The sequence below is a fragment of the Patella vulgata genome, chromosome 8, assembly GCF_932274485.2.
Source record: "Patella vulgata chromosome 8, xgPatVulg1.2, whole genome shotgun sequence".
Lineage (NCBI taxonomy): Eukaryota > Metazoa > Mollusca > Gastropoda > Patellidae > Patella > Patella vulgata.
Genome location: NC_065886.2, coordinates 13,449,002 through 13,593,180, shown reverse-complemented (window position 1 = coordinate 13,593,180; position 144,179 = coordinate 13,449,002). Strand labels below are relative to the sequence as shown.

Genomic DNA, 144,179 nt, shown 5'->3' with positions numbered 1-144,179 from the left:
GGACTATAAATACACACTAATTTTATTATTATTATTATTATTATTATTGCATATGTGCAAACTATAAATGCACACTATTATTATTGTTGCACACATGAATGTGCACACTATAAATAAACACTACTTTTATAATTATTATTACATACACGAATGGAATGTGCGGACTATAAATACACACTATTATTATCATTATTATTATTATTATTATTAAATGATTTGAATTTTTTCGAATAATTTCTCACCGCTTACTCCACGCTAATATTTACATTTAATTAAGAAAAAAAATCAGAATTAATACCAACTCTAGTCTTCCAGCTTGGATTCAATCGGATTTAAAATAGGACCATCGATTTGGTTTGCGGCAAATAACGTTGGCGCCTATCTTGTTACATAGGGAGGAGCATAGATAGATTGATTTTGCATTTCTTCATATCTTTTTAAATATTGAGTGGAATTGATCATTTTTTGGACTGATATTCACAATTAGACATTTAACATGCAAGTCATTCTATAGCTCTAAAATCACGTCCATAATCTTTAATATTAAAATCAGTCACACAAGCTGAGAATCCAGTAAATACTTATTAATTTGAAAAACGTTTGAATTCGAATACAATCTACTTTGTTTTCCATATCGCGCCAAATTGAAAGAGGACATTGGTCTATTACGCGGAGTTGTGAAGCGCGAATGATTTCATCCAACCCAATTATAGTCCCTAATGCTCCATTTTCAGCAATATGAATCTCTTTTAAACTACAAAATTCACAAAGAAAATCCATCTATCTATGGTGCTCGCTATGTAATATGCCCGCCGCCATTTTGTTGTCCACCACAATTTAATCATTGGCCGTTTTCAGAGACAGAGCGAGAGAGATCGAAATGAGATTTATCTTCCACTCGACACAAACTAGGTCATTTCTTGACGAACATATGGTTCAATTTTATTTCAATACTTCGCTTGCGTGTAGGGGTCTTTAGCAGTGGTTGGAACCCGTAGGACCGGGGAAAACCCACGAGGTTAGACAGGCGACCCTACTCCTTGTCACGTACAACCGGGGAATCGAAACCACGCTAGTTGACTCAATGACAGACCTTATGATACAGCGCGCACGTGCTAACCATTCGGCCATCCAAACGCCCCCCCCCCCCGGCTGGTTTCAAATCCAATTAAATAAAGAAATAAAACAACTACATACCATATGAAGAGAAACACGAATGCCAGTTTTTTTTATGATTAAATGGGACAATAACTACGACGGATGAGTTGAGGCGTTTGATGTGAGCGTATATAACTAATGATAACATGAGTTAACCGATTCAGTGACCATCTTAATATATAGTTTTTAAAAGTTGATAAATTTTCAGATTAGTTACATCATATTATATTGTGCTTTGTACTGTGACAAGGAGTAGGGTCGCCTGTCCAACCTCGTGGGTTTTCTCTGGGTTCTCCGGTTCCCCCCCCCCACTGCCAAAGACCACTATTCGCACCGAATTATTGAAATAATATTGAACCATGTATTAGTTCGGAAATGATCTAGTTTGTGTCGAGTGGACATTAACCCCCGCCCCCCCCCTCTCTCCCTCCCTCTCTCGCTTTGTACTGATTATTTATTTATCTCCACAAGCCATGCTTGGATGACCGAATGGTTAGCGCGTACGCGTTCTATCATAAACTGAGTCAACTAGCGTGGTTTCCATTCCCCAGTTGTACGTGACAAAGAGTAGGGTCGCTCGTCCAACCTCGTGGGTTTTCTTCGGGCGCTCCGGTTTCCTCCCACTGCTAAAGACGGTTACGCGCAAGCGAATTATTAAAATAAAATTGAACCATATGTTAGTCCCGAAATGACCTAGTTGTGTCGGATGGAAGTTAAACCCCATTTCACTTTCTCTCATAATATAAGTGTACTATTTATCTTCACAAGTCGATGAAGTTCAGTAATGATTATTATCATTGTGATAAGATTTTCATCCATGATCGTTTGTTATAACATAATATACCGACATTTACTATGTATTAGATTATGGAAGCCCATACGCGCCCTTTCGGTAAAATCGCCAGTGCGAAGCCAAGCAGCAGAGTTACTTCTTAACGTCGCGTTCATTTCTTGCCTTCGTGTATTCGCTTCGCTTTGAAGCCGCGAAGGCAAGAAAGAACGAATTGATTTCAATTCACTTACCGGTCTATTATGTCATGCGCAATCCTTATTGATTGAAGATTCAACATTCTTTAGGACTTTCTTTCAGACTCATAGCGAAGCTAAGGCAAGTAATCTGGCGTCGCGTCACTGTGGGTAACAGCGCGCAGTCAGGAAATGAACAGTGCCATTTGCCTCGACGCCTTGGCTTCACCTCCAAACTTAGTTAACGCGAAGGGGTACTATCGGCTTCCATAAAAGACAACGCACTTATTTACAACACTGGTCAACAGACTGGCGGGTGTATGCGGCGTAGGGCGGGCATTCGGCGTGACACATAAATTTTACCGATTGCATTCAAGCATTAAATGTCGGCGATAAATTTTCAATCGCCATACATGCTGCTTTGTTCAATATTAAATAAATTTACAAAGCATACCGTAAAATGATTTATATCCATGAATAGTGCTATATATCGTCATATAAGGGCATTTGACTCTGTATATTGGTATTTAATACTGGCGATGCGACTGGTAAAGCTTGACTTAGATCAAGAAAGACAGGTCAGTTTATTTTTTTTTGTTTTCAAAATTGATTAAAGGACCCGACCTTCTTAAACATGTAAGATTTCGATAAAGAGTTGGCCTTTCTTGCTTTTATAGTTCAAACATTGATAATGAGAAATGAATATATTGAAAATTTATTTGAAATGACATAATTCTGTGCGAAGTTATGAGAATTGGAAGGTGTAGCGTGGGTTGTTTATTATTATCGGTAGTAATGGTGCTTGACAAACGAGACTAAGTCTGGATAAACCATTTTATAGTTAGATTTTTAAATCTCGCGGGTGTTCTAATCCATTTTAATCTCAGCCACCCGATGCTCTAGAGAGTTAATTATAGACTGGTAATGTGAATAGGTGTCTAAATATTTAATAGTTTATATAACATTTGAAGCCAAAATAGACAGCTTTAGCTGTAACAGAATGCATCTTTAATTGGGGTGACAAAACGACACTCCTCACATAAAGAACTATCTCTGTTTTGAATGACCGCCATATCGAAAAATTAGTATACTATTTTGCAATGGGGTTCTAACCCTTTTCACATTGTCTTAAACACAAAGAATAAATACACCCTTTAAAATTCATTATAATGGAAGCGGATTAAATACTTCTCAACATTCTCGAAGTATACTTAGCGTTTAGTCAAGTTAGGAATCGGTCAACTTGTTTAGTGTCTGTTCTCCAGCGTTTAGCCAAGTTAGAAATCGATCAACTTGTTTAATGGCTGTTCTTCAGCGGGGCTAATTGTAGACAGACAGCATAAGTTTAATATGGAAAAACAAAAGAGATGTGCATATTTCCTTAACGATAGGGACATTATTCTACGGACATTTTTCTTTAAAGATACATTCCCGCGTACAAACTGGGTGTTTTGATGATATATTCGGACTAAAAACATATTCAAATTAATCAATTTATCATAATGTTACTTCAAATCTTTCTCAAAACATTGTAATTGTCAGGGAATACACCTGCTGTAAAAAAATCGATCAAAAGAGGTAATGTTTGTCACGTACCTAGCCGGAGGAGAATTCATTGCATATACAAGATGATGTTGTCTTTAATCGCTGATTATTTATTAATAATATAGAAGCCCAATAAATTCTCGGATTATCCACTGTCCTTTTTAACTCAGAACTGTTGCACCATCAAGTTTATCAACATATACATCAAGCGCTCAGTAACGCTAGGAGATTAGGCAATCTTCGCGTGCTACCTTTGACGTTACTCGAGCAGACATCACTAATCTTCGGAGTGCCGGTTATAGAAACCCTTACATTTTTGTCCTGTATGCAGTCCATGAGTGTTTTTCATGGAATCCAGTATTTTTCTAGTAAGATTGCGTTACTCGAGCAGACATCACTAATCTTCGGAGTGCCGGTTATAGAAACCCTTACATTTTTGTCCTGTATGCAGTCCATGAGTGTTTTTCATGGAATCCAGTATTTTTCTAGTAAGATTGGATGTTTCTACTTTCCATATATACCAAAATTGCAATACTTTTATTGGAAATAAACACCCGTTAAATACTTTTCTGGAAAATATCTTTAACATAAACATTTTTCTTTTGTTGATATTTTACTTTCACCAATGGATAATTTTATAGGGAGACATAAGCACTTTTGAGGTTTTCACCATTTCGTAAAAAATTAATTAAACAGTTACATCTGGAATGGCGACAAATATTAAAGATGGATGCGATGACGTCATGCTCATTTCCACAAGGGAGACAATGGTTGCTTGATAACGGTGAGAGTACCCTCATTGAAACGTTGCAGTTAATAAGTGTGGTTTAATGGTCGAGGGCGACTCTGACTTTGAATGTTACAGTCATTGTGGCATTGAATTCCAGGTTGGAAACATCAGTTTAATTGTTTTAGTGACCAGAAAACAAATTTTGATATGCGTCGGCTTACCCAAAATGAAAGGTTACGTGCCCTTGGCATGCTACAGATCGGCACAACACAGGCGGTTGTGGCGCGGACGATGAATGTTTCTCAGTCTGTCATAAGCAGGCTATGGTCCAGATACCGTGATACACAATCTGTACAGGACAGACCACGCTCAGGTCGACCAAGGGCGACAACTCAAGCCCAGGATCGATTTATCCGTACCTTGGCCTTGAGAAATCGTGTCATCACAGCAAATCAGATCAGCGCTCGTCTTCAAACAGACACTGGTGTGAGAGTGAGTGGCCAGACGATTCGGAATCGACTGCATAGGGGTCACCTTCGCGCCCGACGTCCTCGCGTAATCCCTTGTTTGAGAGATCATCACATTCAGGCAAGACGTCGTTGGTGTAGGGATCGTCAACACTGGGATAATCGACGCTGGAGCAATGTGATGTTTTCAGATGAGTCAAGGTTCACTGCTGATTTTTTGGACAGACGTAGGAGGGTGTGGCGTCGTCGAAACGAGCGCTTCCAAGACGTTAACGTCATAAAACATGATCGATTTGGGGGTGGTTCTGTTATGGTGTGGGGAGGCATCACTGTTGCTGGAAGAACGGCTTTACATGTTGTTGCAGGGCGTGTTACAGGCCAGTACTACCGGGACAACATCTTGGCAGTCCGTGTTGTGCCGTTCGCACGACGTCATGGCCGCCGTTTCATCTTCCAGGATGACAACGCAAGATGTCACAGGGCCAGGATCGTTACAGGTTAGCTCCAACAACAGAACATCACCACATTACCTTGGCCAGCACTGAGTCCCGACCTCTCCCCCATCGAACATGTCTGGGACATGCTTGGACAGAGGTTACGTCAACGTCAACAACGTCCTGCCAATGTCCAAGAACTTGCTGCTGCGTTGCAACAGGAATGGGACAATCTGGACCAAAATGACCTTAGACGTCTCATTAGGAGTATGCCACGTCGGATCAATGCTTGTTTGGCAAACAGAGGAAGATTTACCCGTTACTGACTTGGTTGTGATGCTGTGGTAACTTTGCTGTTTGACCCCGGGTATCATTTTACCCTTATAATGGTCAGTCTGTGCCTTACTTAGTCTAACGATCATTTGGAATAAATCGATGAATGTGAACTTCATTTCATTTTGTCATTTGTTTCTTCGTCAGTTTCATTAGGTGACTTTAATAACACTTAAAAATCAAATATCCCCTACTTTTTTTGAATAGTATATATTACATAATATCTTGCTGGAGACCATTAAACAAATTAAATTACTAACAATACCGCACGTGCATTTCAATAAAATCGTCAAGCGAGGCCAATATTTCATCTAGTATATGTAATGTACCCTTTGAACGTTGCCCGTACTATTGTTTGAATATTGTTCCGCCCACATTAAAGGATGACGTCAAATCTGTATTTTAAAACTAGTGAATGTTATCCATAAAGCTGTCTGTTATGATAAAATGAGCAAGGGAAACCAAATTTATGTTACTTTTTTGTGGGCAAATCTAGTCTGATACCGTATTATCATTAATTAATGATGTATATCATGCTTCTTCTATACGACGTTATATATATTATTTATGTTGATGTGGGAATTTAATCCCGAAGTCCTGACGTCTCATGACGTAAAATAATATTTATTACGTTAATATAGCACACTTTTTAAATGGGACGACTCGGTAACGACTTAAAGGTTTAAAATTCTGTCAAGCGGTTGTTTCAGATTTTGTATACTGAATTTAAATAAAACGAAATGAAATGAAATGAAATGGCGTTTAACGCAACTGGGCTAATGAAGACAGGACTATTTTGTCCGGACAGCGGCACTAAGGCCTAGTCTTACGCCGAATTTCACCTGTCAGGGATTGTTTTATGTGCATACTAATGTGAACACTGGGCCTCGGTGTTTCGTCGCATCCGAACGACTTTAAGTTGTCCCTTGCCAGAGCTCCGTCCTACACCACAAACAAGGGGAACCCACCCCGGAAATCAGGATGAACACAGGGATTGAACGCGCAATAACGTCTTATCCACTGAGCCACCCTTTAACGTCTATGTTTGGTTTGTTTCCGCCCACTCTTCGTGTGAACCAACGTGTAGACGGAACCGCGATTTTTAATATCATCCGATAAACTAGACATGATATCTCTCTGTGTTACTGACGGCTATTGATAGAATAATATCTTCCTGTGTTACTGACGATTGTTTATGATATCCCCCTGTGTTACAGACGATTGTTTATGATATCCCCCTGTGTTACTGACGACTGTTGATAGATATCTCCCTGTGTTACTGACGGCTGTTGATAGATATGTCCCTGTGTTACTGACCACTGTTAATAGAATAATATTTCCCTGTTCTGTCTTACCGGTGTTACTCACGGCTGTTGATAGATATGTTCCTGTGTTACTGACGACTGTAAATACTTAGTAGCAAGACAAACCTCAGCTAATAAATTATTTTTATAACCGAATTAACGACATCTATCCATACTGTCAGATACCCCCCCACCCCCAATTACCCCATTGACAAGGGTAAACCAGCATGCAGCATCCCTGGGAACTTTCTCAGTCAAAATTAACTATTGATTGGTGAGTCATTGCCTTACTCACTGGGCTACAATACAAATACATCTGAAGAATTATGTTTTTGGAAGCCCGATGAACATTTACACGCGTCTCGAAATCACTCTCTGATGATATCTCTGATCTAAATGGTTTATCTGCTGTTATTTTATGTTTTATATAGAACAGGCATAGTATAGAACAAGCATAAAGCATAGGGTGGATTGGGTGGGTAGTGGGGGGGCAACTATTGAGCGGTCTAGACCGATAAGGTCTGTAATTGAGCCAAGTTTGTGATTTCGGCCCTAAGCTGGTACATGACAAGGTGTAAAGACTAACCCTGTCTCAGTTTCTTCTAGCCTGGATCCCTTGTCTTTTAATTCATTAGCCCAGTTCGGAGCAGAACAGTAGGACGTTAAACTACTTCATTTCATTTCCCTGTCTTTTAAATATCTCCTTTGTTCGCTCTACGTTATTGCGATTCCTTATAACTATATTATTTATTACTGGCAATGTCCGTATTATTTAGCTTGTGATTTAGACCTAAGCGAATTATTGAAATAAATCTGTACTACACGTTCATCCCGCAATGACATAGTTTGTATCGATTGGACGTTAAAACCCCAAGTCCCCTCTCTCTGTCGCTGTCTCTGTCTCTATCTCTTTAAAGGATGTATGGCACCATTCTTTGGAACCCTGAAACAAACGAAGTGGGTTAAAAACGTATAATGATGTAACTAATATGAACGTATACAAACTGATTTATATTCACTGTTTATGATTTCTGGCCAATTAAGTTCGGTGCAAAATACGTGAACTGTCCAAATTGGACAGTAGCCGTTTAGACCCGCGTAGGCAATTCTACACGTTTTATTAATTATTATTATTTCGTTTGTGAATCAGCCATTACTAATTACACCCACTTTGTCTTGTAGGATATGTCTGTCTTTGTTCATTACAAATGGCACCGAAACGACCCGTGTACTTATTTTAAAATGTTCACCTCTCTTTAATATAGGATATTAGAATCACGTATTATCACAAGATTGAAATGGAACAATAATGAATTCTAATTCGTGTCTTTAATTTCAATATTGGGAAAAGCTCCTTAAATTTAGTCAGTAGGACGTATAACCCCATTTTAGCCCTGTCGGAGCAGAACAGTAGGCGTTAAACCCATTTTCATTTCCTTTCCTTTAACCTAGATTCTAGATTGAAACATACACCTTAAAGTCTGACGTAGAGTGAAATCAGATAACATTGCCTCATGATAAAAAAAACCCAACCCTTTTTAAACTTTACCGTATAAGCCCCATCTTCTTCTCGTTTTACGCTAATGCAAATTACTTTAAGGCTATGCCGTTACATGTCTATTCCAAGAAACGCAATATAACAATTAAAGATATTGACCTTGTTTTATAACTATTTCAAGCTGGTACTATTAAGTTAAAGATCGTCTAACAGGTTGAAATCCGAATAAAAAGGCAAAAATGTCGCTCACAGCCCACGAAATGACGTATATCTGTCTTCATTCTCCAGATTGGTTCAGAACAGTAGGACCCCGTGTCATTCCCCAGGTTGGTACAGAACAGTAGGACGTTAAACCCTGTGCGTCATTCACCAGTAGGAAGTTATATCCTATTCAATTTCATTTGCTTCATGTATAACTCTACTTCATGTAAATTAAACGTGAAACTACAATTCAATTACAATAAATAGGTCAGACAGGGACCCGTTGCTCAAAGCCCCGTTAACTTTTAACGACTCGTTAACATGGAGTTAATGGATCGTTATCTTTAACATGTCGTTAACTTGCCGTTATACTTAACGGAGGTGTTGAGCTCCGGTATCTGTTTAACGATGGCATAAGTTGGCTGTCCGTCAAAGTATACCCTTAGCAAACAGTCAAATATAATTACCAGTGTAAATTTCTATAGAATTCTATATAATATTCTAGAGGGTTGGCGTTGGGGTCTATCCTATATTCTACAGGATGAAATGCTATAGTATTCTACATAATATTGGGGACCTGTCGGAAATAATGGCCCCAATATTCTACAGTTTCTGTAGTGCAAATTCTATAATTTTTCCCATAGGAAAATACTACAATTTTTTATAGTGTTTTTTTGTAGGAAATTCTACAGTTATCCTTTTGTTTTTAATTAAGTTTTGTGAACACACTGGACAGTTGTCCCACTGTCTTCAGTTTCTTGTTAATATATGAAGTTGTTATAAATGTACATTGAATTTAAAAATTAAAATAGAGCCAATGACCAAACAGTCATCTCTTGGATTAACTTTAATCAGTCCGTTAGCTAACGGATAATGAAATCGACTTCCAAGCAACAGAAATTTAACGGTCCGTTAACAGAGCACACGTTAGCAAATTCAGGGAAATCTTTTGAGGGGTTTTGTTTACGGAGAAATTTGATTGGTTGTTCAAAGACACGGCCTTAGAGATGGAGTGAGAGTGAAAAGTGGGATTAACGTCCACTCATACACAAACTAGGCCATTTCGGGACTAACTTATAGTTTAATTTTATTTCAATAATTCGCTTGCGTATAGGGGTCTTTAGCAGAGGAAACCGAAGGACCCGGAGAAAACACACGAGATTGGTCAGGCGACAGATGCTAATGGAGTGATCAACCGACTACACGGACAAGCGACCCTACACCTTGTCACGTAAAACCCGGGAATCGAAACCACGCCATTTGACTCAATGACAGACCTTTTGATACAGCGCGCTCCTACTAACCATTCGGCCATCCAACCACCGGGTGAATCAGCATCATACCACACACTCCTATAACATGGAAAAACTCTTTAAGAAATAAGATTAAATATTCCAGTTATTATGTCTAAAGTTTATTAAGTTCATGTTCGTAAACAAGATACTTACTAATCACCTTACCTAATTATGTAGTTTTTTTAATAGTTAAAATAAATCGATTTATCAGTATAACAAAATAACAATATAAAACAAAATGACACTAATCACCTTGTCTAATTAAAAAATTAAACTTTTTGGAAAATATTTATAATAAATCGGAATATCAATATAACCTATTATTTTTAATGAACTTAAAGATGCGAGGAGCTACGCTGGCTATTATGGGTAAGACGCTGGCTCGCTAGTCTGGAGGTTACGGGTTCGAACCCGGTGTTGGCCTAAAATGTTCATCGGGATTTTCCAGCATGGTTTCCCCCTGTCGATGGTACAGGACGGATGGGACGAAAAACCGAGGTTCCGTGTACATCTTGGCGTGCACGTAAAAGGGCCCTTGGCAGTTGAAATTTGATATAAGAATAGGCCGGGCAAAATTTCCCTCACAGCACACTGTATGGCGTATGTCCGTCTTCATTAGCCCAGTCGGAGCAGGAGAGTGGGACGTTAAACCCCATTTTATTTCATTTCATTTCATACTTAAAGATGCATTATTCAAGAGCTAAATCTGCCCATTGCAGGTTTTTATTTTGACTTCAAATGTTGTAATAATTATTATTTAGACATTTATTCACTTGACAAGCTTATAAATCATTTCTCTAGATCTTTGAATGGCAGAGCTTTAAACAGATTGAAATGCAATCTCCATTTAATGATTTAATTTAAAAACGGAGAAACTATGCCGAGTTTCGATTAACCAGTAAACCAAAAAAACAATATGTCAAAAATTCCAGCAGTGATATCTTGGCTCAGAATAAAGCAATTTAAATGAAATTTTCAATATATTCATTTTGCATTATATATCTTTAAACTATTATAACAAGAACGACCAGCTCTTTATCTAAATCTTACATTATGCATCTTTAAGAATTTTTCTCCCCAATAACCTCTTTTTCTACTTGTATAACTTCATTTTTCTAAAATCAAACAATAAACAATCTAACGACCCCGAATTAAATCCAAGATTATATAAACAAACTACTTTAGTTCAAAATTCCCTTGATATTCTTGTTATTGCTCGTTATCTAATTGCTTAAGACGACAAACAACACAATCTATTCCCCAGCTTGTCATATTATTATTGTTCTTGTCTTTAGAGAGTTTAAAAAAGGACAAAAACACAAGATTATTTTACTGACTTACTTTTAAGATGGAACAACAGCGCACTTTAAAATAGTCAATATTTTTTTTCTTCAAGAACGTTTTTTTTTTCTTTACAATAATGTCAACATTCTTAACGTAAATTTTATAAAAATCGATATAATACTCCTTATGTTAACGTTCGCTAGTGTTTATTTCATAAATGTTAAAAATGTCGTCCTATGTGATTTGATGTTAAAGTTGCCTCCTCGCGTACAAACTGTGTGATGATGTACTGATGTATTTGGACTAAAACATATTCAAATCAATTTATCTCCCAAAAGTTTGCATCAAATCAGAAGAAAACTACCCTATGCCACATGAATCGATTTTAAGAATCCCCGTTTGTCACGTGACCTGATTGAGAGAGTTTCCCCTTTTTTAGTTTGTATTTGTCATTAGTCGCTGCCCATTTCCCATAAATATCAAAGCCTAACTTAATTCTTGGGTTATCCGCTGCAAATGTGTTTTTCCACTGAAACGTTTCAGTCTCGCCATTTTCTCACAATCGTTAATCATTCGGCCGTATCAATCGCCGCCGAATTCGCCTAGTGCATCCAGTGTCATTCGGCCGAACATATTCGCCTACTTTGTCCAGTTCGTTAGAATTCATTAGTCATTCACCATTTATGTCGAGAAGTCACATGATTGTTTGACGACATGATCGGGGGTTTGGATGGCTGAATAGTTAGCACGTGCGCGCTGTGCCATAAAGACTGTCATTAAGTCAACTGGCGTGGTTTCGAATCCCCGGTTGTATATGAAAAGGAGTAGGGTCGCCTGTCCAACCTCGTGGGGTTTCTCCGGGTCCTCCGGTTTCCTCCCACTGCTAAAGACCCCTACGCGCAAGTGAATTATGAAAATAAAATTGAACCATATGCTAGTCCCGAAATGACCTAGTTTGTGTCGAGTGGACGTTAAACCCCATTTCTCTCTCTCTCTCTCTCTCTTGAAGACATGATCGCTACCATGTTAAGCCATGGAAGATGATGCAATGGACTGGTGAATCGGTTGGAGAATTCGTCTTGTGTGTCAACTCATTCGGTCACAATTCGGCGCCGATTGATTCGGCTAGAGTGTCCACCACTTTAGCCATTAAATCACCACATAATCACCACGCGGCAATGTGGTAATTAGTCACACCCTCTCATCTCTTTTCCATGGGCGTCCAATGTGGTTTTTTTTTAAGGGAATCCAGTAATTGTCTAGGATGCTTTCATATACCAAATATTCCATACTTTTATTGCAAATAACTGCCCTATAAATACTTTCGTAGGAATGTATCTTTAACATGTTTGCATGTTAACAGTTCTAGTAGATAATGGAAATGTAAAACTATCTGATGTAACAACATAACAATACAAAAAACAACTGACACGAATCACAATGCTTGTCACAAAATGGGTGGCTGGTTAGCCGAATTGTTAGCGCGTGCGCGTTGCACCATAAGGTCTGTCTTTGAGTCAACTGGCGTAGTTTCGATTCCCCGGTTGTACGTGACAAAGATATGGGGTCACCTGTCAAACCTCGTGGTCCTCTGGTTTCTTCCCACTGCTAAAGACCCCTACGCGCAAGCGAATTTTTGAAATAAAACTGACCCATATGTTAAAGCCCCGAAATGACCTAGTTTGCGCCGAGTGAACGTTAAACACCATTTCACTCTCTTGTCACAAAATAAGAAAATAGTGTGCAGATAAAGTGTTTCTTAATGTAAATAATATATTCATTGAGGTTTAACGTCGTGTTTCTCTGGGCAAAAGAAGACGAGAAGTAACGAATAATTGAAATGAAGTGGGGTTCAACGTCCTACTGCAGGGAACAAACACAAGATCTGGTTAATGTGAAATGAAATGAATTGGGGTTCAACGTCCTACTGTTCTGCTTTGACTGGGAAAATGAAGACGGGAAGTAAGGAATAATAGAAATGCGATCGAATCAAGTGATGTACTGTCATGACTGGATTAACCATTAAGCACACGCTTAGGGCATCAAGGGAAGGGGGCTACACATAATTTCTGCTATGTTAACGTAATTCATCATTCTTTCAATGCATACAATTAAGGACGCCTGGTTTTCGCCCTTTCGGGCTGTAGAAATCCCAGGAACTTCCTTGGCGAACTCACCAAGCCATCGTATATATAATTGGCACTGCATAAAAGTGTTTTTCGCGATATGGATTCATTTCATACGGAGGTTAACTGAAAAGTTTCTTTCGTCAGAGAGTCACGATGACTCAGCAAGTAAAACATTGGCTGGGTAACCTGGAGTTTCTGTGTTCGATCACAGGGATTTTCCGGTGTGGTTCCCCCCCCCCCCTGTCAGTGGTGTAAGGCGGAGAGTCTGACAAGGGTCACCGAGATCCTGTGTAAACATTAGCCTGTACGTAAAAGCTTTCACAGCTGGAATTCGATACAAGAGTAGGCCGTATTGCAGCTGTTCCGGTATAATTTCTCTCATACCGGTGTTGGTGGAAAAAGTTCATCTTGCACCGGTTTCACAAAGCATTCAATTTACCCAACTTTCAATCACTGTTTATGAGAAAAATCTTTGATCCAGAAACACAAAAATTTGCACAAGGGTTTTTTTTAATCGATTTATTTGATAGTTTAGTTAAAATAAAGCGAACAGTCTTTTAGTAAATTCTTAACTTGAGTCTGGGAGTGTTTTGTGGCACCGGGGCCTGGATATTTCGACGTGTTCCCCCCCCTCCCCGCTTGTCAGTGTTAGAGGAAGGAGACAACATATAGTCGGATGGGACGAATCACCGAGGCCGCGTGTATACATTGGTGTGCACGTAAAAGAATCCTTGACCGTCATAGCACACTGCATGGCGTATGCCGGTCTTTACTAGCCCAGTCGGATCAGAAATATAGGAAGTCAAACCCCATCCTCGATTCGTAATCACCACCTCGGGGGGGGGGGGGTGCGAATGGTTAGCACGCGCGCGCTGTATCATACGTTCTGTCAATGAGTCAACAGGCGGGGTTTCGATTCCCCGGTTGCACGTGACAAGGGTCGCCTGTCCAGCCTCGTGGGTTTTCTCCGGGTCCTCCCACGGTTAAAAAGACCCCTACGCGCAAGCGAACGATTGAAATAAAATTTTACCATGTGTTAGTCTCTCTCTCTCTGTCATCACCGTTCTGCCGAACGATAAACGCGCCGCGCACAAAATACTGTGTTCCACGTGTCTGACTACGTGGACGTGAAATCACGACAATGTGTTTTCAATAAATTTTGTTTATGTATATTATGTAAAAGAAATATGAGCTTAGACGCCATACTTGTAATTAATGTCTGTAAGCACAAACCTAATATTAATCTAGTGTCCATGTGATCTGAATTTATAGACCTATTTAATCTGTGGTAATGATTTTAAAGCACGATTTTAATATCGTGATATGTAACACGAGAACAATATAGGAAACATCGGATACTTTGTTACATTAGTGTAGAGTCAAGATGACTGGAAGGAATCTTAATAAAAACTACATGTAATAGAAAACCGACAAGACAAACTTCACAGACATTGCAAGATATAAACAACAAAATATCAATTCAAAATGATACAGTCGTAAGCGTGCACTGCGCTGTGCATTCACTCAAAGGGGTCGTTTCTTCCAAATATATTATTGTAGTGTCAAGTTAGCTGGAAACGGTTTGACAAGTCTTTGTGATAAGGTCTTCGAAAGCGTTATATTAAAATTCTAGCCCCATGGAAGCTGTTAGTTTTCGTGTGTGATTTGTAACCATAATCAGATTTTATACAGCATCTTGACACATGCTCAAAACGCGACGTCAAACACATGCGACGTTATTGGCCTCATTTCGTCTTACTTCCGGTGAACCGTCCATTTTTCGGGCAATGTATTTTTGTTTTTCGGACACACACATCAGATAATGAGACCATATATCACAGCTTTGTGGAAAACTCGTTTTAGTTAATGATTGATTAATTCTGAAAATGCGGATATGACAAAGAAAAATTTCAGGCAAATAGCGCCCCCCCCCCCCCTACTTACAAAAGAAAAGAAATTGCCCCCGCCCCCATACCCATCACGCCTTAGTATTGGTCACACACAACCTCATAGTCTTCAACGTATTTGAAGAAAGGGCCATTGCCCATGCGTAACCGGGAGTTTGGTTTTTAATGTGGTTGATTATCCAGTATCTTTGGTCAAGTCAAGTAAGAATTGCACCCTTTCCCACAATAAATCCCATATTCTTGCATTAATATAAACTAACATGAATCGTGAGGACGAATTAGGATAATTAAAAAAAAACAAAAACATAAATATGGCCCATGAAGTGATAAATTTTACAATAAAAAAAATGCAATCAATGGACTTTTTGAAATGGCATTCTTAAAATAATTTCATGGGCGTCAACATCTTGTTTTAGGACTAGTTACCTCCCTTAGACTTTGTCTATGATGATGTAAAAGACTGGATAATCTAGCCGATGACCTATTACTCTCAAATGTTGACAACGCATCCAGACTAATATTCGTAGAATATTTTTCTGGATGTTAGAGACTACCTACCCCACTGTAAATCTGAGACACATGAAATGGTGTTTTACGTCCTCATTTTCCGCGCCATCCAGGCTACCGAAGACGGGCACACGCCATGCAGTGTGCTAAGAGGGAAAATTTGACTGCGCAGTGGCGCTACGACTTAATCTTATTTCGAATTCCAATCGTCATAGGCCTCACCACTAACAAGTAAAGAACTCGCCGGAAAATGAAATGGTGTCCTCATTTTCCGCGCCATCTAGGCTACTGAAGACAGGCAAACGCCATGCAGTGTATTAAGAGGGAAAGTTTGACTGCACAGTGGGGCTACGACTTAATCTTATTTTGAATTCCAATCGTCATAGGCCTGCACCACTAACAAGTAAAAAACTCGCCGGAAAATGGCGAGGAACTTTCTCGGCCAACACCGGGCACCTCTATGTTACCGATGAGAAACATTTCAGTCTTCCCATTCTAGCTGTAATAGATCACGGCTATATCACGTGAGAAAATTTTCACGGTCGCACCACAGATCAATTCTCTCAATCACAAAAAATTGAAAGCAGAAAAAAGGGAATGTTGAAAATCACGATTTTATGACGTGGGTTAAAAATGGTTTTTTTTGTAAAGTTACAGCCAGTAGTACTCTGACAGTTCGTGGAAGTCGCAACTTTATGTCAAGGTTGACACCTGATCACCGAGAAGGGCTATCCCAGAACCACTGGAAGCAGCATTGAAACATGAGTGGAAAAGGATCCCACAAGCAGGGGCTTAACTTTATGAAGCTTTGTAGAAATATCAAACTATTATAGAACTCGCTGAAAAGTTATGGGCCTATTTGTGAAAGATCTGTACAAAGTCGATGGTTTCCATTCATGAACTTTTCGGTCAGCCCCTGTAGTTGGGCGTTTTGTTATTTAGAATACTATTCTGAAATTATTTTGTTCACATCTGTGGTACAATAATAATAACGCAGCGATTGCCAACAGGTGCGAGGGAGTCCGGTGACTCGAGTCTTCTTGTTTTGGGGAGCCGCCGTGGCTCAGTGAGTATGACGCTGACTCGCTAAAGAGGATGTTTCGGGTTCGCCCCCGGTTCGGGATTTTCCGACATGGTTTCCACTTGTTGGTGATGCAGGACTGGGGGTCTGACACGGATCAATGTCTAGTCGTTCGGATGGGACGAAAACCCAAGGTCCCGTGGAAACATTAGTGTGCACGTAAAGGAACCCTTGGCAGTTGGAATTCGAAATAAGAGTAAGCCGCTGTGTCGCTGTCCGGGCGAAATCTCACCCCTAGTACACTGTATAGCATATGTACTTCTTTATTAGCTCAGTCGGTGCGGAACCCTGATTCATTTTATCTTCCAGCAAGTGCGCAGGATGTTCGTGAACAGGTCTTCTTGTTTACGGGCAGCGCAAACTTCGATTTTCAATTTACCTCAATAATTAGAGAATCGACCACCGGCCATTAAATATCATCGCCAGTAATACAATAAAAAACCACATTCAAGCCTAAGTGACAAGTTTCGATAAAACCCAACTTATTAGACGTCAAGCTGAGAAACGTACATTAGTCCCCTAATTGATATAAAAAGAAGCCAAAACAAAAAATAATCTAAGATAAATGTTATCTGTAATGATGGCGTTAATGTTATACTTACTAACCTTCGTTCGTTTTTCCCCACCTCCAATTAATTAGACATAATCAAATTAAACCAAACTGTCGTCACGTCGAGCGAGATAGTGAATCTATTGACGCTAACATCGAAGAAGGCGATCTACTACCTTTAGCATTTCAAGTGTAAAGACCATCAATTGACACGATTGAAACGTATTTCTTTTACTTTTGGATACGTCATAGACATTGCACTAACTGATAGTATTTTGGGCAAAGATTACAACGTTTGGTCTACTGCGATGTCTTCGTTCGTTTCTAGATAGTCTTTTACTCCGGGAATATCGCGGTGTAATATTGCCGCAGGCTCCTTCGGTGCCGATAATAGACGATAACCGCCTCTCTGTGACGTTTGCCGTGACGCGAAGAAAAAGGCTGGTTCTTCAACTGTCAGTAAGTATTTAAAGACGGAGAATCCTGAAGCAGCTAGATAATAGATGCCTTTGCTCGAGTTGTAAACATCAGAAGAAAAATCATTAAGTCGTTCGCATAGCACGGACAATTAGCTGAAAACATTGATTCCTGAAACTCGTAGAGGTTTAGACATAGATCCAGAACAATAGTTCTAGAGAAAATACGTGATTCCTGATTGTCAAGTGAAACAAAGAAATTGTTGTGAGTACTCCTTACATTCTTCTTATTTATTTCTTACAATTGGGTGACAATATCCATCCATGTTTTTACTTTGATGAAGAGTAAACGAAGTTTGCCTTCTCTCGGTAACCTTTTTTTTTTTAAAAAAAACAAACCAAACAATACTTTTATTCAGGGTATCTGATTTGGATTGGGGAACAGCCTTAGCCGGTATAAAACTTTCACTCTATTATAAGATAGTAGCGAAGATCAGTTAATCATTTTGATATTCTCTTCACTTTCTTTATTATTTTAAATGATCATAGCCAGACTTAAGATTTTTCATTTCAAGTTTAAACAGTTACAGTAAATACATTTTATGGACTTGTTCGATCCCTGCGTTGGCCGAGAAAGTTCGTCGGTTTTATCCGGCGTGATTCCCTCTTGTCAGGGACGAAAAACCGAGGTCCCGTGTACATATTAGCGTGCATGTAAAAAAAAATCCCTTGAAAGTTGGAATTCGAAAGAAGAGTAGGCCATAGTGCCGCTGTCAGGGCAAATTTATCCTCATAGCACACTGTATTACGTATGCCCGTCATCAATAACCCAGTCGGAGCAGAACAGTAGGACGTTAAACCCCATTTAATTCCATTTTATAACAATAATTGATGCTTTGTCGTCTGATTACACTGAAACATGTTGTTCTGTTATTGCGACCATTTGTATCCATCTAAACGAGTTTTTTTAACGGCCTAAAATCCGGCATTAATATCACTGTTTAATAATGGTTTTTGCAAAAGATAAATCTTTAAGAGCGTTCCCTTTTTATATGTTAGTCGTGCAGTCATTGATAACACAATTCAAGGCCATTGACTTTTTTTAATGCTTGATTCTATTTCGTACAACGATAATAGTATAGTTAAAGAGAAACTCGGTGTGTGTATAAAGATTCTTGAACACAAAAGCGATATTTATAAGCATCTTCATGTTTGTTTTCGTATCCTATATACTGTAATTCAGCTATAAAAATTGTAAACTTTGCAAATAAATATTGTTTAAACCAACACAAAAAATTAAACTCTGTCACGACCTGAAATAAAATTTTCATTTCTTGACCTATTTTTTTTAAAATCCGCTATTCACTACCTTTCTGTGACCAATAATTGCTTTCTCTAATCCCAAGCCGAAAGGAAATATTGCAAATTCTAAAGTTTGCTAATATTCTATTAATCTGAATGACATGCACAAATTCTAAAGTAGGGTCTATTAGAAACTGAATTCATATTACATTCATATAGCCTTTTATGGTCTACTAGTATTCTATTAATCTGAATTCTTACATTCGTTCGATTAGAAAATGAATTAAATGAAGCATTAAATTGATAAAGCCTTTTAGTTTTCTTTTTAATGAAAGCAAATATCTAACTAAATTCATTTAAACGCCCTAAAGCTGTAAAAAAGTGAACGACATTTCATTGAACTATTCAACACAGTTTGAGAGTATGTATAAATTATGTGACCATATCGAACTGTGGGATATACAACTTTTTTAGCGATCCGAGTTAAACCTTTCACCCACTTGATCTTTCAGATAAATTTAAACACGCTGGAAAAAAACCCGGAATACCGATTGATCATGTGGTTAGTTACTAATCTAAGATAACAGAGCAACTCTTAAGGCCTCTAGGTCATCAAATATACGTCATTAAATATACATATCTCGTATACATCTTTGGATAACCCTAACTGATTGTCGTGCAAACGTGAAATGGGTCACAACGTGTTATTGTTGTCGATACCCGATCGTGTAACTCCATTAAAAAGTAATTGATCAATATTATATGGTGGATATTACGTGTCGATTCCTGTTCAAAGTGTAATTGTTTATTGTATGTATTTCCCGGAGGATAACTTATCGTCATTAATGGTAAATCTTTGTCATTTCAGATCAATACAGCAGTATAGAGTAGTCGTTCCGTAGCGGTTAAAGTTGAATTTCGCCGCAGACAGACGACTCTGGTAAACATTCGCTGCTGATAGACGAAGTTGCGTGGTTCAGTATTAAGTCGTTGAGTACAAAGGATATTGCATTAAGAGTACCGATCAACAGATTTATTATTGGGATCCAAAAGGATTTGTAGAAAAAAATATCTTAAGGCAGACAAACATTTTGTTTTTAAATCATCGCAAGTAAAAGAAAAATGCAGTCTTTGTCTGAAAAATTGGACAACATGTCGTTCAAACCGAGGAACTTGAATACCGACACCAATCATTTAGATGTTACTGGAACGACGGACATTCATTCCGGACACATGTCACTGGTTCAAAAGGTAGGAAAGAAATTCAGACAAAGTCCCGTATTTGTGAAAGTGATCCGAAGCTGTTTCGAACATTATGCTGTCATTAGCAAAGACCAGCTGTTCAAAACTCACAGCACCTTCTTAAATTTGAAAAACTGTGTGGTCACCGCCGTGGAAGACACCACAACGCATATTCGAGTCATGCAAAACAACTTCGAGGGCAACTTTATCACCCTTGCTGCTAAAGACGAGGAATCTAGAAAGGAATGGCTGAATATTATGAGATCTGTTTCCGCGCCGAGCTCACCCTGCAAGATACCAATATCTCCAACCCTATCCCCGATGATTCCCCGATCGCCTATCATGCAGACCTTAACAGAAACAGACGAGGATGACGAAGAAGAAGACGATTGAATATTTCGATTGACAATTTGGTGTGATGGAACTGAAATTTCTGCTCGGTGTCAGTCTAAAGTCGTCGCCATGACTTTTTACCACGTGTAAAGATTGTTCGTGGAGGAGTTGTTGATATTTTGAAAAATGGAGACATTCCTTTTGGCTGTTAGGCCAAGCGGTGATGTACAAACTATATGCCTTATATGGACGTGACTATATCTTTAGCTGTTTGTGTGGAGACGAATCCTAAACAAAAGATTAAACTATGAAGCTTAAGCTTACCTTAAAGGTGTCAATTCAATTTTTATATTATGGTTAAACATATCTCCCAAAAATGTGCCTTCTAATAGGGAGACAATATTTCAAATATGTTATATGTAATTATTATTTATAGTGTTGTGATGTGAACTGATGCATTCATCAACTCGGCCATTGGAAAAATGGTATGGGAGGAAAACTCACTTTATGCCTTTATGCACATATCACAATCTTCGTCCTTTTCCGGATATTCCCGGAATGAGGACCGATATTCACACCCGGTGGTTTAACCCAGAAAAGTTATCAGATTGGCTGAACGGTTAATTGTCTATTCTAAGTAAACGCATCAAACCTATAGGAAATCTGACTCTTGATAAATCAGATGTTCGTATGGTTGTATGTCTGGTAGGCCCTAGTCTTGACTTAATGTCGGGTTTAACGCCCTTCTCCAATCCGAGTCGAAACGGAATGGTCTTTACGTGGTGTTATTATGCACACTTTGTGGTTGGGTGCATTTAGAGACGGATTAGTATGACTATGGAGACACGTTGGTACGAAAACCACGAAATTCTTGTGAGGAAATACGTATTTTAATCATATTCTTGCCCGTCAAAGATAAGATAAACATATCATGTATAGGCTGACATATCAAAGTATTTTTACTAATAACTCATTGTTGAAAATCGAGTTTTCATTTTTTTTTGCATTCCTGTTGCTCTTGGTTGTATTTGTTATTTTAATCCATTGCATTGAAATTTCCATGTTTGTTCAAGTTTTTTTTTAAAGTTTTTTGTTTGAAACATTTGTTATTGTTGTTAAGTGTTTTATATTCTATTAACTCTTGTTATAAAATAATTGATAAATTTTTAATTTGTGTACTTTATTTCCCCATGGCAACGAAATTTAATATCAATACTGTTATAGAATCGATGCTACCTTAGCAACTGCATTCATAAATTTTTAAGGGGGACTCGTGACCAGACAATTCATACAAGGAGTGTTTTTAACCGCCATTTCCCCCGAAATGTAACCCTACGTCCCCCTCTCTGTGTAGGATAAAGCACGAGACTGAGGTTATGCTGGGGAAAGAAAGACTGAAGAAAATAACCCGAGAAAAAGAAAAACCGAGGCCGACAGGCAAGAGAAGAATGTTTACATGTACGCAAGATGAGAATATCGCAGAATTCCCATAAGAAAAACCTTAGATTATGTTTTCTTATGAAAAAAACCCTACCCTGGAAAAATAACCTGTTACAGGTTTAAAGGAAAACTTTTAGAAGAATAACCCCAAATTCCCCTGTATATATCCAAAGCCACCCCGACTTTAAGACCTCAAGTTATTCCGGGCATAGAAAATACCCCAAAGATCAAAGAGATTTACCGTTACAGGTTTATAAATTGTACGAAAATATAAGAGTCCGAATGCAAAGCAACCGCCTTCGTCTAAGCGTACGGAATTCACATTATCTGTCTACAATTACGCTGGTTGACCGAGATTTTTTAGTCGAAAACACTACGTATACTTCATGAATATTGACAAGTATTTATTCCGTTCCCATGTAATGTGATTGAAGATGTTTATTTCGTCTTTGTGTGGATGAAAGATGTAAACAGGAGTGCAGAATGGCGTCTAAACTTCATTAGAATTTAGAGTAATTTCCTAACCAGTTGAATTCGAACACTGACAGACATGACTGATGGCTCAATTGTACACGGTAAAAGACAGACCCATTGTAATAGTAACAACCCCATTAACGTGATAAGCCGCTCAAACCTGGTTGAGGAGATAGTCAATATTATTATATTCCCAAATCACTATTAATATTTGAACTATTTATTTTGATTGCTGTAAAAATTGCTCTTATCATTTCACGATAACATACGACTTATTAAAGCTGGCCTGGATACCAGGGTTGTGACCAGCTTCTCGAATATTGAATTTAGTAGACGCAATTGTGTACCCGAATGAGAAGACGGTGCTCCTTTCTAGGCCACACGTTCTGCAAAAAACACCACAAGGTTTATCCCATAAAGTAATGAGCACTTAAATCTTTCCAAGGTCATGCGATGGGGAATAAAAATTTAAACAGTAAAATAATTGTTAATGGAAAGGGTGCCAATTTTGAAAAAAATGTGCTCCGGGCCTCGGCTGCTGGATACACGTATACTATTTCTTTTTCCCGAGTTTATATACAGGGCATATTTCTATGAAATAATATTCCTTACTATAGTCCCAGACTCGACACAAAATAGGTCATTTCGGGACTAACATGGTTCAATTTTATTTTAAAAATTCGCATTGGCGCAGGGGTCTTCAGCAGTGTTTGGAAACAGGAGAAAACCCACGAGGGTGGACAGTCCTTGTTACACACAAGCGGGGAATCGAAACCACGCCACCTGACTCAATGACAGACATTATCGTTTCACGCACGCACGTTAAACCACTACACCACACAACCGTCTAGACAATAAGAGAGTGGCTATCTAAACAAAACGCCTTACTATATCTAGCAATAAAACAGCAATGGTTTATGCACAATGACCCAAGCCACACAGTGTGGTATGAGGGAAACTGTGCCCGGTCAGCGGCGCTATGGCCTACCCTTATATCAAATTCCAACTGCCAAGGGATATTTTAAGTACACGCCAATGTGTACACGTGACCTCTTTTTTCGTCTCATCCGAACGACTAAACGGATGTCCTTGTCAGGCCCTCCTTACTGCCCCCCCTGACAAGGGGAAAACATTCATTTTTGAGGCGTCTGCAGAAGCAAATTTCCCAACTGTACTTAATAGAGAAATCGAATACTTGTGCACACTGACCCAGTTGCTTTCTATATCTCATTCCACGGAGTGCAACTGATAACTAAAAGCGATTATGTTCAATAATCGAATCCTATATGCCCTGAATATAAAATAGATAGGCGTAGGATTTCATGTGATTAAACTATGGTTTATGGCATTGCCCATTGTTATTAAAAGTCTTTATCTTTGAGCATGTCTCTGTAGACGCTTTGTTGCTAACAATAATGGTGGTGTTTTGTCCTCTGAGAGATGGCGCATTACGTAAATAAGCTTTGTTATGTCGTTGATCGATCGTCGAGATGTAAACAGGTTGTAGACTAGAACATGTTTACAGTAAATATATGTATAATTATATTGACAAGAGCCTATTATCCAGACAAGGCAGATTGTCTATGCCAAATCGATATTACAAACCATGTCGTTTCTTACAACAAAGGGATGTTTGCATGGTTAGATCTTTTGGGAAAGTCGCACTTGACGCACGTGAACGTATCACGATTTGCGTAAATATGATTTTTTTAACATTAAACTATTTGATGTTTAGTTACTACATATATAGTATGTTTTTCTAAAGTACATCTTAACTGGAAGAGAGGGGTGGGGTGGGGGGCGTGGCGTTGAATCATATCATAACGGTAGTCAAGATCATTGGGTAGAATAGAGTCCGTTCTTGGGGAGACGTTTCCTCAGGATGGTTTCTTCTCCATCATGTATATCCGGTTTCATAACCCGACTGGTGCAAAAAAGTAGTCCGTTAGACCCCATAATAGATTAAAAAAGGAGTAGGGTCGCCTGTAAAACCTCGTGGGTTTTCTCCGGGTCCTCCGGTTTCCTGCCTCTGCTAAAGACCCCTACGCGCAAGCGAATTATGTAAATAAAATTGAACCATATGTTAGTCCCGAAATGACCTAGTTTGTGTCGAGTGGACGTTAAACGCCATTTCTCTCTCTCTCTCTCTCCATAATAGCTTTTGGTTATGTTGAAAAACTGAATTTGAAAATGACGACTTTCTGTTAATGGAGAGTTGTGCCGAGCCGAAGTTACATTTTGATCAACCGAAACCCCAAACCATGGACCATTTTATAGATAATATACGGTCGGTGCCCCATAAACAACGGTAATTATAGACTTTATGACGTCCATAATATTGATTTCACCTTGCCATCTGATCGTCTGTCAGCGCCTGACCCATATATACCGTATTTCAGGTCTGCAAACACCGAGGCCAAAATTAGTTTTAGTTTTAGTCGTCTAAATTACCACCAGTGCTGGATTAACCATTAAGCAAATTAAGCACGTGCTTAGGGCATCATGGTAATGAGAGCACCACAGAATGTCTGCTTTGCTAAGATGCCAAATTTAAAATATTTAATTTAAAAATTAATTAAAGATACATTATAGGAGATTAGATAACGAGTTGGCAGTTCTCACTATAATAGTTACAAACTACATAATGTAAAGGCAACTTGCTGAAAATTTCAGTTAAATTGATCCACTATGAACCGAGAACAACGCGGATGAAAGTTCCGCTTAGCCTCGATCATCATTACTGAAGTCGATAAGACAAAACTAATAGTCTTGATTATCCGTTTAATCGTTAATCACGAAGGAAAGTTTTGCAGCAAATCGGACTGTAATCCAACAAATATGGCAGGCAAGCCTTGACATCGAGAGCTGATTATGGTCTGGATAAGTTAATTAATGTCTAAGGCCTAAAGAAAGACCTACAATAGGCCGATTTTGCTCTTGCATAATGTATTTTTAAGTACTTTCAATTACTTTTTAATTGTTTTTATCTTTTCATACTGTTACCTGTTTTGTAGCAATTAATAATGACATGTATACAATCTCAGAAAAAATCACGTGCTTGGCGGTTATTTTTATTATTATTTGTATTTTGAATTACACTAAAATCTTTTAATACTTAGGGCATCTGTGGGTCTTAATCCTGTCCTGATTACCCCCACCCACCCCAGCCCAGAAAGATGAATCCGGTCCTGATTACGTCCCCCCCCCCCTCAAAGATGTTAATTTTTAAGTAAGAAAAAAATGTTACCTGGACTTGTGCAGTAGAACGGTTTTGACGAATTCGTTTTAAAGGAATAAAGGCCAACTGGAATTTAGCCCCTAAAAACTATTCACAGAACTGTGTATGGCTCTGTGGTTAGGCCAAGTGCCCTAAGACTAGCAAGGAGGTCGGGTTTTACTCCCGGTATTGGCCGATGTTGTTTCTGAGCGGTCACGTTTCGTGTCATGTGGTGGTTGTTGAACACCAGTTCAATATAAGATATAAAATGAATTGGGGTTTAACGTCCTACAGTTCTGCTCCGACTGGGCTAATGAAGACGGGCATACGCCATAGTCTGCCGTGGTGTTAATTTTACCCGGACAGCGGCGCTACGGCCTCTTATATCGAATTCCAACTGTCAAGGAATCTTCTATGTACCTGTCTGTGTGTACACGGTACCTCGGTTTTTCGTACCATCCAAACGACTATACGTTGTCTATGTGCCCCCTGTCTTGAACCACTGGCAAGGGCTAACCACGTCGGAAAATCACGATGAACTTTCTCGACCGACGCAGAGATCGACCACGGTCCCTTCAGGTTAACAAAACGTCTTATTCACTGAGCCACCATGGCTCCTGTTCAATATAACAGTATAGAAAATCTGCTGGGTAAATAAATAAAACTCAACGTACCCAGGAGACTCCGGTTAATACCAGGTCGTGGATTCTTTTGTTATATTTATGATTGCCTTTCGTCGTCGTTTGTTTTGATGTATGAATGAACACCTTTTATTTCAATTAATCCCCGTGTTTATCATTTCAAGTCAGATCAATCTTCCCTAACGGCATGGTTCTTACAATTTATATTTTATCAGTAATTGCCCGATTAACGTTCAAACACACAATCCCATGAAACTGTCCTTGTTTACAAGCCCGATGCTAAATCGGTAATGGCGTTTATGAAATAAATTTAATAATTTATCCATTGTCGAGGGAGTACTATGTTTTGAAACAAAAACAATACGTAGTTTTGTATTACCGACGGAGCAAATCACTGGAATTTCTGTTGTTTCATTTTTCGTGGGCGTCTCAAACATCACTGTTTTGATCATTATTTATTTATTTTGTAAAAAATACATTTGTACGGTTTACTGTTTTTCGGTTGACTAAACAGGTTATAACTGAACAGGGCTAAACCGCTAACTTAATATTTTCCTTAACATTCGATAATAAAAACACGAATTGGATTCAAAGCCCACACAACACAATTGTGTAACACACAATTAAACGGTCAGTAATATAAGAATAATTACGTAATATCTGATCGCATACGAAATCTATTCAGTTCCGAATGGCATACATGTACAAATCTAGAAGCCTAGACCGATCACCGAGTGGAACTTCACAGACAAGGTTGAGGGATAGTTGATTCTCCGCACTCGCGGCGCTAGATAGATTACCGTGAAACTCACTTGGAATTTGAACTTTTTCTCTTTTTGCCATGAACTGCGGGGCCCCTAAACCGCGGGGGCCTTGGGCCTAAGCTGGGCTTTGATTAGAATTGAATATTGGTCCATTTCAATCAATATTGATGTTATCTTGCCGTGAAAACATGGGATCCTAATAACCAATATTTAAAACACACGTACAGTAGCCCACACAAATCGTGCCCCATTGGTAATAAACAAAGATAAAAATATCCTACGCGGTAATGGGAAAGTAATTAAAAACCCATTTTTTAATATTATAATTAATTAAAAAACGTGTAGAATGGGCTAAGCAGGCGTAATTGACCGTCGTTCAATTTGAACTCGTCACGTATTTCACAGAACATTAATTAAAAATTACAATAATATAAATATAAATCACTTGATATACACATTCATACTACAGTGATCTTGCCTTTAAATCTATTTTCGTCTATCTTAAGGTTCAAGAGTATAGAGCAATACACCCGTTAAAGATGCATTATATTATGTAAGATTTAGTTAAATAGTTAAAGGAGCTAAATCGCTAACATTTGGGACCTAGAAATTGAGAAAAGTAGGTCGCAACACATATAATACTGCAGTATGAATGTATATAAACTGATTTACATTCAATGGTTTCCGTATTTACTCCAATTTCAAATCAGTTATGTTCGGCGAAATAAGCCAGCAGTCTCAAGCGAGTGCAAATTTCTAGCGTCTGGTTATTCCAGTCTACATACGCCGTTTGATTTGGTGCAATGTGTCTAGCCTCGTCCCTCGAGTCTCTTGATACAACTGGGGCTGAAGCACATTATGGTACACGAGTCGTGTACCAATGGTAAAATGTTTATTTTGTCTTAAATATTGGATATCAAAAGCCCATCTTTTCCCGGTAATATCACATGAATGTTGATTTAATTTGACAAATAAATCGTGTTTTCAATGTTGAAGATTTTGGATGATATTGAGTTAGAGACTTAGCTACTTTAAATTATAGATGATGGAAAATGAATATATTGAAATTCCAGTCAAATTACTTTATTCTGAACGAAATTATAAATGTTTAGATTGTGGCAAGATTGTCCCGATTGTCACTTACCATTGCTACGATAATAAGCTGTTCTAATCCATTAAACATGTCGGCCTTCCAATGATCTAGAGCACTGATTATGGACTTGTCGTGTTAATGAATAATTTACGTAACATTCATTGTTTGTCACGTGACTTGCCTGAGGGAGTAACTAATTCCGGCTTGTATATCGCGTTACTCGCTGTCCATTCACAATAAATTTTAAAGAATAAGTAAATTAATTCCAAGTCAGCGACGAATAAACTTCTTACTCAAAGTAGTGAGTGGAAGAATCCCTGGAACAGTGCAGATCAGCGTGGATGTCAGTGATACCGTGCCTTCAGGTCAGCGTGGATCTCAGTGATGCCGTGCCTTCAGGGAAACAATCCTTCGAAAATAGTCCCAAAGGGATTATGGATTATGCTTTGGCTCTACGTAAATTCTTGGATTATCCACTACCAACTTCCTTTTCAAACGTTTAATGACAGAGTATCTTGCTCGTTTATATATCGCACTAATCACAAACCTCTGATTATTCGATCAACACATATTAAACGCCCCCCTACGTCAGACAAAAATACTGAAAGACAGCCAGTTTGTGATACCCTAACATTTTTGCATTTTGAGCATCCGGTAATTTTCTAGTAAGATCGAACATCGCTACTTTCCATATATACCAATTTTGAATTACCTTTACTGTAAATAGCTATCCTATAAATACATGTACTCTCGTGGGAATATGTCTTTAAGACAGAGCGCTATATTTTAGTTCGTGGGAATGTATTATTATAAAGAGCACACCAAGTGAGAAAACAATATTATATGTACATATTACGGTAAGTTCACACCAATCTGATTAAAATTATTCGACATATTAACTTTTAACTATCGGACACACGAAAACACTATTTCATTTTTCAATTACAACCTTAATCCGGTTGGTTGGCTGATGGCGTCACAGGGGCGTCTATATTTGCGACTTTGAGCGAAGATGGCTCAATATTACTCCGATTGGTGTGAACTTGCCGTTGTGTATATAGTAACGACTGGTTATACGTACTTGATATGCTCTTTAAGTTCTGTAGAGAAATTTTATGAATGGTGGTTAATTTCGAACATTTTTTTATAGAATATATGTGGCATTACAAGACGTAACGTTGTCCCCTTTTAGAAACCATTAACTGATGAATAGCTGCTAATTCTAAAGGTGATTTCTTAAAGAGTACGAAAGCGCAAGCAGCCGCCGGCAATCTGACTGAACTTTCATGATTCCATAAAAATGTTCAATCGGAAATAGTGAGTACTAGACTGAGACTTTCATCTTTAACAATACAAAGTAACGGTGACATGCGCGAGGGCAGTATATAAGCATTGAAGAGCACATTATATCCTAACACCCTTTTATTGACCGTTTCTGGCATCATACCGCCAAATTCTTTTGTTTGCCCAAGGAAAAGTCACAAGAAAAAAAACCATGATATACACTCTGATTGTGGCATGTATTATGCGTGGTTTAATTTAATTGATATTGTGTGAGCACGATAGTCCGAGGGATATATCTATATATACAATATCTTGTACGAGACCATTAAACAACATATTCCGCACGTGCATATCAATGTAATGGACACGCGCATTCAATATTATATCTAGTATAAATAATGTACGCTTGGCAAATAATGGTAAGCCAACATCAAAGGATGACGCCACATCTGTATTTTAAGCGAAATTAATAGCCCGCCAGTCTTGAAGTCTTTAATTTTAACCACCATGACTATCATTGCATCGATTATAAGAGTATTTTAGCCGTTATTAGTGTTATGGAATTATAATATTACCTTGATAACCTTGAGAGAATACTCTTAGAAACGTCAGCTTAGTACATTTGTAGCTGTTTTCCATAAAGTATACTATGTGTTATAGTTTATTAATCTACCAGTTACTAAACAGCCTTAAAAGACTGTTATTGTCATATTGTTTGTGTTTTATTAACTGTCTGTCAGGTTCCGTCTATTTATGTACTACATAAAAGGATTTAAATGAATAATTAAGTTTTATGCCAACATTAAAAAGCAGTGATTACCAACTTGTTTTATACCAGGGCTGGCTGAAAAGTTCTGAGCCAATCTGTGAAACACTTGTAAAAAGTCGGTGTTTTACATTTCTTTTTCTATATAGTCTCCTTCGAGGTGTGCACACTTTCGCCACCGATGTTGCAAGGCCTGGAGGCCGGCCAGGCAGAAATTTTCTTCAGCCACCCTAGAAGAGTCGTTCACAGCTGAAATAACGTCATCATTACTATAGGACAATGACGACCGGCTAGTTCTTGTTTCATTTCTGAAAAATGTGAAAGTCTGACTGGGCCAAATCGGGTAAGTAAGGTGGATGGTCAATGAGTTCGAAGCCACAATTATGGATCGCTGATATGCCAATTACCGATTTATTAACAGGAGCATTGTCTTGGTGGAACAGGACGCCTTTAGTGAGCATTCCCCACCATTTAGCTTTGATAGCTTCACACAACTGTTTCAGTTCTTCACCACAATATCTAGTCGGGCCTTTTCCAAGATAGTCAATCAGCAGAATACCCTTGGAATTTTACAAGACTGAAGCCATCATCTTTCCAGCAGAATATACCGATTTGGTTATCTTTGGGACTGGCTAATCAGGATGCTTCCATTGTTTAGACTGAATTTTCGATTCTGATTGAAAGTGATGAATCCAGGTCTCATCCATGGTTACAAATCTATTAAAAAATATCAGGATCTGCTTCAAAACGGCACAGATCGTCACGTTTCTGATTGTCTTATAGCCAGTGTTGTCCATTTCTGGGGATTTCAATCGGTAAGTTCACAAGATGGTCTGATGCGAAGACAATAGTAACACTACAGTTCTTCCGCGTATGATTCATTCAGTGGCTGTACTTGCTGGTGGCTTAGAACTTTTCAGTCAGTGTGATATGTCCAGACAGCGGCGCCACGCCCTCTTTTAAGTATACGCCATCGTGTACTCGAGACTTAGGTTTTTCGTACCACCCGAAATACTAAACACTCTAGAGGTCATAATTTTTATCCAATATTGATGAAACTTATTAAGCAAATGTTCGTCATCATGGATTTTACCGATTGTTACCGCTTCTGGTGCGCAATATTTGGGGTGTTATAAAGTACACTTAAATATAGGCAAAATCTCCAAGTATGAGTAAGTTTAAATTTTTCTGGGTATTTCAATGAGTGAATCGGGGGTCACGTTGGTAGCTCCAGAGTCTATTGCATGATAATGTTAGCGTATTGCAATGTGTTTTCGAATCAGATCAAACATCTAGTGATGGCTCCAAGCAGAAGTGGATCACGTAACATCGGGAATGCAACCCATGGTTACAATTTCCTTGAAATCTTTCCAGAATTGACCAAAAGGTAAACTTTTTGAACAGGATTACCCGAAAAGCCGACCAATTTCAGTGCTGAGTAATCGTGAATTGCATGTTCATATTTTAGAATCTGGCATTTGCTTGACACGTGGCTTGAATGTTAAATACAATCTGGCCATCGAATAATCATTTGCACGAAGTAGTCTATTTTCTCACGGTGACCTCTCTCAAATGCTTGCAGCATTCCATTGCTGAAAACAGTTCGATGGACCCCATGGTTATAATCTACGGCTCTAAAATAGCGAAACAAAAATAACCGTATTGTTAGGGGTAATCTATTTCTGGTTTGGCCACCAACCTTATAATTAACATTTACCAAAGTCACAATATGAAATCATTTTAAGGTTGTCGATATAGTTATGTTCCTTAGGTCCCTATTCCATGGACACGTACTCATTGTTAGTTAGTTTTGTATCACTACAGGCCCGGGACTGTGGATACTTACGACTGATCCCCAGCAGAGGCGTACTGGGCGGGTAGGCGCAAGAAACAAAGGTAACCGAAAATGTTTGATAACGCTCGAATCCGATGAGATTTCCAACAAGAATATCGGATGGGATGACTGTCTGCCCCTCCCCCTTCCGAAAAAGTGCCGTCCCTTTTGAAATAGTGCTCTATCTTCTGAAATAGTGCTCTCCATTCTGAAATTCGAGTTACCTCAAATACTCATGGAAATGCCTGTGACAATGTTATCATATTCCCAATGTCCTGAGTTACCTCAAATACTCATGGAAATGCCCGCGACAATATCATCATATTCCCAATGTGGTGAGTTACGTCAAATACTCATAGAAATGCCCGCGTTAATGTCACCATATTTCCAATGTCCTAATGACGATATCGTGTCTTCTTTTCCTGTGGCTCTTCCCTTGTTCCAACCAGATCCTGTGACACTAACGAAAACAATTGCGTTCAATGTAGTATATGCACCATCGACCACTGCTCGCGTTGCTGGTTTGCTTTCATCCTCGCGGTTTTCAACATCATAATCATAATGCTTAACCTGTGTTAAACATATACCTTTAGTCAAATATGGTACAAATCGACTCTAGGAAGTTCCACAGCCCAATATTAACCGGCGGCACTGGGAGATCCCCCCCCCTCAGCACGCCTCTGATCCACAGATCCATTTACTTTATCTGATAAATTTGTTTGTTGCATATGGTGTCCTGTCGTTGACAAGTGGCTGTGAGTGTCTCAGAAAATTATGCATTGAAATATTAGAATTTTCTTTAATGCGGTCGAATGTTGCCGTTCCCCCCTCTTTGTCGGTCTGTCGTTACCGTTTCTTGTTTGGACACCAGAAGTCAAGATATTGCATATATTGGTATTGGTATGAATTCTGTATCTCATTGAAACGAACAATCCTTGTGATTTTAAAACTCACTCACGGATTTATGCCCCTTTGACACACCTTGTTGGCATTTGAAAAGCAGATTCCTATTCATTTTAGACACGATGTTGCATATATTGGTATGTTATGAATTGTGTATCTCACTGAAACAAACAATCCTAGTGATTTTAATACTCATTCAAAGTTATGCCCCTTTGACACGAAATCTTGTTTGTACTTGAAAAGCAGATTCCTATTCATTTTAGTTTTCCTATTCATTTTAGTCACGATGTTGCATATATTGGTATTGGTATGAATTGTGTATCTCACTGAAAGAAACAATCCTAGTGATTTTAATACTCATTCACAGAGTTATGCCCCTTTGACACGAAATCGTGTTTGTACTTGAAAAGAAAATTCATATTCGTTGATCACATTTAAAGTTATTCCCATTTGATACTAAATTCTTGTTAGCTTCAATTATTTATGTCGTTTCGTAACTCCGAAAGCACCACTGGTGCGCGGAGGTTTCGTTGTTTGACAACCTATTTTATATTATTTGTGTTAAAAAGAATAAAAACCGACTTCAATACCGTAAATGGTCTTTTCAAGATCAATATAGGCCTTTAAAAACAACAACGTTTTCTTTCCTATAAAAACGTTTACTGCTCAATTGAGTTTGCTCAATCAATAACATACTACATGTTAAGCAAGTCGAATTCAATATAGTTTCCAGGAGGGTGTCATTCCTACAACACTGAAGAGGTTTTAAGCTGCTAATGGTCTTCGATAATTAGGTAATTTATCATTTTCCAAAGGCTCCATGTGTTTTTGACGGAGTCGTTTCTCATAACATGTAAGAGTGCTACAAGAGATACACGAGGTTACTATTTCAATATTTGCTTTTGATCAAAGGCTTCTAAAAAATCAAAAAAAAAAAAAAATCAGTTATATTGATAACGTGAGCTAGAAACCGGGTCATTTCCAGTTGATTACGAAACTGTTTCCTTGCTATAATAGCTGTTAAGTTTTTTGTCAATTATCATAGTTAATAGGAATTTAATAAGAAAATTTATTAGAAGAATTATTGGACATTACAGCTTAATGAAACCATCTAAGGTTGATGAGTCGATAATAACCGATTTGTGGGGATCTAAAATAAATGTTATAGTTGAGTCATTAGCGACCGACAAGACTGGATAATTGGTTATCTGTTATCCGTACTGAAATATATCGGAATTACATAATTTTCAGAAGCTAAACGTCTTTAATATAGGTCAAATTTAATGAAATGAAATGAGGGTTAATATCCTACTGTTCTGTAACTGGGCTAATGAATACAGTCGTACATCATACAGTATGCTATAAGGTAAATTTTCCCCCGATAGCGGGGCTACGACGTACTCTTGTATTGAATTTAAACTGGCAAGGTTTCTTTTACTTGCCGCCAACGTGCATATCGGCCTTGCATTTTTCGTCCCGCCCTCCTGACAAGTGGAAACCACGCTGGAATATCCCGAAGAACTTTCTCGAAACCCGGATGTCATGGTTACTAAGCTAGCGCCATACCCACTGAGTCACAGGTCCAAAATATACTTGAATATGAAAGGGAGATGGTTTAACTCCACAAACTAGGTCATTTCGGACTAACATATGGTTCAATTTTATTCCAATAATTTGTTTGCGCGTAGAGGCCTTTAGCTGTGGGGAGAAAACAGGCGGCCATACTCCTTGTAACGTACAAGTAAAACCACGCCACTTAACTCAATGACAAACCCTATGATCTAACGTGCACGCATTAAACCATTTGGTCGCCCAACCCCTTTTTAATATAAGACTAACCGAGCTTATTATCATATTTATTGTATTAATTATGCCATAGTTGAGCATGACGCCATAGCCGCCATCTTGGACTTATAGTCATATCAGAAATTGAATTTGTCAATCGATGCGCAATTGCCCAAGGAACATGTACGCCACGTTTCATGTCGATCGTACTTGAATTGAGGGAGATTTTTTTTTTTCGAACAGCCATGCCCACAAGAAAAACAAGATGATTAACGTCAGGGGCTCAATTCCTGCTACACACATGTTTCTGAAGCAATGACCGCGAGTTTCACAACATCTAGCCGTTGCTAGATTCGTCTGACCCCCCCCCCCCTTTACCACAGACACGTGAACAATAGCGTTGTCCAATCAGAGGTCGTGACACATATATCTCGGGTATATATCTTAGCTGGACAGCGCGAGACTTGGTATTCGCGATGATATTTTTATCGAGGAATCCAAGAGGTCCCCACATGATATTTTTATCGAGGAATCCAAGAGGTATCCAAGAGGTCCCCACATGATATTTTTATCGAGGAATCCAAGAGGTCCCCACAAGACGAAATTAATAACGAAATATGAGGAGTATTTAGACCCATCTTGCGTTTAGCATGTCTACTGTCTGTAAATCGAAAGTTGTGAGTGCACTAAAGCTACAAGTCCAAGGATATTTATAGACTGTTTGAATGTTTGGTTTGAAAATGATTTATTGTACAATGGTTTGAGGGCACACAGATTAATAGCAGTTACCACCATTTTGATGTAGACTAGCCTCTTGATAGTCCAGTTTGAACAGGAAGATAGCACAATGACCTATCGCCGAAATTTTGCAGCGACAGTTTTGATCCTATTGCGGCTGTGCATTTCAGACTAAAACAGTTTGTGTGGTATTTCGAATTGGCGAAGTAGTTAAATACACAATTTGGGGTATGCCCAGGACAGGAGGAAATGCAATAAGCACAAATAATTGCATAGCGAATTAACCAGGAAAGGAGAATATTTGCTCATGGAGCTTGGATATCTTTAAATGAAAAACATATCATGAAGTCCGTAGAATATGGGGTGGGGTTCACAAAAAAGCCTAACAGTTTGTACAGGGCCATGATGTTTAAGTCACCATTTTGGACCTTCAGTATATCAGACTCCGTTGCACATCAACAGTGTTCTTCACAATATTGGGTAACTTGTAAATTCGAGTATATTCTGCACACCGAGACCTATCCACTTTGAGAATAGATCTATGTCCTAAATGGTCGCCATATTCAAATATTAGTATACCATTTCTTTATGCGGTTCTCATTCGTTTTAGATCTTTGTCCTAAATGGTCGCCATATTCAAATATTAGTATACCATTTTTTTATGCGGTTTTAATTCGTTTTATACACACAAAGACAGTTTTAATTCCAATATTCAAGGACCATGCAGGGTTTTTGACTAAAATCGTCGAATTAGGAATTAAAATGTCGGTCAACTAACTTCGTGTCTGTTCTCAAGCAGAGCTAATTCTCGACAGACAGCGCAAGTTTTTTGTTATTGTTGTAGATTATAGTTGGGTGTCCAAGTGGTCCAACAGCGTAACAAAAAATAATACGTAATTATCATTGAACGTAGGTGTTAGCCCTTTGGAGTGCATTTCTGATAAATCCTATTGCAAAACGATTACAGACATTAGAAGGAAGTTGATTCAGTACATAAAGCTATCGGCAGCATTACAATGTAGTTAAATCATTGCCCGAGACAATAGGTCGACATGCCGTTCAAATTGGCTGAATAAATATGTTATATGTTCTATTTAAGACACCAAATTATACGGTATTAACCCTTAATTGAAGAATTATATTTATTTTTAAAGAAAAGTAGGACGAATATCGTCTCCGGCCCACGCTATTATTCACAGATTGGATGCAATTCAATTATTGCTCAACCAGAGCATCATTTGCGGGATTTAATTTGGAATATTAAATTCTCGATGGAAGGTTGTGGAATCTCTTGCAAACTACAATATTGTGAAAGTTCAATGAGAATGGGCATTAACCATACAGTGTGATATGAGGGAAATAATGCTCGGACAGCGGCGTTACACTCTCATATCGAATTCCAACTGTCAAAAGTTCTTTTAGGTGCACGGAAACCGGTGCATAGGATCAGGGTCCCCCCCCCCATCCGAATGACTAGACACTGTCCTTGCCAGGCTCTCCGTCCGGCACCACTGGAAAATCTCGGGTAACTTTCTCGATGAATATCGGGGTCCATTGCGGCTACCAAAATGAGACTTGTATATTTGTCTTTGTTTTTTTATCAAACTTAGTTGAGGTTGTCTTCTCTTTTTTTTTTATCAAACTTGTCTCTTTTTTTTTAGCAAACTTAAGCGAGGTAACGAGAGTTGTCTTTTTTTTTTAGCAAACTTAGTTGAGGTTGTCTTGTTTTTTTTATCAAACTTAGTCGAGGTTGTCTTTTTTCTTTATCAAACTTAAGCGAGGTAACGAGGTAATCAAAGTATAGCCCAAGCAGAGCATGCTCATAATCAAACTCAGTCACGACATCCAAACAAATCATGAACATCTACACCAAATTTGATCATTAAACTAAGTCAGAACATCCTCTCAATCATGAACATCTACAAAAATTCTGTTCATCGAACCTAGTCACGACTTCCACACAAATCATGAACAAATCGACACCAATTGTGAACATGCTTTTAACATTTTACCTCAATGTTCACAACATGTTAATTTGAATAATAATACACACGGGAATGGGATTTAACGTCATATTTGTATGCACAGACAGGGCGAATGAGGGAAATTTTGCCCGGACAGCTAAAGCAAAAGGAAACATTATAAAATACTGGTACATTTTAACAAACGAATCACATAATATACGAGAACTGGCTAAAGATCAATTGGGTTGAGAGAAACTTTTGCCACCATGTACATCATTGAATGAACCATAGACACAAGAACTGCAACTGTAGTGTTATTATTGTTTTCGTACCAGACCATCTTGTGAACCTACCCATTGAAATCACCAGAAATAGACAAAATTGGCTAAAGAGCAGTCATCAAATACCTGCATCTGAATGGACTAACCCCAACACAGAAACATGCCGACATGTTCTCCACTTTAGTGGAGAGAGAGAGAAATGGGGTTTAACGTCCACTCGACACAAACTAGGTCATTTCGGGACTAACGTATGGTTTAATTTTATTTACATAATTCGCTTGCACGTAGGGGTCTTTAGCAGTGGGAGGAAACCGGAGGACCCGGAGAAAACCCACGAGGTTGGACAGGCGACCCTACTCCTTGCCACGTACAACCGGGGATACGAAACCACGCCAGTCGACTCAATGACAGACTTTATGATACAGCGCGCGCACGCTAACCATTCAGCCATCCAACCCCCCCCCCCCCCACTTTAGTGGAGGTTGGCCTTTCCTTTTCCACAGTAAATAAGTGGGGTGTGGAATTTTTAGCGTGGCAGAGAGAGCCTTGACAATGAACCGCATCCTGGAAGGTCATCAACAGCAACCATGCAAGAAAACCTTACCCGATTGCATGACATGGGGATGGCTGGTCAACGATTAACAACTCGACATATTGCCATGTTGTGGGCATCTTTCATGAGAGGGTTGAGATCATTATCACCAAGAGTTTCTGCAAGATGGGTGGCAAAGCTCTTGACTGCTCCTGTTCATAGCTCGGTGATTGTCATGTTAGCGATCCATGATTGTGGCTTCGAACCCATTAATTATCCACCTTAGTCACCTGAAGTAGCCGGTCGTCATTTTCCTAGTAACGACGACGGCATGCCAGTTGTGAACGATTTTAGGGTGGCTGAAAAAAACTTTCTTCCTGATCGGTATGCAGGACTTGCAACATCGCTGGAAAAGTTTGTACACCTGGAAGGGGACTATATAGAAAAAAGGAAAGGCTTGGAATGTTTCAGCCAGCCCCTGTATATTGATAAAAATTCTCTAGATAAACATTATTATTGTCTGAATCATAATTACTAATAAAATGATAACAAATAGTGGTTAGTTCTTATCCTAGTAATCTGCTAATTAGCCGAACCGTTTGTTATATTATGCGATGAGTCAGGTATTATATATGTATTAGAGTATAAAATATATCAATTGTAATATAATAATATACCATGATGCTTTATATATATATATATATATATATATATATATATATATTAAAGAGACACCAACACCTGGTATATATGCTAAAATCCAAATTCACGTTGACACATGGATGTTAGCATGGAGTGGGGGTATCGGTTAACGCCCTCTTCCACTTTGGGTGATATCGCAGACAAATGTTTTCTAGGAAGCTTGGAGAGGAGCTAGTCGCATTGTATGGAGATGGGAAGGCGATTATGTTTCATCGCTTCCATATTCTTGATTACACCGTCCCAAGGTTCCACCCAAAGGCATTGCAGCAGGATAGCTTTAAGACAATGTGGGTGTTAGCTTGTCTACCATATCACCCTTGGTGGAAGTGGACGTAAAACTCCAGGAACGAACGATCGCGGATGTTAGCATTTACGTTATCAATCCCAAAAGTTTTGTACATTATACACCTAATAGGTATTCTAAAATGCTTTTTCAGATTAACATTTACGATTTGGGTATCTGCAGGTACCCGTTTGCCTTGTTTTAAGGTTTCCATTTATAACCTTTATCCACTCTAAATATTTTGTACTTCATATGCTAACATCATGATTCAGATTGATCTGCATGTTACCCCTTTTCCAGTACTGTTTTTTTTTATGCGAACATTATCCGCCCCAAATGTATTGTACTTTAATACAAAAGAATATTGATTTAGTATAAGATACTAAAAGTTCTTATTAGTACTAAAAATACCCCAAAGGGCGGTAACTCTTTAATACACAAGAATATTGGAATAGTATCATATACTCAGTAATAATTATGACTTCATAAAGTTCTTATTAGTACTAAAAAAGGGCAGTAACTCTTGTCACCAAAAATTATCTGAAGTATTGTATTTTAATACCCAAGAATATACGTTTAGTATAAGATACTCAGTAATAATTGTGATTTTATAAAGTTTTTATTAAAGTTCTAATTAGCACTAAAACAAATACCCAAAAGGGCAATAACTCTTGCAATCGAAAATTATTTGTTGTATTTTTACAAAATAAAATTTGACTAGAATTATTTCTATGTGTTATAATGTTTAGTCACAAATAATCTGGTAATAAATAAAACATTCACGTATGACACGCTGGATTAAAGATTCTATATTTTAGGACATCTGCTTTCGTCCAGTGGAAAGTATGATACCGGAACAAATAAATGTATGTATCTAGAACAGCTTTTAGTTTCAAATTGATTGCTACCAGTGCTTACTTCTTTAAATGTAGCTGACAGAGTTTACCAATCCCTAGACGACATGGCAAATTATTTACATGTTTCCGTAAATTAATACGTCTTCATTATCTCAGTTGGAACAGAAAGTAGGGCGCTAATCCCCATTTGATTCCAATTCATGTCAGTCGCAGCGGGGCAGTGAAAAGACGCGAGTCAGGATGTCCCGGTTTCGCTCCCATTGTTGACCGAGACAGTTCCACGCCCCCCCCCCCCCTTGTCAGTGGTGCAGGAATGGGGGACTGGCAAAGAGAGTGTCTGGTCGTTTGGTGGTACAGAAAACAGAGGTCCCGTGTACACATTCACGTGAATGCAAACGAAACCTTGACAGTCTCAGCAGTTGGAATTGGAAATAAGTGTAGGCCGATGTGTTGCTGTCCTGGCACAATTACCTCCAAAGCACACTGTATGGGATATGCCCGTCTTCATTAGCCCATTCGGTGCAAAAAAGGACATTAACGGTACAGTATGTAAGATTTCGATAAGGAACTGATGACCGTTCTTGCTCCAATAGTTCAGTAATAGTTATTGCAAAATTAATATATTGGAAACTTCATTCAAATTGCGTTATTCTGAGACAAGTTTGTAGTTTTATTTTGACAAGATGTACATTGATTGTTTATTATTGTAACCACTGTGCTGGTTATTCGACAATTAGCCTCGTTTCTCCATATTTAAATTAAATCATTAAAGTGCACATAAGATGGGCTTGGAAACTTTTGGATATGTGTAGCCAATGGTTACTATATCAACTTTACGGCAAGTTCACATCAATCTGATTGAAATTAATTCAGTTATCTTCACTCAAAGTCGTAAAAATAGACCTCCCTTAAAAACGACTTTGCCAATTATCGAAAACACTGACCGAATACATATACAACCGGCGTGTGTACTCATTAACGCCTGACTGGTTCCTTAATCCCCCTTAGTTCCTTAATTAAATAAAACAATTGACTACGGAATAATTTGTTTTGTAATTCATTTTAATTTATGATTCAATTTAGAATTTGTTTCTCATGACAGGAATTTTAATACCCTCTAACATCGTGTGCAGTCCAATTGATTAGAGATACATTTTCGTCAAAAGAGTATTGTGGTTCTAATTTCCGCGAGTAAAAAAGTACAGTGTTAAAAAGATGTGGTCATGCAAATTGTATCATAAAAGTCAAACATGATTGAAAGCGATTTGTAAATGACGATCCGTTATCATCGTATGACGGATTTGACTTCATTACTCTGAAATAGACCGTAAAAATGGCATGCGAAAAAATATCTCAATATACAGTACAAATAAATTTTGAGGGTAACCATCTAAATGGAATAACAGACAGATTGAGAAGTGTCATCTAACTATCTTTGTGTATTGATAATAATATGACAAGTAGTGTCTTTAATATCTGTCATTAATTAATCAATGCGACTAAACTTATACAGACTTGGGTGTCATTAATTAATTTACATCTCGGTGTTAGCAGTGCTTGTTAGTGGGATTAAGAATGCTGATTAGGTAATTATCTTTTTTACGCCGGCCAGATCCAAGACATCACTCTAGGTGGAATGTGTGCGTAGTACCCACAAATGAACTAATGGTAGAATCGTACACACACATATTAATTGTATAAAATAATTAAGTTTTACTAATAAGTTTGTTTAAAATTACTATATACCCAATAATTATTGCTCACCGATGTTTTTTTAATCAAGTGGCCTCGTATTATTTGTTGATTGGCGTTTAAACAACATTTAAGTGATGGATGGATTAACGTTTTTGATACGATTAGGTTATAATGCCTAGCATAGGTTATCTTCTTTATAATAAAAGTATATATTTTACAATTGCATTGATAGTTTAATCACTCACCAAACGGCACCAGGAACTCCACGAATGATCCCGTGCAATTTTCGCGGCGAAGTTTAACCTCATTTACGACACCCGTATGAACTAATGGTAGAATCATACACACACACACATTAATTGTATAAAATAATTAAGTTTTACTAATAAGTTTTTTTTAAAATTACTATATACCCAATAATTATTGCTCACCGGTGTTTTTGTAATCAAGTAGCCTCGTATTATTTGTTGATTGGCGTTTAAACAACGTTTAATTGATGGATGGATTAACGTTTTTGATACGATTAGGTTATAATGTCTAACATCGGTTATCTTCTTTATAATAAAAGTATTTTACAATTGCATTGACAAGTTTAATCACTCACCAAACGGCACCAGGAACTCCACGAATGACCCGTGCAATTTTCGCGGCGAAGTTTAACCTCATTTACAACACCCGTAGTACATGGAACGGTACATGATAATAAGATACCAAGCGTTGATTGGCAGAGAAATGAGTGCGATCTATTGTACATGTTTTGCATAGTCATCGGAAAATTCCATATTCACTGTAGTTGTTCTTTATGTATAGAAATGGTTATTATTATTATATATAGCGAATAATGAATATATCGAAAAATGACTAGGACCATTTGTATTTCTGTACTTAAATTTTGGGATATCAAGTATTACGGGGTTATCCAAATTACCGGTAAATGCGATAATTTCTTGAGTCATCTTCATTTGACACGTGACCTATTTAAACAAAGGCAGCTTAAATTGATCTACGGATGATACGGCATTTTAAATTCACTCTAAAATATTCCAATCACAAATGTCTAATCTATACCAATGAAAGACAATTCGGTGATTATGATTAGGCCAGTCACGTGGTAATTGGACCATCAATAGACGCTTGTCCAGTTGCCGTGTGTGTTGATAGTGCTGTATTGTACAGGCAGTGAGATATTGTATAGATAATGTATATCCTATGTGTAGTGCCTGTGACGTCACCAGCCAATCAACCGGATTAAGGTCGTAATTGAAAAATCGAAAAGCGTTTTGGCGTGTCGGATACTTAAACATTAACAGCGGACTTAATTTTAATCAGATTGGTGTGAACTTGCCGTAAAGTTGATATAGTAACCATGGGCTATACATAGATGCAATTTAGATTTTTGATCTTACGTGGTCTTTAAATGTCGAACCGTTCTAATCTACTTACAATCAGAGCTATCCGATGGCACCGAGAGTTGATTATGATCTTTTCATGTTAATAAATGTCTAATAATTTATATAACATTTACGGCCTATAGAAAGACATTTGATAGGCATATTTAGCTCTTGAATAATGGCTCTTGGAACCCCATTTCATTTCATTTTTTCATATAAAAATATCCTACTCTTTTGGTCTTGATATGTCCCGCGCATTTTCTATATTATTTGTTTAAATAATTGAACGAGAGAAGGAACTGATTTAGGGCATCAAACAGCTTTTTAATTTACCGACGACGAAAGAAGTAAGTGATTTAGGCATCAAGCACGTTTTTAATTTACCGAAGCTGAGATTGTTTTCTCGTAGAAATATTTCATGACGGGGTCTATAGAGAGAAAACATATCAGCCATGCAGGTCTAATGGGTTTATTCTAAGCAACTCTTATAGTTAATTACGCTTCGTCAATTTGCCAGGAAGATAACCAACTACGCATGTCGAAAGTGACCAAGGGCCGGCATTTTTAAGACAAAGATAGTCCAGCTTTTGAAAACGTCCTTCTCGGAGACAGGAAGGGGGCAGATCAAAAAATGTTTTCCCATCTTTGCATTCATGCGACAAAGTTAAACTAGTTTAATGATTGCCGGCATTGTCAAACAGTTTAACTTAAAGCTTCGTTATGGAAGATTAGATAAAGAACTGACAGTTATATTGTCGATTATCCATTTTTACAGGGATTTCATCCACCACGAAACGTATTAAAATCCACTAAATATAACGCCTCCGATGGCATCAAGAGTTGACTATGGACTTAGGCGATTAATTAATGTCTAATTAATATTTTAGATAACCTTTCAGGTCTAAAGAAAGACCCCAATATATGGCAGGTTAGCTCTACATAAAGCATGTTTAAGGGTCTATAGCAGAAACATGTAAAACACCTGTCATATCCCTAGATTGTTCATTCTTCCAACGTTGTCTATTCTAGGTTAACCTATAACTCTTCAACTGTTATATGTATGTACTCGTTCATTGTTTTATTCTCCGTCATGTGTCGTGACTTATAATATCAGCCATGGTTGCATGATCTGTACAACAGCCGAAGGTCAACTTAGCTAACCGTATTATAACAAAAAGGAAGTATATTTATATCAAGTTACAATTTCTAATTTCATATAGACAGCAATTAATCAAGCGCATGGCATACTACACGCATAATACCTTATCGCAGTTCGCCTTATTTCTCCTGTCAATTTCTCATAAAGAAATCGTATCAGTTAAGATTATACAAGACATTGATCCCTTCATCTCTACGAGTAGCTGTATATTTGTCACAATGAAATCTTATCAGTTAAGATTATACAAGACATTGGTCACTTCATCTCTACAAGTGGCTGGCATTTAATTGGGGCATGGACAACTCCCACATCTGATTGTTCACAACTGTAAATATTATATGTTGGTGTATTTATATATTAAATATAACGCATGGTATAGTACGGATTAGCATTCTGTATATTTAATTAAGACATGATAGACTCTCATGGAGGATTATTGACACATGCAAATATTACTGTCATTATAAGTTATGTAGAGCTACATTTAACGGATTTGGCTATTCAGTTTCTGGATCCACCAACTCCTGTGAAAATTCGCTCCTAATGGTCGTCATGAAGTTGAATTCTAAACTCAGCATTTATACCATCCTTTTAACTTGTGCATATAAAAAACCTACAACACAATTTATATGGAAAACAATCACTGGCTATATTGCTCGAGGTTTCGACAAGTGTGCTCTTATCATTTTCGATTATTCTTGAAAACGACCAGAGAATACTTGCGCTTAATCGCTAAATGCCACTCAATAATTATCACTTGTATATGTTTGAATACATCCTTGTTCCTGGTGTAAATACGGTTAATGTATTCTCGTCTGGTTAAATCTAATACTATTACAGAAGATGTTGTCCAATATCCGGAGTTTTAAAATAAAGTGTAATGATTTTAAAGATCAACCTATAAACTGTCTTTATCGCGATTGTTCTTAGTCAACGTCAGGGGTAAACGCATCAGAACTATTTATCGACCAATCACATACTAGAACTATAGGAGCTTTTATCCGGTTTAAAATCTGGGCTAATTAAACTATTAATGTGTGTGAGAGAGAGGGTTTAACGTCCACTCGACACAAACTAGGTAATTTCTGGACTAACATATGGTTCAATTTTATATCCATAATTCGCTTGCGCGTAGGGGTCTTTAGCAGTGGAGGAAACTGGAGAAAACACACGAGGTTGGACAGGCGACCCTACTCCTTGTCATGTACAACCGGGGAATCGAAACCACGGCAGTTGACTCAATGACAGACTTTATGATACAGCGCGCACGTGCTAACCATTCAGCCATCCAACCCCCCGACAATTAATGTAAACGTTCGTAGAGCGACACACATTTACTGATTGGCGAGTCACGGTAGCTCAGTGTGTAGGGCGTTGGCTCACAACCAGGAGGTCTTGAGTTCGATTCCTTGTTGGTCGAGAAAGTTCCAGCTTAGGGTGAGTGTCCTTGTCAGTGGTGCTGCACGGAGGGGCTGGGCAAAAAATTGAGGCTCAATGCACACATTTGTGTGCGTGCATATATATAAAGCGCTCCGTCGTCAGTAGCAGATCAGTATTGCCTTAATCTACATTTGATTTCTGTCCATTTACCATACACCGTGAAGTATCAAATTGATTCTGGAATTAATCACGTTGTATTTACGGGACTGTTGATTAGATCTTTTGTATAAACCGATCACATTTCTGTCATTTGTGAACTATTCAACTCCATTCAGTAATTGCAAAACATATAAGAAATAGTCAATAAATCGAGTTACGACACGTGAGCATTCATCATTCTTATGATCGTACTTATATTAAAGCTTCTGGTCGCCAACTGTCATGTTGTTAAAGGTGGATCTATAAAAGAAATATCGGTTCAGAGGGGTTCCAATTCTGTTCAGTAATTACAAATAATATGATGGATTGAACATTTGTCGATTAGATCTAAATACAAAAAACCTCCTGCGTCCTGGAAAGCAATCACGTGACCTAAGCCCCGTTTACATCTGAACGTGACCTTAATATTAAGAGTTGACCAAGTTTGTCGACATTCGGCTGACGATAGTACATAGTCAACACAGGTCAGACCTCTTTTTAATCGGAATGAATCCGGACCGGGAGATTACTTTGACAAAATAGACAAAAAAATAGTGACACTAAAACACATGCTGCTTCTACAAACGAAGCGCCGCCATTATCAGTTAACGCTTTGTGTACTCGATCCGAAAAAGCAATTGCCATAATTCATTCTTTATCAAACAATCACCACCACTGCTTGTTATGAACCCTAACGGCATCGATACGATTGTACCAAATCAGAAGAAGTTAAAGACATAATAGACAGCCTAGATGCCACAGAAGCCCCAGGATCGGGCGAAATTAATACGCGAATTTTGTAATACATCTCAAAAGAAATCAGTCATCCACTTCGCCAACTTTTTAGACTATCATTAGATCTACATATTGTACCGAAAATTTGCTAACGTGGTCGCCATATTCGAGACTAATTATAGTCTAATCTCCGTCTTAAGTATAATAGTCAAAATATTTGAAAGAATCATCAACAACAAACATGTCTTCAACTTCCTTAGAGATAGCACCATACTAACACCTGTCCAGGGTGGCTTTCTGTCGAGCCATCCATCAACATACCATTTTAGTCTTCTGTGATATCAGCAAATCTTTTGACAGGGTTTTGCATGACGGACTCTGTCATAAGTTGGATGTTGCGGAGGTTCGATGAGAACTACTGCTCTGGTTCGTAGATTATTTAAAAAAATAGACAAGGTGTAACCAACTCGGAACCCAAAAGCATCCCAACTGGCGTTCCACAGGGATCTGTACTAGGCCCTCTTTTATTTTCAATATACATTAATGACATTGTGAACAATATAAATTCAAACAGATTATTTGCTATCAATACCTCTTTATATTAAAAAATTGAAGACACAGAGGCAGGGGCTCCTACCATCAACGATGACTTAAATCGAATCAAATATTGGACCGAGTCATGGCTACTTACTTTTAACCCCCTAAAACAGAGACACTGACTATTTCAACTATACCCACATAGTTTAAACACCATTATTAATGATTTAAAATACAGATCTATATTTCGTTTCGTTTTTTTTATACTTTCAATGACCTACACTACATGAAGATCTGACAGGCTTTAGCGATCGGTCGCGTCAGAGATGATACGCGCGGTTTTTGACCCTATAACGTCAGACATTTGATTAACCAATCAGCATTGATGTTACTAGTGGGTTATCCACAGTTCCGTGCAAATTACGCCTAATGCTCGCCGTAACAGAGCGATTTATTGGCTAATTCCTCGGACCATTCAGAACATGTCAATGATAACTCATCCTAGTGTAGTAAAGACAAGTTTTGAACTATAAAAACGAAACGAAATAGGATCTGTGTTTTAATCAGACTGGTTAAAATCAAAGAAGTGAGCTAATATAAACATCTAGATCTAATCGAGTTACGACACGTGAGCATCCATCATTCTTGTTCATCAATAACACGTGTTTCTACTTACCTTATCGTACTTACATTAAAGCCTCTGGTCGCCAACTGTCATATTGTTAAAGGTGGATCTATAAAAGAAAATTTCGGTTCAGAGGGGTTCCAATTACAAATAATATGATGGATTGAACATTTTTCGATTAGATCTAAATATAAGACACATCCACAGTCCTGGGCAGCAATCACGTGACCTAAGCCCTGTTCACATCTGGAGGTGGCCTTAATATTAAGAGTTGACCACATTTGTCGACATTTGGCTGACGATAGGACATAGTCAACACAGACCAGGCCTCTTTCTAATAGGAATGAATCCGGGCCGGGAGATTACTTTGACAAAATAGACAAAAGACAAATTAGTAACACAGAAAACTTTTGAACAAAAACCTGCTGAAAACTTCTTAATTCATATACTAAAACACATGCTGCATCTACAAAGCACCGCCATTAATAGTTAACGCTTTGTTTACTCAATCCGGAAAACCAAATGCCATATCAAACAATCACCACTAGATGGCATTAATATATCTCCACCACTGCTTGTTATGAACCCTAACAGCATCGATAAGATTGTACCAAATCAGAAGAAGTTAAAGACATAAAAGACAGCCTAGATACCACAAAAGCCTCAGGATCGGACGAAATTAATATGCGAATTTTCAAATACATCTCAAAAGAAATCAGTCATCCACTTTGCCAGCTTTTTAAACTATCATTAGGTCTGCATATAGTACCAAAAAGTAGGAAATTTGCTAACGTGGTCGCCATATTCAAAAAAGGATCTCCAAACTATTGTAGTAATTATAGACTAATCTCCCTCTTAAGTATAATAGTCAAATTGTTTGAAAGAATCACTAACAACCATGTCTTAAACTTCCTTAGAGATAACACCATACTAACATCTGTCCACAGTGGCTTTCTTGTTGGTGATTCTACCATATTCCAAATAATCGACCTAACACACTTTTTCTGTTGAGCCATCGGTCAACATACCAGATTAGTTTTCTGTGATATCAACAAGGCTTTTGACAGGGTTTGGCATCTAAATGTCATAAGTTGGATGCTGTGGGGGTTCGATGAGAACTACTGCTTAGGGCCCGATTCCTAGATAATTCTTTAAAACATTGTGCTTAGATTTAAGTAGACTTTGCATTTAAGTAAACTTACCTTATTTTGTGTTCCCAAAAAATTCTTAAGAACGTTCTTGTGCTTAGATTTTAAGTAGACTTCATTTCAAGCACAAGAACGTTATTATGCGTTCCAAGAAAAAAAACTTAAGCACAACTTCGTTCTTAAACATAGTCCATCTAAGCACAAGTACCAAGCAAGGTATCGGCTTGCTTACCAACCTTAAAGTGCACATAAGATGGGTCTGGACACTTTGAGATACGTGTAGCCAATGGTTACTATATCCACTTTCCGGCAAGTTCACGCCAGTCTCGTTGAAATTAATTCAGTTATCTTCACTCAAAGTCGTAAAAATAGACCTTCTGTAAAAACGACTTTGCCAATTATCGAAAACACTCTTAATCCCCTCAGACGCCAGTGACGTCACAGTGACCGAATGCATATTCGGAATGTTTATTCCTTAATTACCTATATATAGCCGGCGTGTGTATTCTTTAACGCCTGAAGGATTCCTTAATCCCCCTAATTAAATAAAACAATTGACTACGAAATAATTTAAGATCCAATTTAGAGTGTCTACAACTTTTAAACTTTGAAGTCTTGAACTCTTAATTAATTTTTTACAATATGGAACTTATTGGACGAACACTTTTAATATGTAAATACTATACGGGTCCAGCTATTTGGTTTTTACTGCGAGCACTTCGCTTTTCCACATAAAGGGTAGCGTCGTTAATATCTGTCATTAATTAATCAATCCGACTATAAAAGTTATACAGGCATGGGTCATAAACTAATTTACATCTCGGTGTTAGCAGTGGTGTTAGTGGGATTAAGAATGTTGATTAGGTAATTATCTTTTTTACGCCGGCCAGATCAAAGACATCACTCTTAAGTGGAACGTGTGCGTAATACCTCACGAAGGAACTAATGGTAGAATCATACACACACACATTAATTGTATAAAATAACTAAGTTTTACTAATAAGTTGTTTAAAATTACTATGTACCCAATAATTATTGCTCACCGGTGTTTTTGTAATCAAGTAGCCTCGTATTATTTGTTGATTTGCGTTTAAACAACATTTAATTGATGGATGGTTTAACGTTTTTGATACGATTAGGTTATAATGTCTAACATCGGTTATCTTCTTTATAATAAAAGTATTTTACAATTGCATTGACAGTTTAATCACTCACCAAACGGCACCAGGAACTCCACGAATGATCCCGTGCAATTTTCGCGGCGAAGTTTAACCTCATTTACTACACCCGTAGTACATGGAACGGTACATGGTAATAAGATACCAAGCGTTGATTGGCAGAGAAATGAGTGCGATCTATTGTACATGTTATGCATAGTCATCTGAAAATTCCATATTCACTGTAGTTGTTCTTTATGTATAGAAATGGTTATTATTATTATAGCTAATAATGAATATATCGACAAATGACTGACACCATTTGTATTTCTGTACTTTAGTTTGGGATATCAAGTATTACGGGGTTATCCAAATTACCGGTAAATGCGCTAATTTCTTGAGTCATCTTCATTTGACACGTGGCATATTTAAACAAAGGCAGCTTAAATTGATCTACGGCATGATACGGCATTTTAAGTTCACTCTAAAATATTCCAATCACAAATGTCTAATCTATACCAATGAAAGACGATAATTCGGTGATTATGATTAGGCCAGTCACGTGGTAATTGGACCGCCAATAGACGCTTGTCCAGTTGCCGTGTGTATTAATAGTGCTAGATTGTACAGACAGTGAGATATTGTATAGATAATGTATATCCTATGCGTAGTGCCTGTGACGTCACCAGCCAATCAACCGGATTAAGGTCATAATTGAAAAATCGAAAAGCGTTTTGGCGTGTCGGATACTTACACGTTAACAGCGGACTTAATTTTAATCAGATTGGTGTGAACTTGCCGTAAAGTTGATATAGTAACCACGGGCTATACATCCATGCAATTTAGATTTTTGATCTTACCTGGTCTTTAAGTCTGTTTCAACTTCAAAAAGATGACTGACCGTAGAGTTATTCGACGGCATTTCCGACACTTTTTGATACCAAAGAGGCAATTACAAGACAGAAAATCCTTCTCCAGAAGAAATTAAGAATACTATAGAAAATTTCGCTTCTACCCTGAAACCATTTTATTTATTTGCCAATTAGTAAACAATAGGCTACAAACACACGGGCTACTTCAGATTAGGCGCTCTCACAATTATTCAGTTAGTTTGTATGTGTCTGCGTTTTTTTTTTTTATCTTGTGTTTATATGTATATAGGGGACATGTCAAATGCATCTAAATCAACCATATATATATATGACGTCAATGAAGCGGACGACAAATTTATGACGTAATTCGCATACAAAAGTTGTTATTGTGACGTTAAAGAGCATCGTAGTCTCAGTTTATGGTAAACTTTACCAGTCACAATGTGCTTAGACTTACACTTGACTTGTGCTTACGTAAGAATGGTCTTGAGAATTTTCTAGGGACGGTTTTTTATAAGTTTCTTTCGTAAGAAAAAGTGAAGCATGACTTTGTGCTTACTTTAAGAATTTTCTAGGAACCGGCCCTGGTTCGTAGATTATCAAAAAATAAGACAACAATTTGTAACCATAAATGGCACCAACTCGGACCCTAAAAAGAGATGCTGACTATTTCAACTATACTCCACATAGTTAAACCACCATTATTTATGAACCAGGTACAAATCAAAGAAGTGAGCTAACAGAAACATCTACATCTAATCTTTCAACCTAACTGTAAATGGAATAGTCATATAGATTGCATTGTAAGCAAAATATCATATAGATTGCATTGTAAGCAAAATATCAAACTAGTAAATTGTCTTCGCTCTCTAAAATATCGATTGAATAAAAAAATCTTTAAACACAATATTATCCTTTCATACTTTGATTATGCCGATATTATCTGGGATGGGCGCAGCAATTACTTAGCTAACAAACTAGAATTCCTATAATTAGATGCACTATCTGCGGGGCGGTTAGATGTACTAGTCATGCCTTATTCTATATAACGAGACTGGGTTTGTTCTTCTCCCGGAAAGACGCAGAGGTAATGAATTAAAATTATGTATAAAATTATTAACAACCTCGCGACATCATATCTCCATGGCCTATTAGAACTTTCCTCTACTCCAATCTAAAGCACTGACTTACTAGCCAGGAGATCCAGGCTTCGGACCCTCATATTACCCGGGATTTACCAGCGTGGCTTCCCTTTGTCCATGGTGCAAGACGGTTGGGGCGCATGTAAAACAATCCATGACAAGTGTTTCCCCATAACACACTGAATCGTGTATGCCCGTCTTCATTATCTCGTTTATTGTAGAAAATCCGATCTATAAATCTGATCCCAGTTCATGTCTGTCTAACATTAATTCGCCTGCGGAAAACAATTCTAACAGATTGTGAAATAGAAGACACGTGATTTAACATGCACGTGATAAATGTATAAGATACTTTCACATCGTAATTGGTTCTGTTATAAATTCTTTTAATAATAGTTCGGAAATAGCTTAGCATTGATAGATTACAAATTACAATTTGCGCTTGTGTTTTTGCGTGGTTTGACAAATGGCTTCCGGTAAATGCATCCTAACAGAGGTCATTCATATACTGAATATAGTTAAGAGAGTAGATGTATATTAGCTAAAGAAAATACATTTATTTACATGTATATTGCATAAATACAAATCCCGGCCCATTTTACAGTAGACAACAGTTTTAACAACGTCATTGGGTATACTCCCACATGTTTCTTCACAAAATATGGAAAACTATAGGTGGTTTTGTATGTATAATATTATGCAATACCATGACCTATTGTTTCACACAATTCTCCCAAACGCAAAAAATATCGGCCCGTGTGCACAAAAAAAATTGCACGAGATGCACATGAAAAACCCAATATTCACATGCAGCATTGTGTGTGAGCCCTTTAAAAGCATGTTTTCAACTTAATGTGCAGTACCTGAACTGTGAAACGTCAATCTGACGTAATTTGTTGTTAGACGTGTGAAGGAATCGAGTCATGGGAACGTCCAGGGCTGGCATGTCTACACGTGCTATTGCCAGACACTTCAATTGTCATCAGTCCACTATTGTAAGGTTGGTGGAACGTATTCGAGTTACTGGATCAACACGTGACCGTCAACGTCCTGGTCCACAACGCGTTACAACTCAGGCTCAAGACCGCTACATCCGGGTCACTCATCTGCGTGACAGATTCCGCCCAGCGAACAGGTGCAGCAGTCGTCGGAAGACAAGGACCAGTAAGTGCCAACACCGTAAGACGTCGTCTAAGAGAAGTAGGACTCCGTGCACGACGACCTTATGTTGGAGCTATCCTCAGGGATCATCACCGTCAGCGGCGTTTGATATGGGCTCAAGGACACCAGACATGGAGAAGAGTAGACTGGCAAAGTGTGTTCTTCAGTGATGAGAGTTGCTTTCATCTTTATCACGCTGATGGCCGTCAACGTGTGTGGAGACGTCTTGGGGAACGTCTTGCAGACTGCTGCGTCTACGAGACGAATCGATGGGGTGGGGGAAGTGTAATGGTGTGGGGAGGCTTCACATTTCATCACCGGACCGCCCTACACATTTGCAGGGGTCGTGTTAATGCTGTAGCCTACCGTGATGATGTCTTGCAACCAATTGTTGTTCCGATGTTTCGAGCGCACCCACAACTTCAGCACTTCCAACAGGATAATGCACGTCCGCATACCGCCCGTTTTAGTATGAACTACCTGGTTGCTAACAACATCGATGTCTTGGACTGGCCAGATAGAACATGTCTGGGATGAGATTGGACGCCGTCTGTATCGTGACCACAGATGCACACCATTGCTGCTTTAGAAGCTGCTCTTGTCCAAGAATGGAACAATTTGCCCCAGGCCTTCTTTCAAACATTGGTAAATTCCATGCGACGTCGCTGTACAGCGTGCGTAAGAGCCCGTGGAGGACACACGCGCTATTGACATCTGTGTCGTACTTTTGGTTTTGACCCCTCTGACTTTGTACCGTTGGTTACAGATTAAACATCCATAAGTGTACAAATGTGTTGTTATTGATGTGTTCCCATTTGAATATTGTTCACAATAAGAAGCAAAATAAATAAGATATGATTACAGGATCATTTTGTTATACGAAAAACTAAGTGATGTCTTGGGGGGGGGGGGGGTCTTGCTATAATACTGTTATGACGGTCTTGTCAGTGACCGTATTCCATAGGTTTTATTGTTCTCAATAGCTTATTGCCACTCGTGGATTCTGAATGAAATGGGGTTTAATGTCCTACTTATTCTGGGGGGGGGGGGAGAGAGATCTGGTAATTTATCGCTTCCGTGTGAAATTAGGTCTGTCATTGAGTCAAGTGGCGTGACAAGGAGTAGGGTCTCCTGTCCAGCCTCGTGGGTTTTCTCCGGGTCCCTCCCACTGCTAAAGACCCCTAAGTGAAAATGAATTATTGAAATGAAATTGAACTATATGTTAGTCCCGGAATGGCCTAGTTTGTGTCGAGTGGATGTTAATCCCCATCTCTCTCTCTCCTCATGATGCACCAATCAGCTCCATGAAGACGGCCATACACCATGCAGTATGCTATGAAGGACATTTTGCCCAAATGGGATCTCAGTTTATAGACTAGACATTGTTCCCAGCCAGACTCTCTGTTCTACATATTCCTGAAACAATGGCCCGAGAAATCCCTCTCTGGCCATTGCTGGATTGGCTTCTGATACTTGAGCTTTTGAGGGAGTTTGTCTGTTTATTCCATCCGGTTTCATAATAAAGCGCTTCACGAGAACTAGTTTTAGTTAGTAAAGTGACAATCCTGGCAGCTTCTAGCCTTTTCAAGTTTTTCGGTATTGGAAACGTTACACCCATCCCACACTTCACATGCGTATATTCCAATTTTGGCCTTATGAATATCAAATATATGTTATTTAGAGTTTGTCTATTAAAGGTGAATTTTAGTTTACGCAAAATATTTAATAATTTTGAGGTGGACGAGATAATAGTTTCTATATGGATGGTCCATTTGGCGTCATTTGAAAGGATAATGCCCAATTGTTTGTGACATTTCACCACTTCAAGTGCTTGATTATCGAATATCAGATTCGGATTTTTAAAAACTAAATAAAATAGTATTCTTTAAGTGGCATTACACCATTGATGCAAGTCAAAAACAAAAAGGGGCCCAAAACTGATCCCTGGGGAACTCCTGATTGTAGAGTAGTTCGGTCGAAACTCTGATTGATATTTGTACAAGAGATTGTTTTCATGAAAGTAGTTAAACAGGTGTTTGAAAACTACCTTTTCTAATAATTTACTCAAAGTACTTAATAGGCTTATAGGTCGGTAGTTTGAAACTAGAGAGCTGTCTCCTTTTTTATAGAAAGGTAGAACATTTGCTTTTTTACAAATTGTTGGAAAAACGCCTGATTCTAGTGATTTATTAAAGATATATTTTATTGGTACACATATTGAGGTTTGGGTATATTTATTAACTTGTTACTAATATTATCAAATCCATTGGCTCTTTTCAATTTCCTTTTCTTCGACTAAAGGAATATCAAGTAGACAATTTTGGTAATTCGCCTTGCTCAGTGTTATCTGAAATTGATCCGAAATAGTTGTTTAGTAATTCAGCTTTATCAAAATTTGAATGACCAATTGTTCCATTGGAGTCTAAAAGTGGAGGAATATCATTTGATACATTTTGGCATAATACTTTCCTTAGATTATTCCAGAAATTCTGGCTATTTGTATCGTTAGAATTCAAAGAATTTGTGATTTCTTCTTTGTATTTTGTTTTTAACGCTTTTTAAAAATTATTTACTTTATTTCTTTGAACTTTGTATTTTCTTAAATCGCACTCATAGTATGTTTTCAAGGCTTTTTTGTGTAACCTGTTTCTGATTCTTATCGCTCTACGTATTTCTGTATTGAACCATGGTCTGTCAGTTAGTCTTATAGTTATTGATTTCTTTGGTATGCACAATGTAATATAGCTATTTAGAATTTGATAAAATTTTGAACATATTAAGTTAATATCAGAATTTGCAAAGGTACTCCCCCAATCGTGTTCTTTGATAAGAGTATTTAACCTATTATAAATACCATCCTTGTCTATTCCTCCGTTCAATCAGATCTATCCCAAGTACAGCAAAATGACAACCCTTCGTTTAATCTGGGTCTTCCCTAAATCTTTGGACAGTGATTTAAGGTATTAAAAACGGTGAAAGTATGTTCGTCTCCAAATAGTTTTGTTTACATTGTTTTAGATTTGATAGCCTCGTTTGTCACGCAATTAGTTTTTCTGCAATATTCTGCTATGCACTGGTTAATTGGGAAAAAATAGAATTGTGGGACATAACGTAACGTTATGTAAACATATTTGGTCCACTTTGGAGCTCTGTTTTAAGCGTAATACTTTTGTAACGGAGTTAGCTATTGGTTGTTAATCGGACCATTGACCAGTCATAATTTGGAACAGAAATTTGCTTTCGTTAAAGAAGTGTTTAGTGGGATTAGGTATAATCAAACGAAACCTGTAAGGAATATATCTGTTCTGGTTCCCTGACAAGACGACTAAAACACTGCAAAACAGATCCACCTGGAGACCTCCTAGTGCGTAAGCCAGACATCGGTTAACTCCTGGGCTTGAATATAACATGTTTTATGACAACAACCGGATCAAGCTGTTTATAGTCTTTAAAAGGGTCAGATCGACGTGAACGTTGCTAATATTCCGGACGTCCTTGGAATTAGCTGTTCAGTATAGACCACATGTTCTTAATATAATGTTTAGTTTGCACCAGGAAGACGGAAAGCCAAATCAATAGAAAACAAGACATTACCTTGATGATCAGTCAGCATAACCATTCCTATTACCCTCATTATCCCAATCGATGCAGAAAAAACAGTAAATCTGATTAAAACACAGATCCTATTCTCTTTCGTTTTTTTTATAGTTTAAAATTTTGTTTTACTTGGCATTGATACACTAGGAGCTGGAAGGGTTATATAACTGGCGTTCTGGTTGATGTGAGGGATAAACCAACGAAACAGTCTGTCGTGGTGAGGTCTTGGTGTGTGGTGCAGAGAACTGTGGGTAGACACTTTGCAGCGAAGACAAATCAAAAATTGTATTTCCAAATACCCACTTGAAACATCAACGCTGACGTCATGGGGTCAAAAGACGCTCGCATGTCCCCTGACGGTCAGATATTTATGTAGTGAATGCCGTCGAAAGTATAAAAAAGAAACGGAATATAGATCTGTATTTCCTTTCTATTCTAAGCTATAAAGATAGTTTGACCCCGTGCGGGGAGAACGTTCTACTCCTCGACCTGATTTGTCATTCAAACAGAAGACATTGTCCCAACTCTATTTAAATTTAGTGAAGGAAAACAATGCTAAAGACATTAGTTCTACACTTGACTTTGAATTTTGAATACACTTGCTAATCTAATTTTTGTGTTTGGCGGCGAACCTCTTCAAAAATAGCCAACGGATTCGCCAATTCAAACACGATCGACATGATTCGTTGCATGCGATGACGTCATTCTTAAGTCCCTGGTTCATATAGCACGTTTGTACTTTTTAGCCTTTACGACTCACTAGACATAAACCCCCAAGCGTTCCATAGAACTGTAGGTACAAGTCCTGTCTTTATTATAAAGACTGGCTGTTTATGTTATAATGATTATTTGTATACAAAATGCATAGATATTACATAATGATACCGTATATATCACAAGAGGTTTAATGGTTCTTATTGTGATGTTTATTGTGAGGAATGTGATATGTGACCTAGAAAACGATGAGGATATGGTAACCTTCAGCTGATACTGTATTAACAAGTTTTACATCGGGGAGCTAGCACAATATAATATGAGGTCGTCTTTTAATCGCCACTGGGTTTGGATGGCCGAATGGTTAACACGTGCGCGCTGTATCATAAGGCCTGTCATTGAATCATCTGGGGTGGTTTCAATTTCCTGGTTGTACGTGACAAAGGGTAGGGTCGCATGTCCAACCTCGTGGGTTTTCTCCGGGTCCTAAAGACCTCTACGCGCAAGCGAATTATTGAAATAAAATTGAACCACGTGTTAGTCCCGAAATGACCTGGTTTGTGTCGGGTGGACGTTAAACCCCCTCACTATCATCGCCACTCGCGTTCACTTCTCTTATTATTTTCTTCTCTTGGCTCATTCACGAAAACCGAGGTTCCGTGTACACATAAATAATTAATTGGCATTGGAAATAAGAGTACGCTGCTGCTAGTGAAAAATTTCCCTCATAGCACACTGTATGCCCATCTTCATCAGCCCAGTTCTTCCACTGTTCGACTGTGATCCCAGCATGATCCGAAATTAATCTTTTAAATCTTTTAATAGTTTCATTTTAGTGTACATTGCTTTAATATATTGTATATTTATTCTTCATCAATTTCTTCTGAACATGCTTTTATTTATCAATATTCGTCTTCATTTTAAATAACCAATCGTATTTAAGTTACACCAATTAACGTTGCCTTACTGTGTGCTTTCTGATCAGACAATATCGTAATTTGTTTTTGCCGGAGCAAGACAAACCCCCCCCCCCCCACCTATGCAGGGACATTGGGGTTAAACATATGAATTAGTATAGGAGAGAATCTGATAAAAACAAATACTGTGCAAATACAAACAATAGGGAGTCTAACGTTACCCCTGCTTAACCCATACACAGGGGGTCGAATCGAAGCTGCGGTACGACTACCGGCCATACCGACGTAAAAAAAACCTTAAATATATATTTATGCGCCCCTTCCCCGGGTGTTTTATGGGCCCAGAGCAATGTATCAGTTGCTTCAATCTCCTTGGTCCTGATCTTAATACTTATTATGTTCATTATTATACCTGTAATATGAAATGGAGTTTAAGGCCCTACTGTTCTGCACCGACTGGGCTATTGGAGACGGGTATACACTATACAGTATGCTATGGTGGAAATTTTACTCGGACAGCGACACTACAACTTACTCTTATTTTTAATTCCAAATCCAACTGTCAAAGTGTTCTTTTCAGTACACGCCAATGTGTACAGGGGACATCGTTTTTGTTTCGTCCCACCCAAACGACTATATGATATACCTGTATCAAAAAATGGATGAATTATTCGAAGTTTATGCAGACGTCATAGAACCTTGACCTTCACCAGACAGTTGCACCAACCATCAAAATATTATTATATTATTATCATTAACTAATTATAGTATTAATTATATTAATTATAGATATAATAACAGAGATCTGTTGTATTAATCAATAGATGATATATCATACACAGTTATCCACCAATTAGTTTCTAAAATTAATTAATATTTATGTATCGTATTAAATAGTATAATATACGCATTGATTAACTGCTAGTTTGTTTTCCCCTTCGTAAACAATAACATCAGCTGGTAATGACATTGAACTTTTTCCCAATTAAGTCGACAGTTAATACTTAAGACTAGCTAATACGTCACTCTTCTTCTGAGAGAAAGAGACAGGTAACAAACAACCGTGTTTTGCCGTATCGTAACGCTTGATTAATTGCTGGTTTGTTTTTCTCGTGGTAAAGAATAACATCATCTGCTAATGACATTGAAAGTGTGGACTGGATATTCTATCATATCATGATTCGTACTAGTATTGTACAATTTTTTTTTTATTTTTTTTTTTTTGGGGGGGGGGGGGGACATATTCCTTATTGTTAGCTTTCTGTATCACTACAGGCCCGGAACTGTACAGCGCGGTGGACGCTTGCGGCTAGCCCCCGGATCCATTCACTTAATCTGATATGTGAGTTTGTATGTGATTTGTTGTGTTTTTTCCGTATTTGTTTTGTGTAATTGTTTGTGTGTGGTGCAGTGTATTAGGCTGGCCCCTACGTCACCGGTAGCCGACAACCATGTCGTGACAAAATTACAGACGGGATATCACAACATCTGTTTTACAGGGGTAACACGAAAGCCTTCTAACTCTGTGTAAAATGAATGACCTTTAAAGTTCATATGCATTATACGTATGACGTCACATCACGTGGCGTCGATCAATAGCTTCCATAGTGCGTGCATCGTTTGGCAACATAAACAGGTCCGGGCAGAATGGTGCCCTTTACTCATGTTACGTACCCATTTTATGTACCCATTTACACTAAATAGGGAATATCTTTTATCCAGAAACACCTTTATTTATTTTTATACACCCACATTTTCATGTGGACGTATATTGTCGTCGCCCCTGTCCGTCCGTCCGTCCACAATTGTTTGTGAACAGACTATAGGTCACAATTTTTATCCGATTTCAATGAAACTTGAAATATAGGTTTATCACCCTACCATCTCGGTTCCTTTCGATATTGGCATGTATCGGACTGTAACTTAATGGATTATGGCCCCTGATTGTACGAAAAGTCACGCATTTAGCCTGTGAACACTGTAGAGGTCACAATTTTTATCCGATTTGGTTTAAACTTGAAATGTATGCTTATAACCCAAAGATCTCGGTTCCTTTCGATATTCGCGCATATCGTAACGTAACCTCCTGAATTATGGCCCCTGATTGTACGAAAAATCGCGTTATTAGCTTGTGGACCCTATAGAGGTCATAATTTTTATCCGATTTAAATAACCGTATTATTATATCACCGTTAAACCCTAAGGACGACTGAGTTCGAATTTCGTAAAAATCGACCCAAAACTGACAGACAAAATGGCCGCCGTTCGTTCTCAAATAGCGTAAAAATATGGTACATCAAATTTGTGGACCCTATAGAGTTCACAATTTTTAGCCGATTTCGTTGAAACTTGAAATATAAGTTTATAACGCAATGATCTCGGTTCCTTTCAATATTCGAGCCTATCGGACCGTAACTTCCTTAATTATGGTCCCTGATTGTATAAAAAAATCGCGTTTTTAGCTTGTGGACCCTATAGAGGCCATAATTTTTATCCGATTTAAACAAAACGTATTATTATATCACCGTTCTAAGGACGACTGAGTTCGAATTTCGTGAAACTCGGCCCAAAACTGACAGACAAAATGGCCGCCCTTCGTTCTCAAATAGCCTAAAAATATGGTATATCAAGGTTGTTGACCCTATAGAGGTCACAATTTTAATCCTATTTTGATGAAACTTGAAATGTAAGTTTATAACCCAAAGATCTCGGTTCCTTTCGATATTCGCGAATTTCGGAATGTAACTTCCTGAATTATGGCCCCTGATTGTACGAAAAATCGCGATTTTAGCTTGTGGACCCTATAGAGGTCATAATTTTTTATCCGATTTAGTATATCACCGTTACACCCTAACGTGAAAATCGGACCAAAACTGACTGACAAAATGGCCGTCCATCGTTCTCAAATAGCGTAAAAAATATGGTATATCAAGGTTGTGGACCCTATTGAGGTAACAATTTTTATTCGATTTTGTTGAAACTTGAAATGTAAGTTTATAACCCAAAGATCTCGGTTCATTTTGATATTTGCGCATATCGAATTGTAATTTCCTGAATTATGGCCCTTGATTGTAGGAAAAATCAATTTCTTTTTAGCTTGTTCTCTATCCATCTCTCGAAAATGTGGGCGTATCCTGCCTGGCAGCCACTGGTTCTAATACTTAAAAAAAACCCATGTTATATAATAATTTGCAGAAGGAAAAAAGTTAATATTAATTAACTCGCATCGATGTCATCCCTCTCAGTGATTGTAACGGCCTAGCGAATTTTCAGTGCTGATCAGTTTGGGAATATGCCTTTATGGCTTTATTCAGGGATGCCCGTGGCATTCATCTTTAACGGGAGTCTTGGCTTCTGTTTATCTTCTAAAGCTAATATTTAGTTTGTTCAGAAGAGCAATTATAAACGCCTTTCTGATCGTTTGAATAGTTAAGATGGATTTTTAATAATTATATTGTAAACACGGTTTTTAGATTGACTGAAATGTCGGAACATAAAAAAACTGGATCTGGGTGTTGACCGATAATTTTTTCTAGATTTTCCAGCGTGGTTTCCCGTAGTCCTTCGGTTTTCAAAATAGGGGACGCGTTCTACTGGCGGAACCTTTTTGCGATTCCGCGTGGAACGCGAGCATGACCTATATTCGAAAAATAAAAATCTTCCAAACGGGAAGCGAGATGTCTGACAGAGACAATACCACTGAGAGACGAAGTGAAAGAGTTTGTCTTCCCATTTGAATCACGAACTCGCTGCTTGTTTATCTGACCCTGATAGGGTAGCTAATCTATGCTACCTAACGGACATAACAGTAAATCAATACCCTCAACAGATCTCTTCAAGGTCGTGAGTCAAATATCATGATTTTCCATGACAAGTTGAAAGGATTTCTTGCTACTCAAGACCTGCTGATAGGGAAGGTTCCCGCGACTTGCTGCAAATCTTGAAGCGGCACAAGATATCAGATACAGGCCCGATATCTGAAGCCCTTGGTGGGGTTTGACAAGTATTTTCCCGATCTGGACAGAGCTTTGTTTTAAGTCACCAGAAACCCATCCAAGACCATTGTCAGCATTGCGGACGAAAACAATGGAACTTAAAAGGAACTAGTTCGTTTACGAAAGAATACTGTGTCAAAATTAGTGTTTGAAACGCAAACCGTATCCACGTTTGGGTTTATATCCAAGATAAGTATCCCGTGCTATTTGAGAACGAACGGCGGCCATTTTGTCTGTCAATTTTGGGTCGATTTTCACGAAATTCGAACTCAGCCATCCTTAGGGTGTAACGGTGATATAATAATACGGTTTTTTAAATCGGATAAAAATTATGACCTCTTTAGGGTCCACAAGCTAAAAACGCGATTTTTCGTACAATCAGGGGCCATAATTCAGGAAGTTACGGTCTGATATGCGCGAATATCGAAAGGAATCGAGATCTTTGGGTTATAAACTTATATTTTAATTTTCAACAAAATCGGATAAAAATTGTGACCTCTAGGGTCCACAACCTTGATATACCATATTTTTACGCTATTTGAGAACGAACGGCGGCCATTTTGTCTGTCAATTTTGGGCCGATTTTCACGAAATTCGAACTCTGCCGTCCTTAGGGTGTAACGGTGATATAATAATACGTTATTTTTAAATCGGATAAATATTATGACCTCTATAGGGTCCACAAGCTAAAAACGCGATTTTTCGTACAATCAGGGGCCATAATTCAAGAAGTTACGGTCCGATATGCGCGAATATCGAAAGGAGCTGACATCTGTGGGTTATAAACTTACATTTCAAGTTTCAACACAATCGGATAAAAATTGTGACCTATATAGGGCCCACAAGCTAAAAACGTGATTTTTCTTACAATCAGGGGCCATAATCCATGAAGTTTAGATCCGATACATGCCAATATCGAAAGCAGCCGAGATCTTTTGGGGATAAACCTATATTTCAAGTTTCGTCAAAACCTGTAGAGAGTCCACAAACAATTGTGGACGGACAGGGGCGACTGCATAATACGTCCACATGAAAATGTGGGCGTATAAAAATTGTACAGGAATATAATTTAGAGAAAATAAAAAGTTTTAACATCAAGGCCTCATTAACTCATTTTCAGTGGTAGTAGCGGCCAATTGAATATTTACTGAGGATCAGTTTAGCAAAACCCTATATAAATGTGCACAGTATGCACAACACGTCGCGATGATGTTTCAAAATGTTCCTTTGTATATCGATGTTTCTGTATTATGTGGGGTATCTGAAAGGGCTATAGAATATTTTCAATAAAATAAGATAAGGTCATTTCAAAAAGCTAACAGGGTGACAAAAAGTAGGCCAAGGCATTGATCTGAAATTATAGGCTCTTGTTTGAATACCGCTACATATAACATCGAATGTAAATAGACTTGTCTTCAAGAGGGGTGAACTTCAGTAACAAGTAACGCCGTATATACAGTAAGTTGGGATATTGTTAATTTTAATTCTAATGTTACTAACCAATGTCTTTGAAATGGCATTCTAGTCGGTGATGGTTTCTATTTGAAAAACCATGCCAATCTTCCGTTTGACGTTATTCAGATAGCTACTGGGGTCCGATTTTGATGAAACATAAAACATATCTTTATATCACAAAGATCTCAGTCCCTTTTGTTATTTGCGCATTTCAGACCATAACTTTCTGGATTATTGCCCCTGATTGTACAAAAAATCCTGTTTGTTTTTAGCTTGTTCTCTATCCATCTCTTGCAATGTGGGCGTATCCTGCCTGGCAGCCGCTGGTTCAAAAGGGGTGGGGCGGGGTTCAACCAAACCAAATATGCTATTCCTGTTTTTATAATATAGTAAACGACGGGTTTAAGATGAAAACGTATCACGTATATTGAGTTAGTTGCTCGACCCAAAGGCAGAAGATTTTAATGCCTTTTAACACAAAATTAAGCAGATTTATTCTCCAAAATATAGTCCAGATCGACCCTTTTAATAAGAATCCAGACTTAGGTCGGTCATTTGAATAAAGTTGTTCGCATTGCCCCGCTTTGCATGTCATTATATAAACATAAAATATATACAAGTGTCTATTTCATGTTTCGATGGAATTTAATTGGCCGTTTAGATACTGCTTTTGCAATTTTTATACATACAACTGAGTGCCAATTACATACAATTTCATGGGATATATTAAATATAATATCGTTTATTATATAAAAAAAGGAACAGCATATTTGAAATTAATAATGTTCAAAGGCCTAAAATACAATTATTGAGTTCGCTCCGCTTTGAACTTTGCTGTTTTATGTGGGGTATCTGAAAGGGCTATAGAATATTTTCAATGTAACAAGATTAGGACATTTCAAAGAGCGAACAAGGTTGACAAAAAGTAGGCCGATGCATTAATTTAAAGTTATAGGATATTGTTTGAATACCGCTACATATAACATCGAATGTAAACCGATTTGTCTTCAAGAGGGTTGAACTTCAGTAACAAGTAACGCCACATATACAGTAAGTTGGGGTATTGTCAATTTTAATTCTAATGCTACTAACCAATGTCTTTCAAATGGCATTCTAGTCGGTGATGGTTTCCATTTGACGTTATTCAGATAGCTACTGGGGCCCGGTGAATAAGGCGCTGACTGTCTAACTAGGAGATTCGTAGTTCTTACCCGGTGATTGCTGTGAAATTTACTGTCAGTGGTGCTGGATTGGGTCCTGACAAGGAATCACGTCTAGTTGCCCGGGCGGTACGAAACACCCAAGGTCCCGTAAACATATTGGTGGGAACATAAAACAACCCTTGACAGTTGGAATTCCACAAAGAGTAGCTGTATAGCATAATATGCACATCTTCATTATCACGGCGTATAGCTCTATTATTTGGAACAGTACAATACACAAAGATGGTTATAAAAGCACAAATTAATGTAGTGTGAATCTATATAAAGTGGTTTTATTCAATTTTTAAAAAATAAAAAATAAAATCATTGTAATTTCTAATCAAATCCGTTTGGTGAAATACTTGAACTGTCCAAATTGAACAACAGTCGATCACGACTGCTGAGTCCATTGTTCACGTTTGGTTTTAAATTATTATTTTGTCGTTTTTGTTCATTACAAATGACCGGCATCCGAAACCATAGAATACAGGACTTGCGTACTGTTTATAAAGCGTTCATTGTGTCTTAAATAATGGATATTAGGATCCAATATTTTCACGATAAGAGAACAACAGCAATATTGATTGAAATGGGCAACATTGAATTCCAATTCGTATTTTTAATTTCTAATATCATGAAAAATATTGAGTTAGAGATTTAGCTCCTTTAAACATATATTATGCAAAAGCTAAATCTGCCTATTGCAGGCCTTTCTTTAGGCCTGAAAATTTATAAAAACTATTAATTATACATTTATTAACAAAACAAGACCATAATCGACCCTCGATGGCATCGGATAGTCGAGATTTTAACTAGATTAAAACGGTTCACCATTTAAAAATTTAATTTAAAAATGGGAAAGCGAGGCTAAGTCCCGATTATACCAGTGCCCTGGTTACCACTGTGCAGGTAAACTGTGCACACATCTTAGGCGTTTTTGTGAACCGATTAGATTAGACCGATTAGCTATTATACGCATTTGTGAACCAAGTTGATTATGCTAATCGTTACATTTGTGAGACGATTTAACTCAACTGATTAGGCAAATCGACCTAATCGTCCCAGGAGGTGTTTAGGCGATTAGATTTGACTTTTTCAAAATGGCGGAATGTTCGACGTCGTAAGTAATTTTTAATGCTTATTGTTATTTTTCACCATAAAAAATGTTTTTTTAAAACGCATTTGACGTGTTTAATGTTAACTTTATAGTCCACAAGAATGTTAGATCAACTCTAAGCAATTTTATTCATTTACAGTTTTTTCAATATATTCCTCGATCCTAGGTCTTCTCAGTAAACTTTAAACATGTTTTGTCACTTCAGTTTTCAAAAAAATACTTGAACTTGTTGGACGCAACCATTTTTCCTTTTTTGCGTAGATAACCTTCATTTGTCTTTAACAAGTCATCAATAATTAGCAGAGACAATTTTTTTTCTGATCGGTGTCCGTGATGGCAGCCATCTTACCAAATCGTAATTATCAAATTTCACATTCGTGGACCATAGCTAATCAAATCGAAATCATACCAAATCGTACTAGCAAATCAAAACCTAATCTAATCGACTCACAAAAACGCCACTTGTCAAAATTACAAACAATGATAATTTGGCTGAGAATGAAGTAATTTGAATGAAATTTTCAATATTTTTTTTTGTATCATCTATTTTTGAATTATTATAGCAAGAATGGCCAACTCTTTATTAAACTCTTAACTAATGTATCTTTTTATAAGAACAATTCAATTGCTGTTTTCTTCAACTTTCGAACTTCTAGACTCTTATACATGCGTTACCCTTAAGTAGACATTTTCATCACCAGCATCCGGATCAGACAACAACCTCAACCCTGCTAACATTGAAATCGATATAATTTGGGGCTGGGGTGTTCGGATGATAATTCTAACGACTAAGATGAAGAACACGTCGAGTAGCGCTTTGGGACCAATTTCTTGTCCAAACAATATTTTCTTAGCAATATCCGTCTTCATTAGCCCAGTCGTTGTGGAACAACAGAACGTTAAACATCATGTAATTTTATTTCTTAACAATGTTACCCATCAGGTGGGTGTGGGTGTGTGTGTGCTTGAGGGGGGGGGGGGGCGTGGCGTCTTGTGCATAAACTATTGCTGTTTCATTACTAGATATAGTTGGGAATTTTTCTGTTTTTGATAGCTTCTATTTTAATGTCTAAGATCTGTCATTGAGTCAAGTGGTGTGGTTTCGATCCACCGCTTGTACATGACAAGAAATAGGGTCGCTTTCCAAACTCGTGTGGTTTCTCCGGGTCCTCCGGTTTCCTCGCACTGATAAAAACCCCTACGCGCAAGCGAATTATTGAAATATAATTGAACCATATGTTAGTCCCGAAATGATCTAGATGAATCTAGGCACAACAGAATCGATAACATGTATCGCATATTTATCGTTATAGTAATAGTGAATGGATAGTGTAAAGGAAGGACAAGCGAATTATTGGACCATGTCAGTCTCAGAAATACCCCCTCCCTCTCTCATCTGATAGAGTTTGTGGGTTTTAATGTACTCAATACCCGCTTCTCATACATAATAATAAACACATATAACAGTGTCTGTATGTAATATATGATACCCATTACATACTCATACATAATTATAAACTGATACGACAAGATGAGCTGACTAAGGGTCAGTTTTAATTCAGATTTTGATAAGATAAACACTCATTATATGGAGGCTGGTAGTGAACATGTAAAACATTTGAAATTCGATATAAGGCAAAATTTCCCGCATAGCACACAGTATGGTGTGTGCTCAGTCGGAGCAGAACAGTTGGACGTCAAAGCCATTTCATTTCATTTCGGTATCCAAAGGGATGACGTGGTTCGTCCATCTGTCGGTTCGTAAAGAGTTCCTATATAGTGATGACAAAATTATGTTTAACGCAACAAACACGCGATAATATGGCAAGGTGAGATTGTCGTGTCGTCGCAATAATACTGTCACGATTAAAGGGGGGTGATTTTGCATGGCCCCACTCAGTCTCCATATCATAGTGTGTTTGTTTTATCTACGGTTATTCTCAAACAACTCAAGTGGTTATGAATATTACTGAATAATTTACAACATGTTTTAACTATAGACAGTTATTAAATTGTATTCTAATAACCGATTTTTCAGAAGGAAGGGAGGGTCGGTTGTTTTTGGACATAAACGGTTCCAGGACAACGGATCAAGATGGCGGTCACTCGGATAACGCATTGGGTGGATATTACGGTCATATGTTTATATTTTGCTTTTGTGGCTGCTGTTGGCATCATGGTAAGTGAATATATAATGATTTTTTTATTGCGGTACAGGGCTATGACCTTCAGAAATATGTGATCAGTGATACGGGGTGTTCTAGAAATAATCATGACATGCCTCGTGTAAGACACTTGCCACCATTAATAGGAAACGTAAAAGAACCCTCGAATAGTTGAAATTAGAAAAAATTAGAACCCTCGAATAGTTGAAATTAGAAAAAAAAAACAGTAGGTAGTCCGGGCAAATTCCCCGCCCCCGAACAAACTGCATGGTCGTCTCCATTAGCTTTGTCTGTATAGAAAAGTAGGACGTAAAACCCCATTTAATTCCATTTCATTTCATTGCATTTAATTGGTCGGGTCTGGCTCCTGGAATGCGGTCAATCCCCCCCTCTCTTTCCGATGTGGAGTCAAGTATCTTAACAACACAACCATCGCACCTTCCCTTTAATTAGGGTGGTTTAGAGCAGGCTGTTAGTATTTTTACAGACTTATTGACACAACTTATCGATCAGTTACAGGAATCATGATTAAACTTGACCTTTGATAATGATAAGTGGCATATGAACACGTGTCGTGGAATCTCGACTGTATCAATTGATATATAATCATCATTTTGCACGCAGAGAACTATTTACTTTGATAATAGATATTTGCCCTACATGGCTGACATATTCTAAAATTAGTATACTAATTTGTAATGCGGTTCTAAGCCGACTGAAATCTTTCATATAAATCTTTTCTGCTATTGTCCAATGGTTTTGCATCCGAAATCCCACTCTATGCTGACCTGAATTCCAGTCAAATAACAATAGATGCACAAATGAAGTCGCACATAGCTCAATGGCTACAGACAAATTGTTTTAATCTATAGTCAATTCAGTACAGTTTCACAGTATTCAAATGAAAGAAAACTAAACTAAACTAAATCATTTTTTCACTTTAACCGTCTGAAACAGAGGAGCTAATTATAGTCAGGCGACTTGTTACTTACAGACGTCTGTTATAGCGGGGATCGAAACAAAGATCGCGTTAAACCATTGAGCCACCCATAGCGTGGATTAAGCAGTGAGCAATTTTAAATTTTCCGGAAAATGAAAAACACGAATAGTTACTTTAAAGATACATTATGCGAGCGCTAAATCTGCCTATTGCAGGTCTTTCTTTAAGCCTGAAATGTTATCTAAATTATTAATTAGACATTAATTAACTTATCCAGACCATATTCAGCTCTCGATGTCATCGTTACCCTGCAATGTTTATTGGATTAGGTTCCGATTTGCTATTCGACTTCCATTCATGATTTAATCATAAAATGGATAATCAAGTCTATGTTTTTATCGTACCAACTTTAGTAATGATGACCGAGGCTAGGCCGAAAATTCAATCGCTAAAATCTCAGGATCAATTTGACTGAAATTTTCAGCAAATTCCCTTTACATTATCTAGATTATTTTAACTATTATAGTGCGAACTGTCAGCTCTTTATCTAATCTCCCATAATGTAACTTTAATAAGTGAAACGATATAAATCCAATATTCGTCACGTATAGTCACCTTTCAAAATCTCTATGGTTCGCTAGATAATTAAACATATTTACTGCCTCGTTATCACACCGGGCTGTATTTAATGAGGATATTAAAATTAAACTATATTAAATTATATATTTATAGTTAGATATCTACGGACGTAGACTCGTTAACCACGGTGTCCCGGATCGATCCAGGTGTTGGCTGAAAAAGCTCCTCGGGATTTTCCGGCGTAGTGGAAGAACGGGTGTTTGGCAAGAAATAATGTCTATGCGTTCGGATTTTGCAATCAGAATAGGTCGCAACTCTACTGTTATAGAAATGAAATGAAATGAAGTTGGCTTTAACGTCCTACTGTTTTGCCCCGACTGGGCTAATGAAGACGAGCATACGCCATACAGTGTGTTATGAAGAAATTTTGCCCAGACAGTGGCGCTACATCCTAGTCTTGTATAATATTCCAACTGCCAGCCGATCTTTTACGTACACGCCAATTTGTCATCCCATCTGAACGACTAGACATTTGTCATTGGCAGACCCTCCGTTCAACACCGAGTGACAAGGGGAGAACCACACCGGCAAATCTCCATAGACTTTCTCGGCCAACACCCGGAGCGAACCCGTGACCTTCAGGCTAGCGAGCCAGCGTCTTACTCACTGAGCCACCGGGGCTCACAGCACGTTGAGGACAAGCTAGTTTGAAGTTGTAATAACAGTAGGCCGTAGCGCATCTATCTGGACAAAATGTGCCCAAAGCACTCTGGATGGCGTAGGCTCGTCACCATTATCCAGGTTGATGTAAGAAAAAAAAGTAAGACGTTTAAAACGCGTAAAATTGTGCGTGTATTGTTCTCAACATCGGCCCTGTTTCTCAAAATCTTAACTAAAGATAAAATCCCAATTTTAGCAGATACATGTACTTCAATTTTGATTGGCTAAAGCACTAAAATCAATCTAATATTATCCAATCAAATTACTAAAATTTTGATTTTGTCTTCGTTAAATGTTCGTGAAACAGGCCCCAGGTGTTATTTTAACACTTGTGTTAAAAGTTTTATTATTGATACAGCAGACGAACAAGTTCATTAAGTGGTAGATCAACATATCATGGTGGAATCAATTAGACGGCCATATTTCCATATTTATATAATAGGTTTCTTTGCTGGTGGTCACTGTCGTCCATCCCATTAACAGTTCTAGGTCACTGTCAAGTTCTGTCATATTTAACATGATAACCTAGATCTGTATCGCACATGGTCAACAAGGTCAAGATTATACGGATATGAACCTGAACACAGGAAACAAAATGAAATGTGCTTTATAACGTCGTACTTTTCTGCCTTCGCGAACCAATTTAATGAAGTCGGAAATACGTCATACATAATGCACCTGTGCGCGAGTAAGACCGAGGCTCCCTAACCAGGAGCTTCCGGTGTTGGGCGAGATAGTTCCTCGGTATTTTGCAGCCCTTGTCAGTGGTGCTGGAGCTTTGACCTGACAATAAAAATTGTCGATTCGTTCACACGGAACCGTAGCGGCGGTGTCTGACATTTCCCTCATAACGGACTGTAGGCTAAAGAGCTAAACCTGCCTATTACAGGTCCCGGTTTCACAAAGCATTCTCAAACAGTTAAGTTAAGAATTTACTCAACTTTCAATCACTGTTTATGAGAAATATCTTTGATCCAGAAACAAAAGAAAATTCACATAGTTTTTTTTATTGATGTATTTGATACATTAAAACAATAAAAGTTTTATAAAGGGCTATACTTTAGCTAAAATAAGGCGAATAAGTTTGCGTACATTCTTAACTTAAGTCTATTAAACATACATTATGCAAGAGCTAAATCTGTCTATTTCAGGTCTTTCTTTAGGCCTGAAATGTTATCTAAATTATTAATTAGACATTAATTAACCTATCCAGGCCATAATCAACTCTAGATGGCAGCGCTAGCCTGCGATCTTTAGTGGATTGTAAGCCGATTTACTGCATAACTTTCCTTCTCTATTAAACGATTAAATGGATAATCGAGACTATGCTGTTTATCGTACTGACTTTAGTAATGATGACCGAGGCTTATGGGAATTTCAATTGCTTAGTTCTCGGTTCAGAGTGGTTCAATTTGAATGAAATTTTCAACAAATTGCCTTTACATTATCTAGTTTTTAACTATTACAGTGAGAACTGGCAACTCGTTACCGAATCTACCATAATGTATCTTTAATAAGACAATTATTCAAATGACAAACCCATAATGGTAGGGAGAGAGAGAGAGAGAGAAATGGGGTTTAACGTCCACTGAACACAAACTAGGTCATTTCGGGACTAACACATGGTTTAATTTTATTTCAATAATTCGCTTGCGCGTAGGGGTCTTTAGCAGTGGGGGGAAACCGGAGGACCCGGAGAAAACCCACGAGGTTGGACAGGCGACCCTACTCCTTGCCACGTACAACCGGGGATTCGAAGCCACCCAACCCCCCTATTTAATTGTAGTGATTTAATAATTAAAAAATGAATAATCGAGACGTTGTTTACTATCGTATCAATTGTGGCAACAATGAAAATCACAGTCACAACTTCGCGCAGAATAAAGTAATTTGACTGAAAATATCAATAATATTCTCTTTTCATTATCTTTTCATTAAATTATTATAGCAAGAACGGCCAGTTCTTTATCTGAATCTTACATAATGGATCTCTAAGGAATTGTAATAAAGACATAATCCTGCAGTACAACGATTCATTGCGCAAAAAATCAAATATAACAGATGACTAGAATACAACAAGCCATTGTTTATTGCCTCTTGTGCACGTTTGCAGAATTCATAAAACTCAACAAAATTTCGTAAAGAAGTAAAAATCGATGACCTACAGTTCACACACATCCACAGAAACAAACTAGAGAAACCGTGGGTTTAATAATTGACTGTTTGTCTTCGGGAATAGGGTTAATCTTCGATTTTTTATCGCTCGTAAAGTATGATTGACTTAAAGGTCTGTACACACCAATGAATTTCAGGCTGTCGGCGACAATCTGTCTGGTAGAACAATCGGGATTGCTCGTTGCTGATTTATCTAGATTTCTTCGGCGCTGATGTGCCGCCCACTAAAAATTCCCAACAACGTCAGACGAAGATGTGTATTTCATACGATGACGGGTTTATATAAAGCTGAACATAAGCCCTGACTACACCAAAAGTCGGTATAATCAAACACGCATATAATCCAGAAATAAATCCGGACAAAACGAATACGAGACCAGTTTAATATTGAACATGGCGCAAGAGCATTTTTAATTTAACTTCATATTACAGTGTAAACTTTTTGCATTGAAAACATTGATGGAATATTGATGGAATATGTATCAGTAGTGCACATATTGCCGACGAAACGTTGTGTATCGGGCTATACAATCTGATTACAAAATAGGGGGATCACGTGGCTAAGTGGGGATCACGTGGCTAAGTGGGTAAGACGCTGGCTCGCTAGCCTGGAGTTCGGGTGTTCGATCCCTGCATTGGCCGAGAAAGTTCATCCAGATTTTTCGGCGTGGTTCCTCCTTGTCAGTGATGCAGGACGGGGGGCCTGACAAGGACAGCTGTCTAGTCGTTCGGGTGGGACGAAAAACCGAGGCCCCGTGTACATATTGGAATTCGATATAAGAGTAGGCCGTAGCGCCGCTGCCCGGGTAAAATTTCCCTCATAGCACACTGTATGGCGTATGCCCGTCTTCATTAGCCCAGTTTAGGAGCAGAACAGTAGGACGTTAAACCCCATTTCATTTCTGATTAAAAAACAGATCCTATTTCGTTTTACTTGTCTTCACAACACTAGGATCGGGAAGAGTTGTTATATAACAGACGTTCTAGTTGATGTGAAGAATTAGCCAAAGAAACGGTCTGTGACCGCGAGTTCTTGGCTTGCTCTGCACGGAACTGTGGATAAACCCCTAGAAACGTCAACGCTGATTGATTAATCAATGTCTAGCGTCATAGGATCAAAAGCCGCTCGAATGCCTGGTCAGATCTTCATGTAGTGTAGGCCATCGAATGTATAAAAAACGAAACGAAATATAGATCTGCTATATTACTTACAGCATTACGATGATTATAGAGTGGCGATGGGAATCAACCCTACGTCGAGATAATTATATTTAGCACGATAGATTTGATTAAAGCAATTTGTTCATTTTAACAACCACTCGCAGAATAGTACTTTTATGACATTTATGGTGAGTTGGGAGCGATTTATAATTACATCATCTAGGAATGAATGACATCTCATTTCATAATGTCACAGACATAAAAATTTAATTACTGTTTATGACCGATTATCTTACTATAAGTTGATGTTTGATCGGAATCTATACTAATATTTGTGACTGTCGTTTGTCTGTTCGGGGTTGGCGGCTACACTAGGTCTGCCCCGAATTTGGGGTATAGGGGTAGCTCGGACCGGGGAGTAACATAGGCCAGGTGGCGTTAGTCTACCACTTCCGGTTTCGGGGTTATGACCCCCGAGCGAATGACCCCCGAGCGAAGCCGGGTATTCTTCTAGTCACTGATACATGAAATGAAATGAAATGGGATTTAAAGGACAATATTGGTGTCAGTCATAATTACATAATGTGATAGAACTGGTTAAATACATTCCAAATATAATTTTAACACAGAGATCATTGCTACGGGAGATGTGTAACAAGCACGTGAAGAAACAGGAAGTGACGCCAAACATGACAAACACGAGTTATGCTTCTATATATCTGACTGAAGTAACGAGCGATAACAGACAAACGATCAAATTTCATATCACTAATAATTCAATTGAAGTTGAAGAAAAGTTATTATATGGGACGGTGAGAGGGTATCTCACAATTCAAAAATAGAATTGGCTGTCACTAGATAAGGGACACGAGAAAAATAGAAAAATCCCGTGCATTTCCCCGTTTTTATTCATTCTGTTCTTAATAAAAACATGGTAATGCATTCACTTTTTCTAATTTGTTCGTTATCTTTTATCTAATGACAGCCAATTCTTTTTTTGAATTGTCAGATATCCTCTCACCGTCTCATATAATAACTTTTCATCTTCAACTGAATTATCAGTGAAATGAAATTCGATCGCGTGTCTGTTATCGCTCGTTACTTCAGTCAGTTATATAGTAGGATAACTCGTGTTTGTCATCACTTCCCGTTTCTTCACGTGCTTGTTACACATCTCTCGTAGCAATGATCTTTGTGTTAAAATTATATTTGGGATGTATTTAACCAGTTCTATCACATATTTTATAATGACTGACACCAATATTGTCCTTTAACGTCCTACTGTCCTGTACTGTGAGGAAAAGTTTGCACGGGCAGAGGTACTATATGACCTACTCTTGTATCGAATCCAGCTGCCAAGGGTTCATTTGCCTCGATTTTTCATCCCATTCGAACGACTATACGTTGTCTCTTGCCAGGCTCTTTGTCCTACTACACCACTGACAAGGAGGAACCACGCCAAAAAATCCCGATGTTAGCGAGCCAACGTCTTACTCACTGAATACAGCGGCCCGACTGTTAAAGGAGATAGGCTCTGACTAAATATTATCTATTATATCCCCCTCCTCATTAGCCCAGTTCGGAGCAGAACAGTAGGACATTACCTACTATATTCAAAATTATAAATACGAATTAGAATTGGTCCATTTCAATCAATATTGATGTTATCCCACCGTGAAAATATGGTATACTAATATCCAATAATTAACACACAATGGACATTTATAATGAATACACGACGTCGTGCACTCTATGGTTTCCACCGCCATTTAACGTTTGATTAATACTGGGCGAGATTGTTCAATTGGTAATAAAGACTATTAATTAGACACTGAGATGATTGGAGGGTATTGGTAAGTTTGTCCGGCTCGTCAGAAGAAATATGATAAGTTGCCAGGAAACGAAACATACACCCACAGCAACTAAATCGTCCGGACAGTCAACAACGGTTGTCGCATATTTCTTCCTGTGTAGCTCATGAGAGATTTTACAAGACACTGATATCAATTTCATACAACAACTTTTGTCAATAGAGCGTTCACAGGGGGTTTTCCACATAGAGAATCTCTAGAAGCCATTCACGGCGGAGATCTATTCTCAAAGTAGATTGTTCTCTATGTGCAGAATGATGTCTGGCGGTGCGATAGTTAATCGAGGACAGTATTGCCCAGTTAAGCCGTAATTGCAAAGAGAAGATAATCAGTGTGGTCAACGATATATACCACGAGCATTCGCGTGAAATAGACAATGAATGTAATATAAACTCAGTAACTCTTAGCGTTTCCAGGGTTTGGGTGATTTTCGGTTACAGGGACAATAACTCCATATAATATTGATGAACAAGTCTGCGATTCTACAAGCGTTCACCTTATGATATGTCAAACATACACAGCAAGCTGAAAAATAAAATCAAGAGTGTTGTCAAGGGCAATGCTGTTATGATCTAATAACTGAAGGAAATTTGATTTGCTAAAATATATCTACTTAACTAAATACCGAAACAATCCGAAAAATATCGGAAAATTCCGCAAGATATGTATAAACAATTACATTCTGTTGGAAACAACAACTTAACTACTAGAATAAAGGATTCTGGCTATTATAGATAATATATTTATAATTCAACTATCATGCAATCTATTGTTCGTAGAGCAAGTTACCCCGAGGGATTTATTAGAGATAACCAATCCTTACATTCTAGACTTTATCTTTTGGTGCAAATAGGTCTTTGAACTGGGTTCACCGTCTTTCTTAAGACGCATTATCACAAACAAACACTAGTTGCTGGAAAATGAATTACATCGTAATCTCTATAGGGAAGTTAATAAATCGAGTAATTGATTTAATCAGATTATAAGAGACACCAATGTACTCTGCGTTTATATAAACACTTTCACCGGTATTTGTCCTCGACATTTACGATCTGAAAAAAAAACAACCCAAGATGAAATGAAATGGGGGTTAACGTACAACTTGTGTGCTCCGACCAAACCTCTGTAGGTTACTGGTGCGATGTGAGGATGCTTTAGTGCTTTAAAATTTTAGTATTATTGGAAAACGAATTAAATTGGGGTTTAACGTCCTACCGTTCTTTTTCTACTTGGTTAATGAAGACAGGCATATGCCATACGGTTTCCTGAGAGGGAAATTGTGCCAACACAGCGGTGCTACGCCTTACTTTTATTTCGAATTCCAGCTGCCAATGGTTTCACTGAACCTCGTGGCCAGATTTTCAGTCCTGGCTCAATAACAAGGGGAAAACACGCCGGAAAATTGCGAGGAACATTTTCGGCCAACACCGGGAGCGAACCGGAGTCCTCCTGGTTAACGAGCCAGCGTCTTACTCACTAAGCCACCGTGCTTCCCATGATAAATACATGACTATCGATTTGAAAACGTACTTCCTTCGAAACACTTCAAAACAAATGTTTTTTGATAATATACAAAAAGCGTAACAAACATTTGTGTTTGGTTTTAAATTCTCTGTCATACTAAACATACGCGAATTTTGAGAAGGTATTTATGCCGCTTCCTTAATAAAAATAGAAAAGGTTTATTTAGTAGTTGTGTATGACACATGTGAAAGAGAGTAGAACCGTACTACAATTTTAAAAATATGGTGGCCATTCAGGACAGAGAACCCTTCTCTTTATAAGTAGATATAGTTTTCTTTGTGCAGAGTGACTCTTTGTTTGACTTTCATTATAGCACTTTCGGACTTAAATTTAGTTTTGTTTAACCTATTTTAATAAATATTTCTATATTTTCTTTTTATTTTTCATGATTTAGTCGATGTGCAGAAAGAACAGGGAGAGTGTTAAAGGATATTTTCTGGCGGGTCGTAATATGATTTGGCTTCCGGTAAGTTTACTTACATTACGTATATTTATATCTTCGCTATATATATACAGCTATATATTTACAGATGCATTATGTAAGATTTAGATAAAGAGATGACTGTTCTCGATATAATACTTAAAAAAAATAAATATTAAAGTGAAAATATAAAGATATATTGAAAATTTCATTCAAATCACTTTATTCTAAGCGACGTTATGACTGATTTGTGATTTAGGTTAGATTGTTTATTATGTAACTAAAATAAGGTATACTTACGAGTGGAATGAAATATTATATATTTGTGGTTTGTATATATTTATTTAAAAACGGTTATGATAAAACTAATGTCATGTACAACCGGGGAATCTAAACCAAACCAGTTGACTCAATGACAGACCTTGAGGCCCAGATACAGACTTCTAATAGACCGATTTAGCTCTTAGATAATGCATCTTTAACAAATAGTCTGTATTACCGAAATTCAATTTGTTTTGATTATTATGTTTAAATGGTGGAGACATGACCTGGGAAATCAATTTGGTTTATCCTGCCATGCTCCCAATTTAATAAAAATCATTGAAATACTCTTGTCTTCGTAAAGCGTTCGCGTATTCATTGTTCCACTGCTTCACCCGCAATATGGCGCGAATATAGTTAATTCGCTTTTCATTTTGAGTGACGTGTGTATCACTACAGGCCCGGGACTGTACAGCACAGTGGACGCTAGCCCTACGGATCCATTCACTTGGTCTGATGTGTATGTTTGTTGTTTGTGATGTCTGTATAGTGTGTCTTCTCCGTAGAATTGTCTTGTATATTTGCTTGTGTGTGGTGCAGTCCCCCTGTACTTACTATAGTTGTAACGACAGACACACAGCAGCCATGGGTGTTTGGCAAAATTGACAAGGACCGTTTATGCAGTCAAGAAGTCATACCTCTATCGTGTTCACAAGCTTGGAAATAATCTGTTACAAATAATAGCCCCAATCACGTCACGTGGATTTAGGAAAAGGAGAAAGAGAAGAACTACATTATTCGTCCAGGAGTTAGCAAAGATTTGATTAACATCTCGAACAAAAAGATCTGAGGTCTGAATTAAGTAGAATGTGATCGGGTCCCCCTAAACGCAACTCTTAAAGATGCAGTATGTAAGATTAAGATAGAAAGCTAACTGTTCTCGCAATACTAGTTAAAAATAGATAATAGGGAATATCTTGACGTTACGGTTGTAGGGAGAATAGCAGAGTCTCGATTGTCACTGATACCGGCGTTACCATACTAAACAAAGTCTCGATTATCCAATTCTTAATTAAATCATTAACCGCCAATGATGTTTAAATCCGGTGAAAATCTAGAGCAACTGATGGGATTCAGAGTTGATTATGGTCTTGGCAAGTTAATAAACGTCTAATTTTTAACTCTTGAATAATGAATCAGGGAACACCATTTACTAATTCCGGACATCAAAACGTTTATACTCGAGGTGTTAATTATGTCTTTCCTATTTCCTGGACTGAAATAGTGTTTGTTTTTCAGGATGTCCTGTTACTAAAAGAATTAACGTTCCCGATATCCGGGACACTCGGTTATTTGCACGTGGTGAAATGTCTCGGGTGCTAAAAACACATAAAATAAACGTCGCACGCAATTATCATTAATTATCCGGGTCACATGTCCAATCTCGTGAGTTTTCTCCGATTTCTCTGGTTTCCCGCTACATGCAAGCGAATTATGGAAATAAAATTGAACCATGTTATTCCCGAAATGATCTGGTTTATGTTGATGAGCTGTTGTGGCTCAGTGGGTAAGGCGTTAGTTCGCTAACCTGGAGGTTCATATTTGATCATATTTTCCGGCGTGGTTCCCGTTGTCAGTGGTGTAGGACAGGGGGCCTGACAAGGGACAATGTATAGTCGTTCGGGTGCAAGTAAAAGATCACTTGGCAGATGAAATTCAATATAAGATTAGGTCGTAGTGCCGCTGTATGGGGCAAAATTCCCCTTAAAGCACACTGTATGCACGTTTTCATTAGTCCAATGGGGCAGAACAGTGGGACGTTAAACCTCATTTCATTTCATTTCTAGTTTGTGTCGATTGGACGTTATCTCTCCCTATATAGCACACAGGGCCTCGGCTATTGGTCCAATCCTAACGAGGGGACGCTTTTGACCCCCGTTCAGCAGCAACTACATCGGGAGAGGGTGAGGGGGGCAGGCCTGACAATCTCATGGAAGCTTCTCGGATTCGGAACCTCCTCTATTAGGGAGTCCGCGTTATACATCCTAGATCACTCGAAACAGAACAAATCAGGTACAAGACATTGTGTATCATAGAAAAAGTATTGTTTATTTCTATTTTCAGATAGGTGCTTCCATGTTTGCCAGTAATATAGGAAGCGAACATTTTATAGGATTGGCAGGAAGTGGTGCTGCTTCAGGAATAGCTGTTGTTGCCTTTGAATGGGGTGTAAGTTTTGAATTGTCTTTATAGAATTAACAAAGATGCAATATGTGAGAAGAAAATCTTGCCTATTGCTTTATTTAGACACGCCCATAATCATGGGATTCTAGACCATGGGATAGCTTAGGTATTACATGGATAATACATTCTGGCTTCAAGTCTTATTTAAGTTATTATTTAGACAAGCTCATAATCAACTCTCTAGGTCATTGGACGGTCTTGGTATTAAGTGGAGTAGACCTCCCGAGCCATTTAATCAGTTAATTAGCATATCAATGTCAATCGGAACTTCGCTATTCTTGTCAAAACTTCAAATATTCGTAACTTCGCCCAGAAGAAAGTAATAGAATATTTCAAATATCTATTTCGGAACTTCTGTAACGAGAACGACCAGCTCTTTATCTACATCTTACATAATGCATCTTTAATTTACTCACTGTTTACACTGCACATGCAAATTGTAGTTTAAATCAAAGAATGTGACCGGTGATTTCTTTTCAGGCAGGAAACCGACGTGGCTCAGTGTTTAAGACGTTAGCTCGCTATCCTGTGGGTCCAGTATTCGATCCTGGTGTTCTACGAGAAAGTTCATCCGGATTTTCTAGTGTGGTTCCCCCTTAAGAGTTATGGTAATGGCCAGACACCACGTTAAGTCACGTGTACACATTGCCGCTGTTTGGGAAAAAGCTTCCCTCTTCCCTCTTAGTACACTGTATAGCGTATGTGTATCTTCATAAGCCCAATCGGTGCAGAACAGTAGGACGTTTTTCGTCCCATTCGAACGAGTAGTCCTCTTTGCAAGGCCAATGAACTTTCTCGATGGAGGTCATTCGAATGTATGTTAATTGAAGAAATTTCTGTAAATTACAGGAAAAAGATAAAATTATCCTGATAATTTTTGTTTCCGGAATTTTAACAAAAATAACTACGATACCCCCCCCCCCCCCGCCCATACTTATGGAATTTAAGGCGACGTTCGAAGAGTATTCTCTCAACGTTTTCAAGCTAATACCGCCTATCTTGTCATTGTATATTTTAACCTATTGTGTCACAAGCCTTTGATCTAGTTGTTATCATGTATGGTTTCGGTTAAGTTATATTTGCCTCTTATCTGTATTGCTTTATTAGCTTGATAACGTTGAGATAATACTTTGCCAAACGGGGAACGGGGAATAAGTAGGAATCAGCCCAATAACTTTTCGATGTACACCGCAGAGATCGTGGCCACCCGTGACGCTATATAATGGATCTCCCATCAAAGGACTAGTAAGATCGTAGGTGGAAGTGCACGTTAAACACCAGGTACGAACGAACGTCATAGCGAGAGACTTACTGAGCAACTTGGTTTCAATCCAATATATGACTTTTGAATATTTTGTAGTTTTGGGTTTTGGATTTTAGTTTTAGGGTTGTTTTCTTACTTTTGCCCTAGTTGGAAACGTTTATACCTGGGTAATAACCTTTTCACCTAGGTGGTAACTCACGTGTTACTAACTGGCCTCGTTCGATCTTGCGCCCTCTTAAATTAAAGGACGGATAACACCACCAAACTTACCAGGATTTTGTTTTTCTGTATTTGAAAATAGAATGTATGTTAATTGAAGAAATTTCTGTAAATTACAGGAAAAACGAATACGGATAAAATTATCCTGATAATTTTTGTTTCCAGAATTGTTTATGTTTTTTCACGGATTTTAACAAAAATAACTACGATACCAGGCTTTTGTTTTTCTGTATATGAAAATAGAATTTATGTTAATTGAAGAAATTTCTGTATATTACAGGAAAAAACACATATGGATAAAATTATCCGGATAATTTTTGTTTCCGGAATTTTTAAACAAAAATAACTACGATATACCCCCCCCCCCCCGGCCATACTTATGGAATTTAAGGCGACGTTCGAAGAGTATTCTCTCAACGTTTTCAAGCTAATACCGCCTATCTTGTCATTGTATATTTTAACCTATTGTGTCACAAGCCTTTGATCTAGTTGTTATCATGTATGGTTTCGGTTATTTTATATTTGCCTCTTATCTGTATTGCTTTATTAGCTTGATAACGTTGAGAGAATACTTTGCCAAACGGGGAACGGGAAATAAGTAGGAATCAGCCCAATAACTTTTCGGTGTACACTGCAGAGATCGTGGCCACCCGTGATGCTATATAATGGATCTCCCATCAAAGGACTAGTAAGATCGTAGGTGGAAGTGGACGTTAAACACCAGGTACGAACGAACGTCATAGCGAGAGACTTACTGAGCAACTTGATTTCAATCCAATATATGACTTTTAAATATTTTGTAGTTTTGGGTTTTGGATTTTAGTTTTAGGGTTGTTTTCTTACTTTTGCCCTAGTTGGAAACGTTTTTACCTGGGTAATAACCTTTTCACCTAGGTGGTAACTCACGTGTTACTAACTGGCCTCGTTCGATCTTGCGCCCTCTTAAATTAAAGGACGGATAACACCACCAAACTTACCAGGATTTTGTTTTTCTGTATTTGAAAATAGAATGTATGTTAATTGAAGAAATTTCTGTAAATTACAGGAAAAACGAATACGGATAAAATTATCCTGATAATTTTTGTTTCCGGCATGGTTTACGTTTTTTCACGGATTTTAACAAAAATAACTACGATACCAGGCTTTTGTTTTTCTGTATATGAAAATAGAATTTATGTTAATTGAAGAAATTTCTGTAAATTACAGGAAAAAACACATATGGATAAAATTATCCGGATAATTTTTATTTCCGGAATTTTTTAACAAAAATAACTACGATATACCCCCCCCCCCCGCCCATACTTATGGAATATAAGGCGACGTTCGAAGAGTATTCTCTCAACGTTTTCAAGAAAATACCGCCTATCTTGTCATTGTATATTTTAACCTATTGTGTCACAAGCCTTTGATCTAGTTGTTATCATGTATGGTTTCGGTTATGTTATATTTGCCTCTTATCTGTATTGCTTTATTAGCTTGATAACGTTGAGAAAATACTTTGCCAAACGGGGAACGGGGAATAAGTAGGAATCAACCCAATAACTTTTCGGTTTACACTGCAGAGATCGTGGCCACCCGTGATGCTATATAATGGATCTCCCATCAAAGGACTAGTAAGATCGTAGGTGGAAGTGGACGTTAAACACCGGGTACGAACGAACGTCATAACGAGAGATTTACTGAGCAGCTTGATTTCAATCCAGAATGACAACTCGATTTCAAAACCAGCAGTTATGTTGGAAATCAGAAATCTGTATCAAAACGTCCTAGAGAAAGGAAGCAAATTAGAACTCGTGTGGATTCAATCACACGTGGACATCAAAGGAGGCAGATCCAATCGCAAACGAAGGTCTTAAGGACAGCAGCACCGTTCCGCACCATAGACTACAGCATCACAGAAATCTACAGTATGGTTAAAAGACAGATCATCTCAATATGGGAACTGAACCTTGTTGAACTTGATACATAAAGATCTACACAAAGTCAGCGACCAATAAGAGATATATGTAAACTTATATGGAAACTAGGAGTAACAGAACGTCTGCGAGACTTCAAATACCAAGCCATCGTCTGTGAGTGCGGCGAGGAATGTACCATCAGTCATGTGCTGGTTGACTATGAAGTATACAAGGAGGGGAGAAGGGAACGAGTGGGGATGATGCGGAACAACAACATAACTCTCAACACGTGGAATTTACTTTTGCTGAGACCAGAAATAAAACTGCGAATCTTCGAACTAATCCACGATCTAGTGACTCTTGTTGGATTAAGTAGAATAGTGAAGTAAGAGAGGGTCACGGTCAGGCGGACCCGGCATCTAAACACTAGTCTACTAAATATGTACCAAAGCTGCAGAGTAGGGAAGGTTGCGATCAGTACCGGTCAGACACCTAAACACTAAACCTACAAAGATGACATCTACCAATCCAGAAAACGTACGTAACTAACGTACGAAAATTAAATGGTAGCTGGCTTTTTTTTTCGCACGTATACAGTGAATGACCATTTTGCTCAGTAATCCCAGCCAGAATTTGGCTATTTTTTTTTAAATTGCGCTAAAGTTTTAAATTTTTGTTTAGAACTGAAATAAATTAACTTTTAGTCAATCCCCACGATAACAACATTAGCAGAATTGATTGTGTATATCTGAAATAGACACGACCGAAGCACAAAATAGTGCCAATATGCCGACGTCAAATCTAGAGTTGTAGATGATGTTTTTTTTTGTGAAAAATCATTGGAAGAAGCGATACGACGTTCTGTACGGGTTATACAGTCCTAAAGGCTGCAAGAAGGCTATTATTTACAATGTAACATTGTGTCTTGTAATGTTGATAATGATCATAATGATGGTGTTTACATTTGTTTGTTGATGTGACCTCATGACCTGTGACGTTTAGATAACGTCATATGGATATCATGGCTATTCACTGTGTCAGAGTCACTTCTCTGCAGGTAGGGTGAGTCTGTCGTTCAGTTTGTCCAGAGAAGAGACACATATGTCCGCATAAATATTGTCTCTATAGATCAACTACCAAACGATATGATTTGTATTAAATAAAGACCAGAACTTCCCAATAAACCACTCCATGGTCTAAGGCAGTAATAGGAAGGATTGCAAAATCATATTCTAAATATATAGGAAGAAGCTTCGGCGAAAACACTTTAGTGGAAGGAGATACGATACAAAATCAAGGTACTACTACTACTACTACTACTTGCTTTATTGGCTTGATAACGTTGAGAGAATATTCTTGGGAATCTCGCCTTAAAATTATACACTAGTGGCTGTTTTCTACGCTGGCCCATATATACGACTTTTAAATATTTTGTAGTTTTTGGTTTAGGTTTTTAGTGTTAGGTTTGTTTTCTTACTGCTGCGCTAGGTGCAAACGTTTTCACCTCGTTGATAACTTTTCACCCAGTTGATAAATTTTCACCTGGATGATAACCTTTTCACCTAGGTGGTAACTCACGTGTCACTAACTGGCCTCGTTCGATCTTGTGCCCTCTTGAATTAAAGGAAGGATATATCTTGGGTTGAAGCTGAGGCCCCAATAAAACCATCAAACGTTATTTGTTTCATATAAAGTTACGTTAAGTATCATCAGGATGAATATATTTACATATTAATCAATTGATTAACTGGAGCTTAAGGTCGCACTTAACGACTGCATTGTAAGGTTAAGTTGCGACAACCTAAAACCAAAATACGACAAACCCCTTAACTGCAAAATATTTAAAAGTCGTATATGGGCCACCGTAGTTTTTCATAAGTATATGTTTCCGTTTTCACTCTATCCCGTTTCTAAATGTCATGTAAAGATTACGGTAAAAAAGTTGATGCTCAAGATTTGTAATTAGACATTAAAAAGAACCTGATAAAAGGTGATTTTATTTTACGATGATGTTTACACGTTTAATGTTTCTGTTATTCTCAGATGAATAAAACACCAGACGTTATTTCTTTTATATCACTTATTTTTTGTCTAAAATTACCCGGGTGACATTAAAGTAAGTCTCTAGCTCAATGTCATACAAAGTCTTCGACTTTGAAAACACGAAGTATTTGTCAATTTAAATCAACATTGATGTTGTGATCTTATCGAGAAAATGTGATCTGATATCCAATATTTAGGACAAAGTAAACATTTTACCTTTGGTACACGAATCGTATACAATAATGCGTTTCAGCCCCATTTGTAACAAGGGACTCGAAAAACGCGGCTAGACATATTCCACAAGTCATGTCAAACGGTGACGGCATATGCTTATCTGGAGAGCATACGCAATAAATACTATCGTTGTAGACTGGAATAACCAGACGCCAGAGATTGCCAAATATAACTGATTAGAAATTAGAGTAAAAACAGAAACGATTGAATGTAAATCAGTTCATATACATTCATATTACATTATTATATGCGTTGCGACACATTTAAAGGCTCAATACCACTCTTGTTGTAACTGAATAATATGTCCCAATCTTTATTGTGGTAAACAAATTGTATTATTTTAGAATATTTCAATTAATTGATGATACAAATTTCATCTTAACACACCTTATTTCGAACCCTCTAAACAAGTAAAATAGGATGTAATGGATAATTTACACAACAGGTAGGACACTTAAACATCTAGTACTTAGATAGAGATATTATTTATTTTCTGGAGCTTTCAAGCCAGCAAGAGTGTTATTGTCCCTTTAAGAAGAACATATTCATCGGTTATTTATTAGACTTTGGTTTATTTTGTTTTGCTTGAATGTTTTTTTTTAAATTTTTTTTTATAAAGGTAAATAAAATAAAAGTCCAGAAACGTGAAACGTGAAAACGTGCATCGGTTATTTATTAAGTCTTGGCTTATATTTTGCTTGAAAGTTTTTTTAGTTTTTTTTTTAATTCGAGTAGAAAAAAATAACAACAAAGAAATTAAAAGTTTAATGTGTAAAACTTGCACAGTTAGCAAAATTATTGCTTTATTATTGTTCTTAGTACAAATATCTCCCCATACCACAGCGGTTAGCTTGTTTCTTTTTATCATTTTTTCCTTATTTTTTTTTTATGGGGTAAAAAAAAAAATAAATAAATAAAAGCACAGAAATTAAAGGTATAATATGTAAAACGTGCACAACTGCCAAGGATATTTTACGTGCAAGCCAATGTATACACGGGGCCTCGGTTTTTGGTCCCATCCGAACGACTAAACAGCTGTCCTTGTCAGGCCCTCCGTCCTTCACCACTGACAAGGGGAAAGCACGCGGGAAAATCGGCATCAAACACGTGCCCTCTAGGCTAGCGAGCCTTAGACACCGTGACTCCCAAAGTATTTATGGGGTCACGTAACAGAAGTGGGCAAGGCGTCGGCTTGCTAGATTTGGGGTACCAAGTTCGATCACGGTGTTGGTGGATAAAAATCCTCTGGGCTTTCCGGAGCGATTTCCCCCTTAGTGGCGGTGCAGTACGTAGGGCCAGGCAAGGGCAGTGTCTTTTCGTGCGAATGGGACGCAAAACCGAGGCGTGCACGTAATAGAGCCCTTGGCAGTTGGAATTTGAAATAAAGAATAGACCATAGTGCCGCTGTCTGGGCAAAATGTACCTCATAGTACACGGTATGTCCATCTTCATTAGGCCAGTCGGTACTGAAAAGTAAGATGCTAAATCCCATTTCAATCCATTTAATGTTCAACGATGACTGTAGAACATTGACCAAATGCCATCTCCATCCTATATTTAACCGATTTCAAGCTCTTTAACACATCACGCGTAAATATGACAGTTCTAAATAGGAATTCGTGACGTAAATGTCGTGTTGATACGCTGTCCCTATACTAATGTCTATTTTGATTTTCAAGTCTGAAGCGCTTATTATAAATTACCCGTTAATATAGATTTTTAAGGAGCAATAGCCTGTTATCTCTGAACGTCAATTTCATACATATTTAATGCAGATGACAGCTATTTTAAAACCTGTAATGCAATGACAGCTCTGTAGACAAAACCATCACCAGCCAGGTATTTTCCGCTTGTGAAGCAACAATCATTTGTTAGGCAACCGTCCATGTGCTTTATATATATTTTATTGCGTGCAATCGCGTACAATTAACTGACAGGCGGCGTTTTAGTGAATGCCACTACTGATCAACTGATTAATCAAAATTGCAATTCTTTGTCCACATTTGAACCAACTTGAAGGCCGGCATTTAGTAGGATCGCAGGATATTTTAGTTTGTAAATAAAATGAAACGAAATGGAGTTTAACGTCCTACTGTGCTGTCGTGCTTGGGCTAAGTAAGACGGCACCGTACAGTGTACCATGAGGAAATTTTGCCCGGACAACGGCACTGCAGCCTACTCTTATATCGAAATACAAGAAGAAAATCGATCTGATATCTGATGTTTGGGAATGGAATTTACCAATTCCATGTCTGGAAATAAGTAAGCATGCTGTATATTGTAAACGACACCCGTTATTTCTAGATATATTGTTCCCATTCCAATAAACCAATGACACCACCGTCTCGCCGTGGGGGAAAACGTCTTGTCTTTCGGATGGGACAAAAAACCGACATTACGGTCCTATTTCAGACTGCTTTCATGGCAAAACGTCCACCGAGGATGCAGTAAGCCCATGTTCATCAGCTTTATCGGCGGAGACAAGTAAACCATGAACAGTGCAACGGGACAGAGGGCCAGAAGGAAAACGTACAGTCGTTCGAATGGAACGAAACACCGAGGTCCCGGATACATGTTGACGTGCACGTAAAAGACTCATTGCCAGTTCGAACTCGAAATAAAGAGTAGACCGTTGAACCGCTGTCCAGGCAAAATTTCCCTCATAACACACTAAATGACGTACATGTATGTTGTCTTCATTAGCCCAGCCAGGGCACAACAGTAAGACGTTAAACCCCATTTCATTTTATTCCAATTTGAACAGTGGACTTCCATCTTTAAAAATCCCATTTGGCCCAAGACGCACTATGTTTAAACCCAACATAAGACATCATATGTTTTCAACTGCCTTTTATCTAGATGATAACACATAATCAGTCTCTTCAAAAACACGTAATTTAGATGAGAAAGAAAATCAAAAGATTATAGTGCAGGAAGAACGCACCTATGAATTATTATAACGAATTATTTGTGGACAAAAGACACGTAAATACTAATTTTATCGCCGAACTATTCCCGTAGGTGTATAAACGGTGTCATTAGTCTATGGCTATAAAGCACTATATACTGACAAGAAAATCTGTTCTCTTTCAAATACATTCATGTATATATCACAGTTATTATTCTTTTTGGGTTCAATAATTTACAGTGGGAAAATGCTTTTCAATATGGCCGCGCGACACGGGCTCAATACCGCCTACATCACCGACAAAATAATTGTTGCGAGGTTTTAATTGAATCGTGCTTAGTAAACTTGTATTAAACATACATTATGCAAGAGCCAAATCTGCTTATTACCGGCCTTTCTTTAGGCCTGACATGTTATCTAAATTATTAATCAGACATTAATTAACTTATCCAGTCCATAAATGAAATAGGGTTTAACGTCCTACTGTTCTACATCGACCGGGGTAAAGAAGGGGCACATACGCAACACTATGAGAGATATTTTACCAGTGATTGCCAATAAAACAATTAAAGATAGATTGTTCAAGAGCTAAATCTGCCTATCACAGGTCTTTCTTTAGGCCTTAAATGTTATATTATTTATTAATTAGACATTTATTAACATGACAAGCCCATAACCAAGCCCTTTAATCAACATTTTAAGTAGATTAGACCGGTTCGGCCATTTAATGATTTCATTTACAAATGGGGAAGCTAGGTTAAGTCTCAATTATACCAGTACTGTGTTTACGATGATAAACAATCAAAACACACATCTTGTCAAAACTACAAAAAATGAGAGCTTGCCTCAGAATAAAGTAATTTGAATAAAATTTCCAGTACATACTTTTCTATCTAATTTTGTCTAATACAAAACACAAAATCATATTTTGCCGATAGCCCAGACGAGAGCATGACGACCGTGTTTTATTAACAAAAATATACACATGAATACGTTAATATCATACAGATGAAGGAATATATACATGGATACGTTAATATATAGAGAATCTCCTACCAGTCTTTTTTGATATCAAAAAATATCAACACAAGTTGATAAAGTAACAAAAAACGAGGCTCTGCCGAGTTTTTTTTACTTTATCAACGAGTGTTGATATTTTTTGATATCAAAAAAGACGAGTAGGAGATTTTATTTATCACCCAATCCCTTCTTACATGCACAAATAGATAAATATAATTTTTTGCTGTAGATTTCACTTTTACTGAACATTACGGCGTAGTGATACAGCAATTCAACCATTGCAAAGTCCTTTATATTGACCCAGTGTTTCCATCAAGATCAATTGAATAACTATAGTTCATTTTTAATCAAACAAAAGGTACTTTTAATAAGAAATGAACTGTTCTTTGAAAATAAAAAAAGTAGTTCCTCTCAAACTGACCAATCAAATTCATGTAAAGCGATATCTCCTAGATTATGAAATATATCACACAAGCGATATCTACTGTAGAATGTATTATTGGGTGATAAAATACAAATAATGGAATATAACAATAATGGAATATATACATGAATACGTTAATATAATACAAATAATGGAATATATAAATGAATGCGTTAATATATTACAAATAATGGAATATATAAATGAATGCGCTAATATAATTCAAATAATAGAATATATAAATGAATATGTTAATATAATACAAATAATGGAATATATAAATGAATATGTTAATATAATACAAATAATTGAATATATAAATGAATACGTTAATATAATTCAAATAATGGAATATAACAATAATGAAGAATAGACACAAAAGTTATTCCTGTACAATTTACTATCCAAAACGCTATTTACAATGACATCAAAATAATGCTAAAAGATGAAATACATATTGACCTAAAAGTCGATACTTTTATCCATCAACGACGACCTCGTCGGCCGGGAAAACTAGACCTAAAAAGATCTTTGATCAAAAAAGCTCTGGAACCTGGGTTCGAATTCAATAATCGTCTCCAGAAATTTACCCGAACGGTATAGAAAATCTTTGATATAAACAATAAATGTGATCAATTGTTGTTGTTGACAACTCGCGGTGGACTAGAAGAATGAACTACTTTCTAACTCCCGCCTTGATCACGTGACGCAGATCACGTGCCAGTGATTTATACGCTTAATGTCCGATGATCATAATTGAGTACATTGAATCATACGGTAAATCTTTTAACTAGAAACGAAAATGGCGAGATGGTATTGATGTCTAAATCCGGTATAGCCGTTGTTCCGTGTCTTGTCAATTTATAACCAGAGAATGTATCTTCTAGTTCGTATTTAGAATCCATTTTAATTGTTGCCGTCTCACACGTATAGCCTGGCACCATCAATTCAGAAGTGTCGACATCCATTGCACTCGTTTCATTCTCTGATATAGTTTGGTCCATGTTTATTTGGGTTTCTTGGAGATTTGCACCCATTTCTTTTGGTGGCGCAAGGCTGTCATCCATTTTTTCTAATTCATCATCATTATCATCATCATCGTCATCATCATCTAATAAAATGATTTGATTGTACTGTTTAGGTTTTCGCACCGTTTTATCGTTTTCTATCGTAAACTCTGGTAAACATTCTTTTAGACGTTCCTCAAATTCACTTTCACTAAATGTTTCAATAAACCAGGGATCATCCAGCTGTGGGTTATAAAGCAGATATAGAATTCCTATGACACACCCACCAAGTCCTATCGTCGGATCCCAGTTTGGTTCTTCCAATATATTCAAGCAAACATTTGACTCATGGCGATCCACTCGCGTCATTTCGACTATATTTGGATGGAATATCCTAGTTTCACATTGTATCACGGGTGGCTCATTGGGATAGTCTTCCGTTATTATAAACTGCAAAGAAAGAGAAACGAAATAGATAAATCATAGGTGTTGTAATAAATCCTCCAGTATCATAGGTGTTCTAATAAATCACAAGATATCACAGGTGTTTAAATTAATCATCCGATATCATAGGCGTTCTAATAACTCATAGGATATCATAGGCGTTCTAATAACTCATAGGATATCATAGGTGTTCTAATAAAAAATAAGATGTCATAGGTGTTCTAATAAATCATAAGATATCACAGGTGTTGTAATAAATCATAATATATCATAGGTGTTCTAAGAAATCAGAGGATATCCTAGGTGTTCTAAGAGATCATCAGCTATAATAGGTGTTCTAAGAAATCATCCGATGTCATTGGTGGGATATTTTTACCATTTTATTGCAAATGACAACAGTTCTTTCTTGTTTAAAGCAGGGGTAGAAAGTGGAACGAAACGACTCATTTTTACATTTACAAGGTATCTATCAGTCGTGCTGTACTGAGGACCTAGTCATTCGGATGGGACGAAAACCGAGGGCCCGCGGACATATTGGTGTGCACGTAAATGAACTTTTGACAATAGGAATTCGATGATTAATGCCCAGGCAGTCATAGGACACTGCAAGACGTACAATCGTCTTAGTTAGAAAAGTGGAGCGTAAAACTCTGTTTAATTTCTGAGTCGCCATATTGATTGTTATATTAATAGTGGATGGATAATATGTAGGCACGGCAAGTGAATTATTGAAATAAAATTGAACCATGTTAGTCCCGAAAAAACTTTGTGTCCAGTGGACTCTCTCTCTCTCTCTCCTCTCTCGTTTATTTATAACAACTCTTGGGGATACTTCATTTGCCAAAATGTGCTTTTAACTTATTATGTTCTTACATTGAAAAAATGGGTGGTTCCGTTATAATATCCATCATTAGGTTTAATTTCCAGGCGTAGTATCATAGCACCATCTCTCTCTGTAAGGTTGTCACGATTCTTAAAACTTTCCACCTTAACTTGATAATTTGATATTGAGTCAATATCCTTCATCAATTGTTGGACTTCTTTCAACAATGGTAGAAATTTCATTTTATTGACTATTTTGATAGCAGTTGATACTAAGCTGTGTGGCGTCTCTTTGTGGTATGAATATTAGTAGCAGGTCTCATTTATATACGTTAGTGCAATGAATGAAACAAAAAAGACTGGATGATTTATATCCATTATCGCTCCTCTCTTATCACAGAAAGACCGGATGATAACACCTTTCTTACCTTAAATAACTACCTATTGCTCCGCGAAGCGTTTGACGAGACTTGGCAAACCGCCAAGATATACATCTACACGCTGTGTTGTGTCCCAACATGATTATAGCTGTTCCGCGAAGCATATTGGTTAAATTGACGACATCAGGATACAGACTACCAAGTTTGTTCTCAGGGTGATTTGTACTAAGCCCCCCCCCCCGCACCCGCCCTTTTCATGACGATTTTTATTTACTTTTTAGTCAAGATATAATTAGTTATAGTTTAAATCTATGGGAAAATGTCAACTATTACTACCCCATGTAAAATGTATTTACTATGTAGAGTAGACACACTATAATGTCGCTGTCCGGGCAAAATTTCCATCATAGCACACTGTATGGCGTATGCCCGTCTTCATTAGCCCAGTTCGGAGCAAAACAGTAGGACGTTAAACCCCGTTTCAGTTCATTTCATTTACTATGTAAATGTATATTTCAAGGTTCTATGTTCAACCTCTTTTGGACAAGGAGGGGGGAGGTTAGCGCGTGCGCGTTGTATTATAAGGTCTGTCATTGAGTCAAATGTCGTGGTTTCGATTCTCCGCTGGTACGTGACAAGAAGTAGGGTCGTCTGTCAAGCTTCATGGGTTTTCTCCCACTGCTAAAGACCCCTGCGCACAAGTGAATTGTTGAAATAAAATTGAACCATACATGTATGTTAGACCACAAGCGACCTGGTTTGTGTTCAGTGGACGTTACCCCCCCTCTCTCTCTCTCTCTCTCTCTCTCTCTTGTGAAAACCTAAGGAAGCGACTTGTGTCGTGCCTGCCATTACACTAATATGCCGTGACATCTTATATTAACAAACCATTGCATTAGGTATGTTACAAAGCGGGATCTCTTGAATTACAAATTTTTATTTACCAAGCGCAGGCAATATGGAATATCAAATAACAAATAAGCGAGATATACAGATCTATTGAATTACAATTTGTTTAACAAGCACAGGCTAATATTCAATATCAAATGACAAATAAGAGGGATAATACAGATCTATTGAATTACGTTTTTGTTTTATCAAACTCGGGCTAAATGGAATATCGAATAACAAAATATCCTGTATAGCATTAGTTTTATTTATTAACCCTTTGATGTGGATGTAACGTATGAGATATTTGATTGAGGTTTGGTACGGATCAAGTTTGCGTTTCGTCGAATACTGTTAATATTTTTTCAACTGGCGTGGTTTCGAATCCCCGGTTGTACGTGACAAGGATTAGGGTCGCCTGTCCAACCTCGTGGGTTTTCTTTGGGTCCTCCGGTTTCCTCCCACTGCTAAGAACCCCTACGCGCAAACGAATTATTGAAATAAAATTAAACCATATGTTAGTCCCTAAATGGCCTAGTTTGTGTCGAGTGGACTTTAAACCCCATTTCTTTCTCTCTCACCGTTAATGTTTTAGAGAATTTAGGCCCTCTGTTGACTTAAAGGGGCACAAGGTGAGATTAGATAAAGAGTTAATAAAGATAACGTAAATAGAATATGCTGAATATTTCAGTCAAATTGCTCCTGCACTCTAAACCGAGATCAGCTTTTGAATTTTAGGCTAGCCTCGATCATCATTACTAAAGTCGGTACATTAAAAAAAAAAGTCTCGATTATCCACTTTTACGTTTAATTACTTTTTTAAAAAATGTATTCCAATCCGCTAAATATTGTAGGCTAGCGATGGCATAGAGAGTTGATTATGATGTGGATAAGTTGATTAATGTCTAATTAATAGTTTAGATACCATTTCAGACCGAAAGAAGACCTGCAATAGGCAGATTTAGCTCTTGTATAATGTATGTTTAAAATTAATTTTTTCTGGAATTTCTGTATGTTATAATTTGAGTTATACGATTGAAATTTACTGTTTTACATGGCAACAGTTATATTTAGTGAAAATACAGTTGTATTGAGTTCTGGAATCCAATATAAGAGTCGGACGAAAAGCCGCTGCCCGGACAAAATTTCCCTCCCAGCACACTGTATGGCGTATGCCTATCTTCATTAGCCCTGTCGGAGCAGATTTTCCGACATGGGTTCCCCTTGTCAGTGGTTCTAGTGCTGTCTTGTCGTTCGGATGGGACGAAAAAATGAGGTCCCGTGTATACTTTTGCTTGCACGTAAAAGATCCCCCGGCAGTTGGAATTCGATATAAGAGCGGGGCACAGTGCCGCTAACCGGGCAAAAGTTCCCTAATAGCACAATGTATGGCGTATTCCCGTCTTCATTATTCCAGTCGGAGCAGAAGGCTAAGACTTTAAACCCCATACTATTTCATTTCCTATTGCCAGTGGTTCTTTTACGTGTACACCAGACTTCGAATTTCCTCCAGCCGGCCAGAACGGCCAGAACTACTATGCGTTGTCAAACACCCCCCCCCCTCCTCCCCCTCTTCCTGCAACACTGAGAATTCGGAAACCAAGATGGAAATCCCGGAGAACTATCTTGCCCAATATCTGCATAGAACCCCGACCCCTGATTAGTAGGTCGGTGCCCAACACACTGTGCCACATTAAACAACAATCAATTGATTTAACAAGTACACCAATCCCCTTTTGTCTATAGTGCAATCCTCTAAAATATATCGATACAATCAATTCTTAATAGAATCAGATCTTAATCATCTACGTTCTGGTTTCGATCGACTACAATAACTCTGAAATCCGTAATGAACGAAACAGATGTTGTTTGTACAATCAACTCTCTCTTACACAATCAGAGAGAGAGAGAGAGAGAGAGAGAGAGAGATATTTAACGTTCACTCGACACAAACTAGGTCATTTCGGGACTAACATATAGTTCAATTTTTAATTCGCGTAGTTTTATTTTATTTTGTATTAACTGTGCCACAGAGTAAATACGAGACTAAGCTGCTTTCTCAGACAGAACCCGAAGAATGATAGAACCAGGAAGTCACTCCATATTTAGTATAAGATCTTCACATATTTCTTATTCTTTTATTTTTACCGATTTCTAAAGACAGCATCTCTTCTTAACAACTTTCCTTATATGTTATATTTTCCAGTAAATAAACATTTGGTGACGTTGCCCATTTACTTTAAACCCCCAAAAAATTGTTTATTTACTTTAATGTTCTTGAAAAAATTCTATGACGTATTTTTCTATTTGCATGTCTATACTGACCTCAAAGAAATTTGAAATGTTTGAACAACCAGACAAACACTTATACTTACAAGGATTCGTGTTTAAAGTTATAGTCCAAACAAACGAAATGAAATGGGGTTTGACGTCCTACTGTTCTGCTCCGACTGGGCTAATGAAGACGGATATACGCCATACAGTGTGATATGGGGAAAATTTTGCCAGGGAAAAGGGGACCACGACCTGCTGTTATATCGATTTTGTCGTAAACATTAAGCATAATTCGAGGATTTTGGGAAGTATGTATTGTCTTTCCGTTTAATCAAATTGTAATTTCATATTTATAATTTGTGAGTCTGAAACGTATTAGAACTGCATTACAATACAGGATACTAATTTTTAAACACGGAGACCATTCAGCGCAAAGATCTATTTTCGAAATAGACAGTTCTCAGTGTGCGGAAAGGGTGTAACATTTAAGCTCTTGGAGAAAGAGTGCCTATTTATTATGACACTTTTCGATTTGCTTTTGAAGTTCCAAATGCAAAACACTCATATTTGAATATTTCTTATACAAAGACACTAGCTAATGTGACGACTACTTTAAAACCAATAATGCGCGTTGACAGTTGACGAGAATATTAGAACGATGTTTGCTGAATTGATGGTCAATGGCCTCTCTTAATCGATTTGCAGGAAGAACCATATAAATGTTATGGACATTTCCAGAGGAGATCAAATCGACTGATGATGTATATTCGACGTTTTAGACATGCCGTCCTTATTCATTATCTATGCAATGTTCACATATAGGTAACAGAGGTCAATGGTTTGACCCACGGTACTGAATGTATGATATTTCATTGTTTGTCATAAGCGCTATTTTCCGTAGACGCCCCACCCCACCCCACCCCCCGTATAGGTAAGGTTACACTGACAGGAACTCCGCGGTGTAGTTAATGTTATCCGTAACCTACCAATGTACGTCAAATCCAGAAGATCCAAACCCTAAACAAATTTGGTTCGTCAAAATAGTTAAATCTTGACACGCCCCACTTAATTGACCATCTGTTTAAAAACATTTTATTTCATTTAATATTTAATATTCAACTTCCCAACGACACTTTGATTTACATGTAGCTTTCAAATGTTGTTGGCCCATTCCCAGATCAATCATTTTCGGAAATACACCACTCGTCCTGGAAGCCGAATTTGAGGTCAAATTCACACTTTGGATTAGTTACCAAATTAAAGAAATGGGGTTTAACGTCCGAGTTTTCTACACCAACATGACTAATTACGAATGACCTGCTATGAAGGAAATTGTGGGGAGCGGTGCTTCCGCATGTTCTTCATCGAATCCCATGTGTGAATAGTTCTTCTATGTGCACGAGTACACGTGTGGAAATCGGTTTATTTCCTCCTTCGAACAAATAGATGTATTACCTTACCAAAACCTCCGGCTTACGCCATTTTCACGTAGAAAATGGCTTGGAAATTCTGATAAGCTTTCTCTAACCGAGGACTTCCTGTTCAAGAAACCAGCGCCACACCCATTGAGCGCTGTACAACCCAAACTTAGACTGTCCGTCTACAGTTAACTCCCGAAGTATGAAAGAGGTGGACTTCTCTGTGTGCAGTATGAGCACCGTATTGACGTGATCATTTAATAATGTATTTATCTCCATGTTAACTAAAACCTTGATGATATATATAAAAACAATAATGACAGTAAAGACATAATGTTAATGTTATCGGACTATTATAAGTAGGGTGCCACTAACCAGCATGGGTGGCCCTGCAGGCCTGAATCCACGTCCAATTAATACATCAATAGACCATCACACTTCTTTAGTAGCTTGCTAATAGCATCAACCTTGATTTTAACTGTTTTTATAATTATATGCTATGAAATAAAATCTAGTTACGAGTATGCCATAACGGTAATGCCACACTTTTGTCTATCATTATATAAAAAATATCATCAGACATATTTAGATTCATCTTCTTATACAAAGAGATGTCAAATACATTAGTTTTATCATAACCGTTTTTAAATAGATATATACGAATCACAAATATATAATATTTCATTCTAAGTAGATCTTATTTCATTTATATATCATGTTTAATAACGACGTAACCTATTAATTGCTATTGTCATTGAGTAAACTGGCGTGGTTTCGATATCCCGGTTGTACGTGACAAGGAGTAGGGTCGCCTGCCCACCCCCTATTTTTTCTCCGAGTCCTCCGGTTTCCCCCACTGCTAAAGACCCCCTCCCTCTCTCCCTCTCTCCTCTTCTTCTATGTACGATTTTTTAATTTTCTTCTTCTTTTCCTTCTTTTAATATGTTATATTGATATATATGTTTAATTTAATAATTTATATTATATTATTTATTATATTCAACAGGCTGTGATACTGCTGCTGCTACTAGGCTGGGTGTTTCTACCAATATATCTTACGTCAGGGGTAGGTTGCTTCCCTTTATTAATCAATTATGGCGTGCTTAAAGATGCAATATGCTAGAGCTAAATCTGTATATTGTATGTCTTCTTTTGGCTTAAAATGTTATATTAGGCATTTATTCAGATGACAAGCCCATAATAAACTTTCTAGAATATCGGATGGGCGTGATTTTGAATGGATTAAAACAAGAGCGCCATTTAAACAGACATTATGAAAAAGCTAAATCTGCCTATTGCAGGTCTTTCTTTATGCCTAAATTTTTTATATAAATTATTAATTAGACATTAATTAACTTACCAAGACCATAATCAACTCTCCATGTCATCGGATACTCTTGATTTTCAATATATTTAAATACGATTTGCAGTTGATGATTTAAAGCAAGAATGGGTTATCGAGGCTTTGTTTATTATAGTAACAACGGTAGCAATAATAACTCGTCGATAGCACGGCTCAGAGTGAAGTAATTTGACTGAAATTTTCAACATATTCCCTTTTCATTATCTACATTTAAATATTATAGCGAGAACTGTCACCTCTTTATCTAATCTTACACAATGCCCCTTTAATAATAATAAGACTTTATTTATACCCGTAATACTGGTACTGGACAATCCAGGCTACATTGTTAAAACTTCAAACACTCTTAACTTCATTCCGAATAAAGTAATTTGACTGAACTTATTCATTTTTAATTATCTAATTCTGAATGATTACAGCGAGAACAGCCAGCTCTTTATCTAAATCTTACATAATGCATCTTTAACTCATTACTATAAATAATGTGGTAGTGTACATACGGTTGTCACGCATGTCCGTCGGACTGTCTATATACTTGCAAACAATGTAAGGTTTATTGTCAAACTAGCTAATTACATATTTGCACAGTCATTCCGCTTAACATTAAATCTATATTCGCTTTAAAGCACAGAGATTGTTTTACAAGTAAAAACGACGAACCATATCGGGGCGTAAATTACCCGAATAGTTATTGCCCTTGTCGTCAAACCCTTGGGTCTGCATATTTAGTTTTGTTTGAACGTTTCGCCGGGATTGTTTGACTAATTATCAAGATTGGTCGCCTATCGATCAGTTACTTTTTAAGTTATTGCTGTTATCGTCGAATCGTTCAATCAAAGTCAAGTTTTTTTTTCAAATATCCGCGTTGTAACCATTAGTGTAATTGTAGCTAAGCACGCATATGTTTGGTACAATACAAAAATACATACACTGGTTAAACCCTTATAACGAATATATTTGAAAAAATATGATGGTAATAAACAGCATAAGTGGGCCATCTACGTCATATCTACGTCATAAAATAAGACCATTCCCGTTTCGTGTACATCTCCGTGTTAGTTACTAAAAACAAAACCCCATTTTAACCTTTTTGCGTCTTACTCGAGAAAATATAATCTTAAAGGAACTCTCTTGAGAAGTCGGGATTTATACTGCCGTCAATTATAAGATAAATATGCATTAAATATGCATAATTTTATCCATATTTGATATGCTATTTGACATAGTGACATTTAGCGATTGGAAACTATATAAATCTGGAACAATTATTTGACAGCAATCACTGGTTTATTATACCCATGCACGACATTTCGATAAGATTTGGAGGAAATAGTATGAAAACATAATCTAAGTCTATTAAGAGACCAAGTCAAAAGGAAGCGTGTCAATAACCCCTCGGTGGGCATCGCAACCACTACTGCGGCTTAACTAGCCAGGTTTATTTGGATCATTGCTGTGTAGTCGGCCAATTTCTGAAGAGAGCCGCGGTGGGTCAGTGAGTAAGGTCCTGGCTCGCTAACATGGATGGTTCCATCCCGGCGTGGTGTTCCCTTGTCAGTGATGCAGAACGGGGGTTCTGACAAGTTACCGCGTCTAGTCGTTCGGACTGGACGAAAACACGAGATACCGTGTACATATCGGCGTAAACGTAAACAGCGGAAAATAAGAGTAGGTCGTAGCGCCGCTGTTCGTGGGCATGATCTAATTATTAAGGCCACCTGCAGATTTGGTCATGGTCGCCGAGATGTAAATAGGGTTAGAGCACGTGCTTGTTGACGAGATTGTCAATAGGGCTAGGTCAAGGGATAGGGTTAGGGTTAGCGCTAGCCCAGTTTACATCTCGTCACCTTTGACCAAATCTGCAGGTGACCTTAATACTTAAATCTAACCATGTCCGTGCACATTACATTGCGTATGCTGGTTATCATTAGCCCATATGGAACAGGAAAGTAGGACGTTAAACCAAATTTCAATTCCTGTATCTAACAGTTTGAGATTCGCCCTGTCAATTGGATTTAGAGCCGACACTTTATGTGTTATAATTTTCGAGTAAATAATTCCATTAAATATTTATTACAGGTATATACAATGCCAGAGTACCTTGGTAGAAGATTTGGAGGAAATCGAATGAGAACTTATCTAAGTTTAATAGCCCTACTTCTGTATATATTAACTAAGATCTCGGTAGGTAATCAATATTTATATATGGTTCAAGAATCCAGAGCGTGGTATTAAGTAATGTAGTGGTACTGCAGGAGGACGTTAGCCCGAGGACTGTATCAATGTCTCGATTTAGAGATATTCTGCGCGTGCATTTCATTTAAATCGTCACACGAACCCATTTTTCATCTAGTTTAATTAATGTACGTTTGGCTCGTTGTCTATTGGTACGGCGACATCAAATGCTGACATCACATCAAGTACAGTGAAACACCGTTATCTCGACTTTCCGACATAATCAACTAATAAATACGTTGACCTTTATTGACTCAGCCATATAATCACCTTGTTTTAAGGTCGTCAGCTCGTTATTTCTTTATGGATCGACATTCCTTTCTTATACATTTCACTATTTAAAGATGCATTCTGTAAAAACTAAGGTCTTTGTTTGGCTTGAAATGTTATAAAAAAAAATTCTGTAGGCATTTATTCACAAGCCAATGACTCCCTAGGCCATAAGATGGGTTAGTTATTGAATGGATTAGAACACCGGTATCATTTAACAAGTTAACGTTAAAATGGATAATCGAGACTTTGTTTATTATCGTAGCAATGGTACTTGAAAATCGATATCTTGCCAAAATAAAGTCATTTGTCAGAAATTTTCAACATATTCATTTTTCATTACCTATTTTGGAACTATTATAGCAAGGACGGGCAGCTCTTTATCTAAATCTGACGAATCTCTGAGTAATTTTTTTTTAAAAAAGGCGAAAGCAGGTGTTTGTTTTCCACAACCTAGCCGCTCGAGTTCACAAAGCGTTTTCAGACTAAAGTTAAGAATCTATTCAAAATTGTTCGCCTTATTTTAACTAAAATGTAGCCCTTTATAAAATATATCAAATACATCAAAAGGAAATTATGTGCAAAGTTTTATGTTTCTGGATGAAATATATTTTTCATAAATAGTGACTGAAAGTTTAGTAAATTCTTAAGTTAAACCTGAGAATGCTTTGTAAAACCCGGTTCTGTTCTTTAATAATGCTCTCCCCCAGAGCCACATTTTATACCACATAATTCTAGAAATAATAATTCTCTACTCAAACGGAGCAGTGAGGATAATCATAGTTGATGTATTCAATTTAAAAGCGTCTGGTCGTTATAACACTTTGTTAAAATTTCAAAACTTTAATATTTGCTACTAGAAGCTTTTGAGAAGCGCAGCAAAAGTTATGTTTCCTTCTTGGAGAAATTGGAGGCAGCATTTCAAATTGTTGCGGCCTTAAATACAGTTGCCTCGATCTACCATTTCCGTACTTATATATTAAATGCAGGAGGGCAGCAACACAAACCAAGACAAAAACATGCAGATAAAGTAATTAGAGAAATATTGGGTATAAAATGTCGGTCATTTTATATCTCGGTTTTGCGCTCATGAGAAATACATACATCATTTTATGAATTATATATCGCTTTATAGAACGGAGAAACTTTAGTGGGCTTCGTTTAAAGGTTTTATTAAGTCAGTTCATAATAATCGGTTTATGGGTTACCTGTAGTAGTACTATTCACTAATCGCGATTGACAAACCCTTTTAGCGCGGTGCTTAAATAGCCACAAAAACCACATAAATTAGATTACATGTTATAAATCAAAACTGGTATAAAGTGTGAATATCAGATAAAACTCACATTAAACAGTAATCTACTTGTATCTAGTATAATTACCAGTTAAAGGTTGTAGCCCTGCTACTGTTGGGGCAGCGGTGGCCCAGAGAATAGGCGCGGGATTGTTGACCATGATTTTCATTGTCCATGGTGCAGGACTGATGGCCTGGCAAGAACATCGTCTAGTCATTCAGATGGGACAAAACCCGAGGTCGTATGTACACATAGGTGTACACTTACATGTAAATAAACCCTGTACAGATTTATTCGATCTGGACCGTAGTGCTGCTGTTTGGGCAAAATTTCTCTCAGGGTACATTGCATGGCGTAAACTCGTCTTAATTAGCCCAGTCGATGCAGAACAGTAGGACGTTAAACTCCACTTCATTTTATTTCTATACAAAAAAAAGAAGAGAAAGGAACAGTGTATAAACCAAGGAATTAAATAGCGTCGGTTGGATTTCCCAAAAATAATCACAAAAGTCAGACATTGCTTTTAAAAGATTATCTGTGTGGAATGAATGTTGTAGTGTTTCACATTAGCTGTATAAATGCTATATTCAATTTAAGGCATCGTTAATAATGGATATAGAGTAATCCAATGGTATCCGTTCCCTTGATCTAACCGTCGGAAACTGATCATTCACAACCGACCTTTTCAGTAAATAGGTTTCAAAAAAAAAAAAAATGATACCATTGTTGATCCAAAGATCCTAAGCGACGGCGATAATAATAGCAATTCCTCTACTTTACAAGGACAACATTGACACTATGATCAAAGATGGTCGAATGTCGCATAGTTGAACAGCTCCCGGATAAAGGTGGAACAAGCTCTCAAAAAAAGGTTGTTGTCATTTTTGAGAATAGCTGATCGTCGCTATTATCAATTCACTCTTACAGTGGAATAATTTAAATGAGTCAATGTAACCCAGTTAAGCGAATCTGGCAAGGGGCTTATTGTTTATTGCTGAACGTTTCAGACCAGCTCTAACATGGTCGGTTTGTCCAAGCTTTACACCCGTTTCCACCTAGGATTATATCGCAGACAAGTGTCTTACTGGTCTGGTCTGACTGGGCTAATGAAGACGGGCATACACCATACACTGTGTTATGAGGGCAATTTTGCCCGGCAGTTATGCCCGGAAAACGGCGCGACGGCCTATTCGTACATCGCATTCCAACTGCCAAGGGATATTTAACGTGCACGCCAATGTGTACACGGGACCTCGGTTTTGCGTCTCATCCGAACCAAAAGACGACTGTCTGTCAGGCCCCCGGCCCTGCACCACTGACATGGGGAAACAAGACCGGAAAATCCCGATAAACTTTCTCGAACAACACTGGGATCGAACCCGCGACCTCCAGGCTAGCGAGCCAGCGTCTTACTCTTTTAAGATACAGTATCCATTGGTTCAAGCTGTGACTTCAGGACAGTTCCTTTAGTTAGAACCATAGCTGTTTCACAGATGACTTCACAAGTCTTACAGGGGCGGATCCAGGAAGGGATTTGCCCGGTACCTGAAACAATGTATCTCTGGGGAGGGGGGGGGGCGTACGAGAGGAGTGTGTGAGGTATCTCCGCCCCCCCGTCCACGACCTTGAAAATGTTTGAGAAATACATGGTCTCTATCGTCATTTTGGCATATATACATACACGCTGAGCTTTTTAAAGTGAGAAATCCAACACCCAGTTTGACGTCAATTTGTATTATGAATAAATACGACGGCATTGTGATTCAATTTCATTAAAGCAAACATTTAATTGTGATATCACATATGTATATATCATTATCTCGCGCTTTGAATGCCCACCCCATCCCACCATCTGACGATAAAGGGTAAAGCACACGACCATGATGCTTTTCTCATAAAATGTGTTGTTTTACAATTTTTAAGTAGCTGAGCAGGTGGCGGGGGGCCCCACGCCACCCACATTGGGTCCGCCCTTGCTTAACTGTACTTAAACTGATGTCTATTAAACTTGTCACTAGCCCAGACTGATCCTGTCACAAATATTAACAACGAAACACATAAATCTTGTTAGTTTTAACAGAACAGACAGTATGGTTTCAATAATAAATTTATGATGTTTTAAAAGGCATTGGTGAATTTATTCGCCATCTGAAATATTTCACAACTGATAATTAGGGAAGACCAAACAGCTCTTTATTCAGTTGTCTTAATACTTAGTTCTTAATTCATAGTCCTTAATTCTTATTTCTTCATTTTGTTGTCCTTTTTCGACATTTGTACACTAGAATTAACCTTTGTATCAATATTTGTTTTATAAATCAGATATTTTTCATACCAGATTTGTAAAATGAATTTTTGTTTAATTTAATTGTATTTTAATATTTCCATATACAAATCTTCATATACAAATCTTCAAATAATACCAATCTTGCAAACCATTTCTTGAAAAACAGCTGTTACTGGGCTAATGAAGACGGGTTTACGCCCGGACAGCGGCGCCTTCTATTATTTCGAATTGCAACTGTCAAGGGTTCTTTTACGTGTACACCAATGTCTAAACGGGGCGTCGGATTTCCATCCCATGAACAACTAGACCCTATCATTGCGAGGCCCTCCACATTGCACCACTGACAACGGGAATCCGCGCTGGAAAATCCCGAGGAATTTTCTCGGCCAACACAAGGAACGACCCCTAACCCACCTGGTTGGCGACCCAGCGTCTTACCAGCTGAACCACTGTGGCCCACATAAAGAGGCAGTGGATTAAGGAATGTTTTTGTACTTCGTCATTGGCTACTTTGTCCTATGATAGCTTAGTATTAAAACAAATTAAAATAAAATGGCTATGGATTGAGAAAATGTACTTCATTAGTTAGTGTGGGAGAACCAAACTACACGCACGACATGACCCATAAGACAAACCTGCGGACATGACACAAACTACACAGACATTGTGAGTAATAAACAATAAATATTAATCATAAGCGTACACTGCCCTATACAGTCCAGAGCGTGTATCAGGCAATTTCCCTCATAGCACATCGTATGGCGTGTGTCTGTCTTCTCCGGAGCGGAACATTACGACGCTAAACCCCATTACATTTCATTTCACTAAAATAAAACCCCAAAAAAACAAAAAACATATTGATTACAAGAAAGACGTAATGCAACCAGTCTTGCCGGCGATCATCTTCTGAAGCTGTTATTAATTAAGAAGACAACACAGACAGTAAAGCACCGATAAATACGAAACGAGGATACTTTTATCTACTAATTAATGACCACATACAAAAACATATTTCTTCTTTAATGTCGTCTTCAATCTTCTTTAGTTTCGTAATTAGTAATGGTTGAATCCATTAAAATAGAAACAACAAACGCGAGTAATGTAGGTGATCCGGATTGGCAAAAAAATATATATTCCGTTGAACAAATATTCAGGTAAATACTGTACGTAAAATGATCCTTGGGGTAATAAAATACACAATATCTACGAAACGAGATGATAGTTAGTTGACTTCTAAATATAAGCCCCCCCCCCCCCCGCTGTCAGTTGTACAGGCCACGTAAAAGAACTCGATCCGATATACTCGCGGTGGAAGTGTGGACGTAAAACTCCAGAAAAGAACGATGCAAACGAAGTGATGACGTCACCCTTTTAAAGTGTGGATGGCACTCTAATGAGTTGTGTTCGAAGTGATAAATTTGATATCTGAAGTGTTCATTTCATTTTCAATGAAATAAAGAAGGCAGAAATGACATTGAAGTGAGGATGAGCACTCCAATTACCTCACTTTGTGGTCACTGCTACCTAAATATTCTGAACACCTCAACACTTCAACAAAGTGTTTATAGGATGGTTATATCACTTCAACAAAGTGTTCATAGTGTGTTTCTGTTACTTCTGTCTAGTCGTTCGCATGGGACGGAAAACCGAGGTCCCCTGACAGTTGGAATTCGATATAAGAGTAGGCCGTAGTGCTGCTGTCCGGGCAAAATTTCCCTCATAGCACACTGTATGGCGTATGCCTGTCTTCATTAGCCCAGTTCGGAGCAGAACAGTAGGACGTTAAACTCCATTTCATTTCATTCCATTTATATGGTGTTTTTATCACTTCATCCAAGTGATTATGATAACATGGTGTTGTTATGATAGATATTGCTAGATGGTTATGTAGCCCATGGCTTCAGTAATATTTAACTGAAATTTGTCAGAGAAGATTTAGTAAGCACCATTTAGTAGCATAGCTCTAGGGGTCTTTAAAAATAAAATTGCAATGTCTGGAGAAAAGACAGAGGATTAAGGAGGCGACAAGATAGACTCCCTGTCATGTGCATACACGGGATCCAACTAAAGCCAGGAGTTGCATCGATAATCATTATTTAGATTAACACAAATTGTTATTCGCATACACAAACTATGGTTTGTGTTGCCGAATTGTTTAACAAATGCACTTTAGATCGTAAGGTCTGTCATTGAATCAAGTGGCGTGGTTTCGATTCCCGCTTGTATTTGACAAGGAGCAGAATCGTCTATCCAACGTCATATGTTTTCACTGGGTCCCCCGGTTTCCTCCCACCTCTACCTACACGCAAATTATTGAAATATCTCGGTGGGTGCGGACAAGTAGGATGTTAAACCCCATTTCAGATGGCTATATTATTATTTCATGGGATATTTAAGAAGGTGATTTATTTATGTTTGTTTTAGGTAGATATATATGCTGGAGCTGTATTTATACAACAAGCAATAGGGTTAAATCTCTATCTCTCTGTTATACCACTATTAATAATTACTGCTCTATATACCATAGCGGGTAAGCTCTTTCTGTTATACAACTATTAATAATTACTACTGTATATATCATGGCGGTTAAGTTATACAACTACACGTATTACGTTCTCTCTGTTATATCACTGTTAATAATTACTGATCTATATACTATAGCGGGTAAGTTATAAAACTATTAATAATTACTACTCTATATACCAAAGCGGGTAAGTTATAAAACTATTAATAATTACTACTCTATATACCATAGCGGGTAAGTTATTTCTGTTATATATCATAGCGGTTAAGTTATACAACTACACGTATTAAGTTCTCTCTGTTATATCACTGTTAATAATTACTGATCTATATACTATAGCGGGTAAGTTATAAAACTATTAATAATTACTACTCTATATACCATAGCGGGTAAGTTATAAAACTATGAGTAATTACTACTCTATATACCAAAGCGGGTAAGTTATAAAACTATTAATAATTACTACTCTATATACCATAGCGGGTAAGTTATTTCTGTTATACCACTGTTAATAATTACTACTGTATATATCATAGTGGTTAAGTTATTTCTGTTATACCACTGTTAATAATTATTGATCTATATACCATAGCGGGTAAGTTCTCTCTTACCATAGAGGGTAAGTTATATTTGTTATACCGCTGTTAGTAATTACTACTCTATATACCATAAAGGGTAAGTTATTTCTGTTATACCACTTTTAATAATTACTACTGTATATACCATAGCGGGTAAATTATTTCTGTTATACCACTGTTAATAATTACTACTGTACATACTATAGCGGGTAAGTTATTTCTGTTATACCAGTTAATAATTACTACTGTACATACTATAGTGGGTAAGATATCTCTGTTACACCACTGTTAATAATTACTACTGTTAATAATTACTACTGTACATACTATAGCGGGTAAGATATCTCTGTTACACCACTGTTAATAATTACTACTGAATTATTTCTGTTATACCACTGTTAATAATTACTACTGTATATACCATAGTGGTTAAGTTCTTTCTGTTATAACACTGTTAATAATTACTGCTCTATATACCAAAGCGGGTAAGCTCTTTCTGTTATACCACTTTTAATAATTACTACAATAGTGGTTAAGTTCTCTCTGTTATAACACTATTAATAATTACTACTCTATATACCATAGCGGGTAAGTTCTTTCTGTTATACCACTGTTAATAATTACTACATATCATCGTGGTTAAGTTCTTCTCTCTGTTATACCACTGTTGATAATTATTACTGTATATATCATAGCGGGTATGTTCTCTCTGTTCTACCACTTTTAATAAGTACTGTTGTATGTACAAGTTACAATAATGCAATCAAATATTATAGCCACCTTATGCCGAGAGACAAACATGGGTCACGGCCCGTATAATCTAATTGTAAGATAAGATAAGCTACACCCAACAACCGATTATATTTTCTGCAGTTTCATTGGAAGTGCTAAACGTTGGGGATACCGGGAACGGTAATTGATTTCGTCCATGCTTCTTCAAATTACGTCACTGTCCGTGATTCTTCTGTGTGTGCCGTTGGGGCATCTGATGGTGTAACGCATACTTTTGAGACCATAAGTGGCGTGGTTTCGAGCCATAACTTGTACGTGACAAGGACTAAAGTCGCCCTCGGTCGGTTTCCTTATACTACTAAAGAGCCCTACGCACAAGCAGTGGGAGGAAACCGGAAGACTCGGAGAAAACCCACGAAGTTGGACAGGCAACCCTACTCCTTGTCACGTACAAGCGTGGAATCGAAACCACGGCACTTGATTCAATGATAGATCTTATGGGTTACACGGGCACAAAACCACCCAAAACAACCCAAACCCACGTGAAGCTGGCAAGGAATATATTGCCTAGTCGCTCGGATGGGACGAAAAGCTAAGATCTGTCCATGTACACACCGCAGTGCACACACATGAACACTTGAGTTGAAATATGAAGATAATTAGTACTCAAATCTCCCCAGTAGCATTGTAAATTTGATCATCAAAGAAAGAAAAAAAAAATTGTATTACGATCTCCAAATGGCCGAAGTATTATGTTGACAAGACATTAAAGGAGCTAAATATTGCGTCGCATTTTATAATCATTGCACTAGTCCTGTATTCTATGTTTTTGTTACCACGTGTATAGAACAAAATAACCTACATATCCTACATGACAACACGGAAGTAATTAGTAATGGCTGATTCTCATAAACGGCAAAATAATAATTAAGAAAACAGGTCGAGTATAGTACGCAGGTGTACATGTCTGATTACATATTTCACCGAACATAATTGATTAGAAATTACTATTTTCTTTAATTCAAAAATAGACTATAAACATACACATCACTCATATTACATTAATATGTGCTTCATACCCGTTTTGGGAAGGGGGTGGGGGCGAATGGTTAACACGTGCGCACTGTATCATAAGGTCTGTCAGTGAGCCAACTGGCGTGGTTTCGATTCACCGGTTGTACGTGACAAGGAGTAGGGTCGCCTGTCCAACCGCGTGGATTTTCTCCGGGTTCTCAGATTTCCTCCCACTGCTAAAGACCCCTACGCACAAGCGAATTATTGAAATAAAATTGAACCATATATTAGTGCCGAAATGATCTAGCTTGTGTCGAATGGACGTTAAACTCCATTTCTCTCTCTCTATCTCGTACCCATTTTCGTCTATTTTAATATTTCAAGAATAGAGCCATGCGCCAGTCCCATTTTAAAGTAAATAAGATAGGAACTTTGTCTCTACATTGAATAGAACAACCTTAATTCACGGTTGATAAGTACTGCTAACCCATACTAAACTTAGGCTGTCTGACTACATTTACCTCCACTTGAGAGCAGACACTAAGCTAGATGACCGACATTTTAAGTCCTAAATCGACGATTTTAGTCGAAAACACTAAGTATACTTCAAGAATTTTGTTAAGTATTTATTCTGCTTCCATTTAATAAACTGAAAACATTTATTTAGTCTTTGTGCCTATGGCAGATGTTAAACGAAGTAGACACGCATTACAACACAGCATACCAACTTTCGGATATGGCGGCGATTTAGGACAGAGATCTATTCTCGAGGAATGAAGTAGATGGATCTATTGTGTGCAGAATGCCACTAACCCCAATGTACATGGTATTCCACTCTAGTTTGAAATTTGAATACGTCAATGTGATTTTCATCGATAGCAAGAGACCATTTAATACTGGTGCACACCATTTGATTGATTTTGAATTCTATGTGCGATATCAGTTGTTATTTTATTGGGAATGGTCTGTCGATGATTTAAACAAGCCAGTGTCATCTATAAGTACCGGAACGCTTTTAAATCCGCTTTTAAAGATGCATTATTTAAGAGAGAGAGAGAGAGAGTGAGAGAGTGAGAGACAGACAGACAGACTTTGTTTTTTATTGTAGCAATGCCAATAGTAGCATTGAAAATCGAGATTACGTTATTCTTACCAAACCACCAAACGCTCGGAATTTAGAAGTATGACTAAAATTTTCAATATATCCCCTTTTCATTATCTATTTTAAACTTTTATAGCGCGAACTGTCAGCTCTTTATCTAAATCTTACATCATGCATCTTTAAATAATCAATTTGGTTACATTCCAAACAAATACAAATAACAACCAGCGACATTAACTGGGCCATTTTCGATCTTAAATTCGATTTTTGTTATGGCAGCCATGTTCCATTTTTGGAATTCCTAGCCATTCACGATTAGATTAAAACTCCAGATGTAGATTTATGTCAGTCGTTTAGAACAAATCTTTAACGTAACTATCTAACTATATTTAGTCAAATTTTAATTAAATCACAGCTTACATAACTGTGTTTATTGGTGCGTTCCAAATACCAAGCAAGCTTCAAATTAATACGCCGTTATAGACTGAGTTTCCAGTTTAAATTAATTAACACTAAGGGAATTTAAAAAGTCTCGTGCCTCGGGCTTCGTGGTGGCAGTTTAGCTTCAAACCCGTTGAATCGTTATCGGATGAAAATAACAGATTAATTAGCTTTCTGTACCCGGATAAAAACCCGTGGATCGACACAAACTAGGTCATTTCGGGATTATCATATGGTTCAATTTTATTTCAATAATTCGCTTGCTCGTATAGACAGGTGACCCTACTCCTTGTCACGAACAAGCGGGGAATCGAAACCATGCCACTTGACTCAATGACAGACCTCTGATCCAACGCGCACCCCACCTCCCCCTCCCCACACACACGCCATACACAACAAACGTATATATCAAATTTAATCCGAGGAAAGGATGTCAAAATAACCTTTATTATTGTTTGTTGCGAACAGCAAGGAAGACGATGTAAAGACTTTAACTTCACGTGATAGTTTTAAGATTGGAATAATAATTGGATATTTCCACCCGACTGATTCCACAACAGACAGTTGTTTTCCTACTTATAAGGACAGTAATTTCCGATTTCTTCAGACAACTAAATTATGAGAGAGAGAGAGAGAGAGAGAGAGAGAGAGAGAAGAGAGAGAGGGGGTGGGACGCCTCATAATGAATCACACGATTAGCATCAAAACTTGATTGATGGGATGCCCAAAACGGTGTGATCTGTGGGGTGCCTTACATGATTGGTGGGTCGTCTTTATAATGACAATATACAGTAGAATCTGTATTAAGCAGCCACTCTTAATAGGAGTGACCTCTTAATAAGACAAAGAAAAGATGACGCTTAATAAGACAAAGAAAAGATAACTCTTAATAAGACAAAGAAAAGATAACTCTTAATAAGACAAAGGAAAGGTGACTGTGTCAGGTTGTTTATTAAAAAACAAGCAATATGTACATGTAACAATAGCACACCTCATTAAACAAAGAAGTCACTTATTTTCGGTTGTTTGGCACATTTTTTAACAATCAATTTTGATGTAATGTCTCTTGCACTGATAATAGCATCGAAAAGTTTAAAATTGCATTCTTTTTCTGCTAATGTTTTAATTTGGTCACTATAACTTAAAGCTGTGTCAATATTAAACACTTTTCACTTTCTGTTTCTTTTAATTCTTCCTCTTCCTCACTCTCTTCATCAGTATTTCTTTCGCCTATCTCCTCAGTTAATAAATCCTGGGCTGATTTTGACCAGTAAATTTCACAGACATTCAAGTCACAAGTTGTCAAATCACCATCTATTGCTGGTAATGAAACAAAGTCTGTGTCAAAAATTTGTTAGGACATCCTTAATAACGAAAGTGGTAAATAAAATTCGTCGTGTTCATCACTTTCACTTGCATTATCTGTACCAAGTTCAAAACCACAACGTTTAAAACACTTTGATATTGTTGTATATAAAACTGTTTTCCACGAAGCACCAATCCAATAAATTACTGTCAGGATATCCAAAGATTTTAAACTCTCGTTGTTTGTGGAGGTCTTGTCTTTTTCCATCTGCATAATGACATGTTCTAACTGTCTTTTCCGATAGTGTTTTGTAAATGTCTCAACGATTCCTTTGTCCATAGGCTGCGACTTTGATGTTGTATTAGCTGGGAAAAACTGGAGCTTAACGTTGTACAGTTCTAAATGTGGGTGTGATGGCGCGTTATGCTTATTTACTGACTAGAGCCATTCTTCAAAAATAGTCGCCGTCAGCCAGGTCTTCTTATTGCTTCGATACATAACGGGAAGCTTCTCAACGTCCTTCACCTTGCCAAAACCATCGAGTTTTTTTTTATCGTTTTAACACTAGAGGTTTCAGCTTTTCCCCGGTCAAACTGGCACAAAGTGCAACAGAAAGTCTTTCCTTCGACAGCTTTCCTCCGGCACAGACATCCCCCTTAACGTGGAAAGTTTTCCGCGACCCGTCTTTATAAAATAAACCAGTTTCATCCATGTTGAAAATGTCCTTTGGTAGAAACCCACTGCACAACTGCGGTACTTTTGATTTAAAATCGTCTACTACGCCCATATCCACATCTGCCCGCTCACCGCTCATACATCCGAAAACTATATTGTGTCGGGAAAGAAATGACCGTAGCCATCCGTTAGAAGCTTTAAATGTATGATTATCGGGCCGCAAATAATGCATAATGCCGACTGAGATTGGTTGCGCCCCCACGATTTAATCAATGGGCCGCCCAAAACGGCATGATTGGTGGAGTGCCTCATCTCGGAGGTTCGGCCATAGTACCGAGATTAGTGGACAGCGCACGACGAGATCATAGGCGCCCAACCAAGAAACATACCGCATACCGATGCCCGAAGAAATCTACCATAAGAAAGTCAACTGGAGTTTATAAGAAATTTTCCAGGTCGAATTCACCATGAGGATGAGATTGATTCAAACCCGCACCAGGCGTGATAATCTTCAAAATTCAAACAAGTCGCACTCCAGCCCAATTCCGAACTTTTCGTTTTTCTCATAAATTATTATAGGTACGCTGAAGTCGTATCCCTTCCTTCAAATTTTTATAATGTTCATATCAAAATATCATAATAAGCCAATATCGCAAATTCAGCCTCAAAATTGAAATTTTCCTTCATTTCCTTGCACACCCTATTTTCCAAAATTGCCGGGGGGGGGGGGGGGCGGCTGGACTCTTCTCCGAAGGGAGGCGCGTCCACGGTGCCGTTTGCCGTGGACCGTAAAGTACAAGTATATCGGCGCCCCAGAAGCCCTTGCCCCCCAACATTGTTTGGCTAGCTAAGGATCCGAATGATTAGCTGGTTTTAATGTTAGCACGCAATTTGAGAGTACATCTACTGTAATTAAACAATCAGCAGTACGTGTAAATAGGTTGATTCAGATAAATATAACCGACCGAAGACCTATATATCGTTTATTTGACATTTGCTTTCATGGCGCTGTTTTTATCGGCCACTGAAAGGCAAAACAAGTTGTTCGTTGGTGAAACTATTTATGTACTGAATAATGAATACCTTCGACGACTGACAAACAATATTGACCTTTTCTTGTGACTTTGTAAATAAAATAAGGCATTTTAAATTTAATACCAACGTATTACTGCCATATTCTTGAAATCTTGATTCTTCAATTCACCCATTCTCCAGTGTACTATTCTGAAACTAGGTTAGTTCTAAATGATAAGGCCAGCTCAACTTTTCGTCATAGGTTACGAGATGTAAACAGGGCCAGCGCTAATCCCAACTCTAACCCTAACCCTGGACGTAGCCCCAATTCTTACCCTAATCCTAACCTAAAATTTCGCCAACAACCACGTGCCCTAATCTTATTTATATCTCAGCGACCTTGACAAAAATTAAGCTGGCCTTAACAAACAGATTTAGCCCCGAAACTGTTGTGTGGTATAAGGGACATAACTCTTGTTAAGCATGCGTTGATTAAAAACGTGTATGTCAAAAATTATGTGATTCTATTCTGCCTTCTTAGTTATTGCCCTGTTAATTAATCATGATCGGCACCAGGACTGAGGTTGAATTTAATGGTGTTGAGTATTGGGACTTGAAAGACTCACTCCCACATCCTCGAACATTAAAACAAATCATTAAAACATGTCATTTCTTTTTCTCATGGGGGGGGGGGGGGCGAATGGTTAGCGCATACGCGCTATTATATTAGGTCTTTCACTGAGTCAACTGGCGTGGTTTCGGGGCGCCTGTCCAACCTCGTTGGTTTTCTCTGGGTCCTCCTTTTTTCTCCCACTGCTTTATTTTAAAGCCCCCCCCCCCTCTCTCTCTCTCTCTCCCTCTCTCTTTTGCTCATTGACAATATTTTTTTTGTGGGTTCTAGATACTTATACGTTGAATATGATTGAAGACGAATAGCAGGAGAATCTGAATATGATTATTATTATTTTTATTTTAGGTGGTTTAGCTGCTGTAGTGTTCACTGATACACTACAGACCGTTGTTATGTTAGTTGGTGCCATTATATTAGCTGTTATTGGTAAGCTTTGTTTTAAAACATACATTATATTAGCTGTTATTGGTAAGCTTTTTTTTTAAAACATACATTATATTGGTAAGCCTTTGTTTAACATACATTATGTAAGATTTAGATAAAGAGCTAGTCGTTGAATATATTGAAAATTTCAGTCAAATTGCTTCATTTTGAGCTAAGGTTTTACAATATATGAATAATCATTACAGTTGCATTATGTAAGGTTTAGATAAATAGCTGACAGTTCTCGCTATAATGGTTCAACAATAGATAATAAACAAGAGCATCGCTAACGCAGCAATATACGTCCACATTCCTGTTTTGTTTGATATGGTCCAGTTTGCATTGAGGGTCTGTGAAATAAAACTGGGTTGTAGGACTGCTATCAGTATAACATTTCGTTCACATTAACAGAACACAATTTTTATTTTAAAACAATCGATGTCTTTATTCTAAAAGCATGACGTTTTTTTTTTGTTTTTTTTTGCTTGATTGATAACGATAAGAGAATACTTGTGGAAACGTCGTGCTTTTAGAATAAACTAGTGATTGTATCCCATAAAAACTGTGTTCTGTTAATTTGTTCCCTGATCGCTAAATGCCACTTAAAGAATAACTAGAAATGGGCGTGGCTCTGCCCCTGGGGGTCGGGCATGCACCAAAAACAATAGGGATCTTCCTTGGGGTATAAGGAATAAGTATACCAAGTTTGAAGAAAATCCAGTAAGAATTGCGCCCTGTAGGCGACACAAAGACACACGAAAAGAAAATGGGCGTGGCTCTGCCCCTGGGGGTTGGGCATGCACCCCAAACGATAGGGATGTTCCTTAGGGTACAAAGAATGTGTATGCAAAGTTTCAAGATTATTAGTTAAGAAATGTGGCCTGTAGACGACAAACAAACAAATACTAGAAATGGGCGTGGCTCTGCCCCGGGGGGTCGGGCATGCACCAAAAACAATAGGGATCTTCCTTGGGGTATAAGGAATAAGTATACCAAGTTTGAAGAAAATCCATGAAGAATTGCGCCCTGTAGGCGAACCACAGACACACACACACACACACACACACACACACACACACACACACACATACATACATACACACACACACACACACAGACAGGGGCGACGGCATAATACGTTCACATTATGAATGTGGACGTATAAAAATGAATATAGTGAAAATTAAACCTTGCTTATATGGTATCATTGGTACCTGGCAAGCTAGACAAACCTGTCAAAATAAAGTCATTTGACTGACATTTTCACTATATTCATTTTTTATTATCTAATTTAACGTTAAATTATTAAATTCTAATTAATTCACTATCGCGGATATCCATTGAACCACACAGCTAACAGCTTTCATATATTGAATTCAATTGCCACAGGATCGTTTACATGCACGCCAATATGTACACGGGACCTCAGGTTTTCGTACAATCCGACTGGCTAGACAGCTGTCCTTGCCATTGACACGATAAACCAAGTCGGAAAATCCCGATGAACTTTCTCGGCCAACGCAGGGATCGAACACGGGACCTCAAGGCTAGCGAGCCAACGTCTTTTTTTTATTTTTTTTTAATTTAAATTCAGATACATACATTCAATATATATCATACAGTATAAAAATAAAAAATTAAAAGACAATTATATCACAGACTGAAAATAAACGATGTAACTAGAAAAGTAGATAAATAATAAATATATCACAATATTTCCATGAAATTCCATAGGTTTGGATTTAAAAAATGTTTGAACTTCTTCTAAAACAAATTTTAAAATCCTTTTAAAAAGTTCTATGAAATTCACAGACACATTCTTATTCATCATTAAAATACGACGTCTATAAACAGCTTGTCTTAAACAACTAAAAAGGAGATTTAACCGTTCATAAGCAGCATCTTTTGACTGAACACCAACGTCTTATTCACTGAGCCATCGTGAAGCCTGAAACGTAATGAGAACTTCAGATGGTGATAACATAGGACTGACCCATTTGAATAATTTTTGGACCTATATTCTTTGTAGTAAGACAGACAGACAGAAATGAGGTTTAACGCCCACTCGACACAGACTAGGTCATTTCGGGACTAACACATGGTTCAATTTCATTTCAAAAATTTGCTTGCGCGTAGGGGTCTTTAGCAGTGGGAGGAAACCGGAGGACAGTGAGAAAACCCACGAGGTTAGACAGGCGACCCTACTTCTTGTCACTTATAACCGGGAATCGAAACCCCGCCATCAGACAGACCGTATGATACAGCGCGCACGTGCTAACCATTGCCCCCCCCCCCCACACACACACTTTGTAGTAAGACTATGGCCTGTGTTCTGTATGCTTTTTTTAATGCTTGAATAGTGTGTTTTTATATTGAAGATATTGTAAACCGCTGTTTTCTTTGTTTTACCCTTTAGCTTTTGTGGATGTAGGTGGCTTACCTGGACTTTATTATAAATATATGGAGGCTATACCGGAAATTATCAAAAATGGAACGCTTAATACAACTTGTGGTCTCCCTCGTGAAGATGCCTTCCATATTTTACGTGATCCCATCCACTCTGATCTACCCTGGCCGGGAGTCATCATCAGGTCGACAATAGCATCACTCTGGAACTGGTGTGCTGACCAAGTGAGTAGAGATGATAGCAAGTTTGTTTACTAAAATAAATGAAATCGGCTTTAATGCCCTGTTTATCTGCGCCGACTAGGCTGTTGAAGACGGGCATACCTATACTTTTTACGTAGTGAAGTGTTTTATAATGGATTTTCCCAGGGCCGTAACTAGCTCAGAGCAAAAAGGGGGCGGGAAGTGTTCGCAGGGGTGCTGTAATATTGACGGACAACGTATATCTATTTTATGGTCGAAAATTTTTTCACGGGGGGGGGGGGGCGACCTAGTTACGGGCCTGATTTTTCCCCGGACAGCGGATATTCGGCCCACCGAAAGACTAGACCCTGTGTCTTGTTAGAATCTTCGTTCTGCATAATTGACAATGAGAAACCACGCCGGAAAAAAAGAAGTTTCTCAATCAACACCAAAATCGAACCCGAGACTTGCACCACCGCGGTTACCTGCTAAAATAAAATAAACAGTAATGACGACCTTTCTTTGATATTCCTATAACCATAGCTTCTTTATTTCCTTTCAGGTTATTGTTCAAAGAGCCCTTGCTTCCAAAAATATGGCGCATGCCAAAGGGGCGACAATTCTTACTGGCTACTTGAAGTTTATACCATTGTTTATTATTATTATGCCTGGTATGATCAGCCGTGTTTTATTTACAGGTGAGGACTAATATATTCATCTAGGGGAATTCAATTAATTATCGTTAGTTATTTAAAGGTGCCTTTCCAGATAGGGCGTTGGGTGGTCGAGTGGTCTAATTCGAGTTCTTTAGATCATAAGGTCGGTCATTGATTCAACTACGTGTACGTGTCAAAGAGTAGGGCTGCCTGTCTGGTTTCCACCAACAGCAAAATATTGAAATAAAATCATATGTTAGTCCCAAAAGAACCTGGCTTGTCAAGTGGAGGTTAAACTTAGTCATGTGCAACGGTCGAAAAATCCATAACAATTTTGAAAGAAATGGGACCTATAATTAAACAACTATTTTCGCTAAAACATGTGGTGTTTCCATACCATGACATATGATTACCTTTATTTTAGAGCAGGTGGCCTGTGCTGATGCTGCTACATGTTTAGAAGTTTGTGGGAATGCAGCTGGATGCTCTAATGTAGCCTACCCAACTCTAGTATTAGGTCTTGCTCCTATTGGTGAGTTCTAATAAGATATTTCAGAATAATTTATATACTTAAATGAAGTTAATTTGATGGTGCATTGGCTAGCGTCTATCGGACAAACCGATTTGGTGTATTTGAACGGACGAAAATGTAATGTAGCAAGTATTACCGTTTGGCATATAATCCGTGTAGTGAAATATAGACTAGCTGTTGTTTTTAATATAAAATTGCCCTCAATATGTTTTGTTTCGTGCATGGTATTATTTTCCAGGAATGCGGGGTCTACTAATGGCTGTGATGATAGCAGCTTTAATGAGTTCTTTAACGTCTATATTTAACAGTGCTGCTACTATATTTACTATGGATATATGGAGACGTGTCAAACCCCAAGCATCAGAAAAACAGCTTCTTGTTGCTGGCAGGTAACTATTATATCTATATTGAACATAATTCAGTTGTCACCGAATAAATAGAGAGGTTGAGTCTCAGTGGTGCAGAACGGATGAACGGTGGCTAGTCGATCGGATGGGACGAAAAACCCAGGCCCCGTCTACACATTGGCGAAATATGGCGCATGCCGGTCTTCATTAGCCCAGTAGGCGCAAAACCCCATTTTATTTCACCGAATATAACTGCATGTACTGGAATGATACTGTCATGATCTCGTCCGCCCACAAATATCTAATCACTTATGTAAAAATATTACATTTGTTATCTAATTGTATTCAAAATTCGTATGTGGCTCTATATCCATGGTCAATCACGATGTTCGCCGAAACAGTTTCTTTTGTCATTGGTGCAGAACAGAGGGCCTGGCAAGAAACACATCCAGTCATTGATATGGTATGGGAATCCGAGGTCCACAACATGTGCTCGTCTCCATTAGCGCACCCACTGACACGTTAACAAATACTCAACCCCTAATTTTGTGTTGCCTTGGACATTTGGACAATTTGATCGGGAATGGCCAATTTTGTAACCTCACATATTTTCCGACATGATTTTGTGCTCTAATGTTTCTTCTATTTCGTAGCTGAGATTCATTCCTTCGCAATGTGTACTTTTTAAAAAAAAGCCCATATGATTTGAAACCATGGGAGTATCCCGACATTGCTGTTCTGGACCTGGTCGTCTTTTTGTCCATATTCAATGTCGGATATCGATGAAGAGAGGCCATAGGCTGTTCTACTTATGAGGTTCCCGCAATCCCCATGACAAAACCGAGGCTGGTGACAGATGTTGAAGACTAGTGTGGGTTAAACAGGCTTATGCCAGTCTATGCAAAATGAATGGAGGATCTTTTCCCCTTTTCACATTCATGCTTTGTTGTTTTTGTTTTCAATTAGAATATCGGTGATTGTATTGGTGGCAGTGAGTCTTTGTTGGATTCCTCTAATTCTCAGTTATGAAGGTGGTCAACTGTTTATCTACATCCAGGCCATAACAGGATACATAGCGCCACCTATCTGCGCTATTTTTATTCTCGCCATTTTTGTTCCGAGAACAAATGAAGCCGTAAGTTGTTATTTGATTTCTATAGTATCTCAGCATCGCATCCCTCAAACGTATTTATCGGGTGGTTATTTCCAATGAAAGTATAGCAATTTTGGTATCCCTTACGCAAATGAAGTGACGACACCACCCATGTGAAGTGTGGGTGACACTGCACTGAGACCTGTTTGAAGTGATGAATTTGATATCTGGAAAGAAGAGACACACAATCCAACTAAAAATATACTGGATTCCCTGAAAAACAAATTTGAGAGTATCCCTAAAAGGCAGCATGGCAAAAATTGCAGGGGAACGAATCACGACGAGAGCAATCAAATAGAAATTGGAGAGAGCTAGAATACGAATGCTTTGGTGGTTTGGTAGGAACTTTGTATAAATATCTGTCACACTGCTAATCGTAACAAATGAAATGAGTTGTATTTTTGTTTGTTCTTTTTTAGAAATCAATCAATTGGTTCCCATGGGCACATATGCGCAACGATTATTTCAATAAGTGGTCGAGTGGACTAGAACATTGTGCTCAGTGGCCATTTAGCCCATGGACTATACTTTAGTTTTGTTATTTTCTTTCAGGGTGCTTTTTGGGGTGTTGTATGTGGACAAATAGCCGGAATAACTCGACTTATTCTAGACTTTACCTACCCCGCTCCCGGTTGTGGCAAAGAGGACACACGACCGCTTATTGTATCTAAAGTTCACTTCACTTATTTCTCAGGAATTATAATCATTATTACAACAGTGGTTACATTAATTGTTAGTTACTGTACGGAAGCACAGCCACAAGACCAGGTATGCCATTTTTCATATCTTTAAAGAATAATGCCGACTATTCTATTAAATGCCTCACATTAATTGTTAGTTATTGTACGGAAGCACAACCATAAGACCAGGTTTTGTCAATTTTTTTTTATCTCTTTAAAGAAAACTGAATAATGCCAACTATTCTACGAATTGATTGGATAATACCCAAAAACCAACTGTTGGGATTACATAAATAAAATATGTTTATGTTAATTCACAGATAAAAGGATTAACATTTTGGAGTGTAAGAAAAATGGCAGAAGAGGAAGACAGAAATGCAAGGAATGGTCAAAGTAAAGAATCACATCTTTTAAAAGGTAAGGACCAATATCTTTAAAAAGTAAGGAGCAACATCTTTAAAAGGTAAGGAGCAATATCTTTAAAAGGTAAGGACCGATATATTTAAAAGGACCAATATCTTTAAAGGTTAAGAATCAATATCTTTAAAAGGTAAGGTAATAATATGTTTCAAAGATTAAGAACCAATATCTTTTAAAGGGCAAGGACAAGTGTCTGTTAAAGGGTAAAGCTTCTAGTTTTAAACGATAAGGCCCACTAACTTTTAAAAGATAAGGAACAATATTTGTTAAGGGTAAGGACAATACCTTTTTAAGTTTAGGGCCAATATTTGTTAACGGGCAACAACATCTATCTTTTAAAGGGTAAGACCAATATCTTTCAAAGATTAAGGTCAATATATTTATAGATTTAATGGTTCATTTGAAGCGATTAGCTTAAGAAAATAACTGAAATTACACTATTGATACGCCAGAACTTTTGCAACCCATATCTTTACGATCACTTTAGGAATGTTAATATATGTTATTTTCGTCCGACCTGAACAACTAGTTACACCATCTTTAACGTATTTATTTTTTCTCCCTCTCCAGAAAATAGATCTATTGAACGACCGAAGGATGATGATGCAGATCCCGAGAGTACTGAAGATGCACCACCGGCGAATTTAGCTCCCTTCTCTCAGAGGATAGAAAAACCATGGAATATTGTATTAGATATAAATGCTGTTATATTGTTGTTAGTTTTCATCATGCTGTATGGTTTCTTTGCTTAGATTTTATATTTCCTTCCGTTTATCTTTCTCTTTTGTAAAATCCGACAAAAATATACGAAACGAAAGTGTAATATATTGTTAATTAGATTAAATGAACCAAATTTTCATAAAAAAAGAAATTTATAATTTTTATATAGTTTAGTCTCTATTAGTTAATATATGTTTACAGTTCAAAATGAATCGCCATTATGGAGCAACATACGAAGTGCTCGTTTTGCACTGAGGTCATGCACAGGCCCATTATATTGCTCTTTTTGGCAAAAATATTACAATTCTGTCAAATTTCAGTTAAAGGTATCAACATAATAAGAACCCTGTTTATATTAATTTGAACCCTTACAGCTACAGTTGAAAAATAAAGTTCCGTGATGTAGACATTTTGATTTCTTATAGTTTGGTCTCTATTAGGCCATATTATATTCACAAGCCATTATGAAACAACATTACGAAGTGCTCGTTTTGCACGGAGTCTTGCACATGCCATTATATCTCTCTTTTAGCCAAAAACATTACAATTCTGTCGAATTTTCTGTTAAAAGTTTCAGTATTTATCCTCGTACAATGAGATCTCTGTTGATATTAAATTGAACCCTTAGAGCTACGGTTAAAGTACATATTAAACAGTTTATTAGTAACAAACGGGACATAAAGTTTTAATCCAAATATACATGTAGATGTAAATGGAAGACAACAATATAAATAAGTACCTATACCTTTCCAAAGGGGTCCAATCTGTTCCGGATTGCCGCTCGTGTTACAGTTGCCGGTAATAGGATAGGATATGCTTTAAAATGTCCAACTTATATTTAGTAATGGATAAAGCGGGACTGTACCCTCGCAGATTGACTACAACACTTTATTCGTGTGGCCTTAATGATGTGTGATCCAATCAACATGATTAAATGTGTTCTTGTATAATAAATATGTTAAGACCTATGATTATTATGTTTGCCTGTATAATCAAACCTGTGTCCCTGTATAACTATGGAACACGTGTCTTTATAAACCCTGTTTGCCTGTATAACTATGAAACACGTGTCTTTATAAACCTTGTTTGTATAACTATGCAACATAAACCCTATTTGAATGTATAACTATGCAACACGTGTCTTCCTAAACCCCGGTTTCAAAATATCTGGGTTCTATCTCAGTATGTGATCTTGTACCTGTTATGTGTGTTCTAGAATAATAAATATATTTAGGCTTTTAGAGTATTCAGTTTTCCTATATAGATAAGTCCTTGTTCAGTCCCTATGGCATTTATCCCTCTGCGGTCGCAACAGCCATGAGGGATTGTTGTATTGGTTGACAATAGGTATTTTGTCCGGGGAGGTTTCAGATTTGGATTGTTTGGGTTTATTTCGAAAACCTAGAAACTGGGTCTACATTACGCATACGATCGCCATAACACAAAGATCAGTCGCATCATTTGCATTGCCTCCTTCTGTTTGACAGAATCCCTTTGTATCGTCACGATCCAGGTACAGAGAGGATGATTTTCATCCGTTTCCATGTTATCCCTTTGTACTGAAACTTTGTTGGTTAAAGTTGGAATTTACAAATATCATAATAATAAATGGATGAAATGTGGTTTAACGTATCCCGGTCCTGCTTCAACCTGGATAAGTAATATCCTATTAATGAATGAATGAATGAAATGTGGTTTAACGTCTCACGGACTTGCGTCAACCTGGCTAATGTACCAACTTTAGTAATGATGATCGAGGCTAGGTCGAAAATTCAATCGCTGAATTCTCGGTTCAGAGTGGATCAATGACTAAAATTTTCAGCAAATTCCCTTTACATGATCCAGTGTTTAACTATTATAGTGACAACTACCAGCACTTTATCTAATCTTCCATAATGTATCTTTCAATACAATAGTCCAACAACATGCTCATTTCGCTGGAAAAAGGAAATCATTTTTTGCATTCCGAAGTGGAGGGGCGGAGTTCCTTATTTGTGCAGCTTGGTCCCATAATGTTTTTTATAAGACTTTCCTGTACATAAGTACTTTGCCCCCCTCAGTCCCTGCAGAGGTACCTTTGGTCAAATTTGTCATATTTAGATATGGACGGAGCCCATATCTCCATTTTGACCTCAAAACTCAAGCTTCCTAACTCCAAAATTAAGCAACAAGGAAATGATACGCGCGCGCATGTGATTGCGCACCCTAACCCTCTTTTGGTTAAATAAAGCAAACATCAACCAATATTTTTTATTTTTTTAATATTGCAAAAGTCTTTTGGAAATGTTTGTCAAATCGTATAAAAATTAAAACTTTGAAGATTTTGTAATTATTAAAATATAAGCATTACAGTTTATACCATAAATCGCCTTAACCTAATTTCATTTTTAAATATAAGAGTTTGGCCTAGTTGGCTTAATACTCCTATCATGGACCGTGTATAGATGGACAGGCAACGTCCACGAAGCCTTTAGAATTCTGAGCCGCGGCAAAAAATAAACCGGACAATCGTGACTAAAATAAAATTACCTCCCCTCGTGCAATTACCAGTATTAAGTTTAAAAGCGAAAAAACAGAAATCAATTCGTAATATTTTTATTAATCTTGCTACTCTTTTTTGCAACCCAGAGATAGACTACTAACTGATGATTGGAGTGTAAATGTATCAACACATTGTCTTTGTTTACTTCGGACGCGCCCATGTGAATCCGAAAAAAACATGTCGTTTTCGTTAAAAACAAACCTACTAAAACACTCTTTTAATTTTTACTTCTGCACAATTAATCATCATTCCGGATAGTATTATATGTGCACTTTATTTTCATAATTTTAAAATCCTTTATACATGAGGGAATTTGGAGTATTAAGCAAAAGCAAAATGCTTACAAAAACTACGAAAATATTGAAATCGATCATTTCACAATTTTCAACTGCTGCATTTGAAATTCGTCACTACTGGATAGAAATACTTATCGGGTTGAACAATAACCGTGTAATTATATGAATACCATAAATTCTAAGGAGGAGTTCGAGAAATTAATCTGTATAAAATCCCGCAATGCCGTTGACATTGAGATCTCGTCCTGTCTCGCGCGAGTGGCAGAGATACTAACCAACGGGACTCGTTGCAAAACTATTGCGCCACCATATTGAATTGGTGTAAGCGACCCTCGGGGACAAAAGGGCATTCGGTGAAAATGAAATGAAATGGGGTTTAACGCCCTACTGTTCTGCTCCTAAATTGGGCTAATGAAGACGGGCAGCGGCACTACGGCCTACTCTGATATCGAATTCCAACTGCCAAGGGATCTTTTACCTGCACGCCAATGTGTACAAAGGACCTCGGTTATTCGTTCCATCCGAAGGACTAGACAGCTGTCCTTGTCAGACCCTCCGTCCTTCATCACTGACAAGGGGGAAACCACGCTTGAAAATCTGGATGAACTTTCTTGGCCAATGCAGGGATCGAACACCCCACCTACAGGCTAGCGAGCGGCATTCGGTGAAGACTTAATGCCGAAGAAATGACGAATAAGCGGAACAGTATTCATATAACTGACTTTTTATCGTTTCAGCCACGTATGTATCAATCTGCTAGTTATAAAAATTAAATAGTTTCATTTAATTTTGAATAACAAATAATGCTATGAAGCGATGTGCTTCGTGTATTGACAATGATTTTGACGTGTGGCCATAAAGAATGTTACATTGATGTTAATATTAGATTTAGGCTATAAGGTGAAAATATTTATGACTCTAATTTTCAATGGTAATATAATAATCCGTTTCCTTGCATCCGAGCCGCTGGAGGGAGTGCGTGTAGTTTCATCACAGGCTATTGTTTGATCAGATTGCTTCATCCTAGATTAAGCCTAGGTCTAGACAAATGTTATTGTTTATGTTTGATAAACAATAAGTATCACCAGTTATATAAATTACTAATTATTAATGGTTTTAATTAATTGTGATCAATTCTCAGACAGGAATTATGGGATAGGGTGAAGGTCGCCTTGTTGTAAACGAAAACGACACATGGTCGATCAATAAATCTTTGGAACATCAAATCTTTATAAGAGCTTTGTAGGGAAAAAAAATCAGAGTAAAGGGGAGCAAACAGGAATTAGTAGCTCGTGTTTTTGTTGGACTGGAGTCTGATTTACCCGACAAAACAACGCAAGATGAAGACCTTCCCACTAAACCCCGAGCCTACTAATTCTCGTTGTTTGCTGGTGGAATCAAACACCCAGATTCGTTTTCTGAACTTAAGGTTTTAAAAATGAAAATAATGGCAGAAAGTCTTCGCCACCGACAATGTACTGTGATATATGTGAGTATTTCCATAACCTAAGCGGTGATTTTAACATCCAGTTAACTTTGACTCTCAATGGCTCAAGGAAGTCTTTTATCATCCATTATCCGATGATTTAAAGTATTGTTTGTATACGTCCACATTTCAGCTCACAATTTTTATCCGGTTTTGACGAAACTTGATATATATGTCTATCTCCTAAAGATCTCGGTTTCTTTCGATATTGACATGTATCGGACCATAACATCATGGATTATGGCCCTTGATTGTACGAACAATCACCTTTTAGCTTGTGGACACTCTAGGGGTCACAATTTTTATCTGATTTTGATGAAACTTGACATACATGTTTATAATCCAACGACCTTGATTCCTTTCGATATTCGCGCATATCAGATAGTAACTTTCGGACTTATGGCCCTTTATTGCACGAAAAATGGCGTTTTTAGCTCTAGAGGTCACAATTTTTATCCGATTAAAAAAACGTGTGCATATATCACCGTTACACCCTAATGATGATTCAGTTCGACGTTTGTGAAAATCGAACCAAAGGGGCCTGAGAAAATGGCCGCCACGCGTTCGCAAATAATAGTGTAAAAATATGATATATCAAGGTTGTGGACCCTCTAGAGGTCACAATTTTTATTCTGAAGCCCAGAAAATATCCTTTTAGAAAAAAAAAAACGCTTGATCGTACCTTTAACGATTGTGACCTACAGAGGTCACAATTTAAATCCTATATTGATAAAACTTGAAATATAAGTTTATAACCCAAAGATCTTGGTTCCTTTCGATATTCGCGCATATCGAACCGTAACTTCCTGAATTATGGCTCTTGATTGTACGAAAAATCGCGTTTTTTGGCTTGTGGACCCTATAGAGGTCATAATTTCTATTCCGATTTCAAAAACCGTATTATTATATCACCGTTACACCCTAAGGACGGCTGAGTTCGAATTTCGTGAAAATCGGCCCAAAACTGACACGACATAATGGCCGCCCTTAATTCTCAAATAGCGTAAAAATATGGTTTATCAAGGTTGTGGACCCTATAGAGGTCACAATTTTAATCCTATTTTGATGAAACTTGAAATGTAAGTTTATAACCCAAAGATCTTGGTTCCTTTTGATATTCGCGCATATCGAACCGTAACTTCCTGAATTATGGCTCTTGATTGTACGAAAAATCGCGTTTTTTGGCTTGTGGACCCTATAGAGGTCATAATTTTTATTCCGATTTAAAAAAAACGTTTTAGTATATCACCGTTACACCCTAAGAACGGCGGAGTTCGAATTTCGTGAAAATCGGCCCAAAACTGACAGACAAAATGGCCGCCCCTCGTTTTCAAATAGCGTAAAATTATGGTATATCAAGGTAGGGGACCCTATAGAGGTCACAATTGTTATCCGATTTTGTTGAAACTTGAAATGTAAGTTTATAACCCAAAGATCTCGGTTCCTGTCGATATTTGCGCATATCGAATTGTAATTTCCTGAATTATGGCCCTTGATTGTAGGAAAAATCACTTTCTTTTTAGCTTATTCTCTATCCATCTCTCGATAATGTGGGCGTATCCTGCCTAGCAGCCGCTGGTTCATCCCATCAAGATGTGTGCCACGTCTTACTTTGCTTCATTATAAATTGTAGTCAATAAGGGATGAAACCCCAATGAATGTTCAACGGCCAGTAAAGGTTGACAAAAAGCCTATGACAGGTGCTGAAAGAGTAGCAAAAATACAAGAAAAAAACAAGGTTCAGATTTCAAGAAATTAGAATCACCAAGAATTGAGAAAAGACGCAAAAGCAGAATTGACTCTATGACAAGGTATAAATAAATATGCTGTTGCTGAAAGAAAACGAAAGAGCAGAAAAAATCAAGCAGAAAATATACAAGTTACAGAAAATATAAATCGGACAGGAGGTCCATATTTGACAGCTCAGTCACTGGGGAAAGCTGTAAGACGTTCCATAGAGTACCTTTCCAAATCACCTAGAAAACAAAAGCTAATTGTTGCTGGACTGGCTAAAAAAAATTGGTCTGCAGTTGGAGGAGAAAATGGTGAAGAACATAAAGAATAAAGAACCTGGAGATCAAGAAGGTGAGAACAATGATTTGATAAAAATTGTTGAAAGCTTCTATTATAGGTCAGATATTGTATATACGTCACCTGGCTTAAAAGATAACATCACAATCCGCGAAAGGCACACGAACTCTTTAAGCTTCATAATCCTGAGGTAAAAGTTTCTTATTCATATTTCTGCAAACTACGGCCAAATAATGTATTGCTGCTGAAAAACACCCCTGCTGGCCAATGCAAATGTAGAATGCATGAGAACTTCTTGTTAAAACTGAAGGGTTTGAGCATCACTTATGATACAGATTTTTGTCCCCCGCCTTTCGAAGAAAGCAGGGGACTATTAAAATGGGTTCGTCCGTCTGTCTGTCCGTCACACTTTTTGGGACACAATAACTCTCTTTCTTATTGAGCTAGAATGTTCAAACTTGGTGTTGGTGTTTATTAGGTCAATGCCTTGATGGAGTTCGAAGATGAGCATTTTTTGCTTTAGGTAAGCAGAGATAAGCAATTTGATTGGTTGATGCTTTGGGACACGATAACTTGAGTTCTAATTAAGTAAGAGTGATGAAACTTGGTGTATAGTTTCATTACATCAATACCTTGACTAAGTTCGATAATGAGGATTTTCTGCTCAGGGTAAGCAGAGCGATAAGCAATTTGATTGGTTGAGACTTTGGACCACATTAACTCTCCTTCTAATTGAGCTCGAATGTTCAAACTTGGTGTAGGTGTTTATTACGCCAATGCCTCGATAGAGTTCGAAGATGAGAATTTCCGGCTTAGGGTAAGCAAAGATAAGCAATTTTATTGGTTGATGCTTTGGGACACGTAACCTTTGGTTCTAATGAAGTGAGAGTGATGAAATTTGGTGTATAGTTTTATTACAACAATACCTTGAGTAAGTTAGATAATGAGCATTTTCTGCTCAGGGTAAGCAGGGCGATAAGCAATTTGATTGGTTGAGAAGTGGGAACACAATAACTCTCATTCTAATTGAGCTATAATGTTCACACTTGGTGTAGGTGTTTATTAGGTGAATGCCTTGATGGAGTTCGATGATAAATATTGTCTGCTTTCGGTCAGCAGAGATAAGCAATCTGATTGGTCGATGCTTTGGAGCACGATAACTTTGGTTTTAATTAAGCGAGAGTGATGAAACTCTGAGTATAGATTCATTATATCATTACCTTGACTAAGTTTGTTGATAAGGATCGATAAGCAATTTCATTGGTCAAGACTTTTGAACATAACAACTCTGTTTTTAATTGAGGTAGAATGTTTAAACTTGATGTAGATGTTCATTAGGTGAATGTCTTGACTGAGTTCAATGATTAATATTTCGAGCTAAAGCTAAGCAATTTCATTGGTCGATGCTTTGGGACAAGATAACTTTGATTCTATTTGATAGAGAGTGATGAAACTTAGTGTATAGGTGATAATTTGTTTAATTGCTTGATACTTTTAAAAAAAATAAATGTGCGATTAATGAATGTGTGTCATCTATTTTGGGATTTCGGCGGGGGCCACCAGTCTCACTGTTGGCTTGTTTCCTTAAATACATGTGTCAACCAGAAATTAATCTATCATTACATTCTAAATGTTGGAAAGGGGAATGTTGAAAGTGGAATCCAGGTAAACTATTTAGATCATCAATAGAATCATATAATAGTATTAACTTAAATTCAGATGTTACTTGGAATGAATGGGTCCAAAATGCTGACGAAACCCTTAGAAAAAACTACTATGGTTTTATCAGAAAAACTATGGTTTTCAAAACCATCAGATTTTGGGACAAACCATGGTCGTCGGTAACCATGGTTTAAACCTAGAAAACACAATGGTTTTTGTAACCTTGGATTTTGTGACGTCCAATTTTCTAAAACCATGGTTTTACAAACCCCGGTTTTATCAACCTTGGCTTCCTACTAACCATGATCTTTTTCAAAATATTCTGATTCAAAACCATGGTATTTGTGCACCAAAAACTGTTGTTCTTAGCAATATAATTTTACCAGCGGATGACCCGGTGCTGCACGGGTTTAAAGTAGTATAACCCCGAAAGCGGCAGTCTGTTGCATCCCGGTCCAAACTACCCCTATAAACTAAATTTCAGCCTCGGGACAGCCATAGTGTATCCGATAACCCTGAATAGACAAACAGAAAAACAAACGAGTCAGAAATATTATTATAGATTTATTAATTTGTTTTGACGTTTGCATTTTCGCATTTTTTCATGCTTTTTGCTTCATTTGCCAATTTTTGTCTAATGCACTCCTTTATAGAGCTTGCAACGACCTCCCTTCCTTTCTTGTCCTTGCATTTAGATTTTAATACAAAGTCGGAAATAACAAAGTAATTTTAGTTTAAAGACGAGTAAAAGTACAGAAAATCAATTAAGTGGTGATATAAGCAGTACATCTGCCAAACAAAACTTCAGATGTGACTTCGCAGTCACACATCCCTACATCAGCAGCCATATTTATTTCACATTTGTTTATTTCACATGTGAATTTTCTACCCAGATCTTTTGCCCGTAAGTATGAAAACAAAGTTTCATAAAGATCGGTCGCTGACTGGCTGCCTGGAAAAGTGTGAACACTATATGCTGACACATTTATATACTCACCTACGTTTCATGAGTGGGAGTAAAACCTATTCCGTGAGAGAAACAGTTTTTTTTATGTCTACCGAACACAACCCGTCATAAGTGCATTTAATACTAGTAGACTATAATGGGCTGGTTTGGATTAGGGTAAGCGTTAGGTTTAAGAATTTGGGGGGAGAGGTTAAGTCTCCACATAAGCACTGACCTAGGATGATGAAAAATTAGTTCGTGATATTTCCTAGTTTTATTAAAATACATACAATACATTAGATTTATATACAAAGGCGATTTCACTGTTTATTGGTGTTGGTGGCGCTGATGGTCTTCCTTGGGTGGTGCTTCTGGTATTCTGGTATTGTTGTTTCTGAAGAGAAAAGAAAATAAATTTGAGGCTCTCGGGAGAGAGCCACATTAGTGTGTTTCCTACAACGGATTGGATTTTATAGTCCTGTTTACATCTCGTGAACTTTGAAGTTTTCCTTATCAAATAGATCTAACCTTGGGTTACGATAAGCAATACCGCTAAATGTATACCGCGCGAGAAAACGCGGGAGAAGTCAGTACCGTGATTACTCAATGTCTTAGCTAATTACCCAAAATCGCTCTTTTCATCGTTCCATTATGTCCTAAATTTATCCAAAACTACTATAAAAAATTTTTTTTGTTTGACGAGGTAAGCTTTTAACCATAATTTCCGTCGCATATGTAGATTTTAATTATAAAGAATTTTGTAATTACCATCTCCGGTCAGTTATTGAAACAAAAACGTGAGCTGGTTCACCGAATGCCATACCTCATAGTATTAAACTGAATGGAAAATAGCCTAGAGACCATGGTCCGATAGGGGCGGGGTTCATGCTTTTTAACCAATCGGATGTGAGAAGTAGTTATATCTGCGGATCCCCGCGGGTTGTTTCAAAACATAAATACATAAGTATAAACGTTTGAGATATTTTACTATTTATCCGACGTTAAACATCAACGAGAAAAGGTACTGATATTTAATTATTCTGAATGAACAGGGTGAAGCCAGTGAGTGACTTTACATTACTGGCTTATTTTGAAATAACAAATCGCTCGTGCTGGAACTCAAATCTCCAACTAAAAAGTAAAATGTTACACATGGAATGGGATAGCCTACAATTATAACTTATAAGTTAGACTCTGTTAGTTAGAGATTCTTTTCTGAGCGTTCGCCGCAGTCAATTATTATAATACCAGTATTTTTGTTTGATCTTTTTAAATTGAGTTTTTTTTACTATGGCCCCTGGTTTTAGATGTACGTGTATCGGTGTTGTTTGGTATAATTGTGACAGGCTGTCATCATGGATTCTTGATCCTGATGTTATTTTTCAAATTTTGTATTCACATGAAATGTTTTATTATTAATTACCGGTATACACGTATTTAATAGAATGTCATAATTATATACTATCGTTGGAGAAACTAGACTAGCATTTTAGCCAGACTTAAGAATCTGTTCACCACACCGTGAACATCTTGGCAGATAGATTCCCTCATAGCACACCGGATGGCGTATGTCCGTCTTTATTAGCTCGGTAAGAGCAGAAAATTAGGACGTTAAACCCCATTTCATTCAGTCATTCATTCCATATCATTTCATAAATATTGATGCAGCATTATTAGGTTCAGAGCAATGTTCTTGGTACTTTATCACCAGAAAATTCCTGATGTGATCCTTATAATGGTGATTCACTAGAAACATGTACATGTTATTGAATCTGACACATAACTCATTTCGAAACAAAGAGTGAAAACAAATCTAAAGGAAGAAATTGAAATACATACCACAGCCAACATAAGTGTTCTTTACCATGCCAAGGCAAATGACATTGGTCGTTGGGTTCTTGTCATTGTATTTTTTAATCTACAAAATATGCTCAGAGAAATTAGAATTTCAATTAAACCAATAGTGCTAAAGACTGTTATAATTATATTTGAAAAACATGGTAGGCGTTGGTAATTGACCAGAAATATTAAATTTGTGGCAAAATTGACACTTGTTCCATTAGTTTTTGAGACCATTCTGCCCTCATTTAAATGAAATAATTGTGGGGTCCGCTTGGGCATAGGGCACTGATGCCTATTCTCTGGTTCCTTGCTATAATAATGTCTCTGCAGACTATTGTCATGGGTGAATAATCAAATGTATATTAACCTTTAATTTTAAGGCTTTCCAACCCTTAACAGATGACATCTTAATTAACTGAAAGATAAAATGTTTTAAAATGAAATAAACATGAAAATGGATTACATCTTATCATTCATTATAAGGTGCGTGTCAGATGGGACTATCAAATGGTATAACAGCTCAATATATGGTCTTTTTTTCAAAGGTTAGGGTGAGTGAAAATAACTATGTATACAATTATAGGCAACAGGGTCCACACCAAATTTATAGGCGAGTCTAAATCCTTATGATGAGCCAAAATGTTAAAAAAAAATCTAAAAAGAATTGACATGTAGAGCATTTACAAGATTTGTGCAGTGACGGAGGACGAACAGACGACCTACCACAGGGGTGATGACAATATATTCCCACGTGAAATGTGAGCATATAAAATGTATGGCAAGGTAGAGAAAACAGCAAATTTTAAGAAAAAGTTGGTATAGGGAGGGGAAGGTTGTCTTGACAGGTAAAAGTAGAAAAGGTAAGACCTCTTTAACCCTGTAAAACAATTAAAGCCCATTCAAAACTGCTACAGAGAACATCAAGATATTACATGGAATTATTATGGGCTTATGTATTATGAGCTATGGTCTTGTACTAAAAAATTAAAACAATTGATGAGACCATCAACCTATCATATCTCTCATGTAATAATTTAAACAGTTGATGAAACCATCAAGGTACAGTAATATGTTCTTGTGTTATAGGACTAGCAATGTGCAATATGGTCTCATGTATAGGGTCTCATATATTAAAACAGTTGCTGGGACCATCAAGGAATAATATGGTATTCTGTATATGGTCTAATGTATCAAAACTGTTGAAGAGACCAGTAAGATATTATATGGTGCTATGTAATTAAAACAGTTGATGGAACCATCAATGAACAATATTGTCTCATGTTAATGTAATTAAAACAGTTGATGGGACCATCAATGAACAATATGGTCTCGTGTATCAAAACTGTTAATGAGACCCGTACGATATATTGTGTTATGTAATTAAAATCGTTGATGGGACCATCAGTGAACAATATGGTCTCCTGTATCAAAACTGTTAGAGACCAGTTAGATATTATATTGTGTTATGTAATTAAAACGGGTACAATATAAACGCCTGAAAATATGAATTAAAGGGTTGGCATTTTCACGAGGAATTTGTTGTCAGTTACATCACCACCTGTCAGTTACATCACCACCTGAATACAATTCCATTACATCTAGTCGTTTTTGCTTAAATAGCACACAGTCGACAATAGCATGACTCGGATTACACGTAAGAAATGGGCCACAATGTTCACATTGTAATCTATCCAACGATGTTGGATCATCGATCCTAGCGTACGCACACACCTTCACAAAGGTGTCTGATGCATTTTACTAAATAAAGTATTAACAGGAATAGTTCCCATGTATTTAAAAATAATTGCAATGTGCAATATGGTTTCATATTTATTAACAATATGGTCTCCAGTATATTATGGTCTCATAATTAAAACTGTTAAAGAGACCCATCAATGTACAATATAACATGGTTTGGTGTGTTAGTTCTCTAACTAGTACATAATAGTTCTTTATTATGTTCCGACCCAATATTATTTGGTGTAACTATAAGCTTATTAAAACAGTTAATGAGACCATCAGCATCGGGCCTCTTTTATGAAAATGTTAATAAGCTCATCATGGTGCAGTATTTATTAACCATCCAGAAATAAAACTATCTCAAACTGTCATGCTTATGTTATGATCTATCTTGAGGCCATAGCGGGCCCTATCATTATGTCTGCAAACAACGTTAGCAAAGCTCTGTCCAAGTCGAAGGATATCTCGATCTATTAACTACTTATTATATGACATTCGGTGCCTGAGAATTGCGATTTAAATAGAGTCAATGGACCATTAATTGCACGCCAGTTATATTATGTTATATCGGTCTTTTTCATTCAGAATCAGATAAATTACCTCGAATCTTTTACTTATTAATATTTGTGTTTTGAAACAACCCGCGAGGATCCGCAGATATAACTACTTCTCACATCCGATTGGTTAAAAAGCATAAACCCCGCCCCTTTCGGTCCTTATCGGACCATGGTCTCTAGGCTATTTTCCATCCTAGACCAGTCCGTTTATGACGTATATGACGTTTATTGGTCTAGGGAAATCTGCACGTGAATTTTTTTGATATAAATCCGGTGGGTGGCCTATATTGCCGCCAAACTTTATTATCGGCTGTGTTTGGTGTATCGTACTGTCTTGAAAAAAATATTGAAGTTATTTAAGTGCTTATTCTGTGAACTGGGTGAGCAGTTACCTTTATTGTTTTCTATATTTATATATATAAATGTCCTATTTAATTAGTGCAAATGGATATAAATTATTGTATATATATTAATTTAAATAAAATCTTGAACAATGAAATAAAATAATGAATATTACAATAATTCGCTTGTTCTTTGTTGTGTTTCATTCAAAAACGGGGGGGTTGCATAGCCGAACGGTTACCGCGTGCGCGCTGTATCATAAAGCCTGTCATTGAGTCAACTGGCATTGTTTCGAATCCCCGGTTGTACGTGACGAGGAGTAGGGTCGCCTGTCCAACCTCGTGGTTTTCTCCGGGTCCCCCGGTTTCCTCCCACTGCTAAAGACCCCTACGCGCTTGAGAATTATTGAAATAAAATTAAACCATATGTTAATCCCGAAATGACCTCTTTGTGTCGAGTGGACGTTAAAATCCATTTCTCACTCCCTCTCTCCATTCAAAAACATTACATTATCAATTCATGATGTCTGGTTAAGAGAGTCAACATGGCTAATATATAGGAAGTAATTTGATTTTATGTTTAATATGGTCCAGACTTCTTTAAGACAGCTTTTTGCATTTCATAACCTAAGGGTCACACACGTAACAAAATTTAAGTCAGGCGATTCTGAAATATATTACAGAAAACTTAAGATTAGCACAGATATGAAAAGAGTAACTGCCGTAGTAATTTATAATGTTTAGTTTAATTGTGGACACAAATACTGAATAGGTCTAACTTCACAGAGTTTTACAAACTTGTCAATGCACTAAATATTTTGCACTTCTCTGGGTCACACACGTAACACTATATTGGGTTTGATAAATTTCATACTTATGGAGTCATGCCACATTTTCCATGCCACATTTTTTCGTTGCAGACGCTAACTACAGACTTAACTACAATATTCTGCAGGAATTTTTACACCTTTCCAATATCAAATAATAATTATTATAGGATTAGTCTTAAATCTTTTGCCACTCCGGAACGAGAAAAATTGGAAAGGCTCTTTGCAAACACATTCGTCCTGCCTTTTGTTGAGAACAGGTCATGTTGACTTCGCCCACCTCTGCAGTTTGTAGTAAGAATCTAGACAACCTACCACAGCGCAGTTTGCCATAGCCACGAGCCCACGACGTCTGTTGTGTTTGTTTACAAAAACGTAAGTGACGTCAGGCATGCGCATTAATAATTGGGAATTAGGTCTAATCAAACGAAAAACTACGAGGAGTATGAACAAACCCAGACTGTATAGCTTTGCTCCTAATTCTTTGGGATAGAGTACAACTGCATTGGGGGAAGCAAAATATGGGCTGTCAGCCGAAATCTTGTGACAGAAAATTTCTCCAAGCCATGAAGACGAAATATATTCATAGGCTTTTCTAACTTTGTATTCGTTTAAATATTTCTTTATTGTAGATGGATTATCACTGATAGTAAAGTTAACAATATCAGACACAAATAGAGGAGGTCATATTGGCAAACTTGACTTCTCTTCCAACCAGTTGTTCTGTATTTTTCAGAGGATCTGGAATTTTGTAATCCCCATGTAACAATAAAATTGATTCATAATCGAGCAAATGTTGTTTAGATAAATTGTGATCTGGCCTCAAGTTCACAAAGCATTCTCAGACTTAAGTTAAGAATTTACTCAATTTCCTGTCAGTGTTTATGAGAAATATCTTTGCACATAGTTTCTTTTTGAGTAAATTCTTAACTTAAGTCTGAGAATGTTTTGTGAACTCGGGGCCAGATGGGACGATTGGTAGATTTACTGTCGGTGCCGAGAAACATAAAGCATCCAGTTCTTGTTTTGTTCCATCTCGAGACAAACCTCTCTTTGATAAATAGTCACGTAAAGCTACAACTTTCCACATGAAGAACCCATCTAACGAAAATCTAGAATTTTTCTTATCTAAATCCATTGTAAAAATGTATTGTTTCATTGAAGTGTTTAGTTAATGTATTTTACTAACCACAGTTCAATAAAACAAAACACATTCTTTTTCAATTTACTTTTTTTCGTTTATTTTTTTTCTTCAAATTGATGGCAGTCATATTTATTTTTGAAATTGTAAGAGTTTGGCCTAGTTGGGTTGGTTAGCCTAACTAGTTCCCAGCTACCGCCACGTGGAGGCACTGGTAGTCATATTTATTTTGGTGTTTTGCTTTATTGAACTGCTTAATATATGTAACAAACTGACCACTAGTAGGAGACAGTTCATTAAATCAAAACACCTTTTTGATTTTTAATATTTCGTTGTGGTCCCCTTTTCCCAAAATGCGCAATCTATCGTACAGTTGTTTAAGGGTGAAAGATCATCATGCAACTTTGCATTTGGCAGATCTCGGTCGTCTACGTTAGCCAGGTAGTCACTTGCCCTGGCAGTGACTCGGAAGTTATTCACGATGCCTAGACCCTCGGAACCGAGCAGCTTGTCAGCATTTTCTAGCCGATACTCGTGCCAAAGAGTCTCTTTAACTTAACTCGCCAAACCGGTTATAGTGCTTGTAATCTAACTGGGCCACGCCTACCTTTTCTCGTCCCTAAGAAAGTTTAAAAATATAAGGATGGATCCAAGGTACGACTTTACGGTGCCCGGTTTAAAGGCTGCACCTGTCATGGCGGGTCTGTACACCGAGTCAGAAAAGGGGGAGGCGATGCCCAGTCGCTTAGGGGGCCATAGACGGACAAAGCTGACCAGCATTTTCCACTTGCTTCATATGCTGATCGACCTCCTTGAATTCCCCGGGGACGTCTCTTGCGCCCTCCATCAAAGTTTTCGCTTTTATACAGAGATCACTTTAAAACTGCCTCGATTACCAAGCATCCCACCCCTATAGTCGTCAACGTTGAATAAGTGTCTAGATGATAGAGGCTAGTTAAAATGGACACCTGGCGTCACCGGCCATATTGGAAATGGTCACGTGATGACGTCGCCCTGGACGCAGTAACCCCTATGTACTTTTCCAAGGACATACACAAATTTTGTTTTCGTTGAATAAATAAACACAGCACCTAAAATTCTTGATTTTTTTTATTGCAAAAGGGTCCTGGATATTTTTAAAAACTGCCATTAAAATTAAAAAGTTGTAGAATTTGGAATTATTAAAATATAAGCAAACATAAGGTCTCATCTTTGACCGAGATCTATATATAGGTCAGTGTTTCACGTCATAAATTGGGCTAAAGACGCCGGTCATTTTGGAATTGGTCACGTGGACAACGTCGCTCCGCCTTCCTCCATGGACGCAATAACCCCTATATACACAAATAAAGACAACGACTAATGTTCTTGATTTTTCTTTATGGCAAAAGGGCCCTATATAACTTTTAACAAGTTATTAGAGGGTGCACACTGCTCATATATTATCACTTGAAAACATAAAAATCCGCGATCTCGAGAACAATGATAACCCGATAAAATACCAGACCGAAATCCAGCATTATTGTGCGAAAGTCTTTTAGCTGCGCTACCGGCAACCGGTAATTATGTATAATTGTACCTTAAAGTATATATGCCATTCCCATTTGATTCTGATCTAATAAAAGCATTTATGACCAAAGAACCAAACCGAAATGCCAAAAACATTTGTTTTACTGCTGGCGAGTTTGAACTAGTGGTCATGTAACGTCATGTCAGCCATATGCAAATTTATAGACCAATTCTTTAGCTTAAATAAAGCAAACAACACCCAACATTCTTTTCTTTTTTTTTATTGCAAACAGATCCTGTCTGGATATTTCTAAAATATTAAAATTATAAAGTTGTAACCTTTGGAATTATTAAAATATAAACAAGAGAGGGAGAGACTGCAATGGGGTTTAACGTCCCACTCTTCTGCTCCTTTACTGGGCTAATGAAGACGGGCATGCGCCATACAGTGTGCTATACGGGAAATTTTGCCCGGGCAGCGGCAGTATCGCCTACTCTTATATCGAATTCCAACTGCCAAGTGATCTTTTACGTGCATTCCAATGTATCGAGGGACGAGAGAGAAATTGAGTTTAACGTCCAATCAACACAAACTAGGTTATTTGGGGACTAACATTGTGTAATTTTATTTCAATACTTCGCTTGCGCGTAGGGGTCCTTAGCAGTGGGAGGAAACCGGAGGACAGGCGATCCTACGCCCTGTCACGTACAACCGGGGATTCGAAACCACGCCAGTTGACTCAATGCCAGGCCTTATGATACAGCGCACACGTGCTAAACATTCGGCCATCCCGCCAAAATATAAGCAAACATAACGTCATAATGTAGTCACGTTGTAGCGAAAACAATTGTTGTTTTTTTCTAATTTTGGTCTAGTTAATTAGCGCAACTAGTTTCCAACTACCGCCATGTGGAGGAACTCTTTTTGGAAGTCTTTTTTATCTGGAGTGCGGGTGGGGGTTGTTTTATTGAACAGCTTAATGTATGTAAGTAGGAGACAGGTCAATTAAACTAAACACATTTTTGTGTTTGGGAGGGGTGGGGGGATTATTTTATTTTTTATTTTCTAATTCGTGGCACTGGCCCAATACCACAAGATGCGCAACCGATCGTATTTTTTTTTAAATTGTTACTGCAACTGCATGTCATGGGTATTAGTATTATACGCACTATCCCAAAAAATTTGAATTTTTAAAACAACTGAAACTACATCTGCGACAATAAAAACCGAAATCTCCCAAAACGGCCTTTTCTGACTGCTAAGGCATCATTCCGTTGGTCGCAAGATCTGGAAGATTTAATAGAGGGTACACAACTCATATCTATCACTTATTGAAAGCAGAAAAAGCTGCGATCTCGAGAACAATAATGTAGAAGTTAGTGTTTATTGTATATTTTAAATCTTTAGCTTTTACAATAATACGATAAAATAGGGGCAATTGTAATAGAAACCGGCTCTCGTTGGGTGGGGGATATTTGAGGAAAAAAAATATATTAAATTAGATAAAGTACACGTACAGGTACAATATAAGCTAAAGAACAATATAAATCTGACTACCCCTATATAGGCTAGATATCTGTAAGTCTTAGTCAACATTTAAAACTTAAAGTAAACCTTTTGCTCTACATTTCTTGCATCCAGATGTGACATGCTATTTACCGTATAACGTCACTTAACATCATAAAAAAACCTATGACATTTCGGGACTAACATATTATGGATCAATTTTATTTTAACAATTCGCTTGCGTGTTGGGGTCTTTGGCAGTGCGTGAAGTGTGGGGGGCTGGAGAAAACCCACGAGGTTGGAAGGTGACACTACTTGTCACGTACAACCGGGTAATCGAAACCACGCCATTTGACTCAATGACAGACCTCATGATACAACACGTACGCTCTAAGGTCCCTTGTTGACATTGCCGTGTACGTAAAATATCCCTTGGCTGTTGGAATTCGATATAAGAGTAGGCCGTGGCGCCGCTGTCCAGGCGAAAGTTCCATCATAGCACACTGTATGGCGTATGCCTGTCTTCATTAGGCTAGCAGGAGCAGAACAGTAGGACGCTAAACCCAGTTTCATTCAATTCCATTCCATTAGCCCAGTCGGCGCAGAAAAGTAAGATGTAAACGGACCTTATCACCGAATTCTCAATTTTTTTTATTCTATCGTAATCGATATGCGGGACAATACAATGCCAATGGTTGGCAGTGACAGTTAATGTTATACAAATTATGTGTTATTGTCCTATTCTAACACAATCAACATAATAATAATAAGCGATGTGATTGTGTAAGAGAGAGTTGACTGTACCAACAACATCTGTTTAATCGATCGAAACCAGAACGTAGATGATTAAGATCTGATTCTATTAAGATTTTTGTTGTATCGATATAATTTAGAGGATTGCACTATAGACAAAAGGGATTGGTGTACTTGTTAAATCAATTGATCGGTGTTTAATGTGGCTCAGTGTGTTGGGCCCCGACCTACTTTTTTTTTAAATCAGGGGTCGGTGTTCTATCCCGATATTGGTCAAGATAGCTCCCCGGTATTTCCAATTTGGTTCGCCAATTCTCAGTGTTGCAGGAAGGGGGGGGGGGGTATAGTCGTTCTGTCCGCAGCTGGAGGAAATCCGAAGTCTGGTGTACACGTAAAAAAAACACTGGCAGTTGGAAAGGAAATGAAATGAAATGAAATGGGGTTTAACGTCTTACCCTTCTGCTCCGACTGGGATAATGAAAACGGGCACACGCGCCGTGCAGTGTGCTATGGGGGACATTTTGCCCGGGCAGCGACGCTGCGGACTACTCTTATGTCGAATTCCAACTGCCAGGGGATCTTTTACTTTCAAGCCAATGTATACATGTGACCTCGGTTTTGTCCCATCCGAACGACTAGACAACTGTACTTGTCAGGCCCTCCTTCTGCACCACTGACAACGGGAAACAAGGTCGGTAAATCCCGATGAACTTTCTCGGCCAATGCAGAGATCGTACACGCGACCTTCACGCTAGCGAGCCAGCGTCTTACCCACCGTGGCTCCTCTGGCAGCTGGAATTAAACCTTCTCCTAAAATCACATTAAATGGTGTAAAATAAAAAATTATATAACTTTTAAAACATTCGTTAACACTGTTTAAGTGAAAAATTATAGAAAATTCTCTCAAAGGACGCAAGTCTTTAACTCAATGGATCCACCGTCTTCGACATGGCAAACACGACTTATTGGTCAGTTTAAATCAACATTGGTGTTGTTGTCTTACCGTAAAAAAAGATGGGCTTATGATATCCAATATTTGAGACAAAATGAAAAATTTAAAATTGGCACGCTGCCAGAATGTTTTCGAGCGCCATTTGTAATGAAGTGACTAGACGAACGAATCTAAACATACCACACAGTAGAATACTACCGGTATAGACTTGAATAACCAGACGACAAAGACTGTCATTCAATTTGGAATCTTTGCTTATTTCGGAGAACATAACTGATTAGACATTACAGTAAAAACAGAAACGATTGAATGTAAATCAGTTTATATACATTCATATTAGATTATTATATGCGTTGCGACCCATTTGTGTCCATTTCTAGATGCCAAAGAATAAGGATTTAGCTCATTTAACACAATCCGTTTGCTTGTTAAAACAACATGCGTTCATTAATGAAAGCCGACGGATTTCACCCTACGATATTTTTTTCTTTGTTCATTTCACTAACATATACGACGAAATGCGAATACATCCTTATTTGACTGTAATGATTTGCATTTGTCAGATATGAAATTTCTCACGGCTTTATCCAAGCTAATTTGCCCTTAGATTGATTATTTAACATTTAATTAAGAAAACAAATTCAAAATCTCCCGATTTGGATTTAATCAGACTTAAAAGCGACCCATCAATTTGGTTCACGGCAAATGAAGATGGCGGTGGTCTTGTTACATAGGGAGCAGTATAGCCCAGTGGAATTTGGAATTCGTCATGTCTTTGTAAATAATGAACGGAATTGAACCACATTTGGACAGAGAGAGAAAGAGAGAGGATGGGGTTTAACGTCCACTCGACACTAACTAGGTCATTTCGGGACTAACATATGGTTCAATTCCATTCAAACAATTCGCTTGCGCGTATGACTCTTTAGCACCGGGAGGACCCAGAGAAAACCCACGAGGTTGGACTGGCGACCCTACTCCTTGTCATGTACAACCGGGGATTCGAAACCACGCCAGTTGACACAATGACAGGCCTTATGATACATCGCGAACGTGCTAACCATTCGGCCACCCAACTCCCACTTTTGGGCAGATATTCCTGTTCGACTTTCACGATATTACAAGGTATTGTATATACTGTTATAACCATGTTTATATATAGTCTTTAATGATCCAAACAATTGGTGTTGAAAACACAGGACACATGGGACTCATAACTAATGAAATGAGTCTATACAATCCGTCACAATATTTATTTAAAGCTTAATGAACACGAAAGATACCTTTGCGTTCTTAATGTGATGGAAATGGAAATTATT

The 144,179-nt window shown here is 37.7% G+C and overlaps 2 protein-coding genes across 2 annotated transcripts; both read left to right on the top strand.

Moving 5' to 3' along the window:
- Positions 1-17,902: 17,902 nt before the first annotated feature.
- Positions 17,903-21,811, top strand: LOC126829460 (uncharacterized). Its single transcript, XM_050559369.2, has 2 exons — positions 17,903-18,070; positions 19,976-21,811. Exon 2 carries the CDS (start codon positions 20,230-20,232, stop codon positions 20,740-20,742), a length of 513 nt encoding a protein of 170 aa, XP_050415326.1. The 5' UTR covers positions 17,903-18,070; positions 19,976-20,229; the 3' UTR covers positions 20,743-21,811.
- Positions 21,812-68,484: 46,673 nt separating this feature from the next.
- Positions 68,485-123,930, top strand: LOC126829457 (sodium/glucose cotransporter 4). The gene is made up of 15 exons (XM_056102967.1): positions 68,485-68,616; positions 77,967-78,038; positions 80,379-80,483; positions 98,748-98,807; positions 101,184-101,288; positions 107,616-107,721; positions 115,554-115,634; positions 118,048-118,262; positions 118,783-118,918; positions 119,301-119,408; positions 119,647-119,797; positions 120,722-120,890; positions 121,461-121,676; positions 121,909-122,005; positions 122,579-123,930. Exons 1-15 carry the CDS (start codon positions 68,533-68,535, stop codon positions 122,758-122,760), a joined length of 1,887 nt encoding a protein of 628 aa, XP_055958942.1. The 5' UTR covers positions 68,485-68,532; the 3' UTR covers positions 122,761-123,930.
- The last annotated feature ends 20,249 nt before the right edge of the window (positions 123,931-144,179 follow it).

What these genes read in the sequence shown, in the direction of transcription:
- LOC126829460 (XM_050559369.2), top strand. Translation starts at nt 20,230, where the DNA reads ATGCAGTCTTTGTCTGAAAAATTGGACAACATGTCGTTCAAACCGAGG.
- LOC126829457 (XM_056102967.1), top strand. Translation starts at nt 68,533, where the DNA reads ATGGCGGTCACTCGGATAACGCATTGGGTGGATATTACGGTCATATGT. An exon ending in CAGCCGTGTTTTATTTACAG is followed by an intron (nt 118,919 to 119,300) that starts GTGAGGACTAAT and finishes CCTTTATTTTAG; the next exon opens with AGCAGGTGGCCTGTGCTGAT. An exon ending in TTCCGAGAACAAATGAAGCC is followed by an intron (nt 120,891 to 121,460) that starts GTAAGTTGTTAT and finishes ATTTTCTTTCAG; the next exon opens with GGTGCTTTTTGGGGTGTTGT.